This window comes from Panthera tigris, chromosome A3 (genome assembly GCF_018350195.1).
Source record: "Panthera tigris isolate Pti1 chromosome A3, P.tigris_Pti1_mat1.1, whole genome shotgun sequence".
Classification (NCBI taxonomy): domain Eukaryota; kingdom Metazoa; phylum Chordata; class Mammalia; order Carnivora; family Felidae; genus Panthera; species Panthera tigris.
In genome coordinates, this window is record NC_056662.1 from 15,538,501 (window position 1) to 15,660,688 (window position 122,188).

The 122,188-nt window shown below is 43.6% G+C and overlaps 3 protein-coding genes and 1 long non-coding RNA gene across 8 annotated transcripts in view; 2 read left to right on the forward strand and 2 right to left on the reverse strand.

The window, feature by feature from the left end:
• WFDC5 (WAP four-disulfide core domain 5) overlaps positions 1–85 on the forward strand; it is a 4,523-nt gene extending 4,438 nt beyond the window's left edge. The window contains exon 5 of the mRNA XM_042979666.1: positions 1–85. This exon is cut by the window's left edge and continues 525 nt beyond it. The gene's annotated coding sequence lies outside the window, so the exon portion shown is untranslated.
• An 8,177-nt stretch (positions 86–8,262) lies between these two features.
• Positions 8,263–13,442, forward strand: KCNS1 (potassium voltage-gated channel modifier subfamily S member 1). Its single transcript, XM_042979708.1, has 4 exons — positions 8,263–8,338; positions 8,375–8,382; positions 8,783–9,811; positions 12,344–13,442. Exons 1-4 carry the CDS (start codon positions 8,263–8,265, stop codon positions 12,812–12,814), a joined length of 1,584 nt encoding a protein of 527 aa, XP_042835642.1. The 3' UTR covers positions 12,815–13,442.
• A 6,164-nt stretch (positions 13,443–19,606) lies between these two features.
• Positions 19,607–21,011, reverse strand: LOC122236961. The gene is made up of 4 exons (XR_006215144.1): positions 20,889–21,011; positions 20,462–20,525; positions 20,291–20,349; positions 19,607–19,956 (listed from the first exon to the last, which is right to left on the reverse strand). It is a non-coding gene; the product is annotated as an uncharacterized LOC122236961 (long non-coding RNA).
• Positions 21,012–24,313: 3,302 nt separating this feature from the next.
• Positions 24,314–115,752, reverse strand: STK4 (serine/threonine kinase 4). 5 transcript variants are annotated; one of them, XM_007077811.3, is made up of 11 exons: positions 115,657–115,752; positions 110,248–110,328; positions 104,171–104,299; positions 101,327–101,441; positions 95,112–95,276; positions 90,094–90,261; positions 88,608–88,745; positions 86,080–86,208; positions 85,020–85,206; positions 65,215–65,372; positions 24,314–28,488 (listed from the first exon to the last, which is right to left on the reverse strand). In XM_007077811.3, exons 1-11 carry the CDS (start codon positions 115,689–115,691, stop codon positions 28,330–28,332), a joined length of 1,464 nt encoding a protein of 487 aa, XP_007077873.2. In that variant the 5' UTR covers positions 115,692–115,752; the 3' UTR covers positions 24,314–28,329. The 5 variants fall into 5 exon arrangements, with proteins under 5 accessions (XP_007077873.2, XP_042836249.1, XP_042836248.1 ...); XM_042980315.1 differs by lacking the exon at positions 115,657–115,752 and adding an exon at positions 108,925–109,150 and having other exon boundaries at positions 110,248–110,329; XM_042980314.1 differs by lacking the exon at positions 115,657–115,752 and adding an exon at positions 108,925–109,150 and having other exon boundaries at positions 104,171–108,236; positions 110,248–110,329.
• Between the last annotated feature and the right edge of the window lie 6,436 nt (positions 115,753–122,188).

A 122,188-nucleotide genomic window follows, 5' to 3' on the forward strand; every position in this document is an offset into this window, starting at 1 on the left:
TGACTGCCTCAAATAAAATGTAACTGTAACAGCAAATGCAATGAAAATGGCAAAGTTCCATTAAAGTCGGTCTTGTCAGATCACACGGTATTAAATAATGGTATTGAATTCTACCTAAGTGCTGCCACCCGCCAAGGCTGCTCTCTGTCTCTGTTGTAAAGGAAGATGAGCGGGGGGGTTAAAGATGTGGTAAAGACACAAATCTCAGAACTGTGACCTCCCTCCTGGGGTAACTGAGTTGTACAATTTTGCACCCAGGTACACCCTATGATCATTTCGAATTGCTGCACATGTGGGGAATGTTGCTTGAATGGTTGGGATGTCGTTATTTTGGGGAGGGTGTGTCTCCCATTGGGCAATACCTCATTTACCTCGATTTCTCAAGGGCCGGTCTATAGTCAGGGCCTAAGAGGGCAGAGAAGGGGGTCAATGAGGGAATGACATGCTAAGGGACATTCCTGGACCCATACAGCTGGATTCCTGACTGTCCCATTCACCCAGGATTTGCTTTGGGGAGGGGAAGGAGGCAGGCAGATTTCTCCCTGTTTTATCTGCTGGGTTTCCTCTTGTTTCCCAAGAGAATCTGGGGCTGGGAAGTCAACTGTGCAGGTTAAGTTGGGAATCCTGGGTCTTCTCTCCTTGTTCCCTTGACCTGGCAGTGTGGTCGCAGGTGAGTCACCACTCAGGGATTCTATTTGCCCTTTGGAAGATGGAAAGGATTCTACTTCCTCTCTGCCATAGTCCTTCTCATGGGGTTCAAATGGCTGAGCTGTTGACTCCAGAGGAGCAAATGCTAATGTATGGATACATGGTGAAGTCCAAGAGAGGAGAGGGAAGAGAATAATCTATGAGCTTGGATATTTCCCGTCTTTCTGGGACTCAGTTTCCCATCTGTAAATTCAGGTGCTTGGAACAGATAATACGGTATATTGTACTGTTGCCCACAGATGCCTCTTCCTTCCCCACCGTTACCATGGCTTCCCTGTGGGGGGAGAGGTCATCCGTGGCCCAAAAAGTTAGGGCTTGGCCCTGGAACTGATGGGACACGGATGCAAGTGACAGTGTGTCAATTTCAAGGCAAGGCACCAGCCTTCTTGGAGCCTCTGCCCTCTGCCATGAGAAGTGTTTGCCCAGAAGCCCTCTGGTCTCAGGATGAAGGATAACTGGGGCAGGCCTGGGCCGAAGCTGTCAAGACCCTAACTTGGAAGAGCAAAATAAATGTTTGTGATAGGAAGCCAGTGAGATCTGGGGGCAGAGGGGGGCGTTCATTATTGACCTATAGCAGTGAGAGCTTGTGGAATTCAGATAATGATTGTTTCTCTTTAGCGAGTGCCCATTCTATGCCTCACACTCTAAACCATCATCTTATTCATCCATCCCATCACCCTGAGAAAGGTCGCCATTGTTATTCCCATTTGACAAGAAGAGCCTTTGAGATAAGTGATTGTCTGAAGTGGGTTCCCTGGAAGCAAATCTTTAGATGAAGGTTCACAGGGTGGTGATGCTTTGGAAACGTTCCAGGAAAAATGGGTCTGGGAGCAGAGAAGTATACCAAAAAGGGAAGGAGGCCAGTAAGGGTGTGACAACAAGCAAAGTCTCACAGGGGGGTCTAGAGATGAGAGTAGGTGACTCTTCAGAGCTGTCCCGCAGAGCAAGGGAGCTGGAGCATTTATGCCTCTGTATCCCTCAGGCATCAGTTAGTAGTACCTATGGGACGGAGGACATAAATTCCCAGGCACTTCAGGGACATCTGGGCGGCTGAGTCGATTAAGCGTCCAACTTCGGCTCAAGTCATGATCACACAGTTCTTGGGTTTGAGCCCCACATCAGGCTCTCTGCTATCAGCACAGAGCTTGCTTAGGATCCTCTGTCTGCCCCCCGCCCCCCCAGCTCATTCTATTTCTCTCTCTCTCTCTCTCAAAATAAATAACCTTAAAAAAATTCCCAGGCACTTCAGGCTCTCCCTGTGTGTGGCATAGCAAGCTGCAGGAGGCTTAAGGATGCCAGTTGACAAAGAGATTCAGATACTAACTGTCAGGAGGGAAAGCATCCTAGGAGCCGGTGTGCACAAAACTGGAAAAGGGAATCTGAGGTGATCTGGGCAATGCATGGTCCTCACCTGCTACAAAGACGAGAGCCACATGAGGACAGTGGAGGAGGAAGCGACAAGGAGCCTGGGTCTTCAGTGCCCCTCACGGACAGCTGCACCCAGACTGCTGAAAAGAGTCACCTCCCCTCCAGTTAAGCCACCAAGGCTCGGTTTGCATTCTTGCAGCTAAGTTGAATCGTACCTGAGATGCTGGGTGAAGAAAGGCAGGAAGAGTTGTTCATGGAGGAGCGACAGTGTGCGTTACTTCTCACCATGCTCCTGAAAGGCAGGCGTTGTTCCCATTTTACAGATGAGGAAGCTGAGAATCCAAGAGGAGACATCACTGGGCCCATGGTCCCACAGATATTTAGTGGGAAAGGCAGGACACAAACCCACTGTATTCGTTATTTATCACTGAGTAGCAAATTACCACCCATGCAGCAGCTTAAAACAGCACGCGTTTAGCATTTCATAGTTTCTGTGGGTCAAGGATCCAGGCACAACTTAGTTGGGTCCTCAGCTTCAGGGTCTCACAAAGCTGAAATAAAGATGAGCAGCTAGGGCTGGTACCTCACTGAGTCTCGACTGCAGAAGGATCCACTTTCAAGTTCATTAGGTTGTTGGCAGCATTTCAGTTCCTTGAGGGCCGTAGGACTGACTTCCTCAGTTTCTAGCTGGTTGTTGGCCAGAAGTTGGCCTCACGTCCTTGCCTTTCCAGCACGGCAACTTGCTTCGCCAAAACCAGCAGGAAGTCAATCTTATGTTACTCAATCCTGGAAGCCACATTCCCTCACCTTTGCCATATTCTGCTCATTGCAGACAAATCAGGAAATCCTGCCCATCCATGCTCAAGAGGAAGGGATTACACAAGGGCATGCATACCAGGAGGCAGACATCACTGGGACATTCTAGAAGCTGCCTGATGCACCGACTCTACTTAAGTATAAAAATGTCTGCACTTTATGCAACATCAGACTTACTCTTTGGGGTAAAGCCTCATGGATCCAGATGGCCCTTTCTGGCCAGGACTGAAAGAGAATTTGGGGCACAGCCCAATGTAATGGGTACGGATACCTCTTTTAGCCTCAAAAGCCCATAATGACCCTCTTCCCACTCTACATTGGTGAATTCGTCCAACACTCCATTTACTTCCCACGTGATCTGGGGATGAAACCAGATCCTAGATTCAGTGTCTTCTGCCCTTGGGAAATAGGTCTGTCTTTTTGCTTTTTGGAAGCTACTGGTCCAACTCCGGGGTAGAGGGTACCTCTAAGTGGGGGCCGTGAAGGCTGCAGAGAGAGTACTAGGCCAAGAAATGGGAGACCTGCTTCTCTGCAGATCTTCATTTCCTTTGTTGGTAAAATGAGGGAATTGGGCAAGTTGTTTGTGAACTTCCTGCTCTAACTTCTTACTTTGAGGGAAGACCTGAACTGGTAAAGTCTAGAGCTGCAGTGTCCAGTATGGCAGCCACTGGCCCCATGAGGCTACTGAGTGTGTGAAATGTGATTATTCCAAATGAGAAGTACTGTATGTGGATATAGGAGTCAGAATTCTATGATGATTCCCGGTGACCCTCCCCCCCGTATAACCTCCTCCTCTTGCAGTGTAGATGGAACATGTGAAATGTGTTATGTGAGGAAAGGGAGACTGTCCTGGGTGGGCCTGTCCTAAGCAGATGATGGTCTAAGAGCAGAGCATTCTCTCTGGCTGCTCACAGAAGAGGAAGTCCACACACTAGGTTGCCTGGAAGAAAGCAAACATCCATGCGGTGAACTGCCCATGGGGCCATGTGGCAAGGAGCCACAGGCAGCCTCCAGAGGCTGAGAGTCCCCAGCAGATAGCCGGCAGGAAGATGGGGACCTCAGTCCTGCAACCACAAGGAAATGAACAACCTGTGAGCTTAGAAGTGAACCCCGAACTTCAGATGGGAACCACAGCCCTGGCTGATACCTTGACTTCAACCTGGTGAGACCCGGGTTGAGAATTCAGCCATGAGGTGCTCAGATTTCTGACCTAGAGGAATTGTGAGATAATAAATCTGTATTGTTTTAAGTTGCTAAGTTTGTTGTAATTTGTTACACAGCAATAAAAAACGAATATCTTGGATTTCCAAGACTTAGTACGAGAACAAAAATGTGGGGTGCCTGGGTGGCTCAGTCGGTTGAGCGTCTGACTTCGGCTCGGGTCATGATCTCGTGGTCCATGAGTTTGAGCCCCACGTCGGGCTCTGTGCTGACAGCTCAGAGCCTGGAGCCTGCTTCAGATTCTGTGTCTTCCTCTCTCTCTGCCCCCCTCCCACTCATGCTCTTTCTCTCTCTCAAAAATAAATAAACATTTAAAAAAATGAAATTGTAAAATACCTTCTTAGTAATTTATCGATCCCATGTTGAAATTATATTAATTTGAATATAGTGCGGTAAATAAAATATATTATTAAAATTAATTTCATCTGTTTTTAATTTTTTAAGTTGCTATCAGAAACATTTATTTAAAAATTTTTTTTAATGTTTATTTATTTCTGAGAGAGAGAGAGAAAGAGTGCAAGTGGGAGAGAGGCAGAGAGAGAGGGAGACAGTATCCAAAGCAGGCTCCAGGCTCTGAGCTGTCAGCACAGAGCCTGACATGGGGCTCAGGCTCATGAACCGCAAGATCATGACCTGAGCTGAAGTCAGATGCTCAACTGACTGAGCCACCCAGGCGCCCCTTGCTATCAGAAAAATTTAAGTTACATATGTGGCTCACAGACTATTCAGTGGACAGTTCTGTTCTAGAGGTCCCGGAAGTTAGCCATATGACCTTAGGAGTGAGTCACCTCACTCTCAAAGCCTTGCATTTCTCTTTTATTAAATTTTTTAAAGATTTTTTTAATGTTTATTTATTTTTGAGAGAGAGAGACACACACACAGAGTGAGAGCAGGGGAGGGACAGAGAGAAAGAGAGACATAGAATCCAAAGCAGGCTCCAGGCTCTGTGCTGTTAGCACAGAGCCTGACGCTGGGCTCAAACTCACAAACCGCAAGATCATGACCTGGGCCCAAGTCGAACACTTAACCAACTGAGCCACCCAGGTGCCCCTATTTTTTATTAAATATTTTTTAATGTTTATTTATTTTCGTGAGAGAGATAGAGTGTGAGCAGGGGAGGGACAGAGAGAGAGGGAGACACAAAATTCCAAGCAGGGTCCAGGCTCTGAGCTGTCAGCACAGAGCCCGATGCAGGGTTCAAACTCATGAACCGTGAGATCACGACCTGAGCCAAAGTTGGACATTTAACTGACTAAGCCACCCAGGTGTCCTAAAGTCTTCCATTTCTTATCTTTGAATAATAATAGCACCTATCCATTTTGCAGCATAAATGAGATGAGGCCTGTAGGACCCGAGGCCCAAGGCAAGGTCTTAAAAAATGCTGGTTATTATGATTATTAATAATAACAATTAGTATATGTGAAATAGAAATCCTTTCTTGAACCCAGATCCTAGTCTCCAGCACCCTCTCTCCGTCCAGACACACAGTAGGCACTTGATGAATGCTTGTGGATTATATAATCTTTCTTTTTAAAAAGATTTTATTTTTAAGTAACCTCTATACCCAACATGGGGCTCGAACTTGCAACCCGAGATCAAGGCTCACACACTCCATGGACTGAGCCAGCCAGGCACTCTGGATGACATAACCTTGACAAAGCTCTGACACAGTTCTCCTTTACCCTATCAACCCACTTGGAAGGTGGAAATCAGGGACCCATAGCTAGGGGGGAGACAGAACTTCTGGGGGACAAAATGATCTGTTTCAAGCTTCACAGCCCCAAGGGGCTCTTGGGGAATAAGGCCCCCTTCTCTAACTCCCTAAGGCAGAGCCCCACCTGCAGTCCTGGAAGACATGAGACACAAGACCAAGCTAGGTGACCTGCGCAGGTGATCTGTCCTCGTCCAAGTCTGTGTCAGGAAGGACTTGGATAAGTCACCTGAAGCAGAGTGCCTTACACATGTCAAGGGCGCAATTAAGGAAGGGATTATTACTGCTGTTGTTGTTCCTTTGTAGGCAAAACCTGGGCTGAAATCCCTCCCTAGTGGCACCTCAGTCTCCTAAGTGACCCCTCCTCCCCTGGCCCCTGACTGGGGGGAGGGGGATGTCCTGGCTGTTGGGCCCAGTCTCCAGCCACCATCTCCACCCAATCGAGTCAGGAATAGAAACCACCGCCTCCGACAGCCCGCGGTCTCCCTCCCTCCCTCCCCCGGCAGCGATCGATGTGGCCTCCCCCGCGGGGGACAGAGGAAGACAGGGAAGGAGGGGCGGCGGGGCCTCCGGCAGCAGCGAGGTTCGGCGGCGCCGCTGGGACAGAGACGATCCCGGCCTGGCCAGCGGCTCCCCAGCCACGGAGCCCTCGGGGACTGAAGCACCTGGTGGGCGCCCTGAAGGGGCCTTGACAGGTAAGGGACCTCCCCTGGGGAGGGGCGTGGCCCGGGGCGGGGGCTGCACAGTGGGAGGCGAGGGTGGGGGCACTGCCTTTTCAGCTCCAGAGTCCCCTCCTTGAGACCCTCCCCCTCGCCTGGAGGGAGCGCTGTGGGGTGGCAGTGACCTGGGGTCGGTCCTATTGGTTCATCTGTAAAATGGGATTAGAAAACCTCCCTAGCAGGGTCGGTGTAGGCATTGAACCGAGTGAAGCTGTATATAGAGCCCTGCGAACAGCACATAGTAGGCGCTCAAAATAAGTTTGTGGAGAGAGCCTTCAATGGAAAAGCCTAGTTTCCAACCTTAACTGTGTGCCATGGACTAGCTGGGTGATGTTGAGCAAGTCATTTAATCTTTCTTACTGATATTCAGATTCTTGTTAGGGAAGGTTTGTTGAATTCATGATCTCATAATCATAGAGCAGGAAGGTGAGTTCCAGAAAGAGAAAGGGATTTGCCCACCGTTATGTAGCTATAATGGGTGATGCAACTGGGTTAGAAGCTTCATCTCTTGACACCAGGTGCAATGGAGGAGGTGGGAGTGGAACTGCGTCCGCGTCCCAGGTATTTACTGTGCACAGATTATGAACCAAGGGCCGTGCTGCCCATAAACATCTTGCCATAGTTAAGCCTCATAACCTCTCAAGGGAAGTGTGATGTCCTCCAGTTTACAGATGGGGAAACTGAAGCTCAGAACGGAGCCCCTCAAGGTCAACAGTCAGCAAATGGCAGACTCAGAATTTGAACCTAGCTCTGACCAGAAGAAATTGCAAATGATTAACATTTATTGAGCACCAACTGTGTTCCAGGGGCTTCGCACATGCATTCACGGTAAGCTTTCACCCTAAGTGCTATTGCTACTTTCCCTGTTCTATAGATAAGAGACCCAAAGCCGAGAGCAGGAGGAGACTAGCCTGAGGACGCAGAAGTGACAGAGGTAAGGACACCACCCTGATCCCGACCAGCTTAACACCAAGCCCAGGGTGAGTGAAGGGCACCCCACCTGGCTCCCTGCCAGGCACCAGGCCAGCCGCTCGATGGTGTACATTCCACCCTGGGAAGCGGGCATTGCTGATGGGATGGGGCAGATGGGATTACTGAGGATCAGGAGGTGAGTCACTAGCCATCAGTCCCAGTAGAGTTCGGAGACGTGGGCAGTGGAAGGACCCAACATCTTCTGGGGTCAACTAAGGCAAAGCACTTTCCCCATAAGCTACTTTAGTCCTCCAGCCTGCCTTGGGTAGGTGCTGTTGTCTGCATTTGGTATTGTGTAGGAAACTGAGACCTGGAGAAAAGCATCTTCCTCAAGGCCCTGGGGGGCATCAGGGATGGAGATAAACCCAGGTTTGGCTGACTCTGGGAGACAGTGAAACAGGTGGATAATTTACTGAACCCCTTCTGGGAGCCAGGCCTGATAAAGACAATAGTTCTATTAATCTTTTTAACCACACTTGGAGGTGGATCTTTTTATCTCCACTTGACCGAAGCTCAGGGAGGTGACAGGACTTGTCTCTGGTCACAGAAGACTGTGTTCCATCTGACTGACTCCAGAGATGCTTCAAATGGTCTAAGCCAACGGCTCTCAAATTTGACCATGTATCAGAGTCACCCTCCGTGCTTGTTAAAACCCCAACTGCTGGACTCCATCCCCACAGTTTCTGATTCAGTAAGTCTAGAGCAGGCTGAGAATTTGCATCGTTGACAAATCCCCAGGTGGCACCGATGCTGCAAGTGCAGGGGACACACTTTGAGAACTACTGGTGTAAACTGATTCTCCCAACACCCCCCCCGCCCAGGGGTGGTCAGTATTACTATCCCCATTTTGCAGAGGAAGGAACTGAGGTTCAGAGTGCTCATGTGTCCAAGATCCCACATTAAGCCCCTGGCATATGAAAATCCAAGTTTGGAAAAGGGAGACATCCTATCTGAGCACACCCTGGGGTGCCAGGACATCCTGCCATTCAGTCACTTTCATAACCCCCAAGATAGATCCCAGCATTTGTTCCGTGCCATTGAAATGGGGGGGGGGGGCGGGGGACAGGCTCAATGATTTAGCCAAAGACTCTGAGTCGGGGGAGTGAGGGGCATTCAAACCCTAGTCTGAGATCAGAGGGCACTTACCTCCCGAGCGCCGTCTGCACACCAGAGCTGGTGGAGGGGGCAGGAGGGTTAAACCCGGCCTTCCGGAAGGCAGGCCCGGGGACAACCCCCGCTCCGCATCCCGCCCTCCCGGTGTCCACAGGCCATGGTGAGCGAGTCCCCGGGGCCCGGCGCCCGCGTGCCCTGGCGGCGGAGCGACGAGGCGCTGCGCGTGAACGTGGGCGGCGTGAGGCGGCGGCTGAGCGCACGCGCGCTGGCCCGCTTCCCGGGCACGCGGCTGGGCCGCCTGCAGGCCGCGGCGTCCGAGGAGCAGGCGCGGCGCCTGTGCGACGACTACGACGCGGCGGCGCGCGAGTTCTACTTCGACCGGCACCCGGGCTTCTTCCTGGGCCTGCTGCACTTCTACCGCACCGGCCGCCTGCACGTGCTCGACGAGCTGTGCGTCTTCGCCTTCGGCCAGGAGGCCGACTACTGGGGCCTGGGCGAGAGCGCGCTGGCCTCCTGCTGCCGCGCGCGCTACCTGGAGCGGCGCGTGGCGCGGCCGCGCGACTGGGACGAGGACAGCGACACGCCGAGCAGCGTGGACCCGTGCCCCGACGAGATCTCCGACGTGCAGCGCGAGCTGGCGCGCTACGGGGCCGCGCGCTGCGGCCGCCTGCGCCGCCGCCTCTGGCTCACCATGGAGAACCCCGGCTACTCGCTGCCCAGCAAGCTCTTCAGCTGCGTCTCCATCGGCGTGGTGCTGGCCTCCATCGCCGCCATGTGCATCCACAGCCTGCCCGAGTACCAGGCCCGCGAGGCGGCGGCCGCTGTGGCCGCGGTGGCCGCGGGTCGCGGCAAGGAAGGCATGCGCGACGACCCGGTGCTGCGGCACCTCGAGTACTTCTGCATCGCCTGGTTCAGCTTCGAGGTGTCGTCGCGCCTCCTGCTGGCGCCCAGCACGCGCAACTTCTTCTGCCACCCCCTCAACCTCATCGACATCGTGTCGGTGCTGCCCTTCTACCTCACGCTGCTGGCCGGCGTGGCGCTCGGCGACCGGGGCGGCGCGGGCGGCGAGGACCTCGGTGACCTGGGCAAGGTGGTGCAGGTGTTCCGCCTCATGCGCATCTTCCGCGTGCTCAAGCTGGCGCGCCACTCCACCGGGCTGCGCTCGCTGGGCGCCACGCTCAAGGTACGGCCTCTGGGGCCCCGCGAGGAGGTTGGGGGGGGGGAGGGGGGGGGAGGGGGGGTTGCAGGTGGGGGTGACCAGAGGACAGGTTAGCAGGTCAACTTACAAGCGCGTGGTGTCCAGGCACACAGTGATCCAAGGGACATTCTGTTCCTGTGCCAGGCACAGGGCTGGACACCAGGTGTACACGTCACATCTTTTCTGGTGTTCCCAGCAGCCCTGGGAGGGCTCTTTCCCAGGGGTGAAAACTGAACACGGAGGTTTGCTTTTCTTTAAAAAAAAAAAAAAAAAGAAAAGAAAAGAAAAAGCAGGGGGTGGGGCGCCTGGGTGGCTCAGCCTGTTAAGCATTCAACTTTGGCCCAGGTCATGATCTCACGGTTAGTGAGTTCGAGCCCCGTGTCAGGATCTGTGCTGACATCCCAGAGCCTGCAGCCTGCTTCAGACTCTGTCTCCCTCTCTCTCTGCCCCTCCCCCCACTCGCACTCTGTCTCTCTCAAAAATAAACATTAAAATTTTTTTTAATTAAAAAAATAAGACAAAGGTCACTTTTGGTCTGTCAAATATCAGATAATAAATAAGTGCAGAAATTTGCAAAGCAGAATGCTAAATGCCTTCTCCGCTGAGCCTTTCCTCTGGCATTATCAGGGGGCACAGATATTGTAGGTCACCCTTGACGGGCCAAATCTAGCAGCAGCCCCAGAGCTAACACTTACTGAGTGTTAATTCTGTGCCAGTTTTACATCCATTATCGACATTCTGAGGACAACTTCCTCAGGAAGATGCGGTTATTTATTCCCTTCCCGTAGATGAACAACCTGAGGTTGGAAGGTTGGCTTTTTAAAGCCTGGTTGCAATTTACTGAGCACCCTCCTTCTGCCGGGCCTTGCACTGGGGTGAATCACTGCCCTGGCAAGCTTAACCTTGAAGGGGTGAACTTAGCCTGGTGTGGAGAAGGAGGAGATATGAACAATTTGGACAAAGGCCTGGAGAGAGAACAGGATGAATGCTGGGGTGGATGTGGGGGGGACATGGAGGGAGGGGTGTCAGTTGATGAGGCTGATGAGGTGAGAGGGACAGGGTACTGAAGGGCCATGGACTCTTGGACCAGGATTTTGAACTTTATCCCGAGTATTAGGAGATGGAGCCTGTGAGGAGTTCAAGCTGGGGCAAGTATTACTGTCACTACTTTGCAGATGTGGAAACTGAGGCTCCAAGAGGGGACAGGACTTGTGAGAGGTTCCTGAGTAAGTTGCAGAGCCCAGAGAAGAACCCAGCTGTGCCTGACGCCATGACCTCCTGCTCTTTCTCCTAAAGCTCCGTGCAGCCCTCCTGACGATCCCTAGAAAACCCCTTCTACTCATGGCTTCCTAAAGCCCTTTTCATGCCCTGGAGGCAAGACAGCCAGGAAGCTGGGTACAGGCAGGATGACGTGAGTAGAATGCTGGGGCATCGGGCATGTACGTGGGATTCAGTATCTGTCCAGGGAAGACCCCTTTGCCCCAGAACTCTGCCTTGTCTCCAGCCATGCAGGGATCCAGGGCCTGATATCACCAGCATTTTCTGCAAGGAGGGAAAAGGATATTGATGGAGGCTGCCAGATTCCAGGACACGGGTGTAAGTCTCCAGGTGACAGCCTTGCTACTCAAAGCAAGGCCCTTGACCAGCAGCAGCTTTCTCGTTACCTGGAAACTTGCTTAGAAATGCAGAATTTCCAGCCCTACCCCAGACCCGCTCAATTGAGTTCTGCCTTTTTAACAAGATCCCAACATGATTTCTCCACACATTACAGTTTGGGATTAGGGGACTGCAGTTCTAGGCTAGGAGTCTCAGCCTCAGCACTATTGATATTTGGGGGGAGATAATTCTTGGTTGTGTGTGTTGGGGGCGGGGGGATGGCTATCCTGGCATCGTAGGATGTTTAACGGCATATCCGGCCTCTGTCCAGTAGATGCCACTAGCACACCTGTCCCAGTTGCTACAAGCAAAAATGTTTAAGGACTTTGCCATATGTCCCCTGGGGCAGATTGCCGTATTTGCGAACCACTGCTTGGCCTCAGGGGTAGGCAGGTGCATTCAGGAACGCGTATCCTGTCGGCTTTCTCGAGGGGCAGAATGTGTTTTTGTACTTGTCAGAAATGAGATAGACCAGTCAAAAGTACATGAAACCAACGCTTTGCATTGTGGAACCCAAACTGTGGTCCCCCCTTGGTTCTGCAACTGTGGAAGAGTCACAGGCTTCTTATTCACTGGCTGGTGCCACCAGTGCCCCCTGCATTAGAAGAAACCACTATGGCTTAGTGGGTGCCCTGGACAACAGAAGTTAGGCCTGTGTTTGCTCCCAGGGAGCTGGCTGCCTCTTGTAGATGAAAGATCTTAGTTTGGAGTCAAGGGACCTGGGTCTTGGCATCAGCTGTACTTTGCTCTGTGACTTTGGACCTGCCCCTTCTACTCTCTGGGCCTCAGTTTCCTCATATGCTCCATACCAGGTCTGTGAGCCCACCCGGCTCTGACTTGGCTTCCTGCATTCTCTTCCAGCACAGCTACCGCGAGGTGGGCATTTTACTGCTGTATCTGGCCGTGGGCGTGTCCGTGTTCTCCGGTGTGGCCTACACAGCCGAGAAGGAGGAGGACGTGGGCTTTGACACCATTCCCGCCTGCTGGTGGTGGGGCACGGTGAGCATGACCACTGTGGGCTACGGGGATGTGGTGCCCGTGACGGTGGCTGGCAAGCTGGCAGCCTCAGGCTGCATCCTCGGGGGCATCCTGGTGGTGGCGCTCCCCATCACCATCATCTTCAATAAGTTCTCTCACTTCTACCGGCGCCAGAAGGCTCTGGAGGCTGCTGTGCGCAACAGCGACCCCCGGGGGTTTGAGGATTTGCTGAGCAGTGTGGATGGGGTGTCGGAGGCGTCTCTGGAGACCTCCCGTGAGACCTCCCAGGAGGGAAGGTCTGCAGACCTGGAGGCCCAGGCCCCGAGTGCACCTGCAGACTCTCAGGTTTATTAAAGCCAGGGCTCAGTGTCCTCCTTCCCACACCCCTACAGTCAGCTGAAACAGCAGAGATCCTTCCCTGCTTACATGGTTCATGGTGGCCTCACTGCTCAGGATCACTCCCCCAGCCCTGAGAAATGGGGACTGGGTCCCTTCCTCTAAAGGCCCAGGTTAGGATGGTGTCACCCTAGGTTCTGTGAGTCTGGAGAACAGCCCAGAGACTTTCGTAAACGAACCTCCAAGCTACTGTGAAGCAGGCATGTGCTACAGAGAAAGTCAAAAGGATGCTAACGGGTCATGAACACTCCCTGCCTGTCAGCCCTATCACACTCAGCCCTGTGTTGGAGGATGAGAATTGGCCCCATTTCGCAGATGAGGAAACTGAGGCTCAGAGAAGTGCAATGACTCGCCCAAATGTCTCCCAGTTAGAAGTCGTGGAGCCAAGTTGGGAATCCAGACTCTTTGGTCGACCAAGCCAGTGTTCCTTCCATGCTGTCTTTCTTCTGCCCTCCTAAAGTTTGCATGTGGTTTTAGGGGGTTCATGAATCCTGAGAAGATCCTCTATCAGGGCTAGGGAAAGGCCCAGACAGAGGATTCAGATGTAGGAGTGCTGGACCTCAGCTGTGGTCCCTTTCCATGAGATTCTTTTTTTTTTTTTTTTAATGTTTATTTATTTTCGAGACAATGTGAGACACAGAATACAAGCAGGGGAGGGGCAGACAGAAGGAGACACAGAATCTGAAGCAGGCTCCAGGCTCTGAGCTGTCAGCCCAGAGCCCGACGCGGGGCTTGAACTCACGAACCACGAGCTCATGACCTAAGCTGAAGTTGGACACTCAACCGACTGAGCCACTCGGGAGCCCCCTTTCCCATGAGATTCTAACGGCAGTCGGCTCTCGGTGAGGTTTGGGAGGAAGGAAGAAGAGCTGCCTTCCTAGCTGCTGTGTGAGCTTTGCTGAGCAATAGTCTTACAGCTTCCCGCCAGGGCTGGCTTGAGATACAGACCCTGGAGGGGCCCCTGCCTGTGGCCTGAGGTCTAGACCCAGCTCTGCTAGGACACAGTGTGGGAGGTGGACACCCCATCTCCAGGTCCCAGCCCACCTGTCACAAGGTCACAGTCTGTGCCCCGGAGGGAGATGAAAGCCAAATTCAGCAGGGAGTCACCGATTTAAAGCCAGCTCAGCTCTGAGAGGTTGGTGGCAAGAAGCTGCTATGCATGGACACCTGTGACCCCACTCTGCTGTCCCCAGTCTGTGGCAGTTCCCTTCTTTGCGCCACATAGGCCTCCAACCCTTCCTTGAGTTACCGTCCAGGCAGACGCTTGAGACCTCTGCTCCTTTTGACCAGCTCCAGCCCTTCATCCTTGCCGAGGACTTATCCCTTCTACTCACCTGCTGAATCCTTCCTACTTACTGAGACGTTGGGAGGGAAGGACACCCGTAGCGCCATTTACATACTGTTTCTAGGACACTCATCACTGTACTGTCCTTGGCTGGCCACGGCTCTGTGTGCCGCCACCCCCCACATGCTGCATTTCAACACAGAAGACGTGTGGTGGAACCCAGGCTTGGTGGGGAGTAGGTGCTTAGTGACTACCTAATGAATACCTACTGATGGATCAGCCAGTTCGAACAGCACACTGTGTGTCAGGCGCCGGGAAGGAAGAGGAAATGACCAGAGAGGCCTTGCCCTTGAAAGGGTATGGACAGGACCGAACAGCATGTCCTTTGGTCCTGCCCCCGGTTCCTCCTTACTTTACGAGGCTTTTACGGCCATTTCTCTGTAGATTCTTCACTCACGCATTCAACAAATATCATTGGAAGACTCACAAGCCGGGGCTTCATGTGTGGCCTGCAGAGGCGTTTTATTTAGCTGAACAGTACATTTAGTATATTTTTTTCATTCAAATGCCTTTGGGTGAGGCATGTACTTTCCAGTTCCCCATAGCGTCTCCCCCGACACACACACACACACACACACACACACACTCTACTGTGGTAGTCCCACTGCTTCTCAGATTTACTTGCCACACCTGTCCTCTGATTCATTGACTGCTAGGTTCAAGAGATATAATGGGGAACCAAATATATATATATATATATATATATATATATATATATATATATTCAAGAAGCTTACAGACTAATGAGGGAGATGGATTTTAATCCAGTAATCACAGAGATGTGTAACAGTGAGCTGTATACTGAGTCCAGGAACTCCAGGCACACATGTAGCAGGGACCGTTAACGGGGGTCAGAGAAGACTTTCTTGAGGGTGACCATACAAATGAATCGTTAATTAGGCAGCGGGGGTTCCGGGAAGCATTTCCAAGCACAGGGCACAGCCACGGGCAGGCCTTGGGTATGACGTGATAGGCCCCCGCGTATGGTTGGAATCCGAGTCTCCAGCCTGAGCAGAGATTGGAGCGGCGCCCGATCCCCCGCGTCCATACCAGCCCTCCCGCAGGCTCACCCCCGTATGCACCGCCCTTCCTGAACCGCTGAACGTGTCAAAGAGCCAGGTAGCTTCCAGACTTTCTCATCCCACAGACAAGTCCGTAAAGCCGGTATGGAGAAAGCTCCAGGGTGAACTGACCAGCTTGCATCCCTCCCCAGGTGTGTGTCATCCTGGCAGAAAAGCGACAACTCACTCTCACTCCCACTCCTGTGTGTCTGTGAAAACTATTATGCAAATAAAGAGGTGGGGCACAGGGACCTGTTTCTGCCTGTACTGGAGCTGGCTGCCCCCCGTGCGTGTGTGCTGAGTGAATGGGGAGGGTGGGGAGGCGTGTGGAGTGACTCCTTCCACATCCTCTGGTTCCAGTCTTGAGTTTGGCACAGGACGCAAGTGACAGGAATCCGGTGGGAACTAACTTGGTCAAAAAGAGTGACTCATTATAAATAAGTGATGAGCAACCATCACAATTATAGTCCTTTGGTTACAAGCAACAGAAACGGACTCTCTTAAGGAAAAAAAAAAATTTATTGGAGGGTGTATTCCTTTCCTGTTGATGGCGTAAAACAATAGAAATTTGTTCTCTGACAGTCTGGAGGCCAGAAATCTAAAATCAAGGTGTCAGCAGGGCCGCGCTCTGAGGCTCCAGGGGCGAATCTTCTTACCTCTTCCAGCTTCAAGTGGCTGCCAGTGTTCTAGGCTTGTGGTTGCATCCCTCCATTCTCTGCCTCTGCCCTGATGTCACCTTTTCCTCCTGCGTGTGTGGGAGTCTCCCAGTGCTCCTCTCATAAGGACTTGTGTGATGGCATGTAGGACCCCCCACCCGAGCTAATCTAAGATGATTTCAAGACCCTTAGCCTAATCACATCTGCAGAAAGACCCTTTTCCCAAATAAGGTAACATTTACAGGTTCCAGAGAATAGGACTTGGACATATCTTCAGGACCACCATTCTGCGCACTACAGAAGGGTACCAGTGATGCTCACCCGTCAAAGGAAAAGCTGGCTGGCCAGGCCTCAGGACACGCAGGAATGAGGGGAACTCTGAGGACCTCAGTGGTGGGACCCATGAGCCTTCTGCCTACGGCACCGCCAGCTAAATGCTCAGCCTTCAGTGGCCTTCCTCCCCTGTGTCATTCCGCGCCCAGTTCCGATCCCAGCCTGCCTTGAGTCCCACGCCTCTCCCTTGGTGGAAGGGGGCAGGGCACCTGGGCCACGTGGGATGGAAGAAAGGTAGTTACCCAAAAGAAAAGGCCATGTGACGTCACCAAAATAAAGGGGAGGGATGTTAGGCAAAAAGAGCAGGTTGTCCCCAACCCTTGGCTGCCCAGCACATTATATGCTCACATCTTCTCTCCATAAGCACAGTCTAAAAAAATGTTTGTAACATAAGGAAACTATCTGGTATATAACGGAAAACACACTTGGTGTGTTTGGGCCCTATTAATGTGATTTAATCAGTGTAGTGGATCAGTTTGATGTCTTGTGGAATAGGACAAAGTCAGAGATCTAATCAAATCTTTCCAGAGCAGAACTGGTGAACCAAAGTATCCCTGAGTCAAACAGTAGAGGAAAACTGTTCTCTCTTCCAACTATTAGCAAAAGGCTTCCAGTGGTTTGTGTTTCTTGGAATAGAAAATGAAACCAATAGATGCATATTAGCTCCAGAGATGGTAAGGAATACATATCTAACACAGCAGTTAAAATTGGAGTTGTCACTTCATTAAAATCATCCACGGCCATTTTCCAAGATCCATCTACTTTTACACCAGCCAAACAGGGGAAACTAATGGTGTTTTGATGGGAGTCATCACCCTGCAGGGTCTTTATTGGAGGTACTAATCTCTGCAGCCTCCCCCAAGATGCGGTACCACTCTGAGTTTTCCATTTCAAAATAGTCGTTCAATTGGATTCCATTGGCCTTTTATATTATAATGGCCTCCCTGGGTCAGGGAGCCAACGTGGGGATCTTTTCCAGCTGTCACTCAGAAACTGGAGATCCAGCCCTCCAGTGACATGGACAAGGGCCAAAATCTGACTTTTCACATGATGGGTGGACCTACAGTGGTACTCTCAGACCCAGGAAATTGGCCTTGATTCAAAGTCTTCGTCCAATGCCTCCTGAAAGGTTTGAGTATTTCCCTTTCTTCTCCCAGTTCCCCCGGTGAATGACCACAGGCGTTTTTGGAGAAAGCAAGACAAATGTTGCCATTACCCTCGTGTGGTAGTATAGCGGACATGCTTCCCAAGGGCAAGTAGCATATCCTTCATTCAAGGGGCTTTAGATCAGTAAATGAACTCAAGCCTAGGTGTTAGGCTATGGTTGCAGTGATGTAAGTTGGGACTTTTTTTTTTTGCCAGGACTAGGTTTTGTTTTGCTTTGCTTTGTTTTGCTTTGTTTCTTATGTTTTATTCATTACTCAAATCAAGTAAGACTGGTGGTCACCTTTACCTCTTCGGAGCCCTCTAGCAGAGATCCTGCCTCCTTCAGAACCTGCTGAATATCATGACGACCACTTCACTTCATTTCTGAGGCCCTTCAGTGCCACCCCCTGGCCTCCCACACCTCTCCATTCTCCCTCCCGTCTGAGGTCAGTGAACCCATTTCACTGTAGTTGCAGCCCCACCACCAAGCTCTCCTGATGTAGACTTTCCTCAAAGCAAAGGTGAAGTGTTCTGGGTTCAGGGAAGGCCATAGAGATATTAATGGGAAGGAGGCACAAAATAAATCCAGTCTTCAGAAACTTTTGAATCCTTTCCTCTACGTGATGCCCAGGGGTTTCGGGCCTTTACCTTGCATTTCATGTGGGCCAGCACTTGGTCCAAGTTTGCTTTAGCCAACCCATCAATGGTCAGAACGCGGCCAGCTCCTGGAGCTAGCACAGAGAATGCCGGATCCCTGACCCGTGCATCCCTACCGAGGAGATCAGCCTGGTCCAACATTACATTTCCCCTCCCCTCATCAAGCACCACAAAAATCCATTCTCACAAATACTGCCCAGATTTCCACTGGTATCAGTGAACAGATTTTTGCAGTTCTGTATGTGTCCAAGATTCTTTCCTACTCAGTCTGTTTTTCACACTCCAGGCCAAAACTCATCCCCACCATCCCGGGAGCTTGGGAGCTTTCTCCACAAGGAAGGTAGGGACTGCTTCCACCCAGTGTTTGAGATCGCCTTGGATTTCTCCCACATTCTCTTGCGTGCTTGTTCTGCTGGTCATAAGCCACACATAAAAGTGTAGCCGGCCTGTCAAATCAGCAACCGGCATAATCAGTTACCAACTTTGGTTTTTGGAGATCTCAGCCCTATCGCAGGTCATGAAGTTCTTTTCACTGTGGTCATAGAAATGTTCTATGACCGCCACCCCCAAATTATATTTCGGCTTGCTTTGTTGACTTTCCGTTTACGTTATTCTATGCAGTTAGAAACAAAACATTCTATCCCACATCCTGGGCATTTCTCATCTCAAAATTGAACTGTGACAGAAGCTATCCTTTCTCTGAGAGCCACATTCTCGGTGCTCAAATGATACCAAGTAGTACAGGAAACAACCCTTTCCTGCTGTATATACTGTGGGCTGCTCTTCAGGACCAGAGCAACAGCAGCAACTTCCCACTGTTTTGCCCCAGGAAAGCCCGACTGTTTTTAATACCCCACACTTCCTGGAGGACATGTGGACTATGACTCCATTCTTCTTCCAATTTCTCTGTCAGAAGACTTGGGCTGCAAACAAGTTAATCCAACTCTGGGCAACTTAAGCAAAAAATGGGTGCATTGGATAGATACCAGTTGGAATCAAAGTAAAATTAAACAACCAGGCTTTGGGGGGCGCCTGGGTGGCTCAGTCGGTTAAGCATCCGACTTCAGCTCAGGTCATGATCTTGCAGTTCATGAGTTCGAGCCTCACGTCGGGCTCTGTGCTGATAGCTGAGCCTGGAGCCTGCTTCGGATTCTGTGTCTCCCTCTCTCTCTGCCCCTCCCCTGGTCGTGCTCTGTCTCTCTCTCTCTCTCTTAAAAAATGAATAAACATTAAAAAAAAAAAAAAACACCCAACCAGGCTTTGAGAAAAAGATAGGAATGAGGGCAATATGGGGATGGAGGTACTTAGATAGAGCCCACGAATCACCTTTTTCGGGTGTTGCCATTAAAATGCTTGGGTGACAGCACTCTGCTCTAGCTAAAACTTCCCGGAGAACTGGGTCTCCCTGGACTAGTTTGGGTCACATGCCCACCCCACGGCTGAGGGAACGGAGGAACTCCCACTGACAGTCTCCCCAGGACACAGATGGTGGAGGTGTAGTTTCCTGAAGAAAACGTGGGGTGCTTTCATTAAAAACGAGGGAAAGGGATCCTGAGTGGGCAAAACGAACAAATATTCATTATAATACCACCGATGGGAATGATAGATAGATGGCTTGGCTTCAGCAACAACAGAAACCAGGAATAAGAGAGAAAGACAGACACTGAATCTGTACGACACGGCAGACAACGGGGTCACCAATATCTCTCTCGGTTGCACATCTTGTGGCACCTCCGCCAGAGAACTCTTTCCCAGTTCTAGGTTGAAAACTGTGTCAGAGGAGATGACTGGCCCAGTTCTGGATGAGCTTGCTGGGTCACTCCACTGTGGCAAAGGGTTGGGTCCACGAGAACACAGCAGCCACCATGTGAACCCCTGGCTGGCGTGGGAGTCGAGCAGTTTCTAAAAGGACAGATCCCATCGTTATCCCCCTTACAGTCTTGCCCTCTTGGGCCTTAGTTTCATGTTCTGTAAAGTGGAGAGATGATGTCCAGAGATGTTCAGGAGTAACTGGGGCACTAGGCCTGGAGGGTACATGGGGAAGCTCAGGTCATTTGGGGCTCTGGGATGTGATGTCTGTGGTAGTTTCTCCCTGTTTCCAATGACCTGGGGGTGCAGACTTCCCTGGTTAGTGAGACACAATGTTCCTCAAGGAGGATCCAATTTAAGATCTTCCCCTCCCCAGCCCCATGTTATAGATCAAAAAACAGAGACCCAGGGAGGTCCAAGGTCATACCTGAGTCTCTCTGTGAGGAGAAGAGATTTTTGGCTTAAATAAGGCCAAGAGGAGTGTTCCTATTGGAGAAAGGGGATGGAAGGGAATCTGGTTGCCTCCTAAGGTACTTCTTGAGGCTCCCAAGAGTGAAGGTGACCTGTCAACTAATAAAAATAACCACTCATCACTTACCTGTGGCACTCTACAGTTTACAGCATGATTTCATGTCCCTTATCCGCTACTTCTCACAACAGCCCTATAAGGCAAAGCCAACAATGAAATAGAATAATCAGTTTTGGGACAGCTGAGGAAACTGGCCCACAGTCAGATGATCAGAAAGCAGTGCATCAGGGATTCAAGCTCAGGCCACCTAATATGGGGCAGTACGCAACTGGGCACCACAGTTCACTGTTCTCACTCTCTTTGGCAAACTTAACTCCCTGGGTGCCATTGAAGGAAGTGGTTTTGAAGTGTGGGTCTTCATGCTCTGGACGTGGCCTTCAGGTGCTGGCTGGGATGGTCCGTGATGACTGCCAGATCTCATATTCCAGGCCAGCCAGGCCCTGTGCCTGAGTGTGGAAAGAATTCTCCGGGAAATTTAGTAAGTTGAGACACTAACCTCATAAGGCAGGAGCTTTTGAGATGAAAGGGACAGTGTCTTTCAGAATCTTGTCTGCTAGAAAAGAAGACAAGGTCATATGTAGACTGGTGATTAACCTGTTCAAACGGAGTGGGTTCAGAACCTTCAGGAAATTCATGAGCTGAAGGGGAGGAACTGCACACACCTTGCTCCCAGAGTCAGACCTGGGTTCTGACATTGGCCCTGCCACTTACCAGGTACATGACCCTGGACCGGATCTTTGATCTCCAAGAAGCATGTCTCAAGGTCGACCTCCAACCTCTGTCAGGCTGGTATCCAAAGCCCTCCCTGCTCCACCTTTTCCCGTCTTCTTGCATGGGTAAGGAAGCGTTCAGTTACAAGTGACAGAAATCCAACACTGTGGCGTAAGTTCAGGTGGATCCAGAGGTTCCACAGAGGTCATCGGGTCACCTCCCCTGCTGCTGTCCTAGCTGTGCATTCCTGTGTTGGCTTCAGTCTTAGAGAGTTACTGGAATTACTTGAATAGGATGGGAGAACACGAGTGATACCACATGGTGAGGAGGAAAGAACATGGGCCCTGAGGCCAGATGGACTTGTACTTGAATCTCTGCTACCAACAAGCTGTGTGATCTTGGTTGTGTTTCTTGCCTCTCTCAGCCTGTTCCTTCACTTGTCTTGATATAATGACCCCGACACCTCAGAGTGTTGATGTCAAGTTCAAGTGAGGTAACCTATGTGAAAACGCCTGGCGCAATAAATGCTAGGAAGAAGATAAAAAACACATATGAAGGAAACGGAAATCCAGCAGCGCTCTGGTTTTCTTTGGGAATGGTAGAGCAACTTCGAGCAGAGGCTGCTGGGAAGGGAAGTAGTCTGCATGTGTAGAGATCACAAACCAGAGGCATTCTTGTACTTGAAGCCACAGTTGGGGTCTCAGAATGAATAGCGGGGTCAAGAAGTCTGGGGTGGAATCCAGACCCGACATGGCCAAACCTCGGGCCTCAGTTGCATTGTCTGTAAGGCAGGAAGCTGGCTGAGAGTAAGCATCTCTTACATTGCACAGGGTGGGGTGGTTTCCCTCTGATGCTTCAGTCTCATCAGGAATGACACCCCTTCCCATGGACCGCAAGGCCCCACCTGTTCATCTTCACTCATCTCTCTGATGTCACTGCCACCTACTCTGTCCTTTGTTCACTGTTCCAGGCAGGGCGGCCATCCTTCCAACAAATCAAACTTCTGTCCTGGCCTCAGGGCCTTTGTTCTTGATGCTCCTTCAGCATGGAATGTCCACCATCCATGGACTCTGCCTGTCTGGCTTCTTCTTGTCATTCAGGTCTCACTTCAAAAGCCATCTCTTCAGAAAACCTGCCTGGATCACTCTACGTAAAGGTGTCTCTGGGGTGCCTGGGTGGCTCAGTTGGTTGAGCATCTGACTTCAGCTCAGGTCGTGGTCTTGCAGTTTGTGAGTTCAAGCCCCGCGTTGGGCTCTGTGCTGACAGCTCAGAGCCTGGAGCCTGCTTCAGATTCTGTATCTCCCTCTCTCTCAAAAATAAATATTTTTTAAAAATTAAAAAAAAAGCTGTCCCTCTCTGCATATTCGTGCATGCACATGTGCAAACACACACACGTACACACACACGCACACACTCACATATTGCTCAGAATCGCATTACTGTTTTATTTTCCTTATGGCACTTCATCCTCCTCTGAATGATGGTTTATTTATTTACACGTGACACAGACTCGCTGTGAATCTGCGTTACAACTGCACTAGTCACTCAACTATTGCCGGCATCGGTGCCACGGATGATGTGGTTTTCTGAAATGGAGACCAGCTCTTGGGAAAGCTCCACACAAAACAAACCGCAAGTGTCCCTTCATTCCACATAGTTCATTCTTGGAAAACTAATAGTGAAACCTTGCACAAAGTACTTTGTGTCTAGAGGTCAGTGAGGTTTGGTTTTGAATGAGGTGCTGATAAACAAGTTTCTCACCAACAGAAATGTCCAGTGGGGTTTGATGCTGTGCAGGACTGCCCAGAATGCACTGCAGGACACCTAGCATCCCTGCCTCTGCCCATTAAATGCTGACCGGATCCTGCGGTCATGGTCACAACAAACCATTCTGAAGCATTTCCAGAACGCTCCCTAGTGGTCAGTACCGCACACTATTAGAATCCCCCATCTATAGAAAGGGCGTAGCACTAGGGGCGCCTGGACGGCTCAGTCGGCTAAGCGTCCGACTCTTGGTTTCGGCTTAGGTCACGATCTCACAGTTCATGAGTTCGGGCTCCACGTTGGGCTCCGCACTGGCAGTACGGAGCCTGCTTGGGATTCTCCTCCTCTCCCAAGCTCTCTGCCCCTCCCCCACTTGCTCATGCGCGCATGCGCTCTCTCTCTCTCAGAATGTAAATAAACTTAAAAAAAAAAGCGTCTAGTACTAAATACCTCAGAGTCTGTGCAAAAAGATGAAACAACCTGAAAGGCTCGGCAGTGTGTCTGATGTCTAGTAAGTGCTTAGTAAACGGGAACTTACTTCATCTCTTCTTTCCACCTTCTGGCCACAGGTTCTGAGTCTGAGCAACAGGGAACACCTGTCATCAAACCCTGGCAACAGGAAGGCAGACACTCTGACTCTTTCAGGGAATAAGGGGAGTAAATTAGGCAACAAGAGACACACATCACCCCCACGCCCAGAGGGCTGACAGAATAGCATGACGTTATGCAGAGAGACTGTGGAACTATTATATTAAACACTGTAGAGCAATTTGACTCAAGAGACCCGCACTCACTTTTTGGTGTAACTCCATTCCTTCCCTGCTTTGGTACAAACTTTGAGACTGAGAAAACCTGGGGCGGGGCGGGCTAGAGACGTACTTCTGGATGAGGACGGGCCACAGGAGGACAGCTCCGCTCTGAATGCTGGGCTGTGCCCGGCCCAGTTCATGCAACAACAGAGATGAAGGGTGTCATGGTGACCTTACATCCAGACTCTCACACCAGACCCTCGGCATAGGCCGGTCACTCTGCCCAGGAGGTCTTCGATCCCTCACTTCTTGCCCTTTCTTGACCTGGCCATCTCTTGCCTATTTCAAGTTGAAGATGCACGATTTCCAGAAAAGCTTCCTTGGACACCCCAGCAGAATTGACTGTCATTCTCTCCTCCTGTGTCCATGGTCGGTGAACTTCTTTCCACTGTGGTATTTCCATATGCACTTGACTGACTCCCCATCTGGTCTGCAAGAACTATGTCTGGTTTATCTTTATCTCCCTGACGACTAGCTCAGACTGGGGACACAGTCGGCATTTACTCCCTACCTTAGCTACTTCTCCCCCAGCTTTGGATTCTGAAATAAACATACGACACAGTCAATGTCGCAGAGGTTCCCAACACCATTATCCAGGCTACAGAGGGAGGATCTCATTTTTAAAAAGAAGAAAGTCTTGTGTTCCAAAGGACAGTTTATTTAAAACAAAGGTGACAATGTGTAGGAAGTAGGAAAAACAACAATTCTAACATAAAAGCACACAGGAAGCACCTCAAATTAAAAAAGGTGCAGGGGAGGAAGCTATGTTTCACACATATACAAACTGCTGACCTCAATTGATTATTTACATCCAAACTTTATAAAATAGCATTTCAAGTCAGCACTTAAGCCAGTGTTATTAGTTTTTATTACAAAAAGTTAAAGCTACAAACTTCACATTTTTAAGTTGTACATCTGCAACAGCATTTAAGCTTTTTCCAAGTTGGTTCGAGTGCAAGCTGGTAGAGGAGATTTTTTTTTTCCCCAGACACAAAAAAGAACATGGAGTCCAAATACAATGAATATAATCCTGATGAAAACAAAGAGTGCATAAGAAAGGATGGGGTGGGAGGCTGAGGACTGGGAAGAAACAATTTTCCAGGAAATAAGGAGCTGCAGTCTTTAGAGGCAATGTGGTGTGCTAGAAAGGGCACTGGAATAAGAATCAGAAAACCTGCATTTGAATCCTAGCTCCCATACTTTAGCTGCAAGACCTTGAGCTTAAAAGACTTCACCTCTCTGAGTCTCAGTTTCCTTATCTGTAAAAAGAGGACAGTAATACCTATACCTCCCGGAGCTATTAAGTTTTAACAGATATAAGGCTATTCAGATTATCTATTTTCTTCTTGAATGAGCTTTGGTGTTTTGTATCTTTCAAGGAATTCGTCCATTTTATTTAAGTTACTGAATTTATTAGCATAAAATTGTTCATGATATTGTTCTTAGCCTTTTAATATCTGTAGGAGCTTACTGGTGCCACCTCTCTCATTCCTGATATTGGTAAGAGCTACTGAGTTTTAAATGGTATAATAAATCTCTGGCATCTGACAGGTGCTAAAGAAATGTTTCCTGGATCAGAATACACAGTCTCAAGGAGTCAAGGCTATAGCTCTCCAGTGGCTTCAGAATTTTGGTTCTATCTATCTATCTAGTCAGTCACTCATCAGCCAGCCCCCAGCCAGCCAGTCAGCCAAACATTCATTCATCCATCCATCCATCCATCCATCCATCCATCCAGTTGGTGACTGGGAGAAGGGACAAAGAAAAAAGGAAAAGAGAAATTTCTTCATAATTACTGATGAGGAAGCAATCAAGATATTCTTGGAGAATTTGAGATTTTTAAATCTCAAATCTCAATCTTTTTAGGCTACAACTAGGTGAGGGTCCTTGTTTCTTAAAGGTAGAGAATAGGCGAGGTGCAGAGTCCCTGGAAACTTGAGTCAAAAATGCTGAGGCAATTACGGAAGCTCGGGACTCAATGAAAGCAAGCTGACCTAGCCTGAAGTTGGTATTCAAGGGGAAAAAATGACTGGGACTTGCTCCTCTGGCTTTCCATCACTAGAAAACAAATACACCTTGTCAGGAAATGTATGTGGTCCAAAGAAATTGACTTCTGGCCAAAGGGTTCTGTCTCGCTAGACTGGTGAGCAGTGTTCTTTGTTGGACCAGCATGGTGGGTGCACACATGCCTGAAAGAAAATAAACTACGGATCAAGATTCATGACCCAACAACATTTACGGGGAAAAACGAAAACCTTCTTTTACTTGGATCTAGCTTAGGAAGGAAGAAATGGGCATTCCTCTCCTGTCTGGCCAAGTGCAAAGTCCTTTCTAAAGAGAAAGAGGCTGAGGCAGGCCTGTTCGTTAGCACAGCAGATGGTGTGGGGGAATGCACGCTCCGTGCTGTGGTTGGTGAGACTCGCTTGGCTGTCAGACTTGACTACTAACTCAGCTGTTTCCCAGCCTAAAAATGCCAGTGAGAGTTATTTATCCTGTGCGAGAAAGGTGGTCACTTCGTTTTAAAGATTTGTGACTTTCCTTTTCCCTGTAAATATTGGTCTCACATGGTGATGCTATGAATCCTGATTCAGCCACTTACTAGCTGTATTGCCCTGGGAAAGAACTTTTTTTCTGTCTGAACTTGCTCCTTCATCTATGAAGTGGAGATAAAGTACTTAATATATGGGGTTATCCTGAAGTTTGGATCTCACATATATAAAAAGCCCACCTGGCTCAGTGCCTGGTGTATACTAAGTGGTCAATGAATATTAGCTGCCATCGATTATTCTAGCGGGATCCTCTAGTCGTCCTCTGTTCTCTGTATCTAACACATAACTGCCTAACTGGCCAAACCCTGCAGATCAACCACTGCCTCTTACATTTTTAAAAACTTGCTTTAATTGCAAAGAACAGAATCTGGCCAGAGAAGAGGAACATTCCCTGCCTTTCCATTGATTCCCAGGTTTGGGAAGCAAAAGCAATTATGGAGTCGAATTACACTATCCTTAGGTGCAACCCAGTCAGTGCTCTCCCAGCAGGGGCGCGGAGGGGGGGGGTGATAATTAAAAATGAGCAGACATTTGCCTTTCCTCACTGTCTACTCTTTGCTGTGCGATGACAGGACATGTGGCCTTGAGCCCCTGCTGCAGAGGGATGGCCAGTGCTGTTCTGTGAAGCCCTGTGATCTTAGGCCTGAAATTGCCCACATGGTGCCTCTTACTGGCCAGCAGGCGCTGCAGGGCTCCGGAAGGGCCGAGACTCAACCATCAGGCTCCCCCTGGGGGTCTCAGAGCCAGTCGCCCTCTGAAGGGACCAAGCAAGACCAAGTCTGCCTTGTAGGCCTCTTGGCGAAACTTAACCAAAACTGACACAGGTTTCTCCCCTTGGACGGGGCTGCTTGGATCAGGGCCCAGGGGTGAGGAGCTCTGGTCTAGTCTCAGCTCTTCAGCTTGCTTTGTGATCTTGTCACCATGTCACTTCCCCTCTCCAAGCCTCATTCGGGCCAGAAGATGCCTATGGTCCCTCCCAGTTGTGGCATTCTGTGGGCCCAGATGGAGCCTCCTGGAGAACAGATCTTAGTCTAATATTCAGGTATCCTTTCCAGACCCCTCAGCAGTAAAGTAAAAAAAGAAAACAGTCACATATTGGAATATGATCACCAAAAGCAATGCCATCTACCCATGTCTGTAAGGAATGCGGAGCAAAACGCATGCCCCTCTGCGATCTTCACATGATCAATGAGAAGTCTGAAGACACCTTCTCTTCTGTGGCCTGCACACAGCCCCGTGTTTGCTGAGAGGACCTGGCAGGCCCGTTCCTGCACGGGGTCACGTCTCCTCTTAAGGCACTGGGCAGTATCTGTGCTGTGACTTTAGGCGGTCGGGAGAGTGGAAATGGATGAAAGGCATTGAAGCCACAAGGGGCAGTTTACAAAGAGGGTGCCAGGCTTCTCCTGGGACTCAGAAAGTAAACACAAACTCTCAAGGCTTTCCTGTGGACATGGTCAGTGGCTCCAGAAGCCAGAGATGACCCACCCAAGGCTCAAACCATGGGGAGAGAACTGGCCCAAACCTAATTTTTAATTGCAGCCCTGCAAAAGGGTGAGGTTGGCCCCTGGGAGCTGAGTGACCCCAACAGCCTCCTGCTGTCCCCTGCCCTCGTGTCCCACAGTACCATAATCTTACAGAAAAGAGGCCAACTGTTTAAAACTGTACCTGTACAGAGATGCCACCACCACACTCAGTGGGGAATCCAGTTATAATTTATATATATGTGCATATTTATATATTTTTAAAAAGTTTTCCAGAAAGAACAATCGGAAGCTATCGGAAGAAGAAAGACAAGACAACATGTAACACTTTCCCAGCTATCACTCATCTAGGAGTCTCTGTTTCTGGGGTTAAAAACTCTGAGTTTAAAAGCGCTGATATGAATCCTTTGAAATAATATAACTGATCGATTTAAATACATACACAAGATGGCGCGCTGACGGCAGGCAGCCCTTCCCACTGGTGCACTTCCTGAGTTCACGGAGGTGAAGGTGCCGTGGAAAAATGACGGGGCGGAAGTGTTGGCTGACAAGCCTGAGTGGCGAGCAGCCGGGGTTCACCGAAGGCCTGGTGCGCAGGCTGGGGCCCTCCTGGCCGGGCCTTCTCAGAAGTTCTGTTGCCGCCGCTTCTTAGCCTCGATGGCATCCAGGATTGGCTGCCTCTTGGACTGGTACTTCTGCCGGATCTCTTCAATCTCTTGCTCCATCATGGGGTCGAGGGCCAGGAGCCTCTTCTGAAGGTCCTCCACTGTCCAACTCTTAAGCTAGAAGAAGCGGAACGTACAGTCATGACAAAGCCAACGTCAGCACAGAAGAGCCGAGAAGCCCACCCTTTCCGGTCACCCAGAAGGGAAGGGTTTGTGGTCAGACCAAGTTGGAGGGGGGGCAGTGGCTGGAAAGGGACAATTCATTCATAAATAGCACGCCACCAGGCTTTTTGGAGATAATTTATCCCTGGACAAGTTGTAAGTGCTAATCTCTTTGACTTACCTTGCTTTGACCAGAAACTTAACCAATAAAACTTTCATCTCTCCTATCTTTTCAACAAATTACGTATCAATTTATTAAAATAACAGCCACTTGGTGTAGACAAAATAATGCTTGCCCTCCTAGTTCTTGTCTCCTGCTTGTTCATGTTACCCATGAGATGAGTGTCTGGATGGTGACCGTGTCTCTTTCTGGATACCGCACCAGGGAGGAGGGATGCTCACTGAGGATCAGATGCCATCCCCTGTACCCCCAGTGTCTCGGCACTTGTCTTACTAATAATCATCGGGTGCTAATTACATACCAGGCACCACTCTAAGCACTTCCTATGGATTACCGACACAGGCGTCTTGAGAATGCAGATACAACCCTTGGGCAGGGAGTGCGAGGGGTAGTTGGAAACTTCTGAGATTAAGTTTCCATCATCCGGAGAAAAAAACAACAGAACTTGATATATAAATTAATAATAAAAGGTAGCATTTATAGTGTTTTCTATGTTCCAGATGCTCCATGCTTTACATACATTGACTCATTTCATCCTTGCGACAAGCCTACGACTTGCATATATCATTATCTCTATGTTACAGATGAACAAGCCAAAAAAGAGGGTGGTGAAGAAAACTGCCCCCGGTCTCATGGCTAGTAAGTGGCAGAATCGAGATTCAAACCCAGGCAGGAAGGCCCCAGAGTTCATGCTCTTAACAAGGATCACAGAAGAGCAGACGAGCAAAGCACAGGTTTGAGAACCAACTCAATCTGTGGTTAAAACAAACATGGCTCTGCCTCTTGCAAATGCTGAGATTCAGGCAAGTCACCTGTCTCGCCAGGCCGTCCTCACCCATAGAGATGGGACAGCCATGCCTCGTCATGCTTATTTTAAGAATTAAATGAGATCATGTCTGTAAAGATGTCAGCACAATCCCTGGTACACCGTGTGCTTAAAGATGGCCGTGCGTGTTACAACCCTCCCTCTACCAGAGCCCAGGAGTGTGTTCATGTTCAACATGTGTCTGCAGCTGTCGGGCAAGTGGTTTCACTGCCATATGTAAGGAGGGTCACTGACTCCAAGCAAGGCCAGTCCTGGCTGCCAGGGATGGGAATGAAAGCCAACATTATCCACAGCAGGTGGTGATAAATTCTGTGAGCTCACAACCAGTTTAATAGGTGCCGTGTTTCAAGAACTCAAAGGCTCACTCAAGTCTTAGCAGAGATTTATGGAATCAACATGTCCCTCAGCCCCTCCCTGAGGCCCCAACAGGGAAGTGGTAGAGGAAGGGGGTGAAGGAACCTCTTTCTGTCCGCCCTTCCTCTACAGGGTGGGGTACGACCGAGTGTGAAGTGCTTACAGTGGCTTCCCCGGGAATGGTTTAGTGACCTGTCGCCACAGGAATTTACCTTGGCCAGCTTCAGGGAGGTGGGCTGAGAAGCAAGAAAGGCCTAACAGTTCAAGACGAAAGGCTCTTTGTGATGTGGGAATGCAGACAGCGAGTGTGGGGGGTGCTGGAAAGTTGGGCTGAAGAAACCACATCTCATTTCCAGCCCAGCCTGTGGTTTTAGACCAGCAGGAGGGTGGTGTTCTGGGCCCAAGGACACTCCCAAGAGCAATGCTCACCTCGTCTTTGGCTTTTTCAGTTCCTTCTCCAAAAAGAAGCCACCCCAGACCTAATACCTAATGTTCCCAACAGTTGAGGTGTTAATCTTAAGAGTCACAGATCATCAGTCTGTAGAGGCTGTGCAATCTTAGACAAGTAACTTCCCCCTCTGAACCCCTCAGTGTCCTCCTCCGGAGAAGAGACGCCAGTTCTGCCATCCCTGGGCTCTAATGAAGATCAGATGACTTCACGGGTTCACGTTCTCAGCACAGAACTTCACATGGTATGCATTTCCCAGACAGTAAGCATGCCATAAACTGTAGTGGTCACCACAGTTATTAATGACCGCTCTTGTTGCTGGTATTAATACTATCATTATTATTAATATTTTGAAAAGTCTCTAATTAATCTCCCATAAACAAGCTGTTCCTATAACCTCTGATCCAAGCCAGAGTCAAACAAGTAAAAAAGAAAATATTCTACTCTATTTTGGGCTAACAATGCCTAAAGGTTGGCATTTTCGCGTACCATCTGTTACCTTATTTATAGTTTAACAAAATATGGTTTTATTGAGCCATCGTATATTCACTGAACACCTACCATGGGCTAGGTAGGCACACAGGATACTTCCGTGAAAAAAAAAAACCAAAACAAAAAAACCCAAAACAAAACCCCCAAATAACTGCCCTTGTGAAGCTCACATTTGAATGAGGTGAGACAGGCAACTGAGAATTAAATGACTCAGAAAATGACTCTTACATTAGAGGGTGATGGGGAAAGAAAAGAAAAAACACAGCGAAGGAAGGGGAGCTGGGGATCGGGAGGCTTGCTCTTCATCATCCATCAGGATGAAGCGTCAACTGCGAGATGAAGAAATCAAAGTCAGTGGAGCAGCACTGGCTTTCTGGTTTGTTCGGCAGCTTCAGGCAAACCCCTTCTCCTCCCCAGGCCTCCGTTTCCCCACCTGTAACAGAGGGCTGCTGAGATGAGCTCAAGATCTTGTTGGACTCAGTATTTCTCATCTATGATCCATGGATCCTGTGCATTGGAATCACCCATTAAAGGTTACAAGTCGTGAGCTACTCGATCACTCCCCCCCCACCCCGCCCAGGTAAGGACTTTGCATGCTAAAGAAGCTTCTCATTTGTTCCTTGTAATTCCTCAAGTGTGATGAGCCTGGTGCTACATCCTCCTTCCCGTTTTCCTGACAGCAAAATTCTCACAAAGTAATTGCTGCCTGTCTCGGGTCAAGGCTTCTAGGTTTCCAGTTTCTGCACAGCCCTTCTGCCCTTGATCTAATCTAAAGGCCACAACATGAACCCCTGCTTTATCTCCACCACCTTTGGGCTAATTTACTTGCCCTAAGGCTTTGTTTGGGCTTAAGTTACACCTGACCCATTAGAACACTGCCAGCCAGTCACCGCTAATGCCTCGGTCACACTCCAGATATGGATTTTTCTGAAAACAAGCTCAGAGAATGGTTTCATGGCGCCAATGTAGCATCTCACCTTCCTGGTCCTTGGTGGCATAAATAAATTTCAAACGGATATCTTGCAGAAGGGTAACTGTGATTCTCAGGTTTTGCTATAGCCAGAGTTGTGACGGAGCACACCGCGGCCCGCCACCCCCCTCCCCGGACCGTGCAGGGGCTGAGCCATTTTCACCAGCTGCAGGAAGTCCCACCCTGTAGCACACCTCATCTGTCCCCTCGCACTTACATAGGCTCTCTAGACTGTGACTCCCCATGTCCATCTGCAGACCAGCATTCTCCTCTGAATTCCAGGCTCACACACCCAGGGAAGGTCCTGTTTTATATCCCCATCCCAGATCAGCTCGTGGAAATCGGCCCCTTAATGCCAACCAAAAGAAAACTCTAGAGTCCCATCCCTCCCAAAGGGGCAAATCTATTCTCCTTACATCCAGGTCTTCCCCGTCTCAGGAGTGGTACCACCGTCCTGCCAGATGCACAGAAATCACCCCTGATTCTTCCTTCCCCTCACCACCCCTTGCCCACAACCCATCCTTCAATCTCATCTCTAAAATGCTAGGGTGACCCAAATCCAGCCCCTCAATCCAGGCCACCATCATCTCACAGCAACGAGCATCATTAAAAATACAGAGATGAACCTGATCGAGTCCCCCTGTGTTTCCTGCCGCACTTAGAATAAAATCCCCAGGGCTACAAAGGCCGTCCATCTCTGGCCCCACAGTCCCCTCGAACTGCATCACCTACCACTCTCCCTTTTGTTCGGGACACTGGCTACTCTGTATTTCAAATCGTCAGACAAGCTGCACTTTTTCTGGCCTCAAGGGCTACATGGTGACTGATCCTTCTGACTGGATGGGTCGTCCTCAGTTCTTCCTTATCTTTTAGGCCTTCGTTCCAAGGTCAACTCCTCAAAGAATCTGAGAAAGCCTTCCCCTAAGCACTTATCTAGAAAGGTCGCCTGCCCTACATGCATTGTTGTGCCTCAGCCCATAGTTTGCTTCCTTCAAAACGATGTGGTACGAGGTAATCAATCAATCGTTCTTATTTATTTTCTTTCATTTATTGTGTCTCTCACTAGGACAAAAGTTCCAGGAGAACAGTGACTCTGTCTTGTTCACTACACCATGTGCAGGAATGAATAAATTGCCCTTTGTTTCCAATCAAATAATAATGGAAGCCACTGAAGTCGAGGGGGAAGCTCCCCAAGCACCGCCACAGGCAGCAGGGCTCTGGGCGAGGAGCGGAGAGGCCCTGGTGTGGAACAAGGAACGAGGTAGGCCCTTCACGGAACTTGTATTCCTCTCAGCATTCTTTTGGCATCGAAGGAAGTCTCTGCTCCCTGGAATCCCATCGGTGTGTTTGATACTGAATGACGAGGAGGAGGTCTCCAGCCCTGGCTGAGTCACCTCTAATGGGCACGTCCACTTTAATTTTTCGTTCTGACAAAAAGGAACTACTACTTTGGAAAAGGATGAAGTAATCAAGAGAATAAGACATGATCCCTGGGGACAAGACAAAATGAATGCCGAGCCCCGAGCCCCAGGCTCATTAATGAAGGTGGGTTGTGCTGAAGAGAGCAGACCAAGCACAGGGAGAGGTCACAGAAGGAAAGAGAAACTAAAATAAGCCTCTTCACAACCATGGTTATTTAGAATTCTCTGACCACTCGGATGCTAATCAACACATCAGTCTTGAGTACACGGCCGTGGGTGGGCTCCGAATCTGACGGTACTGATGCTCTGGCGCTGTGCTCACTGTAGCTGACCAACAGCTGGACTTCCCTCACCCAGTGTGACGTCTGTCGACGGATGTCTGAGCAAGTAAAGGCAACCACACACGCGCAGGGAGATTTCTCTTAGAGGCTGTGGTCTCCGGAAATGTTCCGTATCCTCAAGGAGGCAGTTTTTCAGTGTGAACTTTGGCCTCACCCTGTTTTAGCCAGATGCAACGCCATCTTACCACTGGATTCTACACTTAGACATCGAGGCGATATGTTAATTTCTTGAGCTTATACCAGGCGCCCAGCACTGAGCTAAGCGTGTGTCCGCACAAATCAATCTATCTGCAAGGCAGGTATTATGATTGACCTCCTTTTACAAATGAGGTCAATGAGGGTACGAGTGAGCAAGCAATTTGCCCAAAGTGATACAGCAAGGAACCGGAAAAGACTGTAACCACCACCCTAAGGGTTTCTGGAAACAGGCCTGTTAGTGAACAACATGGAAGGCCAGAAGAATTACAAATTCGGCTGATGTTAAATACGTTAGATGGCCTTCGCATTCAAAATTGCCACTGCTAGTGATGATGGGTGACTTCAGGGAAGTCACCTGACCTCTCTGGGATCTGGTCTCCTCATCTGTAAAATGGGGATGATACTTGGCTGCCTTTCCTCAAGTAAAACCACCAAAGGCCTACCATGTGCCAGGCACCACTGCAGAGGGGCAGTGACTCAATTCACGTTTGCTAAACACGCTGCAAACTGAACCAACCACCTTTCCTGGCAGCTCTACCGGGCCAGGCACACTGCAGGGCAACAGGAACGTAAAAGGCGGTATGTGTCGGAGAAGCAGCTGGGCTTTGGGGCAGGAGCACCGGCTTTGGGTCACACGGACCGGGGTCCCACGGCAGCTCTGCCCTTGGGAGCTGGACGCCCTTGGGCGAGTCACATAATGTGTGCCTCACCTTCCCCATTTTTAGAGAGCGGTATTTCTCCACCAGGGGAAGTTGTGAGGTTCAGAGGTGTTGGGCAAGTGTATAACAGTATTGGTACACGCCAAAAACAAAGCGGGTAAGTGGGAGCTACCACCTTAAATCCCTTCTTCGGGAAACGGAGAAAATACAGAAGTAATATAAAGAGTAGCTGCTGCTGCTGTCAGAGCTGAGCTTGATGAGCTCACGGTAGGGTGAGGACACAGCACACACACAGAGCTGTCTCTAGTGAACTCTGCGTGAGAAACCCCAAATCGCAGGAGTCTGGCTTGTCTCCCCTGGGCCAGACCACAGCGAGGGCCTCGGATTCCCGGCATCAGTACGAATATAGAAGGCTGATGGGAACTGGTTTCTCCTCAAATGGACTTAGCAACTCTGAAATTCTGAATTACCCTGTGTCAACCAGCCCGAAGAACAACCGGGAAGATCCGGCTGGTGTTTCAGACAAGCGGGGACTCAGGAATCACGGTGACAGTCGGCCCACCTCGCATGAGCAGAGTGAAGCTGAACTAAACACATCCGAATGTACAGCACAGGTTCATCCTGTCCTGGCAACAAGGCCCACGGTGAACAGACAGGTCAGGTCTATGTCCAAGGAACAGGGCTCAAAGTTCTGCTCCTCTGCTGCTAGAAACTCACCTCAGAAGTCTATTGTACAGTATCGTGCTACATCCCTAAAAAAAACCAGCAGAGAGAGAGAGAGAGAGAGAGAAAGAGAGAGGTGCCAAAGCGTTTGAGGACAAGCTTCAATTCTGTACATACTGTATACTTAAGGACTCATAATTCTGCATCTAATATCACAACCAGGATTTCTCAAACACCTTGCCCCTTCTGATGCCCTGTCAAAGGTGATGTTTTTATAGTGGTCAAGAATGAGGAAAGAACACGCCTTTGGAATTTAGCAAGACGACAAGGAAGCTCAACAGAGCTGAACGAAGCCACCAATGTGCCAATCCATACCTTCAACACCAGCCGCTAGAAGGTTAACAAAAATGCACTAGAGAAAAGGTACCAAGGTCTGTCAAAATCACGTAGGGCATTGACTTAAATCCACCAAAGATACTCATCCTTCCTTGATGTAAATTTGTCTCTATCAAGGAATGGATTCTAGATTGGAAGGAGGTGACTCTAGGAAGATTCTCAGATGATGCAATAATCTCTCAGCAGATGACTGAGAACGCAGTCATGCAGAAAAGCAGGGAGCTGACAGTCAAAACAACTTGTGTGGGTTAAGTAAGCCCTAGGCCACTGAATTTCGAAACATCTTACTGCTTAAATGAACCTTGTGAGAATGTTAATGGGAAATTTCCTCTGATTCAAATTATGGTCATGCCAAAGTATGCTTCCATCAGCCCCTTATAAAATCTTCCTAATGCAAAACTATTATTAATGATTACTTCGACCCCACTTTGAGTTTACAATTACTTCAAGTCAATACATGGAACTGTTGTCAGAATTCTAACCAAAGAAAACATGGCTGCATGTATTTAAAATATTTACCAAGAAGACTGGAATGAAATGCAGACCTTGAACCTGGGTAAAACAAAGAAATGTGGCTCCAGGCAGGCCCAGTGATATAATGGCACAAACTCTGATGTGGGTCAGAAGACCAGCCTCGAACAACCTGAAGATTGCATCCAGAGAGCCTCCCACCTAGAGAGCTCAGTACATGGTGCGTGTGCTGTGTGTATGAAGGATACAATTTGATAAATGGCATAAGCCAAAAGACGAAAAGCAAAAGTGTTTTCTTTAAAGAATGGGGTTTCAGTATTATATAAAGTATATTACTTGCATACTGTTAATTTTTTGTGATTTATCAAAGATCATCCTTCAAGTTACACAACAAAATTACTTTTTGTAGTAGTTTTGCGTGCTTAGAATTACTCCAACGTGAATTTTCACCACTTACTCTTGAAAATCACAATGCCCCTGCTTTTGTTGTTATTTTGTTTGCCTTCTGTGAGTTTTACAACAGTCTTTGGCCAAAGGTAAAAATGTTTTGACCAGACACAGATTGTTTTCCTACCATCATGCCTCTGGCTTTCCAGAGTAAGAATGCATAAGGAACTTTCATACCCCAAACACAGATGACTAACAGATGTTAAGAGGCACTGCATTGCTGCTATCGAGAGTTAAATCTTTAATTATGAAGGTGTAGCGAGTACCGGCTGACACACGTGTGACGGGGGGCCTGGACAGGGCAGGAGTAGGGACGACAGAGGTGAGGGTGAGTAAAGGTGTGCATGGGACAGAAAGAATATGGCAGGATCCCTGCACACTAAACGCAGAGCTAAATGTAGCCAAACGAGCTACAATCCATGGCGTTACCGACTCATGACTGCTAAGTAGGTGTCATCACAGAGCCACCTTTCATTGAGTGCTGTGTGCTCAGCACCTTACATGCATTATTTCATGTAACCTCAGAACAGTCCATGAAATAAGTAGTAATATCCTACTCTACGGAGGTGGAAACTGAGGCATAAAGAAATACAGGAATTTGCTCCTGGCCCTGAAGCCAGCAAGTGTAAGTGATGGAGTTAGGGTACGAGCCCTGGCACGTCTGACCGCAAAGCCCAAGCCAACCTCTTGTCAAGGCAACGTGCTACAGGAGTTGAGACAAGGAAGAATCCCTGTGGTCGGAATATCTGAGAGACCTTCCATTTTCTTATACATTTATAATAGTGTATATATATACATATATATACAATATAACAGAGGAGGAGCACTCACTCTGACTAAAAGTCTGAATTGCAGAATTTTTAAAAATGACATGCAAATCTTGTTACTTCAAGTATTTATTGCATTCGAGATACAGGGGACTAATAAAATTAGGTTAAGTAAACAAAAGGACTTAGGAATTCACTTGTCAATATTATTAAAGCCTACTCCAAATTCCTTCAGGCGCCACATTTTTTCACACCTCCATGCACCTGCTGAATATAATCCTGTCTTCAGTTTAGGGAAAGCCCATTCCACCTTCCAGCCTAGCCAGAGCTCTAACTCCTCCCTCTCCCCAACTACCTTTTCCTTCCCTGGGGTGGGAGCTATTTCAGAGAAGGAACTACATCTATTTTCAGAGAGTCAGGCCAGCAGAAAAGAGTTCTCAATAAATATTTAATAAAGAAACATATCCTTAATCTTTAAGCATTTATTTGAAAATGGTACTGACTTTTTATTCGGTTCCCTCAAGAAGCTTTGGAAATAGATAATCAATAAACAAACCTAAGAGTATAAGCTTGTTAAATAAGATTATGCCAATCAGTCCAAACTGACCCCTGCATGCCAAAATCAAAATGAACAGCTCATCTGGTATCATGACTGCAATAAAGCTACAAGGAAAAAAATGGACATAAAAATCCACTCTAGTCTTGGTTGCTTATGACAGCTAAGAAAAACTCAATATTTTAAGAGGATCTCTAAGCTGGTTTATAAATTTCACACTGGAGGAAGCTAAACTGTGAGCAGAAAACTTTCAGGAAGTCAGCAAACACATAATCTAGAGTGATGGCAAATGTCTAAAGAAGGCAGAGCACAAGAACAGAGCAGAGTGTGAGGCTCTTGACATCTGCAAGCGCTGAAGGGAGACACCCAACGTCCCATCATTCTTGAGGGAATATTAATCTTTCAAAAGATATGAAAACCTATAGCACAAACTGTACCAAGCTACTGTTTTAATGGAGCTTAATAATTCAGGAAAAGAGCTGGCTAATCACCTGAGAACCCCTGCGAGCTGGGCCTCTGTACACTTTCTCAGGCTGGAAATTTCCAAGATAACAAAAAGGCCAGGCCTTTTTCTCTCATCTTGCCAAATGAAAGAAGCCCAAAGAATCCCAAGCAAAATCTGAAAGCTAAAATACAAATTGATCTCAGTTCATTTAATAGAGGCAGTCTTGAAAGGGATCCCCGACTAAAGAAGGTCCAATTTAAATACACCCAAAGAACAAAATGTTTACCGAAAACTGGCCAAGAACGCAAACCAAAGTACTCTGAGTAAGCTACTTTGCAGGCCTGAATTTTTACAATTTGGGCTTTCTGATGTGGGAAAACTTGTAAGTGAACAGTACTTAATTTCTGGAAAGTATATAAAACCTCTGTACACCCTACTGCTAGGTAGTCCCATGTAATGAAGTATCAGAGATTTACAACCTAAATAACCAAAAAGAAATATCCTCTCAATATCCTTTGAGGAAAAAAAGACTAGTTCTATCTGCAAAGCATGTCACAATCCTTATATAATGGCCATTGAGTCTTGGGACCTGAGCCCCCTGCAGTGTCAGAGGGGTGGGGTGTGGGAGTGTGTGTGTGTGTGTGTGTGTGTGTGTGTGTAGACTTTCAATTCTGCCAAAACCACATAATTGCTAAAGAGGAATCTGTATCATTTTTTCTTTTATTTTTCTGACTCAGGATTGTCCAAAAAGGACAATTAAGATGGCTTAATTCCTTATCCTGTCAAAGCATTAATATGTATATGTTCTTGGTGCTTTGAGACGGCCCTTTATTCTTTTCAACAAGTGTTTAATTGGGTATGGATAATCAAATGTGATTTAATTTATGCCATCGTAATACTTTTCACATGTGTACAAATTCACAAACCAGAGAAAACTCTTTGTAAAGCCCATGTGTCCTAGTTTTTTGGTTCAGAAAGGATCATCACCATATTTCTAGCATGAGCTCATCTAAGCTCAGAGATAAAAACCACTTAGCTTTTCAAAAAACAACACTTGGTTCTTCTGGTATGAAACTTTCTTTTAAATGTGTATCCTAAATGTTTTCTATAATGAGCAAGCATCATGAAGAAAGAAACTGCCTCTAACCCGCGGTCTGACACAAAGCTTTCAATCTATACTGAACGGGAGTGGGGGGAACTGTGATAATAGCATGATGTATAATATACCATGATTCAGATTTATTTGTGTCTGTAAACGTATTGTTTGCAAGTTCTAATTTTCATAAATCCTTGTCCCCTCATGGAAGTGTCTGTGAACAGCACAAGCACATGGGTACTGCTGTTCTGACTTGATGGTGTTTCTCTTAAAAAGAACAGGGAGAGTCTGTCAGTTGCCAGCCCCTGGCCTCTCTGCTCATGCACTGAGGTGAACAATGGCAGTCTTAGCGCTTCTCCTAGAAAGCATGTGTGATGCTAAGCTTTCTCAGCAGAGAGGCTGGAGGAACAGTGCAGGGAGGAAGAGACTCTCCTGAGTCTCCAGCACAGGGGCTGGCAGTGTGGCTGGGAGGACAGCTGGTGAAGTACGGCCCAGCAAAAGTCCAGGACCCGTTTTCTCTGAGACCTTGAAGCCTCGGCTTGGCCATGACCTTTCGGCAGCCACGGTGACACAGACACCGGCACCCCACCAGGGCTAACAGACTCTGAAGGCCGCCTGCCCCCACCAGCACCCACCTCTCCTTTGCTCACCCATGCTGCTGGCTGCTGATCACCTGCTCCTCACCTGTACTGCAGAGGGTAGTCTATGGCGGGCCCGGAGCCTCTGCGCCAGCTCTGGTCTAGCCAAACCAGCAAACTCCCCTGCTGTGCCATGGGTCAAACTCTACTTTCTCCACTGAGACTGGAACCCCTGGTAGTTTGTCCCCCCCCCCCCCCCCGTGGGCATGCTCCCTTAGCCCCAGGGAACCACAAAGAGTTTCCCTAGATCTTATAGTAACTCCTTTATCATAGGCAGTAATTCCTTGTATTAGTTTAACTCACTGTGTGGCTTCTGTCTCTTCACTGGACCCAGACTGCTACAGGGAGGAAGGCGTACGTGAGTACACATGAGCACATGCTTGGCCACTAACGGGAATACTTCCAAAATGCCAAACCCCAAATACAAATTTAAACGTGAAAACTGCCCAGACAACCTCAAATCCAGAATAGTCTAGTGTATTTACAGGCTGCGTGTGGAATTAAAATACTCTGACTTGCTCCCACTGAAAACTGTATTATTGGTGAATAGATACACCAATTGTGGTATATCCATACAAAGAAAAGTACTCAGCAATTGAAAGGAGCAAGTCCATATACATGCAACGACACGGAGGCATCTCACAACATGCTAAATGAAAGTGCCAAACACAAAAGATGATATTCTGTGTAATTCCACTCACATGGCCTTGTAGGAAAGGAGACCATTGGGACAAAAACCAGGGCATGACGGAACTTTTCAGGGTAATGGAAATGTTCTAGATCTTCATTATGGCAGTGTTTATACAACTGTATCCATTTGTCAAAACTCATCAAACTGTGCACTTAAAAAGGAGCAAATTTTATGGTATGTAAATGAAATGTAAATGTAAATGTAAATGAAATCTCAATAAGCCAGACTTTACCAAACAAAAAACTATATATTAAAAATTGTGGAAGGTATTTAAAGTCATCCTTAAAGGGAATTTTATAGCCTGATATGCATAAATTAGAAAAGAGAGAGGACTGAAAATTAGTAAACTTAACTGTCCAACTAAAGAAGGAAGAAAGCACCCAGAATAAACCCACAGAAAGTAGATAAAGGTAAGAACACAAATTTATGAATTTAAAGCCAATTCAATGGCTTTATCAAGGCTCAATAAAACCAAAAGGTGGTTGTTTCAAATGACAAAAAGAAAAGAAAAAAGAAAAGGAAAGGAAAGGAAAAAGAGAAGAGAAGAGAAGAAAAAAGAAAAAAAAAGAAAGGAAAAGAGAAAAGAAAAGAAAAGAGAAAAGAAAAACCTCTGATAAGTCTGATTTTTAAAAAAGAAGAAGAAACAAATATTGGGAATGAAAAGCAAGCTGGACTTAAAGATACTGCAAAGTTTAACATTCAAAACTTTATGCCAAAAATGTTTAAAACTCAGATGAAATCAAGATTTCTAGGGAGAAAAAACGACTAGATTTACGTGGCAAAAAACCATAGAGACCATGGACTCAGAAATCTGGCCCCAAGGACAAAGGAGGAGAGCGGCACTGTTCGGGCACTGTTCACAACGTACACCAAAATGAAAGCCACAGAGGATGAAACAACCTTGCAAATACACACAACCCTGATACTACTGAGCAAAGGCACTTCCCTATAAGCAGGAAAAACACATGAATGCCCAGAACTTCCAGTTCTGGCAACAAGGTCCCCACAGAGTTACCTCCTAGAACTTCCTCCTGGAAAAGAGGGGGAGCTCTCCAGAGGCCAGAGATGTGGTTTGTGTGCCCACCCCGCTTCCTCAGAATGCTGACGCTGCTATTCCCAGTAAACCAAGGAAGCATAGAGAAAGGTAGGGCAGAGGGACCAGCCGAAGCTCCACCGGTGCTGCCTTGCTGAGACCGCAGGATTTAAGGACCTGGTTGCGTAACGATGACGATAGTAATAATAACCGTAACAATGATTTAAGCCAGTGTTTAAAAAAATATGTATTCACCATTATTAGCTGGTCACTACATTAAGCACTCTTCCTGTGTTAAAATCTCATTTGTTCTTAATTAAATCTACAGCTATAATTATTAATCTGATTCTGTGGATGGGGAAATTGAGGTTTGCAGAATCGCATAATTTGTCTGGGCAAGAGACCCAAACTGAATCTGGTTCTGTCTGGTTCTGTACTCTTAATGAAACATCACTCAATATCTACTATTGGTCAGATGCTTTGCCCCTCATAATCTGAAGTCTAGGGAGGATAAAGCACAAAGATACCGTCAAAGCAACACTGAATAAAGAAAGAGAATACCCAAGATTTCGTTGCTTGCCTTGCTAAGAGAGGCTTAACGTGAAGACAGGCAAGGTTTACTCAAGTCAAACGACCACAATACAAAGTGGTTAAAAGCAAGAGACTTTCTTGCATTCTCTACCTGTAAAATGGAAAAGCCAGATAATCCTAACCAACTGTACAGTCTCTGTGAGAAATAATCAAAAGAGACACATGGGTAGAAGTTCCCTGGGGACAAATTTTGGGCAAAATAAAACAACAGCATCTTTAGGCAGAGCTTTCGAGCAATGGTCTGGACTACTTCCCAGCTCTGGAATCCCCCCTTTCCTCTCAGAAATGACCAGACACAGTCAAGTGCCTCTTGTTGGAAATGCTGCAGGAGCTGGAACACGTACCCTTTAAGAACCCGTTCTGTTCTGACAGCCCGTCGTTCTCTGAGACGGTGTTGGAACAGCTTATTGAGAGATGATGGCTTCAAAACATAGACCACTTATTACCTGTGCTTCCTGTGAAGCCACAAGGAAGCGACCTCAGGGCCTAAGGTGCCAAGAGATTATGTGCAGGTCTTAGGGTCCATTTCTGATCTTCTACGCTAAGCTACCTAGATGGAAACTCTTTCTTTATCACTGTTCTCACTACTGCTACCAAAACTCGCAAAACCATGGTCTGCACTCTGGCTCAACATGCGGTTGGGATGAAAATCATCCTAGGGGTGCCTGGGTGGCTCAGTGGGTTAAGCATCTGAATTTTGACTTTGGCTCAGGTGACTGGGTGGCTCAGATCTCATGGCTTGTGAGTTCGAGCCCCATACCGGGCTCTGCACTGACAATGCGGAGCCTGCTTGGGATTTTCTCTCCCTCCCTCCCTCCCTCCCTCTCTCTCTCTCCCCTCTCTTCCCCTCCCCCACCCACATGCGCGCTCTCTCTCTCTCTCTCTCTCTCTCTCTCTCTCTCAAAATAAATAAACTTAAAAAAAAATCATCCTATATTTTAACAGCACAGAATCAATGACCATGAAGAAGGAACTTTAAAGAAAGGTGCCAAGCAGTCACAGATCAAGCAGTCTCAGAGCCAAACAAAGGGAATGAAAAACAGTGGCAAGTTCACAGCGCCTGAGACCATTTAAGCAACCTCCTGGGGTCACAAACCACCAGCATTTAAAAGGTCTTGCTCTCAGTGCCATTTCAATAACTGAGTTAAAAACTAAGCTCAAATTGGCTAGCACGAGTCACCAGCAGAAGCAGGCTGCTGTGACTGGAGACAAAGGCGACATTCATTTGCTGTGTGGTTTCTCAGAAAGCGTATCTAAACAGCAGGTTTCCCTGGCAATGTTGGATACATACTTCTCTTTCAGAATGCTATTCTTGGCTGGTTTTCTGAAAGTAAAAAGTACAAGATCTCATTATAGTCCCAAGTACAAGTGAATTCAGCCTTAACATACTTTAAACCCAGCTTTACAGGAAAAATAAGAAATCTGAAACAAAAATAGTATACCTTGTCAAGAACAATTTAGGGCAGTCTTCTTACCAGAAACCGCTCAGTCTGATTACCCAGTAAAGATCCATTAACATGCAACTGGTGTTTATCCTGGCTAGCTCCCCGGCATCCTCGTGGCCCTGGAGCTGGAGACCATAATACTAATCATCGTCTCCATTCATCTTTCTTCCAGCACAGGATTAGGAAAAGAAACTCACCAAAAAAAAGTGAGAAAGCAAACAAGCATGGAGATACTCCAGAACAGAAAGGCAAGAGTCTGAGGGCACGGGGTCTCATGTTTAAAATGCTGCCTGAATTCACACTCGACAGACAAAACAACAACAAAAGCAAATGTGAAGCCTCAACTCCTAGAGCTGCCCACTGACAGGAAGACACCCAGGCTTCATAGGGCAGAGTGACCTAAAGGCGACCTAACTGCAACCAAAAAGGTTCCAAATACCGAATGCCAAATAAAAGGAGAATGATTAAGTCAAGCAAAATAATACAATGTGAGGGACTATTATGTAATCGTCAAGTCATAATTTTATAAATGTTTTTAATGATATGAGGAAAAGTTTAAGACGTGTTAAGTGAAAAGGAATCAAGATGCCATATTACACACAGAATGATCTCAGCCATGAAAAACAATATGCAAGTACAGAAACCAGAAGCAGGTATGTTAACTGTAAACAGGGTAGCGGTGTGATGGGAGAAATTTTCTTCCCTAAGCTTTTCTTCAATTTCTAAACTGTCTACAATAGGCACATATTCTTTTTACACAAAGAAGGGGGAAAAACAGCATTGCAACATCTCAGGAGAACAAAGCAACACTAAAAAAGATGATGAAAAACAACACTTATCGAGTTCTTACTGTGGGCCAGGTGCTGTCCTAAGTGCTTTGTTTTTTGTTTTTTGTTTTAAGATTTATTTTATTTTTAGAGAGGGAGAGTACGAGTCGGGGAGAGGGGCAGAAGGAGAGGGAGAGAGAGAATCTCAAGCAGGCTCCACGTTGCCTGTGCAGAGCCCAATGCGGGGCTTGATCTCACGAACCATGAGATTATGACCTGGGCCAAAATCAAGAGTCAGATGCTCAACTGACTGAGCCACCCAGGCGCCCCTGTCCTAAGTGCTTTGGACACATTATCTCACATGATATTCTCACCAGTCCCATGAGACAGCTGTGACTTTTACCTATATTTGACAGGTAAGGAAATTCAGAGTTAGCCAGGTGACCCAACAGGTGCAAACAATGGGATATGCAGCCAGAATGCTTCTGGTGGTTTTAACCACCACGTACACTGCCTTTAACCACAACTGTAGGACCTGCCTCCCTGCCTGCACACTGAGCCTAAAACAAGCATCGATAATAAAATCTACCTTAAGAGAAGTTCCAATAATTTAGGAGACTATGACTGCAAAAGAGGAAACTGCCAAGATACTAAGATACTCAAGTAATATTTTCAACTACTGAAAGCACCTCTAATGAAAGCTATAAAGAGAATCTATGTGTTAGAGCAACCCATCACTGTAGGGGAAATTATACCAGCACAACAAAGCCAACCCACAGCTAAGGTCCCCAATATAAGAGAAAGCTAGGCAGAGGAAGACTTTTGCTATCTAGTCATCAAACAGCCAAGGAAAAAAAAAAGTACTTGAAAAATACAATTGGTAGGACTTGAACAAACAGGATCTGAATTTGCCCTTCCCTCCAGAAAAGTCCTCAGTAACAACAGGCATTGACCACTGGAGGCTAGAGAACAGAAAGAAACTTACAAGAAAAGTAAGCATTGTCCTCGATGCCAAATTCTAACATGCAAGCAGCTCAGGAGGACCCCCTAACTTTTTTTCAGTCCAGCACTGAGGGCCTTTTGGTTAGAAATAATCAATTTTGCTTGGCAAAAAGGCATCAAGACATAGAAATATTCTGGATCCAATTCTGTAGAATCAGCCTATTTCAGAGGCATTAAAGTGAATGCCAAAACCAGTCTGGTGTTCTGTTCACAGATCCTTTCTAGAGGTTTTAACAGCATAAAAATACTGAAACTCAAAGTTTTAAATGGAAATTTTCTATCTATAAAAACAGACACTATTAGATACCAGAAGCCATCAAGATTTGGTAATTCCAAATTCACCAGGGATATTAAAATTTTTTGGTTGTTAGGAAAACTGGCTAGCTGATAAGAAAAATATGAAGGTCGATTGCTACCTTCCCCTTTACATCAACACAAATTCCAAACAATAAATAGTGAAAAAAGAAAAAAAGTATATGTTCTAAAACAAAGGGTTAACATTTTTATAATCTTGGGATATGAGAAACTTCTAAATATACCTTAAAATTCCAGAATCCACAAAGGAAAAGCTGCTAAATCAAAATCAAAAATTTTAAATATCTGAACAGTTAGAGACTATCAAGTTTTTAAAAACTGGGAAAATCTGTATTTACATGTACCCCAATGTTTTTAGCAGCATTATCAACAATAGCCAAATTATGGAAAAAGCCCAAATGTCCATCAACTGATGAATGGATAAAGAAGATGTAGTGTGTATACACACACACACACACACACACACACACACACACACACACACTGTAATATTACTCAGCCATTAAAAGAATGAAATCTTGCCATTTGCAACAACATGGATGGAACAAGAGTGTATTATGCTAAGTGAAATAAGTCAGTCAGAGAAAGACAAATACCATATGATTTCACTCATGTGTGGAATTTAAGAAAGAAAACAAATAAACATAATGGGGAAAAAAGAGAAGCAAACCAAGAAGCAGATTCTTACCTATAGAGAACACACTGAGGGTCACTGGAGGGAGATGGGTGGGGGGATGGGTTAAATAGGTGATGGGCATTAAGAAGGGCACTTGTGATGAGCACTGGGTGTTATATGTAAGTGATGAATCACTGAATTCTACTCCTAAAACTAATATTACACTGTATGTTAACTAACTGGAATTTAAAGAAAAATTTGGAAAAAGAAAAAATAAATAAAAATAAAAACTGGGAGGGGTTCCTAGGTGGCTCAGTTGTTTAAGCATCTGACTCAATTTCAGCTCAGGTCATGATCTCCTAGTTCATGAGATTGAGCCCCAAGGTGGACTCTGCACTGACAGTCCGGAGCCTGCTTGGGATTCTCTCTCCCTTTCGCTCTGCCCCTCCCCTGCTCACGCTCACTTGTGTGCATGTGCTCTCTCTCAAAATAAATAAATAAACGTGAAAATTTTTTTTTAAAAACTAGGAAAATACCTTTACCATACATGTTAAAAGGCCTGCAACCTTACTTTGAAATCAATCAGGAATATAAGAATTCCATTAATAACTGCATAAATACACAAACCGGCAATTCAGACACCAAAAACAGTAGGAAAATCTGAGAACATGAATCACAATTTCAAACTTATAAACAGTTTGGCCCAGGCATTCTACTTGCAGGAATTAATTCTAAAGCCATACATATCATGCAAAGATGTTTATTAAAGCAGCGTTTAATATTAAAAAGCTGGAGGCCACCTAAATGGCCACGGTTTGGGAATTAGTTAAATCGGGGGTCACAAAAGCAGATGTTTTCAGGGGCTGGCACAGGCAATGAAAAAATAAGCTCAACAGGCCGGCTCTGAAACTGCAGACGGGAAGCGGTGCGGTCTGCAGTGAACTGGAGAGCTCCGGCCCATTTCAGCAATTCCCACCGTAAACACCGTGTGTGCCCAGGCCCCCCACCCCTCAGGGTGCGATGTGTGATCCCTGTGATCCATTGCCAGGGGAAGAGTACTGCTGCCTGGGGCTTCTCTCTGAGAGCAGCTGGGAGGATCCCCTAACTGCCAAGGTTCCTCAGGCTGGAGCAGCTCCAAGAGGATGGCGCCAAACCTGACAGGCATCTGCTCCCGCAGGGAGCTTTCCTCCAGGCTCGGCCGCCCAGCCTGGTTTTACGGGCCCAGGCTCAGATCGCAGAGAAGGGAGGGGTAGGGGGGCGGGCGCCGGGGCGGCAGTCGGGGAGTGAACACTAGGCCTTCTGTGGGGTCTTCCCTCTCCAAGGGAACAAGATGGAGATGGGAGGAGTGTGAACGGGGGCGAACACACGCAGCACGAACCTTGCTGAAGGGTACATGAATCGCCGTAGTGATCTCACACCAGCAACTCGAGCACTGTTTCTGCAAATGCTCACACCAAGTGCTGAATTCACAGGACGGTCGGACATTCTTTCAGCAATAAGCCTCTGGGCCGAGGCTGCCTTCAAGGGCCCAGCTGCCACAGAGAAGTGTGGCCACAGATAACGTGGTGGGTGGCATATGGTATTTTATCACAGGAGCTGGACTCATCCCAGGAACTGGTTTAAGTTAATCCTAGTTAATCCTGGTTTCGGTTTATCAGTACAGCCTTGGCAGCCCTCGAAAGCGGGAAGCTTCCACGTGGATCTGGAACTGTATGTTTCTCCACAATGCGTGAGGATGACCTTGTACTTGGGCCTGCCGTTTCTGGGAATAAGAGCCCCTGGGAGAGGGCAGCAGATTTCCTGACTTCACTTCATTTGAAACACCACTCCCTTAAGATTTTTTAAACTCCAGAAGAGACACATCAAATGGAGAAGAGATTAGCAGTCAACCAAGAGTTAGGAAACAGGGTGTGGGGGGGGGGGTGCAGGGGTGCTCCTTGTGGCAACGAGCTGTCCTTCATCTCCACGTATTAATGTCCATATCCTGGTTGTGATAAGGCACCGTAATTTTGCAAGATGTGGACAAAGGACCTCAACACATATTATTTCTTACAACTGTACGTGAACCTACAATGACCTCAAAATAAAAAGTTTAGTTACGAAAAGGGAATATAATCTTTAAAAGATACCTCCATGTCTGAAGGCTACAAAATCCTAGAATAGTGTTTAATATTCAATAGGATTTTCCTGAACAAAGAGCAAATAGAAGGGACCGGTGGCTCTGTAACGGGGATCTGAGTTGGCCCTTCCCCCGGCAGCCGGCCACCCTCGGACCCAATGTTGTGCACAGTGCAAACTCAGCATTTACAAACGGAAGCGCTCGACAGGTGTGGGTGCCCAGATCCAGCTCTCGGTGTCTCTCTGGGGATCTCTCTTTTTCTCTGATCCTCTTTCTCTCTCTCTCTCTCTCTCTCTCTCTCACACACACACACACACACACACACCCATCTCTCTCTCTCTCTCTCTCTCTCTCTCTCTCTCTCTCTCTCTGTCTCTCTCTCTCTCTCGGGTACCATCAGGATTAAAGCGGTTTTGAAAAGAACATCAATGTGGGAACTTCCCAGGTCTTACAGCTTCTAGGCAGGCACAGAAGGGACACCATCTGATCGGAGAACACATAAAAGGTCTGTTTGAATCAGTGTGTGTGATATTTGAACCCTGTGACTAAGAAAGTCACAACAGAATTAGGCTCATCTGAAGTACTAACTAGACTCTTCAAAGCAGACAACATTTAACCAGGAAGTGCAGCTACCACAGCAGGGCCCTTGACAAAACCATGAAGTAAGCTGGGGACCTGGCCCCACCTCTGTGTTTTGGGCAGCCCACATCGTTATCTTTCACTCTTCCCCCGGTGGTTCACCTCTCCCAGCTCAGTATTACGCACATAAGTAAGATTTACTGAACGCCTGCTATGTCAGGTACTCTGCTAAGCACTTTAAAAGCATTTTCTAATTTAATTTTCTCAATAACCCTGACATAAATACGATTAGTATCTTCCTCCTAGGTTAAGTGGCTTGCCTAGGGTTATGTATCTCGTCAACAGTGAAGCTAGGACTGAATCCAGTCTCTTGGTCGGTATGTTATACTGCTTCCTATGCTCATTTTGGTCTCCAGGGCATCCAAGGCACCCCCTGCATTCTAAAAGGACAGGGGGGGAAATCCTGCATAGACTGAACATCTTTTATATGCTTTACACAAGCTATCTCTTCTAGGCTCAAATAACCCCTTATGACAGATATGCATTATCTCCATTTTAAAGATTAGCAAACAAAGACAGAGAGTCTGAGGGCCCTTGAAGAGTTTTAATCTCACATTTATTTAGCAGATGAAGAAACCAGAGCCCCAGAAAGATTAGGTGGCTTGCTGAAAGACACAAAGCTAGTTACTGTCAGAACTGAGATCTGATTCTCAATCTGTGGCTCTCTCTAACTGTATCGAAGTTGTTGCTCTGAAAGGAACCAGCATATGAATAATAGAGCAGGACTGCCAGGCACTTCACTAAATGCTTTTCATGCTTTACCAACTCCAATCTAGGGGATTCCCAACACTTCAGTTCCAATCAATGTTCTCTACCAACGTCTTACCAAAGAAGTGGCAAAGAATTTAAATTACACATCAATCCAATTTATAAGCCAACTAACATGCTCCTACACACACAGATGAATGGCTGGTGCAAAAAAAAAAAAAAATGATGAAAAGATGTGGAAAGTTTTTCAAAGAACACACAGTGGTTTCAAACAACGTAATCAAATAACACACTCTGAGCACCTGTGTGTCATGGCTAAGGCTAGGCACGTCCAAGAAAGAAAATATGGAGCCTCTGAATTAGACAAAGGCTTACCACCAGTGCACACATAACACTTCTCACGTAAGTTGTGACAAAAACAATGGTCTTATCATCAGAAAATCAGGATTAAAAAAAACCTAAGGCCATCACTTATTCACCTCGAGTCTCTGGGCCTCACTGTCAAGTACATGGGCATAAAACCCATTGTGCGAGGGTTCTGTGAGAGGCAAATGGAAGAAAACATTTACAGGGACCAACCACACAACATGCACTCAATAACTGCTACTTTCACCATTTTCTCCTCAAATTCTACAACCTTAAGAGAACAAGTGTCCCTGCCAATAAAATTTAAAGACAAGGTAAAGGGGAAACAAAGACGTTATTAGCCAAAGCTTCAGGTAGACAAGATGACTGTGTCCTAGAGCTCTACTCCACTGCCTGATGCCGGCAGTTAACGACCTGTACGGTACCCCTAAACATTTGCCAGGAGGGTAGATCTTATGTTAAGTCGTCTTATCACAATAGTAATAATAATAAAAAAAGAGGGTGGGAGGAAAAGAAGGACAAATAACCAACATGAAGGTTACTACAAATATTCAATACCTACGTCTAAGGTAAGAAACGGAAGTTTACAGAAAAGCTAGCATTGAACAGACAACAGAGTGTGAGAGAAGGAAAACCGGGGACTGAGTGCCCAAATGACACTGACAAGCACACTGTGACAGAGATACAATGGGAGAGTATATCAAATGTTCGCCACGGCCATTAAGACTTTTCTACAATGGATACCTTTGTTTTCACAGAGGTTACCTTTAGTCAAACTGAAAGTGTTCTGAAAATAATGCCTTTTTGGTTAGCATGACATTTCCTGAACAACAGCATAACTACTGCATAACCCACAGTTACAAAGTAAACAGAAACAGCAGAAGAATGTAAAAATTAAATTGTTCCAAAAGAGAATTACTTATATAAACAATGAGATGTAAGGCCTGCCAATCTGCAGTATGTTCTGAATCGGCATGAAAAAAATCATTTGGTGTCAATAGCAAATACTCTTCTAGTATCACAGAATTCCCAGGAATACACAATAAACCTGAAATCAGTTTTCCTGGTCTCCATAGTCCCCATCACACATTATCTGAAAGAAGATTCTTTTACTGCTTTGTAGCATGGAATAAGTACCTAGTATGTGCCTGGAGCTCATTGTCGGTTTGTTTTGCTTTGTTTTCTTCACATAAGAAAGCACTCGAGGATTAACAGAGACCGGAGGCAACCTGGGGATTTGGGTTCTAGGCCTAACTCTGGCATTAAGCAGGAAAGTTGCCTTTTAATGTCTCTGGACTTCAAATCTTCAAACTCTGAAAGACATAAGAAACCTTGCCTTGCCTCCTTCACAGGAACACAGTAAGCATCACCAAATTGAAGAGGAAAGTATAAATGCTCTTTTAACTATATTAAGTGTTATATTAACCTAACATGTGATGGCGGTGATAACATTACCACCATCGGCAAACAAAGGTATACCAGAAGTCTGAGCTTAACTACTCCCTTGGCCTTCTGCGTCTGGGTTGTTATTGTTCAAAGATGTAATTTTCTTTTACTAAAGTAAAATAAAAAGTGAGATGCTAATAAAATAAGTAATACTTAACATACTGTGAACCAAAACCAAACATAAGCAATCTTACAATTCTCTGCTGGTAGAATTCTACCATAGTTCTAAAAATAAACCTAGTTCAAATAACCCCAACCTACATTTTCATTTGATCCTTCTTCTGGCTCTTTGGGAAAAACGGGACAGGTGGTATTATGCTTTTTACAGACCACAGAGACAGGTCGTATAATGCTTTTTACAGACCACAAATCTGAAACTCAAAGAGGAGAGTGACCCCTCCACCGTGCTGGCTGAAGCCAAGGCCACGCACCCATCTTCCGACATGACTGAACATTCGTTCTGCTCGCTTCACACAATGTCCAACTTCCAGGATGATGAACTACTTTTATCACTCATTTTATGCAGCCGGCCACCTCTCTGTACCACGAATAAGTTCCACACAGGAGGCTACGTGCGCGAGAAGCGAGGGGGAGGCGTCTCTCGGCACCAGGTGTGTGCTGCAGCGGAAGCAATCGAAAAGTGGCCGGATTTGAAAACTGCCAGTATGTTAAGTATTTATGAAAGGACGGGCGGGCGCAAAGAAAAACTATACGGAACAGAGAAGTAAGGGAAAGCAAGCAAGCACTGGGAAGCCCCAAGAACGGTACCCACGATCACCCTGGGTAATCCATTTCCAGCGGGCAACAGCTCTCCTTCCTCTCTCTTACAGCAGGTCGACGTCAGTGTCTCCGGGATGTATTTCTGGTTTTCAAGTGGAAGCCAGTGTCAAATCACCAGGGAAAGGGGATTGGGTTACTGCAGTTTCCTCTGCGGACAGTGTTTCAGGAAAGGCAGGGAGAAGGCAGGGAAGGAGGAGGAAGTTAACATTTATGAAGTGCCTATGTTGAGGGCACTTAATATGCACTACCACATTTAATTCTCATACAGACACAGAATCCATCTGATAGGTGCTAGGATTACCTCTACTTCGCAGATGAGGAAACTGAGGCACAGAGGGGAAAAGAAACTAGCCTAAAACTATACTCGGTAAGTGCTGGGGTCAGGATCAGAAAAGTCTGACTGCAGGGCTTTTAACTAGCAGGCGTTAGCAAACCAGCAGGCACTTAGGTACAGGTACGCATAGGCAACTCATGTGTCCTCACAAACAGACCCCACGGCAACGTTGTAAGACCTTCTAAACAAATGTGAAATACAACACTTTCCTGTCTGATACTTAGATGTGCAGAACAACCTATGTACCCAAAGAGCTCGATCTTGCTCAGTAGTGTTTCAATACATTTCTCAATAAAAATCAATATTTATTTCTCAATAAATTTCTCAGTAGCATTTCAATTAAACCAGCCATTTCTCCTGTCTGAATCCTCTTCTCCCTACCCCTTCTTCCCTCAAAATCTCAGTCCCAACAGCATCCAGATCCAACAGTGAGATGAAGAAAGGAAAAGAGACGTGCACCCTAAATGCATTCCACTCAGTTTCTCATGCTTAGAGTAAACGTGTCATCAAAGGCAGAAGACGCTCGATTCTATTGTATTTCATTTGAGTGGCGGAACAACAAGATTTTTTAAGTAAATGTACTCATGTCAGAAGACGGAATGATACAAGGAATACATCTCAGGTAATGAGAAAAGTTCACATCATGTTTTTTCTTTAAAGGCATGAGGCTATAAAAGCAAATACTGCTTTCAGAATTCTAAAGGAGATTCTTTCTTCAGATGGGGGTGAGAAAATTGGCATAAAGCTCCTTGTCTTCTCAGTATTTCATGTTCCAGAAATATAGATTACTGAACTGTCAGGAGTCCATGTGAGGAAAAAAATGGGAGGTGAGGCTGAGAAGGAAGACTGGAAAAAAGTATCTTTGAAGCTCAAAGGAAGAAGAGTGAACACAGATACGTCTAGGTGAATGAGATCACAATTCTAAGTCATGGCTGCGGGGTCGGCAATAAAAAAAAACAATTTACATTTGCCCCAGCTGAAAATTTCAAGTTCTGCTTTCTAGATTGATAAATAATTTACATTTAAAAATATTTTTTAGCCTTTGGAACCTTCTTACTGATGAAGAGTAAATAATACTAAACTTAGAATAGTTTTCCTTTCTCTCCTCTGACTTCAAATTTAGCAAAATTAAAGGAACTGAACCAAACCTGGCTTTGGTTGTAATGAGATTCATACTCAAAGAAATTTCAGGTTCTGATTACAGCAATTAGGAAATCCCGTCCTCCGAGAATTCCTTCACTTGTTAATACCAACCCAAGAACATTCGGACACTCCCGCCTCTAAGTGTTTGCCAGGAGACTGATCACGCACCTTCCTGTGATACAGGTGCTATGACTACGTTAAGGTCTAATTGGTTTATATAAACAGCACCAGATTGTGGCAGAGAGAGAACTCTGAATAAATTTACTAGCTGCCAATAAAACGGAAAACAAACAAACAAAAACATTAACTACAAAAAAAAAAAAAAAAAAGAGAGAGAGAAAGCCATAAAGGCATAAGTATGTAACTCGCTTCTCAAAACTGAAAGACTAAAGCATGAGCCTTACAAAACAAAAGTGGCAAATTACAGAAAGCTTCGTTCTCTGTTTAGGAATGGGCTGATGAAGTGATCGACTTTAAAATCACTACGAACAACCTAAATGTCTATCGACAGAAGACTGGCTGAATCAGCTGTCATACAGCCACACAACACAACACAACACTAAGCATCAGAAAAAATGGAATGAGGGCTCTCTCTGTACAATGCTGCGGAGTGATTTCTAGGCTACACAGTTAAGTGAAAACAGGTAGATTAAAGTACATGATGAAAGTATGTGAACTATTGCTTATCTAAGGAGAGTACAAATATACATGTATATGTGAATATATATAACCAAAACGTAACAACAAAAAAGGAGAGAGGCTTTAACAGAAGTTTTAATAGTAGAGGGTTTAAGGACAGAGGCAAAGTCCAAATAACTGTTCTGTAAATCTACCTTTGGAGCTGTATAGTTTATATAATTGTAAACTGAAACAATAAAAAGCAATATCTAAAAACACAAGATGAGAAAACAAATCTATCTACATACTGTGTCTGTGGCATAACCACACAGACAGAAATTATTGCAAGTGACTTAAGCATACAATGATTTGACCGCACATCTCACCGGGGATATGGCCTAAGGACAAAGAGAAGTGTGATACAAATATTAAACTGTTTTCAGTAATTATTGTTGGTGGAAGTGATGGTATTGTGATTCGGGGATGGCATATGTACTGTGGGACATAAAGCAGATGACAAGTTACATTGCAGTTGCTGAGACCCTTAGGGTGAGGGAATGAGTTACAGATGTAGGATCGATGTGTTTAAGAGCAAGCCCTGTAGTATTCAACCTGTACTGGAAATAGCGTAAGAACTCATGAGTTTGTAATAAACATACTCTCTGGTCTTACCCACTGAAAAGGCCTATGGGAAAATGATGACCTAACTGCAGTGAGCACTCCCTGTACCCAGAACATGGTCTCTAAATACTATTTCCCACTAAAAGGAAGCAGAAAATTCCTCCTAACAATGGCTGTTTCCATGAATTAAAAAAAAAAACAAAACAAAAAAAAAAAAAAAACCAAAAAACAAAGAACAAAGAACAACAATAACAACAACAAAAAACAGCAGAATGGTGGTTGCCAGGGACTGGGGATCAGGGAAAAGGAAAGATGTTGGTTAAAGGGTACAAAGCTCTAGCTATAAGATGAGTACTCTCTGGCAATCTAATGTACAGCATGGTGACTATAATTAGCAATAGTGTATCATATACTTGAAAGTTGAGAGTAGATCTTAAAACTTATCAACACACACACACACACACATAATTGTGTGTGGGGATAAAAGAGTTAACTGACCTGTGGTAATCATTTCACGATATATACATGTATCAAATCATCATGCTATACACCTTCAACTCACATATATTCTGTGCCAATAATACCTCAAAAAAGCTTTAAAAATGTGGCTGCTTCCAGGTTTGGAGCAAGAAACATACAACATAAGCCTGGAACAGCTCATCACATTAGAAAGAAAGGAGGCCATGAGAAAAGTTGCTGGGGAGTATATACATCACTAAACCAATTTTTTTTTTATTTTAAAAAGAACTATTGGGGTCATAGCAAGATGGAAGAATTTGAACATAAAAAATAGTAACTGCAAAGATTGAAATGCATCGAATATTTTAATATCGCTGCTTTTCCTATATAAATTATAGCTGAGATTACATAATTAATGAAGCACTTCACTATAGAAATATTTCAGTTGGTAAATGGAAAAGGAGTGATCAAATGTCACAATTTTGCAACCCCTAATGAAATAATGCATGTAGGCAATGACCCTCAGTGGCTTATAGAAGAGAAAGAGAGATGAGCATATATTCAGGTATCCTGAACCTCCTGATGGAAGTGCACATGCCATCTATGAAATATCCTTGCCAAAAAGAACTGATTTTAGTCTGAGTTAGCTTCTAGATCAGCAGTTCTTAGAGTACAGCCTGCAGACACCTGGGAAACCCCTCACACCCTCTTAAGGAAACTGTGGAACCAAACTGTCTTCATAGAGATACGATTTGCCCTTTCCACCGTTGCTGACATTTACACTAACGGTACAAAAGCAACAGTAACACTGCTAGCCCCTCTGTATGAATCAAGTGGCACCAAACGGTACTAGCAGCTATTGAATTCTTCACGACCACAGGCTCCAGTTAAAAAACAAAAACAGAAACAGAAACAAAAAACCTAACAAGGGGCAACTGGGTGACTCAGTTAAGCATCTGACTCTTGATCTCAGCTCAGGTCTTGATCTCAGGGTGGCGAGTTCAAGCCCTGCCTTGGGCTCCATGCTGGGTGTGAGGGCCCACTTAAAAAAAAAGAAAACAAACAAACAAACAATTTCCTTAAGAATGTCCTTGATGGGGGGCGCCTGGGTGGCGCAGTCGGTTAAGCGTCCGACTTCAGCCAGGTCACGATCTCACGGTCCGTGAGTTCGAGCCCCGCGTCAGGCTCTGGGCTGATGGCTCGGAGCCTGGAGCCTGTTTCCGATTCTGTGTCTCCCTCTCTCTCTGTCCCTCCCCCGTTCATGCTCTGTCTCTCTCTGTCCCAAAAATAAATAAACGTTGAAAAAAAAAAAAAAAAAAAAAAAAAAAATGTCCTTGATGGGGCACGTGGGTGACTCAGCTGGTTAACTGTCCGACTCTGGGTTTCGGCTCAGGTCATGATCTCAACACTTTGTGAGTTTGGGACCCACATCCAGCTCCCCGCTGACAGTGTGGAGCCTGCTTGAGATTCTCCATCTCTCTCTCTCTCTCTCTCTCTCTCTGTCCCTCCCCCACTCGCGCTGTCTCTCTCAAAATAAATAAACTTTAAAAAAAAAAAAAGAATGTCCTTGATGAAGTAGTAAAAAGCAGTAATTTTATTTAAGTTCAATCTTGGAGTATGTCTTTTTAATACCATCTGCGACGAAATGGGAAGTTTGCATAAAGCACTCGGGCCGTGCCGTGCACCGCACTGGGTTGGCTGGCTTGAAGCAAAGTGCTTGTGCAAATAAGCTGTGATGCGAACGAGCTGCTTTTCTCATGGAACACTGTTTCTCCTTGAAAGAATGACACACTGTGGCCACTCGGACTTGGAAACGTGGAAGCCACGTTCTCACAAATGAACAAAGTAAGGCTTGTCGCTTCACGGGAAACCACGCAACAGTGTGCGCTGCCAGCGATGAAACTCCAACTTCCAGACATTAGGTTCCATTCGGCCAGTGGGACAGTTAAGGCTGTGTACTCGTCTTTTAAAACTCATTTCTAAATAAATGGGCAATAAACTCAAAGACAAATTGTTTGGACACTGATTCTTTTGTTTCTATATAATGGCAGATAAAGTTTCAAGCTGTAGATACCTCGTTCCCAGAAAACATCAAGATGCATCAATTTAAACATGAGTCAATAAAGCATTCCTGCTACCATATTGATAATTTTAAATTACAAATAAAGTATTCATCCTTACCTCCCACCTAATGTCTAATTGCTGAAGTGCGTAACTAAAAGCAAAGAGCGCAGCCTCTCACACAATGAATAATCAATTATGTCCTGACAGCAGCATAAAGCTTCTTCATAAAAACCCATAGAAATCTCTGCTTCACAGTCACATTTGGAGCCCTGACCTAGGAAAGGGGAGTTAAGACAAAGTCTGATGAAATCACAGGCTGTTGTCACCCTCCTGGGGAAACCTCAGCGCTGAAATTTATCTTTCCCTCCCACAAAGAGCCATCTGATGGCTTTAACTGCATAGGGAATCCAGACAATCAATCTTGTTCAGGTTCTGTTACTTTTATCAAATTAAATTTGAATTAACAGTTCAATGGTTTTACATCCTGATGGGCCCATTATCGCACAACTTCAGAGAGATATTAGTTTAGCTCTTTGAGTTGCATTAGGAGTCTATTATTAATTTTTCTGATACACCAAGGAAAAAACCTAAAAGACTACTAAATATTTCCCAAAAAAGAAGGGCACACGGGGCATTTCCTTATCGACCAGCTGGCCCTTAGTCCCGCACCTCTCCGCTCACACACCCACACCCGCTGGGCTCCAAAAAACGATCTCTTCGTGCTTCCCGGCATCCCACATTCCTCAAGGCCTCCACGCACCCTTTCCCTCCTCTAGATCAAGAATTCCTTTTCTTCTTTCAAAATACACTTCAAATGAGACTTCCTGATGCCTTCCCTGGGGTTCCTGCTGAGGTTCTTGCTCCCTCTTCTGGGCTCCTACAGCAATTTTTATATGCATTTTATAAACAGAATTTACCACAATAGCTTTACAGAAGGTGGTTCAGAGGATGGACTCTGGTGCCAAACTGCTTTGGGTCAAATCCCCGCTGTCCACTTACCATCTGTACCACTTTAGCCCATTACTTACTCTCTTTAAGCCTCACTTTGCTCATCCGTAAAATAGCAACAATACTACCTGCCTCCTGGGAAAGTTACAAGGACTGAGCTAATACATAGGAAGGACTTAGTCCAATGCCAAGCACATAGGAAGTTCTCAATAAATGTAAGCTATTATTAGCACAATGTATCAAAGTGATTTGATTATCTGTCTTGTTTGTTACACTATCAACTCTCTCAGGATAGTGACTGTATTTGTTGAATTAATTCAGAGACTGTGTTCAGAGTGTAATCAAAATAGTGTGCTAACCATGGGGCTCTCTGCTGTCAGCGTAGAGCCCACTTCAGATCCTCAGTCTCCCTCTCCCTCTGTCTCCCCCAATCACACACTCTCTGTCTTTCAAAATAAATAAATCAACTTAAAAAAAATAGCATGCTAACTTTAAGTCAGGCAATTGCTAGATGTTAGGAATACAAAGATGAGTTAAATCAGTCCTGGCTGTCAAGGATCTCTCAGCCTTGCCTATTCACACAAAGTATACATACAGAGGGCTTCAGTGAATAGAGACTGAGTTAACGTTGGGGGGCAACTACTATCAATTCTGTAGAATGAGTCGTAAGATATCTGGAAACAACTTCATTTGAATAAATAAGAAACTTACTCCAAAAACTAACAGACCAAGAACTAATAATCAATAATACTTAATAAAGTTATTAAGACTGAAAAGTACTAGATCATTTAGATCTGCAGAAGCTCTGGCTGACTCTATTTAGACTCGAACCAGGAATGGGGGTGCACCTGGGTGGCTCAGTTGGTTAAGCATCTGACTTCAGCTCAGGTCATGATCTCGTGTTTCATGGGTTCAGGCCCCATGTTGGGCTCTGTGCTGACAGCTCGGAGCCTGGAATCTGCTTTGGGTTCTGTGTCTCCCTCTCTCTCTGCCCATCCCCTGGTCATGCTCTGTCTCTCTGTCTCTCTCAAAAATAAACGTTAAAAAAAAAAAAAAAGGTGGGGGGCACCTGGATGGCTCAGTCGGTTGAGCATCCAACTTCAGCTCAGGTCATGGTCTTGCGGTCCGTGAGTTCGACCCCCGCATCGGGCTCTCTGCTGACAGCTCAGAGCCTGGAGTGTGCTTTGGATTCTGTCTCTCTCTCTCTCTCTCTCTGCCTCTCCCCTGCTCACACTCTCTCTCAGAAATAAACATTAAAAAAAAAAAAAAAAACCCCACACAGAAAAACCTATGCAGAATTTTTTAAAACATTCTATTTTTTTCAAATGTAAGCAATAGTTTAAGAGTAATAAATACGTTCTTGCTGTAAAAACAGTTAAAACTGACATTCTCAAAGGTAATGACTCATCAAATCATTTCACATGCTGTTTTTTATCTCTGCGGTCACCTGTGTGCATATACACAGAAATATGTACCATGTTTTGTGGTTATTAAAAAACAAAAATGGTGTCACACTGTTTACGTTATTTTGCATTTTACCGTTGTTACACCAACTCCTATATATACACAGGTATGTTTCCTGACTCTATTCTCTACACCTCTAATCTGTGTTCTATTCTTATGCCAGTTATCACAATGCTTTCATTGCTGTGGTTTTGTGCGATCTGACGCCTGGTGGTATAGGTCCAACCTCATTATCCTTCTGGTTCAAAAACATCTTGATACATTTCCATATGGGAAGGAACTCTGGCCTATGTTTTAGACATCTGTGTACCTAGGTTTTCAATTGTAGAGACATCACATCATAAATAGTAATATTCTCTTCCCACTCTGACATTCCTCTATCTTTAGTAACTCTCTCTTCCCTTCTCTCTCGCAGTTTTTTGGGACCTTCTTCCTTTTCAACTTGATCGAATCTGTCATGCGTGGGTCCTTTCCAAGAACCAGCATTTAGTTTTACAACTTTAACAACTCTGTTGTTCGTTTTCTAATGCACCGAATTCTGCTTTTACCTTTATCCTATTTTGTCTTATTTTCAGTCTTTCTTACATCCTGAAAAGAAAATACACTTAAGGCAATAAATCTTCCTCAGAGTACCATTTTTGCTGCATCCTATAGGTTTAATTTACAGATCTGAACCCTGCAGGTATTTGTAACTCATTTCCAAATAGTTTACAACTTCTACTTTATCTTGAAAACAATAAATATTTGGAGATATACTCTTACATTTCCAAATGGAACAAAGTGGTTTTAGCTATTTTATTGTTAATTTCTAATTTTCTTGTGTTATAGTCTGTGAACGTGGCCTGTATCGTTTCTTTATGGGATTTTTTTCTGAGCAACTTTAAAACATAGTCAAATTTTGTGACTCTTCCATATATGTCTTCAAAGTGTCATAGAGATTTGAAAAGTGTTCCTGTTTTCGGTTTTATCAACCTTGTTAACTGTAGTCCTCTGGTTTTTTTTTTGTTTAACTGAAATGTCCAATTCTGAGAAGACAATTTACGCCTTAATCCATGGCTGCCGTTTTCTCATTGCCACCTGTGTTTCTAGCAATTTGGGAGAAGTATACAAAGTTCACGACTTAGGTCTTCTGACCAAGCACAGCTCTTAGCAATAGAAAACATATCTTTTCCCCATGCACTATGTCTTAGATTCTATTTTATCTGATATTAATATTCTTTCAGCTACTTCCTTTCAGCGAGGATTTTGCTGAGTGTGTGTTTTTCTTGTTTTAAACTTTTCAGTGATATTTTATTTTCGTTATTATCTCTTATTAACAAGATTTAGCTGGATTTTGACTGTTATTTTGATCCCAAGGTGATTTTAACGCGCTCACATGTCTATAATTACTGAAGTGTTTACATCGGGGCTGCTATCAACCATGTCACTCTGCTCCCGCCACGACGGGCTTCGTTCTCTCCTGACATCACGCCCGCCACATCCAGCTTCAGAGCCTTTGTACATGCTGCCCCTCTTCATTCAGGTCTTGGTAAATGTCTCCTTGCTCTGCAAGACCTTCTCTCATGCTATCTCTTTACTGTGGCTTTTTTTTCCCTCCAATGCCATTATTACCTGAACAGATAGATTATCTGACCTAACGTCTGTCTCCCTCACCACTGCAAGCTCCAGCCGCATCTGTCTTGTTCACCCCTCCTGGCATTCAAGCCACCTTAGACTAAAAGATTACAGTGTGTTTCTGGAAGATTCGTGAGTCAAACTGGATTTAAGCTTACAGCTTTTTATGGTTTTGCAAACGGCAAAATGGGAGGGTCTGAATTCTACTTGAAGCAACTTTCGTTGCTTGTAATGTGTTTACAGACTCTGAAATGCTGATTTTAGGGAATATTGCATTTTCAAGCATCTTTTATTATACTTTTATTAATTTATTTATACTTTAATCACAATATATATTACACATTAAAGGAAACCTTTGTTGCTTTTCCAACGTGGCAAATAAGGTAATTCATTTTAGAAATGCAAAAGTATTCAATTTCAGATGAAAATATGATGGTTTTTGTCAGTATTCAATTCTACCACTCCTGACAAAATTACTTCCTATTTGCCATTTTGGGCAAAAAATTCATTTCAAAATAGCAACTGCCTTCACAGGAAGAAAGAGAGTATCTTTTTCATAATTAAAACCTGTTAAATGTATTAAATTTCATAGCTAAATGGTGTTAAATGCCTGGGAAATCAGCGTCTCTAAGAGATTGTTGAAGGAGACATGTTAGCTAGTCTGACACACAACCTTCTACAAACTCAGTGAAATTATTCAGAATACTTTCTTCACGCCACAAATTGGCTTGTTCTTTGCCAAATGTCACTTACAAACAGATACTTTCCGGGGCGCCTGGGTGGCTCAGTTGGTTGAGAATCCGACTTCGGCTCAGGTCATGATCTTGTGGTCTGTGAGTTCGAGCCCCGTGTCAGGCTCTGTGCTGACAGCTCAGCCTGGAGCCTGCTTCGGATCCTGTGTCTCCCTCTCTCTCTCTCCCCCTCCCCTGCTCATGCTGTCTCGAAAGTAAATAAACATTAAAAAAAAAATTTTTTTTAATGGATATTTTCCTTCTTTTATGTGCTTCTTTGGAAACTCCAATAGGAGTACAGGAGACGCAAAAGGAGAGTAAAAAAGAAATTTGAAAAAATCACGCAATGCTAATAAATCACGAATACATCCTTATTTCTGAATTTCTATACTGCCAATAGGAAAGAAAAAAAGCTATACCGCACTCTAAAAACCTTTAGACCAGAATTTAGCAAGTTAGAATCAAGTGTAAGGTTGGTTAGAAAAAAAGCTGTACTGCACTCTAAAAACCTTTAGAGCAGAATTTAGCAAATTAGAATCGAGTGTAAGGTTGGTTAGAGCACAGATCACTCGGCCCCCAGAGATTCCGATTCACGAAGTCCAGGGTGGGGCCTGAGAAATAGCATTTCTAACAAGTTTCCAAGAGATACCAACGCTGCTGGCCTGGGGAAGACTCTTCAAGAAACTGTCTGAGGCCGTTATTTCAAATGCTCGGTTTGGGGTTAAGGCAAGAGCTACCTAGCAAGAACTTGAAGGCATTAAAAATCATTTTCATCTGCTCTGGTACTTTTTGAAACAGCAGCTCATGTACACCCCACCTAAACTTTCTTTCATTGCTTGGTCTGAGATTCTCTTAAAAGAGAAATTAAAAATTCTGTTGACATTTGGACAGTAAAAGTAGAATAAAATTTTACATGGTAGGATAGGTTGGTTCAGGTACAATGTGGCCATATACTCATCCTAAGGATTTACAGCAAGAATCCCACTCAAATGCCCCTAAATGCCAGCCAGGTCAGTCAATACACATGAATAAAGGAGGCCAGACATTGAGAACCAGACCTAAAAAGGGCAGCTGCTGTGCAGCTGCAGACAGTTATGGTCAGGTCTTCCAAGTTTTCAAAATAAGCCAGCGATCCACCATTTTATCTAAAAGCTCTCAATTTTCAAACCTGAGCAACTACTCAAAGGTTTGTAAACACAATACAGGCACACAAAAAGGTCTGTGGGCCGGAGGCTGCCAGTTTACAAGCTCTGTGTAGAGGGAGTCTCAGGACCTCCTCCCACCCGGGCCAGGCACAGTCCAGGTTGGGCAATGTGCTCACCTACTCGCGGCGCTCGTGGCCACTCCCTCCAGCAGCTGCCTATTCCCAGAATGGAAAGCACGCTCTCTAAACACCTATGAAAGAAAGCCTCTCTGCATAAGCAGCTTGCCCACCCAAACAACTTCTCGGCCAGTAATCCTAGTATGGGAAAACTATGGCAGAGAGAAGAGAATTCTTCCAACACTGGAGCTACCGATCCAAAAACAGTGATTAAAATGCCCGGAATTTCGGGATCACTAACTTTTATCAAAGAAAAGGACACTACACCTAGGAATACAGATTTGAGGATTCTGAAGCTTTCTGTCACAGTGATGGTATCCGGTATCCAGAAGTTATTTCATCTTTGCCTAGAGACTCACTCAACCGAGAAAATCAGTCCTTACAAATACGCTGAAGGCAACCACGTGGGCAACACCGAATCGCCAAAATAATTCAAATCTCACGAGTCTACTAATAAATGAGTGAATAGCTGACAGTAACACGTGATGCTGAAGAAGTAAATGAATGAACAGATGACAAGGCACATGAAGCGGGCTCTAACAGGGCTTCAAGGACTCAATAGTAAAACAGCCTCAGGTGGGTTATTCTGATGCTCAAATGACCTCTGTCACCGTTAGCACACACGATGACATTCCTGCTACTGTACAGTGGTAGAAATTACATATGGGATAAGGAGGTCATTACCTCAAGGCCAGTGAGTAGGAGAGTAGAAAGACAGGGCCAGAAAGGCCTCCCAGAATCCAACCACAATGTCCAATCCAAATTCTTTCATAAGCAACATCAGAATGACGACAGAATTTAAGAGTGTAAAAGTTAAAAATCCCTAAAGAGAAAATTCTTTTCTAAAAATGTTCAAAAAAAGGAATGCAGACTCCTTAGCTTACTTTTTCCCCTAATTTTTTATTGCCTCTGCTCACTGAATCTCTGTGAACATTAACACGTGTCTGTGGTTGAGGGAGAATGTTCCACTGCAGAGAAAGGAAAAACACACCCAGTTTTTCATAAGAAACTTTGGAACAGTTTAATATTCATCCTCAGGCAACATTCAGAATAATCCTCTCAGAGAGTCTAAAATTAGGGTAATGATTAGCAAAACAGAAAAGACACCACACACCAGCATGAACTGCCCTCCAGTGTAATTCTTAACTATAAAGTCACAATCCCAAATCAACTAGAAATGTGGGTCCTTACTCGATGAGGATTTCTTTTACCATTAAGAATTCCAAGCTCGACAAAAAGACAAATGGCAAGTGAATGAAGGATTTTTAGCGCAAAGAAGATGCCATTAGACCCAGACCTACTCAAATGTCAGTGAAGATGCCGTCTCGAACCCATGAGGCCCTCAGCCCAATGGCCAGAGGCTTACACTGCACAAGAAAACGCTCTAGCGCTTTTGGTGAAGTGACAGAACTGGATGTGTGTTGTGGCAAATAACTCTGCCCAGCAGACAGAACCACTGGCTTCCAGCACTACTTACAAACTCATAGTCTCCATCCTGCGGCACTTTCCAATCTGAGGAGTTCCTCAGGGGGCCAGGTACACTTTTGCCGAAGCTATTGATCTGATTTTCCTTTTCTTTTTGTTCAAAGTATTCAAGGAACGATGGTTTTGCAGGCTGCATGGTCTCATCCCTTCCTGAAAACCAAGAACAACAAAAGGAGAAAAATGATATCTTCGACCTCAGATAAGTTTAATGGATACACCCATCCCCAGACGGCCTTCATTCGGCCTGTGTGTCAGTCAGTGGCTTTTTTAGAGAAGGACCCTGAGGAGAATCTAGTAAAAACCACAGGAAATGCACAAATGCTCACTCCAAATGCTTCTCATGGAATTTCAGAGGACTGTGGCCCCCCTCAAATACATGCAAATATTTCCCCAGGGCCCCTTTTTCTGGATGGAGAGACTTGGGTGATGTAAAGACCCCGAGTAAGATGCAAGTAGTATTTCGGGGGTCTCCGATGGCAACGTGTTCCTGTAACATTTAGACTGAAAACAGAGAAGCAAGCAAAAATATTTACTGGTCATCTACGTAGACAACATTTTCTAGAGCCAACGGAGTAGAGAAGGGGAATGATACAATAGGGTGACTCCCTTTTGATAAACTCATGATCGGACTGGACTAATAAGAAAAATATGCATGAAAAAGCAAATAGAGATAAATCATAATCCATCCACTCCAGGAAATATTACGTAACTTTTAAAATCTTATTTATACACGGTTTACAATAAGGCTAAAAGTTAAAAACAGGATACAATATTATATGTACAGAATGATCTCAACTCTGTAAAATCATCTATGTAGGGGGGAAAAAAAAGACTGGAAGAAAATATACCAAAATGTTAACAGGGTTTTGTCTCTCATAAGTAGATCTCAAGATCTCACAGAAGGAAAGATCTTGTAAGCTGGCATGGTCAGGGAAGACTGGTAGAGGGGGGCTTCGGCTGGGCCCCAAACATCCCTGAAGAAGAATCAGCACTTAGGTGGCAGGGCAGTTACACAGCAGAGGCAGCAGGTATGAAAACAGCAGTCAGTCACTAGTTAGTAACAAGGGCAAAAAGAAAAATTGGCACAACTTAACAACCTAGCTAGCTGAATGTATCTACTTCACACGTCAAAGTAATCTGTACTTCTAATTAGTATTCTAATATCAGGAAGTACACAAGTTTTTTCCCAGTGCTTTTCATGAATATGTGGGTTTATACTGCCCTTTTCCCCAGTAACAGGAAAAAAGACCAGAAGGCTCAAAGCCTTGAGAAATGAATGGGGAGAAGCGTCTGGGTGGTTCAGTCAGTTAAGCCTCCAACTCTTGATCTTGACTCAAGTCACGATCTCGCGATTCAGGAGTTCGAGCCCCATGTGGGGCTCTGCACGGACAGCACAGACCCTGCTTGGAGTTCTCTCTCCCTCTCTTTCTGCCCCTATCCCACTCATGCTCTCTCTATATAAATAAATAAGTAAACTGAAAAAAAATTTAAGAAGTGGATGGGGAGGGGTCTAGAAGAGAAACACCAACAAGTGTTTGTCCCATGCAACCTTATCTCCCAACACCCCCTGGTCCAGTGTCAAGCAGGCACCCTGACTGCCTCTCAGATGTTTGTCATCTCACTTTACCATTGCCAAGTTCAAGAGCAGCCAATCCCAGATCTGCCCACTTCCAGATGCTGCCCAAAGCCTACTTCACTGGTGCCTCCTCACTAATGAGGGATTACCCACAGTATTTACTAAGATCAGTGATTATCTGGTGAGTGTGTGTGTTGTTTTGCTTGTTCTAGGTACCACATTAAGGGCTTTGCATGCTTATTTTATTTAATTGTTGAGTTAAATGTAAGGTATCATTTCATAATCTACTTCTGAAGGGACTGCAACAAAATAAAACCTATAGAAGTGGAGGTGTTTTGGATTTGTCGACAAGTACTTTTGATCGGTCCCCCCCTTTGGGACCAGGAACAACCGTGCAGCAAGCCTCCACAAACCCCACACACAGACAAAGAGTACTTAGAGAGCCTCCTGGAACCATGTAACCATGGCCGTGCTAGCAACAGCTGTCACATATAGCACACGGTTTCCTTTCATACAGAATCTCCTGGCACAAACGGTGTATAGTGTCCTTTCATATGGAATCTCCTGGCTAGACAGTCCAACCAGCTGACCAGGACAGGAAGTCCTGAAACAAAATAGAGAGCCCAAATGGCTTCCAAACAATTAGTTATTTGGAAAAACACTGAATTGGATCCACACTTCATATCTTAAACCAGGAAAACTCCAAATGGGTAAAAGCTCCGATTGTAACAATGGAAATTATAAGTACTGTAAGAAAACTTGTGTGAATGCATTTAAAACCTGGGTGTGGAAGGGGTGCCTGGGTGGCTCAGCCTAACGGTTAGGTGTCTGACTTCGGCTCAGGGTCATGATCTCACGGTTCACGAGTTCGAGCCCCTGGTCAGGCTCTGCGCTGACAGCTCAGAGCCTGGAGCCTGCTTCGGATTCTGTGTGTCCCTCTCTCTCTGCCCCTCCTCCACTCATGCTGTCTCTCAAAAATGAATAAATAATAAAAATAAATGTAAAAACAAAAAAAAGCCTGGGTGTGGAAAAAGGCTTTCTACCTATGACAAAAACCCAGATGCAATGAAAAATGGAGAAATAAAAACCTTTTATGTAAAGAAAACATCATACATTTTTAAAAATTAGTAAGCACATATATAAGCTAAGACAAATGACAAACTGGAAGAAAATACTGGCAACAAGTACCATAAATTTGTTTAAAGAATTTAGGGGCACCTGAATGGCTTAGTCAGTTAAGCCTCTGACTTCAGCTCAGGTCATGATCTCACCGTTCATGAGTTCAAGCCCCGCGTCAGGCTCTGTGCTGACAGCTCAGAGCCTGGCGCCTGCTTCCGATTCTGTGTCTCCCTCCCTCTCCACCCCTCCTCTGCTCATGCTCTGTCTCTCAAAAATAAATAAATATTTTTTTTAAAAGATCCAGATTTTGGTCCAACTATAAAATCCTGGGAAAACCATAAGTTCCATCTACAAAAAGAGGCCCCTGGACCATTATTTCCCACGCCCCTTTACAGCTCCGAAAATTTCCTAATTCTATGAGTTGGCAGTAACTTATGAAAACGTATTTATGCTCAGTTACTGATAACCATTCAAAAGAAGTTCTTATCTCCAGAGGGATTATCACACTTGATAACCTCTAATCTAAATTATGCCACAGCTGGGGCGCCTGGGTGGCGCAGTCGGTTGGGCGTCCGACTTCAGCCAGGTCACGATCTTGCGGTCCGTGAGTTCGAGCCCCGCGTCAGGCTCTGGGCTGATGGCTTGGAGCCTGGAGCCTGTTTCCGATTCTGTGTCTCCCTCTCTCTCTGCCCCTCCCCCGTTCATGCTCTGTCTCTCTCTGTCCCAAAAAAAAAAAAAAAAAAAAAAAAAAAAAAACGTTGAAAAAATAAAATAAAATAAAAAATAAAAAAATAAAATATGCCACAGCTTAGATGTGTATGGGCATAAACCAAAGACCAGCCCAAAGCAAAAAGTAGTTAGGACTCAACAAATACTTGTGACAAGACTGTCTCTGACTCTTTGAGTTTTTTGTTGTTGTTGTTGTTAGCGGGGTTTTTTTTGGAGGTGGCAGGGGAGAAGTTGTCTTTTTTTAAAACAGATGGAAGAGGTGACCAAATTTTTCTTGGCCCAAACTGTAATAAAGATATCATCTAGAGATGTTGGTTATAAAAATGTTTTATATAAGTAAAGCTGAAGACATGAATGAATCTACTAGTAGGAGAAGCCAACTCAACTGGCAAGAAACAGCATGCATTCAAAAAAGAAAAACAGTTAGGTGTATTTGTGATTCCTGTTATTTAGTGGTTCCAGAAATTAACTGACTGCATCACAATATTCTTCCTCTGTGTTAGACTGCTTCCGTATTAAGTTCATATGGACCAGTCAGCACTCCTGTTGTGACCAACATTTTCTTACTAACACTGTGATTATAGTACCTGTTTTCACTCTGATTTTGTAGACTGATAATTCTCAGTAAACAGATCTGTATCACTGTAATAATTAGTATCTCGGATAGAACGTTTGCAAAAAACGGCCATGAGAATTCCCTCCCAGTGTCATCGCCCGTTGGTAATGCCCTCCCGCAAGATCAAGATCATGACCTGAGCTGAAGTCGGATGCTTAACCGACTGAGCCACCCAGGTACCTCTCAAATTCAATTAAGATTTACTGAGTATCTTCTAAGTTTCAGGCATTTTACTAGGTACTTTTGCATGACAGTCCTATCCAAACTTCATGAACACCATGAAATGAAGCAGGAGGGAGGAGGACCCGCATTTACTAGGCACCAAGTAGTAGATGATATACCATTTCATGCAATCCTCGAAGCTTCTGAGGTATGTATTATTTCCACCTTATAGGTGAGAAATCTGCTTAAGATTACGTAGCTAGTTACCAACAAGAATGGGATTGTCAGTTTAAGTCTGACTGTCAGTTTAAGTCTGGTGAGCTGCATCTGATACTGCAAATTCTCTAAAATTGAAATGAAAATTCTTGATATGTCAGAACTGCCATTAAGGTGAGTGTAGAAAGACTGAGGGAATGGGATTTTCCCAGTAACCTTATCTTTGAACTTCTCTTTTAGCGCTCCTGAGCTGGATAATCAAGTGTGCTGGACAACAGCCTGTCAGTACTGAAAAGTGTAAGAGAATCAGTCCAAGCTGATTAAAGGCAATGCTGTCCCCAGGGCTTCAGCTGGCTGGTGGGCTTTTTGTTTCGATGTGAGCTGGGATATTTTTTCAGATGTATCCCAGGAAATGAAGACGTTCCGCTGAATGATAATTCCAGAAACCTGAAGCCGTAGGGAGAATAGACCGAGCAGAAAAGTCAAACTTTCTAAATGGCCGTCTCTTGCCCTGATTCTTTGATCTGACACAGGAAATGCATGAATTCTTATACTATGACTGACCCATTTTTCTTTGTAAGCAGCATCTGGCAAGCTCAATGGAGGATCTGTCTAAGCTCACAGACCAGGGGTAAATTCATAAGCAACTGTATCCCATGTTTATGTTCCTTTGAAAAATGCTACATAAAAGCAGAAAGACCTAACAAGCCAATGTGCATCAACTGAAGAATGGATACATAAAATATGGAATACCTATACAGTGGAATATTATTCAGCAATAAAAAGAAATGAAATACTGATGCATGATACACGGATGAACCCTAAAAGCATTATGCTAAATTCAAAGAGCCAGTCACCAAACACAACATATTTTATGCCTCCGTATGAAATGTTCAGAAAAGGCAAATCTGTAGAGATATAAAGTAGATTAGCTGCCCAGGCCCATGGGGTGAGTGGGTAGGATGGCAAGTGACTGCTAATGGATATGGAGTTTCTTCTAGGGGTGATCAAAATTCTCTAAAATTAGAGTGTCAACAAAACAGGGTATTATCCATACAATGGGATCATTCAGCCATTAAAAAGGAATGAAGCACTTGACACATGCTACACCACGGATGAACCTTGAAAACATTAAGAGGAAGAAACGGAACACAAAGGCCACATTTTGTAGGATTCCATTTATATAAAATGTCCAGAATGGCAAATCCATAGAGACAGAAAGCAGATGATGGTTGCCCGTGAATGGGGGCAGGGGGTAATAAGAAGTGACTGCTAACAGCACTGTGGCTTTTGGGGGGGCAGTGAAGAAAATGTCTGGAATTCAACAGTGGCTACGGTTGCACAACCTTGTTAACTAAAAAAACCACAGAATTGTAACTTTCAAATGGTGAATTTTATGATATGGGAATTATATCTCAACTAAAAAAGATACATTTTTAAAAGTTAGATTGTGGTGATAGCTGCAAAACTCTGTAAATATACTAAACCCCACTAAATTGTATACTTTAAATGAGTAAATTACATGGTATGTGAATTATATATCAATAGCTCAATTTTAGGGGTGCCTAGGTGGCTCAGCTGGTAAAGCGTCCAACTCTTGATTTAGGTTCAGGCCGTGATCTCTGCTCAGGTCATGATCTCACAGTCGTGAGATCAAGCCCTGCATCAGGCTCTACGCTGGGCACGGATGCTGCTTAAAATTCTCTCTCTCCCTCTCCTTCCACCCCTCTCCCGCTCACACACTTGGGCGCACACCCTCCCTCAAAAAAAAAAATTATTAAAAAAACTAGGGATTGGGGCGCCTGGGTGGCTCAGTCAGCTAAGCGTCCGACTTCAGCTCAGGTCATGATCTCGCGGTCCGTGAGTTCGAGCCCCGCGTCGGGCTCTGTGCTGACCGCTCAGAGCCCGGAGCCTGCTTCGGATTCTGTGTCTCCCTCTCTCTCTGACCCTCCCCCGTTCATGCTCTGTCTCTCTCTGTCTCAAAAATAAACGTTAAAAAAAAAAATTAAAAAAAAAACAAAAAAACAAAAAAAACTAGGGATTAAAAACAGTAATTCAATTAAAAAAAAAAGAAGGACTTCTTTCCTCTACGGTTTACTTTTTTTTTTTTAACGTTTTTATTTATTTTTGAGAGAGAAAGAGACAGAGTGTGAGCAGGGGAGGAGCAGAGAGAGGGAGACACAGAATCCGAAGAAGGCTTCAGGCTCTGAGCTGTCAGCACAGAGCCCGACACGGGGCTCGAACTCATGAACCATGAGATCAATGACCTGAGCCGAAGTCAGACACTTAACCGACCGAGCTACCCAGGCACCCCTATAGTTTACTTTTATTTCTAGATTCCTTTGAGCTATGACACAATGCCAGGGGAGTCAAAACTGGGAAAGAGATTGACCAAAGACTGAAGCCTGTCTTTTCCTATGGAATGACCACCTACTAGACATTAAACTTAATGCCCTTTCATTTTTACGTTCGTTTTTAAGACTGTCATTAAGTAAACCATAATGGTCACTACTCTGCCCTTAATTTCTACAGTAATAACTCTTTTCTACCTTAACAGTAATACATTCTGTTTAAGTTAGAGAAGCACACAGAGCCTGCATTTTCTTCTGTTTCATATTTGAATACTTGCAAGGAAAAAACTCAAGTAATCTCTCAAATGTTTTCTTCTGGCATGGAATAAAATGCCTTATCAGAGCGTTGTTTGTTCTGGTTTTTAATCTAACCTTTATTAGATTTTGGTCTTTGTGTGGTTTTTGTTTTTGTTACTAGGCACCTAAGTGTCTTCCACATATTAACTCATTTCATTACACAAGTTATTATCCAAGTTTCTGTGTCGGGCCATAAATATTCCTTTGAATGTTCTTTGAAATCACTGAGAATTGCTGGAATCATAAATTAGAAGATTCCCTGGAGTCCAAATGGAATAACTCTTCCAGTTCACCAATTTTGGCAATTGCCTCTTATGTAAATTGACATGACTTCTGGGCAGTGGTACTTAGTTATTTAAGTCTGATGAGCTGCCACATATCTATTCAAAGAAATCTGAACCCAAATTTCAAAGAATTACTAACTGGAGCAAAAGAGGTACACATCTAAAAAGATATAGGAAGTTAACAAGTGAGAATGATCCATATCTTGGTTATTGCAAAAATTTCCCAACTGATCTTCCCTTTTCCAGCCTTTTCAAGCTCCAAATCATCCACGTGACTCTCCTAAAAAGCCACCTTGTCCTATCACTTTTCTGATCAAAATGTCTTTAAAATACCCTATTACCAACAGTAATTACCAAGTTCAAACTTCTCAGTGCGGCACTCAAGGTCCTCCAGCATCCAGTCAAAATCCACTTCAGCCAAACTAAATATTCAATGTGTATGTTTACTTTCTGACTTTGCACCTGCCTAAAATAGTCTCCCTCAGTCTTTCTGCACATCTAAGTCCTTGCTTTCCTTCTCACAAAACCTTTAATACTTGTCTGCACCACTTACCCAGCATTTTGCCTAGTTATATTACCTGCATATGTAAGTTATGGCAACATCAAATACCACTATCCAAAACATCTAGAGTAATGCCCCAGACATACAAGGAACTACAAGGAACAGTTATAGTACAGCAGGCACTCCATAAGTACTAGACAATGATAATGACAGATGTCATCTTTCCCTCTTAACCTATAAATTCCTGGTCAGCAGAAAATGACTCGTTTGGTTTTTATACACTACACAGGCGTAACACATTGTGACTACCTAATAAATACTTCTTGGTTGGCATTAAATATTTATTGTTAACAAATACTGATTCCAAATTGATATTTTTAGAGCATAGTTATGAGAATCATCTACTTTTTCTATATAGATCCATTTAAATTGATTAAAATGCATCTCCATTTCTTTGCTGAATAAGAGTATAAGCAAATCAGAACAGCTTAGAGCACCAGAGAAATACATTCCCTAACCAGTCAAAACTGACTTATCTGCCTCTTAAGCATAAGAGCCGAAGTATATCTTTTAAGACTCATTTTCCCTTGTTCTTCATTACTCTCATGCTACTGCCCTCTCCTGGAAAATACATTTCCCCCACGGCTATTCTTGGCTCTCTCTCCTTTTACCAATTTAACTGTAATGGAGCACCTTATCTTCCCAAAAATATAGGCCTTGAGCCCTTCACCCAAGCTACACTGAGATCTGGTACTTTCATATCCTAATATGTGATCTGGCAGGGTGTTTCGAATGAATTTTCAGGCACCACGTGTCTGTGCCTTTTGGCTCATCCCAAAAGAATCAAGAATGTTAATGGTTTCCAAAGATAAAATTGAGCCCAACATCTGGACAGAATTAGAAAAACTGCACAAACAATTAGGATTTAGTCTCCACTTTACAGGATGACCTTGAAGTATTTTTCTAAGATAATTTTTTTTAAGTTTACTTATTTTGAGAGAGAAAGCACAAGTCAGGAAGGGGCAGAGAGAGGGAGAGAGAGAATCCCAAGCAGGCTCCATGCTGTCCACACAGAACCCAACGTGGGGCTTGAACCCACTAACTGAGCTCATGACTAGAGCTGAAGTTGGACGCTTAACCGACGGAGCCTCCCAGGCGCCCCTGACCTTGGAATATTTGTGCAACCATGAGAAAAGTCTAAGGACCAAGATGTCTGCTCTTCTACCTTAAATCCCACCCAGGAGAAAGGTTCTGATAAACACACAGTGAACCACAGCAATTATCGTTCAGGGATAGAAAAAAATCCAGTCAGTAAAAATTCCACAGGATTAAGATAACAGTTTGAACTCAACAAAGGAAGGTTCAGGTGGATCCGAAGTCTAGCCTTCTTTAAAACCTGCCATGTTGTATTTTGAGCTATTTAACAGATTCTCAAAATACCTCTATCTTATTGCCAAGGAATGTAAAACACGCACACTCACTCACTCTCTCTCTCTCCCTCTCTCACTCTCTCTCCCCCCTCAGCACATTTTTAAAACATTACTGAAACTGACAGGTAACCTTACTTTAGTTCAACCATTTTCATGGTTTTAGTTCACCAGTGCTCAGAGAGGTGGCACTTACAAAACACCATTCATGCCAAGAATGAGAACATAAAAACATAAAAAAACATAACTAGCAAGAGAAAAGGAATTAGGATGCAAAAAAGTAGCCCTGGTTGAAGGAACTTTCAGGTCCAATTAAAAAGCCACTGTCACTCATTAAAAGACTCATAAACTTACACAACTCACCATTTTGAAGCATTTACATTCTAAGTATTTTCCATACGTTATTCCATATCATCTTACCAGCTCTACAGAGTAGGAACTTTTATGCCCCATTTTTTTAGACTAGGAAACTGAGGCTTAAAAAAGGACGTAACTTGCCAAAGTTGAACGAAGTTTGTGAGATTCTGAGCAAGTTTCAAAGCAAAGACTCTCAGCAGATACATTTCTAACAAAGTGTTGTAAGTTTTAGCTTTGGTACTATAACTATACCAATGCATGTGTAGAACTCTCAGACAATGCTGTGAGTAGAAAAAAATACATGAACACTTAACATTCTCTGACTATAGTTCTAAAGAAATTGCACAGTAAGGCTATTGTAGTAAAAGAAGTGTTAAAACACACACAGTACATTACGTCCTATTTACTACCCTTGCATATGCGATCATCAGTCAGGGAGAATGAGATGGAGAACATACAAGGGAGGCAATGTTAAAACAATCCCCTCCAAACCGCTGCAGGTGTAAAGAAACTAGGCTGTGAGTCAAGAATTTCCAACTTACGCAGCTCCAAAATTGTATCTGATGGGTAGTGTTGAAATAAAATCATTTCAACGAGAGCCTGGACTTTTTAACATGAAGAAACTTATGGCAACAATAGGGGCCTTCATGAGACTTAGGAATTTCTGGGGAACTACAAATAACACAGTGTTTGCCCCACATAATACTATCAAGTAATTTGCCCACAACATGCTTCTGAGTTGTCCTAACTAATTTATGCCATTCACTTTAAAATTCTACTTCCAAGAGATTAATGTGGTCATTACTCTAGAATAAAAATTAGAAATTTATGAATCATGTTCAAGTTTTAAATAGAAATCACCCACTTACTCCCTTTCAGAGTCTCATTTAAAAGGCTGGGTCTGAACTTGGACCACTGAAGGATTGAAAGATTGAATCCACTGACTCAAGCCTTTCAAATAAGAATGCCTACTACCACCTCTACTATTCTAGACTCTACTGGAGGGCTTGGTAAGAAAGAAAAATATATAAGGATCAGTGGCGACTGGGTGGCTCAGTTAAGTGTCCGATTCTTGATTTCATGATCTCATGGTTCGTGAGTTTGAGCCCCGTCTCAGGCTCTGCAGTAACAGCACAGGGCCTGCCTGGGATTCTCTCTCTGTCCCTCCCCTGCTTATGCTCTCTCTCTTTCAACTAAAGTTAAAATATATAGATATGGATATAGATATAGATATAGATATAGATATAGATAGATAGATATAGATATCAAAAGAAAGAACTAAGATTGACTTTTGTGTAGTCAACGTGGAAACAGATTAGATGAAAACTAAAGAGAGAGTCAACAAAAGCTATAAACTGCCATTAATAATACTTACTTTGATACACATATAACTTTCTCCAAGTCAGTTCGCACAAGAATTTTGAGTTTTATTTTAAAAATTTATTTAATTACTTGGTTAGGGCCATTTTAGCCGATGATAGCTGCAAAATTACATCGTACAAATTTTGTCCAAAATTTCTGCATCATACCATGCTGCAGAAAGAAAACATCAGTTCTCGTGAAGGTCTACTGAGAAATCTGGGAAGAGAGAGGAAGTTTAAACTATTTTGAGACATTTTGGCAGATTTTACTCTTACTTGAACTTTGCCAAGTATGAGGTGTCCAATTTCCTACCTAAATAAAATAAAGACACTGTCCTAGTGTTGCTGCGCTTACTTAAAATAGATTTTAAAATAAATAAACAATGGTCTTGATCGAGAATAAAGCGAACCATAGAAAGGGGATTTGATGGGAATGCCATTCTAACTCATAACCTGTTACAGAGCTCCCTCTGCTGGCCCCGAGAAAGCACAACAATCCTGACACTGACCTAGAACCTCTCCAGTCACTTCAGATATGGGGGGTGGGGCAAATAAAGTTCTTCCATAGCCCTTATCAAAAAAACAAAACAACAACAACAAAAAGCCCACACTTATGTAGACAAATAGAAGAAAACTTCCAAAATCCCCAAACTGATATTTTATCCAGACATAGTTTTCAAAGTAGTGCAGGCGATGGTTTCCCTCCTCGGTTCTTACAGATGCTCCTAAGGTCTAAGGCAACCAGGTCTCCCCTCACTCTGACCCCCTCCCTCCAGCTGCAACCGGATTCTTTACTCTAGACTGAGACATACGCAGCCAAAACATACTCCCTCAGACGGAGATACCATTAAACCTATCGTCGGAGGCTGACCCCCTTTGACAACCATCTGCCCTTCACTTCTGGAACTCTGGGGAAACATATAGAGTAGCTAGTTACTTGAACAACCAGCAAGGAGAGGTATATTACTGCGGGCTGAGGCTTACCAACACATGATCTGTAACATGAGCCTTGGTCCTGTCCCTCAACAACTAATAAAAAAGGCTCTGCGGAACAGGAATATAATATAATAAGCTTTGAAATCAAACATATCTAGTTTCAAGCCTTGGCACTTCTATTACTCACGATGTGATCACGAGCAAGCTACTTAATCGCTTTGCAATTCCATTTCTGCTGCGACAAAATGGGGGGTGGCTGTATTTCCCACACAGCATGGGAGCAATGACTAGTATGTCAAATGTTTACAAAGGATTAAGCACAATGCCTGACATAGAAAATGCCTAATCATTAATGATTATTATTAACAGTTATAATGTCTAGCCTCCTGAGTATAATAAAGAAATAACTTATATAATAAATAATCGGTCCTAAAAAAAAATAGATTATCTCTGGAATCTCCTCAGAAGCCAGCGCTAGTCTTCATCATGAATTTTCATGAGTCTTACATTAGGTCCAATGCCCATTAATGTAAGGGAATGCTTCCAAAACAAATTGAAGTTCAGGAGAACAAAAGGAGCACAGACTCCGGACTTGAGATTCCCAGCTCTAGCACTTACTAGCCAGGTGACCAGGAGCAAGGAACAACCTCTCCCAAGTTTTCCCTGGTAGAGAAAGTATAGACATACCATCACTATAGACAGGTCAAGATGACTGAATGAACGGAAGCACTAGAGGGCCCCCCTCCTGCTCTAAACACAAAAATTCAAGACCTAACAAAACAAAAACACCGTAGTGCTCAAAACGAGAACAGGAAACTTCGCAGATGCCAAAAGCAACAGAGGAACCCACAGCACTGAGGTGAGTGGCCCACCGGGAAAACCAAACCAGAGGGACTAGTTTTCAGGCTGATGTGGGAACAGGAACCGAGATAAGACGGGAGCCAAGATACGTCTATAAAAAGGCAGCTAGAACTCCATTCCCAGCACAAAGATGAAGCCAGGACAAACTCTACCCACAAGCACAAGGACATGGCTTAGGAATGTAATAAGGGGTGGAAAGAGTCAACTTCTAGAAATGTAATTCCCTTGGCTGTCCCACAAGCACACTACAGTAATGATTAATATCTAAAAACTACACTGGAAGAAAATACCCCTTAGGGACCCACAAGGATACCTATGCAACCCCAGAAACATAAGAGACCTCCAAAGAAGATACTTCCCACTAAAGCTCACAACAAAAATTACAAAATACAAAAAGAAATCTAACAACATGAGAGATGGCAGACACAAACAGCAGAGATCAGACCCAAAGGGACACCTGGGTGGCTCTCAGTTGGTTAAGCATCTGACTCTTGATTTTGACTCAGGTCATGATCCCACGTCTCTTGAGTTTGAGCCCCACATCAGGCTCTAGAATGACAGTGGTAAGCCTGCCTGGGATTCTCTCGCTCACTCTCTCTCAGCTACTCCCCTCACTCTCACACACACACACACACACACACACACACACACACACACACACAACTGTCTCTCTCTCTCAAAATAAATAAATCAACTTATAAAAAAAAGGGGGGGGTGAGGCACCTGGGTGGCTCAGTCGGTTGAACGTCCGACTTCGGCTCAGGTCATGATCTCGCGGTCTGTGAGTTCGAGCCCCTTGTCAGGCTCTGTGCTGACAGCTCAGAGCCTGGAGCCTGCTTCGGACTCTGTGTCTCCCTCTCTCTCTGCCCCTCTCCCGCTCATGCTCTGTCTCTCTCTCTCTCTCTCTCTCTCTGTCAAAAATAAACATTTTTTTAAAAATTAAAAAAAAGGGGGGGTGTCTGGGTGGTTCAGTCAGGTAAGTGTCCCTACTTCAGCTCAGGTCATGATCTCACAGTTCATGGGTTCGAGCCCTGCGTCCAGCTCTGTGCTGACAGCTCAGAGCCTGGAGCCTGCTTCTGATTCTGTGCCTCGCTCTCTCTCTGCCCCTCCTCTGTTTGCATGAACACGCGCTCTCTCTCTCAAAAATAAACAAACATTAAAACAAAAAAAAAAAACCAAAAAAACAAATCAGACCCAAGGAGTTCAAGATAATAGACTGATCTAGAAAAAAACCTTAAAATAATGACACTTACAATATTCAAACAGATAAAGGAAGAACATTTGCTAAGACAAGACTGGATATCACAAAAAAAAAAAAAAAACAGATTTAAAGATAACTAACTAAAACTTTTAGGAAGCAAAAAAAGTAGTCACAGAAATAAATTCAATGTCTGGGTCAAACAGTTGATTACATATGGCTAAAAAAAGAATGAAAGAAGATAAATTTAGAGAAAACACTCAGAAAGTAGCACAGAGACTTAAAACATGGGAAGTAGGGAAATAAAAAGGAGAAATGAATATAAGTGAAGAAACCAAGGGTCCTGACAGCTGCTATTATTCTCGTGGGATGTAAAGTGGTACAACATTTGGAGGACAATATACCAGTGTCACAATATGACAAATATACATGAAATAATTCAAATACTTCTGAAAACTCCTAGGAAATACTAAAAAGGAGGCACATTTATACATAAGATGTTCCCTGCAGAGTTATTCATAATGGTGAAAAATTAGGAACAACCAAAATGTCCAGCACCAGGTAAATGATTAAAATACACTGGTAAGTGTGATAAATATAATAAAGGGCTATGCAGCAACATGGAATATGCATACACTTACTAAGTGGAAAATAATCAGAAAACAGTATCTAAGCAAATTAGGGGCGCCTGGGTGGCTTAGTCAGTTAAGTGTCCAATTCTTGATTTCAGCTCAAGTCATGTTCTCACGGTTTTGGGGTTCTGGAGTTCAAGCTCCAAGAAGGGCTCAACACTGACAACATAGAGCCTGCTTGGTATTCTCTCTCTCCCTATGTCCCTCTCCTGCTCTCAGGCAGGCATGCACGCTCTCTCTCTCTCTCAAAATAAATAACCGTAACAAAAGAATATCAGGGCGCCTGGGTGGCTCAGTTGGCTAAGCATCCTACTTCAGCTCAGGTCATGATCTCACAGTTCACGAGTTTGAGCCCTGCATCGGGCTCTGTGCTGACAGCTCACAGCCTGGAGCCTGCTTCGGATTCTGTGTCTCCCTCTCTCTCTGCCCCTCCCCCACTCACACTCTGTCTCTGTCTCTCTCTCTCTCAAAAAAATTAAAAAAAAAAAAAAAAACCTAGGCAAATTATTACTGTATAGGAACCATACTGGCACACAGTCAAAAACAGGCATTCTTTGGTTGAGTGAAAGGGTGAACTACTTTCTTTTTTAACAGTGCATTAAGGGGCGCTCGGGTGGCTTAGCTGGTTAGGCGACTGACTCTTGGTTTTGGCTCAGGTCATGATCTCACAGTTCTTGGGATCAAGCCCCGAGGCAGGCTCTGTGCTGACAGTGTGGAGCCTGATTGGGATTCTCTCTCTCCCTCTCTCTCTCTACCTCCTCCCGTGCTTATGGATGCTGCTCTCTCTCTCTCTCTCTCTCTCTCTCAAAATACGTCATTTTAAAACACTGTGTTAATATTGCCATAATACTGTTGGTATAATAATTTTTAATATGGTAATGGAGAACAGAAGCAAATGAAATATCTAACTTTTCTAAGACAAGGAATAAACTTTTTAAAAAATCTGTAAAATACGGTCTAATTGTCAAAAAGTGTGTCAAAAAATTCAGAAAAGTTTCTGACCTAGATGTCCTACACAAACTGTGTGCAAGTCTTCTAATTTTCTTGTTACAATTTCTTTAAAATTAGAAACTAAAATTAGATTCTATGAAACTAATGCAAACCACTATGGAGATACGTCATTTTTTGTTAGGTTTATTGAGGGTAACAATTATAATTTTAATTTTTAAGGATTAAACTTTTCACAGAAGTTCAAAGAAAGCAGTAAATGAAAGCCTATTTGTGAAAACGGATTTTAACTTCTAGCAACTTCAGTTCTGTATTAGTCCTGAATTGTAAAAGTTTTATAAATGCTTGGACTATTTGAGCTGTAAGAGACAAGGACAGTAATAAGCTTATAATTCTTGAGTTTTACCCATTACGGTACAGAGGCCCATACAAGGAATGTGACTTCTCCAAAACAACACAGACAGCTTCTGAGCCAAGCTTGGTCAGATAGTCTCCTTTAGATGTTTAAAACTAATTCTGAAGAAATGGTATGATGTCTTAGATCTGCTTTAAATTAATTCAGTTCATTTTGAGGGGCTGAAATATGACGGGCAGTGAGCCAATCATTTTTGTAACCGTATGACAAGTCCACTGGGGTCATGATAGTATTCTGTGCAATTATGTTTTAATTTCCCATAATGAAAAGTTTAAGTAACTCCTAGAAACATAAGTGGTAAAGATTTCAAAGTAAGTGGCAAATCTGTCAAACTCGTGGCCCCAAAACTGAATTATAAGACCTGAAGTAGATGATTGATGAACTGAGTTTATTTAATGTCACTTGGCTATGACCGCCGAGGCTTTTAAACAGTTTTTCATCATGACTCTAATATAAGATGCATGTTTCTGATTAGACACACTAAACTATCCAAGCTCAGAAACTGAACAAACAACCCACTGAATTAATTAGCACTTAAAATACATTTGGAAAATTACATTTGGAATAAAATTAATTCTTTAAATAAAAAAAGAGGCAGATTTTCCATAACATGTGCATGCACAGCACATGTTAATGGGCCAGCCAAGTTTACTACACAGTGATTATAACCATCTGTATAATTAAAGCCCTTAAAACAAGTAGAAACACTCACAATCCATGGAAAGATCTAGAGGTCAGCAGCTACAAAACAAACCCAACAAATCACACTGGCTACTTAAAAATTTAGAAAGAAAAACTAAATGTAGTATATAACATTCACATGATAATTTATGTAACACCAAACACATATCTAAGATATGTATCTAGGATAGGATACTCCAATATGGAGTTTAAGGGATAAAACATACCTAAGAACACTAAATGAAATCAGAATTAAAAGGGACTAGCAGGCCGACAATGTTTTTATAAACTATTGTAAACAACCCTTTTGAAGGCCATAAGAAGTAAGAGGGAAAAAAAAAAAAAAAGAATTCTTAAGACAATCCAGAGACAAAACCCTAATTTACCAGACACACTATCCCATCAGTATTTCTGGTGGGATTTCTTTACGATAGTAACTTTAGAAAATAATTTGGAAAATAAATAAAATTTAAAACAGATATAATCCTCTTACCAATAATAACCACTTTTAATATCTGATTTATTTACCTCCAGCCTTTTGTTTTCTCAGTCTTTTTTCTATATACACATTAATGTATGTTATCTTTTTACTTTGTAAACCTGGAGTCATGTTATAATTTTGCTTCCTTCTTTTTAAAAAGATTTTTTTTAAGTTTATTTATTTATTGTGAGAGAGAGAGCCATGGAGGGGCAGAGAGAGAGGGAGAAAGAGAATCCCAAGCAGGCTCCACGCTGTCAGTGCAGAGCCCAACGTGGGGCTCGAGCTCACAAAACTATGAGATCATCATGACCTGAACTGAAATCAAGAGTTGGTCGCTTAACGGACTGAGACATCCAGGCACCCCTCCTTCTCTTTTTCACTTAACAACATATCATAAGTATTTCCTTAGCTCACTAAGTATTCCTCAAACACAGGATTTTTATTGTTTTTATATGGTATAGTAGTCCCTCTTACAGATGTATCATAATTTATTTGACCAATAATCTGCTGCTAAACATTTAATCCAGATTTTTTGTTTTACAATTCTAAGTAACATGTTTGGGAAAACTCTTGCATATAATTTGTCTACATCTTCGATTATTTTCTTGGACCTGATTCCTAGAAGTGGAATGTGCTGAGTTAAAGGTTTGAACTTTTTAAACCCTTGATGCACACTACATTCCAGGAAAGTTATACCAATTAACACATCCATCAACAATATTACTACTTTTCACCACCTGTATACTTCTGAGCAGAATCCAAACACAGATAATAAGCCTCGGCCCCAAAACAGAAAAAAGAAAACCTTTCCCTTCATAAACAAAGGCTGGATTATAAATACACAGACCTGACACACTGAAAGCAGAGGGGGCTGCCTGGGACCCACGGCCCCAGAACTGCTGGCTCCAGTCCCGATGAACCAGCCAACCAGCCGCAGCTCCCCTGCACTGACCTACCCCTCTCTCACCTCAGGGCCTCTGTGTACGCTGCTCCCTCTGCTGGAACACCTCCACCCACCCTTTTCACAGCCCAGATTAAATAAAATACTCCTCCACTCTGTTTCGACAAGCCCCTGGGTTACCTCTACTTTAGAAATTATTTCATACACTGAATTGCAATTCATGGTCCATCTCCCACACTAAACCATGATTTCCTTTGGGGCAAGGACTGTTTCTTCATTTCCTGCTGTGTCCTCAGCACCCAGCAAAGGACCTGGGATCCAGCACGGAAGAAAAATTCACTGAATGAATTAATCATGAAGCAGAGGGTCTAGAGCAGGAGTTAGGGAACTTTTGCTGTCTGTAAAGAACCAGAGCAAACATTTCAGGCTTTGGGGGCCAGATGGCCTCTGTCACAACTGCTCACTCCGCCTCTATAGTGCAAAGCAGTCACAGACAATATGTAAATGAATGGACATGGCCATGTTCCAATAAAACTTTATTGCCAAAACCAGGTGGTAGACCGGATTTGGCCCATGGACCATAGTTTGCTGCTCCCTGGTTTAAAGGAAGGACCTTTAAACTTTAAAAAGGAAAGAGGGGAGAAAAGATGATGAAAAGATTATAAAGCCTTAATGCTTTAAACCTATGCAAAGTTCATGGGGTGCCTGACTGGCTCAGTCAGTGGAGCATCCGACTCTTGATCTCAGCGTTGTGAGTTCGAGTGCCACACTGGATGTAGAGATTTTTAAGAATAAAATCTTTAGGGGTGCCTGGGTGGCTCAGTCAGTGGGCAACCAACTCCAGCTCAGATCACGATGTCACGGGTTGTGAGTTTGAGCCGCGTCGGGCTCTGTGCTGACAGCTCAGAGCGTGGTGCCTGCGTCGGATTCTGTGTCTCCCTCACTCTCGGCCCCTTCCCTCCTTGTGCTCTCTCTCTCTCTCTCTCTCTCTCTCTCTCAAAAATAAACAAATATATTTTTAAAAATAAATAAATAAAATAAAACCTTTAAAAAATTAACTAATTAGAAAACAAATAAATAAACCTGTGCAAAGTGCAGGCTAAAAAGTGCATACAGAATTCAATTAGTACTGTTTGTACTCGCAAATTCCTTTCCTCTGTGAGCTGGTCTGTGATGCACAGAGTAAGGGAAGGGAAACAAGTGAGGAGGGGAGAGGACAGCACTCCGAGATGAGAGCAGAAAATGTGTGTTGGGCCTCAGTCACAGGCAAAAAAGTATGAGCAGGATAAGAAGTGAAGCAGAGGTGGGTTTCAACTAGAAGGAATTTGACAGGACTTTCACAGTTGTACAGTCATCCTGACTGAGTATTGACTGAGTATCGGTAAACCTGGGTTAAATGCACAGAAAACAGAAAATACACTGAAGCTATGTTAAATAGCTCAGAATCTCATTACACTTTGATTATGCATCAAAACAATATGTGTGCTTGCCTCCACGGATCAAGGAAAAAGGAGAAAATGACAACATTCGATGAGAAAAGGGCCATTCAGGTTTGAAAGAAAGTCCTTCCTCGTTGCTGACGTTTTCTTGCCTCTGACACCGCAGGCCAGTTGTCCCCTTCCCCTTCCCCCACCCCCGCACCACCAGAAAGTGACTCGAGCTGAGCCCATGTGGACCAGGAGAGCCCATTTTCTCTGGAATGTGTAGGGTACGTCCAAGAAAGGAGTATATTTAACCAGAGCCTTACTTTTCATAGTCCCTTCCTCTTCCTCATCCTCTGCGTTGATCACCATGGTGCCCAGCTGTGACGGCAATGTGTCCCCATGCTCGATCATAGTGCTGGCTCCATCGGTCACTGTGCTGGCCACCCGGACGGTGCCCATCTCATCACCTGCTGCTCGAACCATGGTGCCAGAGTCCATCTCATCCTCTTCCTGGAGGAGGACAAAACCTCAAATTGGGCTAACTGGATCAAAAGACTGAATCCTTCGAATTACTATTACTCATCTCAACGCAAGCATTTCTGGATTTGATGCCGACTGGGGTTCTAGACCCACACCCTGTACAGCAGAGACCAAAGAGAAACAAAGTCAGCCATGCGAGACAGCATATCGAACCAGGAGGGCCCTCATGGGGCGCCTAGGTGGCTCAGTTGGCTAAGCATCCGGCTTCGGCTCAGGTCATGACCTCATAGTTCATGAGTTCGAGCCCCACGCGGGGCTTTGTGCTGACAGCTCAGAGCCTGGAGCCTGCTTGGGATTCTCTGTCTCTCTGCCCCTCCCCCGACTCACACTCTGTCTCTGCTTCTCTTTCTCAAACATAAATATTTAAAAAATTTTTTAAAATTTAAAAAAAAAGGAGGACCCTCTTCCCTCAACCCTTCCTCCCTCCTTCTTAAGGGTTTTACATCGTAACCTAAGGAGCTGAGGTGCACACCCTTGGAATCTCAGGCTTGGGAGGGAGTCTCTGAGGATAAAATCTGCATATTTAGTATAGATTTTTGATTCTCCAAAAGGGTACAAAAGACCAAGTCTCCGACCTAAGCATTCCCTTTCCCGAATAAAAAGTCAAATTCAGTAAATGCTGTGGGGGCAAAAGAGTAAAATTTGAAAATGTCTTAGGAAGCACCGTGAGAAGAACAAGCACAGACAGAGCAAGTCCTTCGCAGGGTCAGGCCAGGGCACAATGAGCCAAGCGGCGTCTCCAGCTCCAGGCTGATCTGGTATCTCCTACTCGTCCCACTGGACCCGGCAATCTGGAAATAACACGCATTAATGCCCGAGGCCCACAGCATGCCTGCCACTCACTGAATTGTCCTCATCGTCCTGGTCCACCTCCCGCTGCTGGGCTTCCTGGCGTTTCAGCTTCACATCCATGGCCTCGTTAATTAAGTCCCGAAGTATCGACACTCCTTTGGCACTCTTGACAAACGGGTGCTGAAAGCACAAAAGGAGACAGTTTATACGGCACCCGTGCCCCAACGGTGCCTGGCACCCCGTAGGCACTCGATCACATTTGCTGAATCGATGAATCTAATCTTTCTCTTTATGGTAACAGAACAGCCGTGAAATCACACTCACTTTATAACTGTGACCAGGGTTTCAGGCTTTGCTGTCTTTTTCAGCCTGGCTACAAAGTCTCCTCTCTCTCTGCCAAACCTAGATATTCTCAGCGGGGTGGTACTGCCCCCTAGAGGAAGTTTTATAAACGTGTCGGGAGCTTGTAGTTGGTGTTTGAACACCAATGGCACATGAGGGGAAGGAGGGACACCAGCAATCCTTCAAAGCGGGGAACAGTCCTGCACAGCAACAAACTGTGGCACATTCTGCACGTCTTTCAAACGTCTTAGAGTATATATGCACTTTAGTAAATAATACTGACAAATTTTTCTCAAGAGATAAGCAAAAAAGTCCAGAGATGATGTTGGAGGGGGCTTAAATGTCATAAAGACATGTTTAAATATCACTGGATAATTTACTCATCCTGCTTATTCTCTCTACACAATGCACTATATAGTATTTCCAACTACATATTTAGGTAAAAAGGGATTTTAGGGCAAAAGTGTGGTTACTGCAGAAAAACACTAAAACAGGTCACAAATATGGAACAGATGTAGGCCCAAATACCAATCAGCACAGACACCTGAAACCCAGGGATATTGTGGAATTTCATTTATACAAGCTGCTTAAATTTTTTAGTATTTATACTACCTTTTTTGTTATTTGTGTTTACAGAACATTAGGAAATGAGGCTATGAAAGTTACATGTGGAAATTCTCTTTGGGGGGTTGCCTGTTGTCTCCCCAACTCATTGTGACACTGTCCCCATCTTTCTCTTTATAACCCATTCTCTATTCCCCAGCACCCATCAGAGGAGACGGTCTCTATGGTCTTTGTAAGAACTCTGTAAGTGCATCTCAGCCTGTGACGGGTTGCAAAAGAGATTTCTTTTCCATAAAACTTCATCAGTACCCCATCCCGGCAGGAAAGAACTTGCCAATGCTTAGAACTAAGGCCCAGCTGATTTGCAAGAATATCATATTTCCTTGTTCTCTCCACTGGGAATATCTATAAGATCATTTCCCTCCTCTTAGCATATACAAATAAGCCTGGTCTGTTATTATTTAACATCACTTTTATGGTAGTGTCCACCCATTCATTTTCCTGGAGTGCCTGAACGGAACGGTTACCATTCTTAAACCTAAGCTCATTTATGGTGCTAGATACAGGTATTCAACTGCTGCATTGGGTCTGCAAGTTGAGTCAAACTGGAGCCTCTTTTTATACTGCCACACATTTTATGAATTATTATCTTTGTATCTCTCCATTATATCATACACCTTATACTAATCCTTTTTAAATTATGGGAATAGACAGATTTTATTATCTACAAATTTCATTCCAGAAGAGTAGTGAGAGTACTAAAAATACACATATGCGTTATAAAGAGGGGGCACTGGGTCTGCCACGGCTGAAAACCACTGGCCCAGCCCAATAATAACCACAGACATTTGTCACCTCCACGTCATTCTACCTTTAACACATGTGAAACTTCGTTCAAAGTTACACATATCACTTAATCTTCACAACATAGGAGGCAGGTATTAGTCTCCACTCACAGATAAGAAAACTAAAGCAACAGAGAGGGCACGTCACTTGCCCATGGTCATAAAGCTAGTAAACAGGGAGCCAGGATTCAAACCTGGACAGTCTGACACCCGAATTCAACCTCCTCAGCACCGAGCAGACTGCCTGCAAACCCCACTCGTCCTGCAAGGCCCACGCACCGAGGCGACCTGCTCCAGGGAAGCAGTTCCGGTACCTCCAGCCCAAAATCACCTCCTCCTGTCATGGGCTACAAGAGGACCTACCATTAATCTCAGGTCCTTGGCAGAACTGGGTAGACTTGCAGGCACTTGTGCTTTGGAACTACGAAGGCCCAGATTCTAGCCTCAGCTCTGCTGTTCCCCAGCTGAGTGCCTCTAAATAAGCTAATCTCTCTAAGCTTCCATTCTTTCCCCAGAAAACCGAAATAATACCTTCCCCTCACAGGGGATGTGTGATGATTAAATGGCACAACATATGCAAAGCACTCAGCACAATGGCAGTGCTCACTCTCAGTTCCCATCTCTGACCCCACAGAGCCCACCATTTTCTGGTATTATCATCTTGTTCCATGATTTAACATTCTTTTCTACCCAGTTAGAGTCAAAGCTCCTTAGAAGGCAGGGAATGTCTTCTACTTCTTTACCATCTCCACGCAGGTGGGTTAGCAGCAGCTTTTGGCCAGCAGGAGAGTGGAACAGAGGGAGGCAGCATCTCAGGGAGGATCATACCTGTAGGAGTTGAGTGGCTGTGGCTCTCTGCTCAGGGCTCTTTACAAGACACTGCTTCACGAAATCCATGAAGTTATCGGACCACAGTTCTGGCTTTCGAAATGTAGGAGGGGGGTTGGTGGGAATCATGAAGATTGCCTAGGTTAAAAAAAAAATTGTTTTTGGTAAAATAAAAGTGATGTACTAATTAAAATATGACTAGAGATACATTTAAAGTTTGAAACATTTTCCTCTTCTCCATTGATAAGCCCAACCAAATCCCAGCTGAAGTCTAAGTGTCTCAAAGTAGGAAGTATGACAATTAGAGAAGTTAATATAGCTCTCTCTCCCTCTCCCTCTTTCATGTGTATTCCTGTCTCCTCAACCTCCAATATCCAGCAAGCTTTTTTGGAGTTTTGTTAACCACTGTATACTGCCTTTCAAAATAAAAAGGCAAGACCTGAGAGCATTTTTACATTTTACAAACTGTTAAGTCTTTTAATAGAAGTACTAAGAAGAGGGAGAGCTGAGTTGGGACGTATGGTGAGAGGACTATTGAATCCCTGAGGAAGGCAGGATCAAGGCCTTTTTTTTTTTTTTTTAAGTTTTTAAATGTTTATTTTGAGAGAGAGAGAGAGACAGAGCACAAGTGGGAGAAGGGCAGAGAGGGGGAGACACAGAATCTGAAGCAGGCTCCAGGCTCCCAGCTGTCAGCACAGAGCCCGACGTGGGGCTCGAACTCACCAACTGTGAGGTCACGACCTGAGCTGAAGTCGGACACTTAACCCACTGAGCCACCCAGGCGCCCCAGGCATGATCAAGGCCTCTTAACAGTGCTGTGATGAGGGGCCTGGCTGGGAATACCCTGCAAACCCCTGAGGGTGTCACACTGATAGTTTCAGTGAAGACTGCACCGATGGGCCCTTACTACTCTAGAAGCCCATGGAAGCTGCAAAGGACAGTGCCTCTGATGAGGAGAGTCTGGGGATCTCCAAACCACAACTTACACATGTAAATATCTCTGAGGCTCAGGCAGGAAAAAGACAACAAATCAATCAGGCTGGGTGCTAGGGACATGACATCAAAAAAATAGTTTGCTTTCCTCTTAATATTACTATGAGAAAAACAGAGAAAACACTGTGATAAGGGACAAAGGATACTTGGTGACTAGGGAATCATGGAGACTGATAAAGTAGAAAGCCCATGCCCTGTATAAATGAGGGGACCACCACTCAGTTCCAGTTAATGTTATGTTAAAATGTGAGCAACTAAACTTTTAAAAAATATACATTGCATTTGTGACCTATGTCCTGCCAGACAGCTATCAATACACAACCTCTGGTATGGAGGGGGTGGATCACACTTGAACTGATTAGTGGAGTCTAGACTGCCACTTATCAATTATAGACAATTAATTCATTTATTGTTTGGTACCTAATCAAGTAAGCCATTTAACTTTCTAATGACCAGTAGCTAACCACCCTACTGGTTTTGTCCATTTCCTTACCCTCATTGGATGGATGTCAGCATATGGGGGCTTTCCCTCAGCCATTTCTATAGCTGTTATTCCCAATGACCAGATGTCTGCCACACAGTTGTATCCAATTTCTTGAATCACCTCTGGAGCCATCCAAAATGGTGTTCCTATCACTGTATTTCGTTTAGCCATCGTATCCTAAAACAGAAAAGAATAGAGATCAACACTAAGCATTAAAACTACTGAGAGAAAAAGAGACTTTTCCAACAAGAAATGTCTTATACTTGGAATACATATAAAAACCATACTCAAGGCATGATTGGGCAAGTCACGAAAGAAATTCAAATGAGTTGGAAACATAAAAGATTCTCAATTATTAAAACACACACACAGGGGCGCCTGGGTGGCTTAGTTGGTTAAGCAACTGACCTCGGCTCAGGTCATGATCTGCGGTTCGTGAATTCGAGCCCTGCATCAGGCTCTGTGCTGACAGCTCAGAGCCTGGAGCCTGCTTTGGATTCTGTGTCTCCCTCTCTCTGTGCCCCTCCCCTGTTCACACACTCTCAAAAAATAAACGCTAAAAAAAAATTTTTAAACATACACACAGGTAACCAACCTGGCCCAGTTGGTTAAGCGCTGACTCTTGATATTGGCTCAAGTCATGATCTCACAGTTCATGAGATCGAGCCCCACGTCAGCCTCTGTGCTGACCGCGCAGAGCCTGTTTAGGATTCTTTCTCTCCCTTTCTCTCTGCCCCTCCTCACCTTGCACACGTGCTTGCTTTCTCTCTAAATAAATAAACTTTAAAACACACACACACACACACACACACACACACACACACACACACACAAACAAAAACACACAAAAAAAACAATCAAGTACTAAAATAAGGTTGACAAACATTTAAAGAAATAATAACCAGTGCTGAAACAGCATAGAAAAACAACAGACACTGAAATACAGTGTTACCAGGGTATAAATTGGTATAATGTTGTGTAAGCAATTTAGCAATATTTATAAAGCTAAATGTCCATATCCTTTGAGCCCAATCTTTTTCTAAAAATGTATCCTATGTGTAGGTACCCTAAGATACATGCACAAATGTTGGAGAAATATTTGTAATGGGGGGGGTGGAGAAAATGGAAACAACTCAAAAGACCACCTAATTAAAAATAATAAATATCCATACAATTTATTAAAAAGGAGACACATATATTTCCTGGTATAGAAAATACATTGTAAAGCTAGAAATTTAGATTGCAAAATTATATGTAATATAGCTTTGTTTTTGTAAAAGAAAACTAATGATCACAACAATAAAACAGCAAACAATAATAAATACTATTGCTGTATGGATAGCAAAAGAAAAATCTCAACACACACCAAACTATTAGCAACAGTTACATCTAGAAGGTGGAATCATGAAGGAAGGACGAAGAACGCTTACTTTCCATCCCATCTACTTCTGTAACACTCTGATGGTTTACATGAGCGTGCAGTCCGTGTACAATCAAGAAATGAAAGAAAAATCGTGTGTTGTTTACGTACATATGTAATTTTTCTTTCCATGTACATATATTCTATAAAATATAATGTACACATAGAAAAAGTCTCAGTTTGGGGCTTAAAGAAAAATATATGAATGTAGCACACATGGGCAAGTAACTACTTTCATACTTCCCCAGAATGGCCTGGCCTTAATGAAAGAGAACCTTTTTGGGATCCTGCATTTTAGGAAGAGAAGGATTTTGAACAGAACTAAATGTGCGTCAGGACTTCCCATCACCATCACTCATACTCATGTTCCTTCTGAAATGCCTGTGACCTCACTTAGGCTATGCCAGTGAGGAGCAAATGACAGCAATATTTTTAAATCGATCACACTTTGTGAGTCCTATGCAAAAAACTAGCACAGGAACTAACTTATTGCTTAGTCATTTCCTTTGGTTTGAAACCTAAATTTGCAGTTTTCAAATGGTGGTAGTCAAAGTTGTTTTCAAGGATTATATCCTTGAAATACTCATTATTTAGAAATAAGTATTTGGATATCTAGAAATTTTTTAAAAACTAAGAGTAATGAGTGGATACTAACCCAGCTTGATCTGTATTACAAAGTTACATTAATGCAGTAGCATAACAAGGGAAAGTATCAAATCCAGAAACAGACTATGGCAACGTATGTGTATTTATGTGTGTGTACACACAGGCACACATACACGCATATACATAAAGCTTGAGATATGATTAAAATGTCATTCCAAACTACCAACCAAAGGACTAAAAAAAGCAGTGGGAGTCTGGCTAGTCATTTCTAACGCTCTACACTTAATTTCCTAACTTATACTTTTCACCAAAGGAAGTTCAAACATGTTGAAAATTTAAATACAAAAACCAAAATCGGTCTGGCTCGGTACTAAAGAAAGTACTAAAAGAAAGTATAGATGGACAGTTCTAGAATGTTGAAGCAGAAAAGGACTCTTAAAGGATGGCATCAAAGGCAGAAAGCATAACATAAAAGGGAGGTGGATTTCCCTATATAAAGTTTGGAAACTTCGGTGCTTAAAGAAAAACCATAATCAAAGTAAAAAGGCAACTAGCAAACTACAAAACATGTTTCAACATATATGACAAAGGATTCACAATTTTAACAAATTTTTTTTTTTTTAGTTTTGGTTTATCGTTTTTTGTTTTAAAGTTTGTTTATTTTGAGAGACAGCATGAACTGGAGAGGGACAGAGAGAGAGCGGGAGAGAATCCCAAACAGGCTCTCAGCATGGAGTCTGGGTCGCTCATCAGTTAAGTGTCCGACTACAAGATTGAGCCCCGCATCCAGCCCTGTGCTGACAGTGCAGAGCCTACTTGGGATTCTCTCTCTCTCCCTCTCTGCCTCTCTCTTTCTCTCTCTCTCAAAATAAATAAATAAGCTTAAAAAATTATTTTAAATAAATTTTAAAAAAAGACCTGAGCTGAAATTAAGAGTCAGATGCCCAACCAACGAGGTCACCCAGGTACCCCTAGCAAATGGATTTTTTTTTTCATGTTTATTTATTTATTTTGAGAGAGAGCACAGCAGGGGAGAGGCCAAGAGAGAAGGAGAGAAAGACCCCAATCAGGCTCCACACCATCAGTGCACAGCCCAACACAGGACTTGATCCCATGAACTATGAGATCATGACCTGAACTAAACTCAAGTCAGATGCTTGACCAACTGAGCCACCGGGGCCCCCCACCAACAATTAAGATGAAGAGTTAACTTACAAAAGAACTGTAAATGGCCAATTGTCAAATGTAAAAATAGTTTCAAAAATGATTAAAAAGATACAATTTATTTCTCATTCAGTATTGGCAAATATGAAGGAAAATGGACATTTTTTAATTCATTCATTTTTTAATTAACTATATTTATTTATTTGTTTGTTTGTTTGTTTGTTTGTTTTAAGTAGGCTCCATGCCTAATGTGGGGCTTGAACTCACGACCCTAAGATTAAGAGTTGCATGCTCTAGGGGCGCCCGACTTCAGCTCAGGTCGTAATCTCATGGTTCTGTGCTGACAGCTCAGAGCCTGGAGCCTGCTTTGGATTCTGTGTCTCCCTTTCTCTCTGCCCCTCCCCTGCTGGTACTCTGTCTCTCTCTCTCTCAAAAATAAATAAACATGAAAAAAAAAAAAGGAGTTGCATGCTCTACAGACCGAGCCAGCCAGGAGCCCCAAAAATGGACACATTTATATACTACAGTTGGAAGAATAAATTGTTCCCTAGAAGGACTTTATTTTTTTTTTAATTTTTTTTTTTTTTAACATTTATTTATTTCGAGACAGAGAGAGACAGAGCATGAACGGGGGAGGGGCAGAGAGAGAGGGAGACACAGAACCGGAAGCAGGCTCCAGGATCTGAGCCATCAGCCCAGAGCCCGACGCGGGGCTCGAACTCACAGAACGTGAGATTGTGACCTGAGCCGAAGTCGGACGCTTAACTGACTGAGCCACCCAGGCGCCCCTAGAAGGACTTTATGTGTTAACAACAAAATCTTTTGAAAGACCCAGAAATCACAATATGGAATAAGTTTCTGATTTTGCTTTTCAAACATCAAAGCAATTTCTGTGCCATTGCAATACCTATTAAACTCCCTAACATAATCCAGGCAGATTTAAAAACAAAAAACAAAACAAGACAAAAAAAACAGAAAACTCTACCTAATACCAACTCTAAACAAACAAGCAAAAAATATTTTTTCTGCCGCCCAAGAAAATTGTTTGATGTATAATGTTGTTGCTGCCAATTTAGTACATATCTGTCCAGAACTGTTTCTGTTTTTCTATATATACTTCATATACACTTAGGTATTTTTCAAAATCAGGTAATTCTACATTTCCTGTTTTGAAACCATGGTTTTTTCATCGCCATGCACCGGTGACGTAGGAGGAGAATCAAAAGGCTGTAACCTGGAACCAAACGAAGACTGTTTTCAGTAAAATAATTGCCAAATGCTTCCTGGTTGACATGATGCTATGTCTTATTCAAGGAAAGCAGTTTGGATTGAATTTTTCTTCCTTTTATAAATATGATGATGAACAGAATTCAAACTTCTACTCTTACCATTTCTTGTTTTAGCTTTTATTTTTATCAAAGTTAAAATCCAAGACCTGAACGCCAGGAAAGGATCTGAAGTCACCTACTAGCTCTTTTGTAATTTTATTGGCAACTTTTATAAACTTTTTATGAATACAATGAAATTAAGTATTGTATTTAAAAAATACCTAGGGGTGCCTGGGTGGCTCAGCCAGTTGAGTATCCAACTTTGGCTCAGGTCATGATCTCACAGCTCGTGAGTTTGAGCCCCGCGTCAGGCTCTGTGCTGACAGCTCAGAACCCGGAGCCTGCTTTGGACTCTGTCTCCCTCTCTCTCTGCTCCTCCCCCACTCGCACTCTCTCTCTCTCAAAATAAATAAACATTTAAAAAAAAATTTTTTTAAATACCTAAATAACAGGAATTCCTTCTCAGGACAGAGCTGAAAGTTACCAAGACAAGTAACATTTCTACTTACTGTAAGTTGACCCGCTACCCCAAAATCTGCAAGTTTTGCATGTCCTTCTGTATTCAGCAAAATATTTCCTGCCTTGATATCTCGGTGTATTTTTCTCATAAAATGAAGGTATTCCAGTCCCTTTAGTGTTGACTGTAATATTGTAGCTATTTCATCTTCTGTTAACTGGGGAGGGGGAAAAAAAAAGAATGAAAGGTTAAAATGCCATCAGTTTACATCAAGGGGAAAAATTAGATCGAAGCTCCCATCCTAGAATATAAGATCTTACTCAACCTGTCACAACATTGGACAGCTTGTACCATCTCTCCACTAACCACTTCTAAAGTGGTATTTCCTGTCCCATCTCTCCCCAGACATCAGATTCACATATCTGCCTACACAGCATCTCCAACTGAATACCGAACAAGCCTCATAAACATAACAGTCAAAATCAAATTCTTTATTTATTCCTACCGCCCGCCAGGCCTCTCCATACCACCCACCCAACCTGCTCTATTCCTCCTAGTCTTCTCTCAGTAAAAGACAGTTTCAATTGCTCTGGACAAAAACCTTGAGGTCGTCCCTAGCTCCCTCCTATCTTCAAAATATATCCAAACATATCCTCTTGTCATCACCCTGGTCCAAGTCAACCGCAAGTCCTGCCTGAATTATTCTAATAATTTCCTCAATGGTCTCATTGCTGGTCCTAACTGGTCTCAGTGCTTCCGCCCTTGACCCTCAACAACATATTTTCCACATGGCAGCGTGCCATAATGAACCTTTTAAAATGCAAGCCAGATCTGTTCAGAACCCTCCAATGGCTTCCTAAGTCACTCAAAATTAAAGCCAGTCCTCACCAAAGTCTTCCATGATCTGGTTCCCAGCTACCTTCCTCCTCTACTTACTTTCTACCTTGCTCATTCTGTTTCAGCCACGTACCCTTCCTTGCTATTCTTCAGACACTCAAAGCAAACTTCAACTTCTGGGACTATTCATCTGATGTTCTCTCTACCTACCATGCTCTTCATCCAGGAAGTCAGAAAGGCCTTCCCCAGCTCCCTCCATTCCTAGGTCATTCTCTACCCCTTTATCCTATCTTACCGGTAAATACAGCATTATCCCCAACTGTCGTATTACACGTTATTTGTATACCTACTATGTGATGTATTTCCTATTAGGAATGTAAACTCCATTTTAAAATGTCTTTGATTGTTTACTATTATAACCTTAGCACCAAGAAAGGCACGTGACACATAGCAGGTCCTGAAAAAGTATTTGCTGAATGATGATGAATAAATGAAAGCAAGAATGCTGATCGACACAGAAGATCGGCCCAGTCCCATGCTGATGTTGTGCAGATCCAGTGCTAAACAAACGCAATCCATCAACAAACTCTCAGTCTCCATTTTAACAACTCACACAAGACAGTAGGCTGTGTGGTGCAACAAACACGGGACTGGGGATTAGGAAGACCTAGTTTTTCCCCATGGCTCTACATTCTAGCTGTGTGACTTAAGCAAGTTCTGGAACCTCCCTTGGTCCCAGTTTCTCAGTCTATAAAACAGGACTATTACCTTTCTTCAAGAATGTCAGGAAAATCAAATGATATAAGGCATGGAAGAATGCACATGGCTTAATAACTACTATGCTATCAATCAATCAACAAATAGTTAATAAGCATCAATTGAGAGCCAGACGCTGCTTGGGGCACCTGGGTGGCTCAGTGAGTTAGGTTTCCGACTTCGGTTCAGGTCATGATCTCACAGTTCGTGGGTTCAAGCCCCACGTCTGGTTCTCTACTATCAGCATGGGGCCCGCTTCAGATCTTCTGTTCCCGTCCCCACTCTGCCCCTCTCCCGCTCACACACACTCTCTTTCTCAAAAATAAATAAACATTGAAAAAAAAAAAAAGAGCCAGACACTGCTAATAAAATTTAAAAAGGCTAAACCATTATTAAGCATTTACTCTATGGCAGGCACTGTTTTTGTAATCTCATTAAATCCTTATAAGAATCACACAAAATAGGTACTATCATCATCATCACCATCACCATTTTATAGATAAAGACGCTGAAGCACAAACAAGTCATTTGTTTCAAAGGTCACAGAGCTAACAAGCGACGGAGCTCTCTCACTGCAGCCCAAGCAAACACTATTGGTAAAGGCTGCAAACTAGAGTTTAGGTACCTCCTGTAGCTGAAGAGAACAAAGTTCATGTGACCTATTTACTGATCCCTTATCCTAACGAATTGAGCTAATCAGGTAAGGGAGCAATATAATGTGAGCCACAAATATAAATTTTAATTTTCTAATAGCCACATTTAAAAAAAAAAAAGCAAAATTAATTTTTTTAAGTTTGTTTTTTTAGTAATCTCTAACACCTAACATCGGGCTTGAACTCATGACTCCAAGATGAAGAGTCACTCTTCACTCCAACTGGGCCAACTAGGCACCCCCAAATTAACTGTGATAATATATTTTACTTAACCATATTTATCCAAAATATTATCATTTCAACATGTAATCAATATATAAACAATGTAAATTTTTTTTACATTCTTCCTTTTTGTAATAATTCTTCCAAATCTGGTATTTTATACTTCCAACACTTCTCAATTCAGACTAGCCACATTTAAAATTCTCAGTGACCACATGTAGGTAGTGACTATCATGCTGGACAAGACAGAGTTAAAACATTTTACAAAATAACATGCAATAATTAAAGATTAGCACTTAATAGCCAAAAATTACATAAACACAATAAATTAATATTAAAACATCAAATTCACCATCAAATTAGTTTTGGATTTTTTCAAAATACCTGAAACAAAGTAACTTAATGCCGCATATAAGAAAGCTTGGAATCCAATTTTTAATTCAATAAATTATTCAAGCTTTGGGACTTCTTTACCATATTGTTGGATATTATTCCTACCTAAAGAACTTGCTATTTGATCAGAAAAACACAGTAACTCTGAATAATATAAATTAAGAAAAGGATATACTTGTATAGATAATCCAAAAGTTACAACGAAGTTTTATTTTTATTTTTTTAATTATTATTATTTTAATTCCAGGGTAAACATAATGCTGTATTAGTTTCAGGTGTACAATAGATTAGACAGTTCCCTACATTACTCTGTGCTCATCAAGGTTAAGTGTCCTCTTAATTCCCATCACCTATTTTACCCATCCCCCCACCTGGCTCCCCTCTGGTAACCATCTATTTATTCTCTCTTAACAGAGTCTGTTTTTGGTTTGTTTTTGTTGTTGTTGTTCATCTGCTTTGTTTCTTAAATTCCACATATGAGTGAAATCATATGGTATTTGTCTAACTGGCTTATTTCATTTAGCATTATACACTTTAGATCCATCCATGTTGTGGCAAATGGCAATACTTCATTTTTTTACAGCTAAATAATATTTGTATGTGTACACACACACACATCTTCTTTATCCATTCATCTATGATGGACACTTGGGGTGCTTCCATGATTGGACTATTGTAAATAATGTCGCAATAAACACAGGGGTGCATATGTCCCTTTGAATTAGTTTTTGTATTCTTTGGGTAAATACCCAGTAGTGTGATTACTGAATTCTAGGGTAATTTTAGTTTTAATTTTTTGAGGATACAACTGAGTCTTAAAATATTCCCATCTTGGGGCGCCTGGGTGGCTTGGTTGGTTAAACAGCAGACTCTTGATTTTAGCTCACATCACAATCCTTTGGTCTGTGAGTTCAAGCCCTGTGTCGGGCTCTATGCTGACAGTGCAGAGCCTGCTTGGGATTCTCTGTCTCACTCTCGCTCTGTTGCTCCCCTGCTTACTCTCTCTCTCTCTCTCAAAATAAGTCAACTGTAAAAATAAATAAATTAAAAATAATAAAATTAAAAATAAAAATAAACTATTCCTACTTTACATACAGCACCTCACGATTTACAAAGCACTTTCATATATTTAAATTAATTTTCACAATTCTGCAAATATTTAATATAGGTATTATTCCTGTTTCTCTTATTAAAACAAAACAAAACAACAACAACAAAAACACTAAAGGCTAAGATGTCCCCTGCTTTTACTTTTATCCATTCACAGTCCACACAGAAGCCACGGTTTATCTTCTTTTTTTTTTTAATTTTTTTTTTTTTAACGTTTATTTATGTTTGAGACAGAGAGAGACAGAGCATGAATGGGGGAGGGTCAGAGAGAGGGAGACACAGAATCTGAAACAGGCTCCAGGCTCTGAGCTGTCAGCACAGGGGCACGATGCGGGGCTCGAACTCACGGACCGCGAGATCGTGACCTGAGCCGAAGTCGGCGCTCAACCGACTGAGCCACCCAGGCGCCCCACCACGGTTTATCTTCTAAAATGTAAATCAGATGGCTCCTCACTTGCTTAGAACCTGGCAATGGTTTCCTATGGTACCCCAATAAAAGTCAAACTCATTATCGTTGTGGACAATCCCAACATAATCCAGGCCCGCTCACCTGTCTCACCTCATCTCCTACAGTTCTCCCTCCCCTCTCCCTCCACTCACAGTGGCCTTCTTTATGTGCCAAACCCGTTCTAGCCTCAGGATCTTTGCATTGCTTATTCCCCTACCTAGAATGTTCTTTTTCTGAGACAGAAAGAGAAACAGAGTGCTAATGGGGGAGAGGGGCAGAGGGAGAGAGACAGAATCTTAACCAGGCTCCACATTCAGCACAGAGCCGGACACAGGGTTTGACCCCATGACCCAGGGATCATGGCCTGAGCCGAAATCAAGAGTCAGATGCTCAACCAACTGAGCCCCCCGGCAACCCTCAAGTTTTACTTTAAACGCTACCTCCCTAAGAGGCCTTTCTCAGCTGTCCACTCTCAAGTAGCTCCCCAAGCACCCTCCGCCACTCCACTCCTTCAAATAAATTATCACTATCTGGGATTTCTTTTCTAGTTACCATCACGTGGCTTTTTTGTTGCCCTACAAAAAAATGTACCAGCACAAGAGCAGGGTCGTTGTGTTCTTTACTACTGGATGCCTAGAGCTTAGAGCATTTACTGAATGAGCAACTGAACCTGAATTAGAACCCATGACTCCTAGCTTTTATTCCAGCAATCACAGTAAGAGCGAATATCTTCCACAGAGATTATTCTGTTTAGTAGGATACAGAAGTTAATTTGTGAACATGCTGGGTAAGAGGAGAAAACCAAATCCTATTTTAAACGTTTAAAATCCATTGCTTGGGGTGCCTGCGTGGCTCAGTCAGTTAAGCATCTGACTTTGGCTCAGGTCATGATTTCATGGTGCAAGTGTTGGAGCCCCACATTGGGCTCCGTGCTGACAGTTCAGAGCCTAGAGCCTGCTTCAGATTCTGTGTCTCCCTCTCTCTCTCTGCCCCTCCCCAGCTCATGCTATGTCTCTCTCTCTCTCTCTCAAAAGTAAATAGACGTTAAAAAAAAATTAAGGGCACCTGGGTGGCTCAGACGATTAGGTGGCCAACTTCAGCTCAAGTCAAGATCTCAACATTCATGAGCTCAAGCCCCACGTCGGGCTCTGTACTGACAGCTCAGAGCCTGGAGCTGCTTCGGATTCTGTGTTTCCCTCTCTCTCTGAGCTCTGCCAGAGCTCGCTTCCCTCGCTTGAGCTCTGTCTCTCTCTCTCTCTCTCTCTCTTTCTCTCTCTCAAAAATAAAAAAACACTAAAAAACATTTTCTCAAAGGGGCACCTGGGTGGCTCAGTCATTTAAGCATCCGACTTCAGCTCAGGTCATGATCTCACAGTTCATGGGTTCAAGCCCTGCATCAAGCTCTGTGCTGACAGCTCAGAGCCTAAAGCCTGCTTCGGATTCTGTGTCTCCCTCTCTCTCTCTGCCCCTCCCCTGCTCACACTCTGTTGTGCTCTCTCTCTCTCTCTCTCTCTCTCTCTCTCAAGAATGAATAAACATTTAAAATAATTTTTTTTTATTTAGAATAGATAAATAAGTAAATAAAATAAAATAAAATCCACTGCTTAACCAAGATTTGTTGGCACTGTTTTCCTTCCCAGGATGAAGTAAGCAAGTCATGCTACATATCAGTGGACTGGGCTGATGTCAAAACTGCCACTTTTAGGAGGCATCGGAAAGCAGAGAGGGAACAAATGATGGAAACGGGGCAATCTGACAGTCATCTCTCTTAAAACAACAGTAGGAAAGTTACCACGAATACAAGGCCAGAAACTAGCCCAGATGCATTGTTCCAGAAGGTAAACTTACCGTTTTATTTCGTAATCGAATGATATCAGACACAGAACCAGCCCCACAGTACTCCATAACGATCCACAAGTCTGTGTTCTTAAAATAACTGCCATAATATTTGACTACATGAGGGCTAAAGAGAGAGCAACAATATGAATTAGTGTTACAGCCTTCGATACATGAAAATTAATTTCTCTGCTCCAAAGATCAATTATTCATATTTCAGGTTAAAATAGACACCCTCTTTATTGATAAAAATATACATAATAAATAATAATAATTTTCCAAATAATAAATAACAAAAGTGAGAAAATGTATGGGTCTGTTAACCTGCATTTCTAGGTGTACAATTCATCCCAGGAAAAGAACTACAGCTATTCAAAAAGAAATAGTTACCATCACAGCAGTATCACAATGAAAATTTAGATACCATCTAAATGTCTAACATTAGGGAGTTTATTAAAGGAATAATGATAGACCCATATAATGGAATAACCACAAATCCAAGGAAAATATTACAGACGAATACTTGATAACATGAGAAGATATCCTGCTTACAAAAAAAAAAAAAAAGTGCTTATCAAAAAGAAAAAAAGGACAGGTGCAGGTTACATAATAGTAAGAAAAGTGAAACTACAGAAAGAGATATGAAAGGATATGTACACCAAGTAGTATTTAACAATGATTACTTCTCCAAAGGGAAAAATGATTTTATTTTCTTTTTATTTGCATTTTTCCCAGAAGTCATGTGCACTTTGTAATAAGAAAAAAAAATAAGTCGCACTACAATCTACTATAAAGAAAAAACCTTCAGAGTCAGACCTGGAATTTTGGTTCTCAGGCTTGAAGACAGATACCAAGTGAGAAATTTCAGAGAAAAGTCAAACATCTCATTAAAATGAAATAATCTGCCCACTGAGAGCTACCAGCTTTAATTGGCTAGATTGTTATCAGGGCTAGATAATGTTGCATAATAACTGAAGATGCTAAAACCTACTTGGCATCATTAATGCTCAGAATTTCAAACGCCCCTTCATCCCCGAGAAACATGCCAACGACAAGGACAGCAGGAAACACACACACACAAACGCTACTAACGAGGACATGGATGAGTAAGTCTCTTAAGGTACCGATCACATCTGCTCTCCCTTCCTCACATTCCTGTAGGATTTACTGCCTTTACAAGGCAAGTAATACCAGCTACTTACTGTTGTAATATGTCCTATACTATTTTGTATCATTGGCTAGATTCTCCCATACATACACAGGCATGTCTGGCATGACATATTTGTCTATAAACTCGCAGGGGACAAGAAGTCTGCCCTGTACTTCTCTGTACTCCGTACCATGCTTAGCACAGAACAGGCTCTTCAAAATAACTCTTCTTTAATTAGAGATATTTGCATACTCTGTTTGAAACACAGCTCTTGGGTGGCCTATCAGAAGTGGCAAAGTCCCAACGTGCCAATTGGAAAGAGCTTCCGTACAGTATCTCAGAGCAGAGGAAAAGGAAAATGGCTACCCGACTACGATCAATCCGGTCAAGTGATACAAAGGGAAGGAGGGAGAAGAGAAAATAACTGCATTCGCAAGTCAGTGAAATCTAAAGGCTCTTGGGCAAATTTCCTCGTAGGCTGCCCCACCTGCCCCAATGCTGAGCTTCAGGAGAATGGATGCAGCCTCCAGTACAAGACACTCTCATTCTCCTTTCATCTCCCTAGAGCTGGCATTGCCTCTAAGTTTGTGTATCTCTGACCTTTTTTTTTTTTTTAATGTTTATTTATTTTTGAGAGAGAGAGAGAGAGAGAGACAGACAGACAGAGCGCGCGAGCAGGGGAGGGGCAGAGATAGAGGGGGACAGAGGATCTGTAATAGGCTCTGTGCTAACAGCCCGATGTGGGGCTCGAACTCATGAACCATAAGATCATGACTTGAGCCGAAGTTGGACACTTAACAAAATGAACCACGCAGGTGTCTTTCTCTCAAATTTAAACAGTAGTGGGGAGAGGCCCCTGGGTGGCTCAGTCGGTTAACCATCTGACCTCAGCTCAGGTCATGATCGCACAGTCTGTGAGTTCAAGCCCCGTGCTGGACTCTATGCTGACAGCTCAGAGTCTGGAGCCTGCTTCAGATTCTGTGTCTCCTTCTCTCTCTGCCCCTCCCCAGCTCTGCTCTGTCTCTCTCCCTCAAAAACAAATAAACATTAAAAAAAATTTTTTAAATAAACAGTAGTGGGGAAACCTGCTCCATCACAGAGACCAACCCATGTTGTCACAGAATTTCAGAGCAAACCACGTGCTTTTCTGTGGTTGCTTGGTGGCCTGACTTCCTGCTTACAACATTTGACAAATCTTAGTTCCTCAAAAATACAATTCTTAACTACTCTGAGCTTGAAGAATTCTTTTTTAAATGTGAAGGAACAGTAATACATAAAAAAAGCATTTTCTTTTTATAGATCTGATATTCCAAGGCTTCTAGAGCTGAAAGTATTTGAATTATCTCTCCTTAGCTATTTCTGCAGACATGTTTTCTCAATAGGAAGTAAAAGAGATCATTATCAGGGGGAAAAAAAAAAAAAGCCAGCACCACTTTCTGCCTCTTTGCCTCCTCTTCCTAGTTTTGAAAGGGGCTTACTGAGAAAAAAAAAAAAAAAAAAAAATCTATCCAGAATAGAAACCATAAAAGTTTAGCTACTAAAACACACATTTTTTTCATCAGATTTTTTTTGTCTGAAAAGAACATGCATAGTGATTCCACTAAACTCTCTCTTCTGCAAAATATCTAAGGAAATGCATCTGTAGGTGTTAAACTGTAAATAATCCAAAACCATGTCCTCTCCAGGGTAAGACCACATGGCTTTACCTGTCGCATTGTTGCATTATAGAGATTTCTTTGATTATCTCCTGCAGGTCTGATTCCACAGGAACTTGCTTAATCGCAACAATCTGACCAGTCTCTTTGTGAATAGCCTTGTACACGCTGCCATAGGACCTATAATTGGGGTAAAGAGAACATTTGTAAAGGCACAGCAAGACCAGAGATACAAAGTGGTAAAACACAAGCAACTCATGGTTCTAAATTATACCCCCAATGACTACAACTGCAAAACTGAAACAGCTAAAGTACTTCAGGGAGGAAATACAACCTGTTAACTTCACATTTAAATAACTGACCGTATTCGTATAAAATAATCACTGTTATAGTAGCTACCATGCCTGATGTCTGTCAGAAGCTGTGCATCATCCCAGTTCATCCACACACACACACACACACACACACACACACACACACAAAAACAAAAAACAAAAAACAAAGAAGGGGTCATTATCCCTATTTTACAGGAAAAATGTGTAAAGGCCCAGAGGTTATAAGACTTGGTCGTCACAAAGGTAAAAAAACTAAGTGGTCAGGCCAGGAAGTGAATCTAGGTTTGTGTGAACACAGAGCTCCCAGGGCTCAAACACAGAAACGGAGGCCTCTGTGCTCTTGTGTTCACTCCAGTCCCATGAGGTCTTTCCGTCCTTGCTCCTCTCACTCACAATAATACTTAAAACATTACAGAAACTAATTAAAAATCTCAGGCCCTTCAAATGCTAGTATCAGATGAACGGAGCACATATAAAGCCATTTACTCATGTCCCCTTACAAGATTATTATTGAAATAAGTAAAAAGTGTGTATGTCGATTCAATTTGGGGGTGAAAAGAGCATGGGATTTAGAATCGAAAGACTTAGGATTTGAGCCCTATCCCCCACTACATATTAACCATTATTTACATACACATTAACCTTCTCGTGCCTCAATTTCCTCACCTGTAAAATGACAATACAAACTACAAGACAATTGTGGTGGTCAAATGACATACCATCATCACCTTGCATGGATTACATTTTTACTGGAAACCTCGACGGCTGTCACTGAAAACACAATGAGTAAGACATCCTTCCTATTTCCCAAACCCACCTGTTTCTTCACACTGTCTTGGTGAAAAAACATCAACATCACAGGACCACCTGATATAGCGAAGTAGCTGAATGCTCTAGCTGCCAAAAGACACTTGGGAACCATTGCAATGTGAAAGTAAATAAAACTTAAAAAAAAAAAAAAAGTCTGCAGAGCACACAAAAAATTTCCATTCCATCAGAATCCCTTATATTGTCAAACTAGTATAATAATCCTTAAATGTTACAATTTTTTTTTTTTTTTTTTTTTTTTTTTTTTTGTCAGAGAAAGGCAACCATTGACCCTGTGTGGAGTCCTGACTGCTGCTTCTTTTTCCTCACAGTTAAACTTTTGATTCATTAGGGTGGTGAAGGCTTGGTCCCAGGGGATAAAACATGGTGGTCCAAGCACTCAGCATTCCTATTCCTTCTGCTGGTGACTGAAGTGGTAATAAGCACATGACCTAGCTCTGGCCAATGAAATTTGAGGGGAATTCTGTGGAAGGGATTCTGGGAGAGACTTTCTTCCCTGATAAATCAGACGGTAGCACACAAGAAGGCCCATTTTTACTCGCCACTTCCTTTCCTACTTTGATTACTATTACATAAGGCATGATGCTGGAAAGTAATGTAGCCATCTTGAAATAGAGAACTACACAAATAGCTAACCCATTATCAAGCCAATTAACCATTCTGGAATCTTTCACCCCAGATTTATTATTACTTAGTTATTAAATGCCCTTATTGGTTAGCCATTGCTAGTTGGGTACTCTATTACTTTCATCCAAAGTTATTCTTGATACACTAGGTCCCATATGTATGAAAATGTCTGTATTTCACCTCCTCTTTGGAATCGGTTGTGCTGGACACAGAGTTCGTAGACAATAGCTTTCCCTCAGCACCTTTTCTGCAGTTTTCCAGCTTCTATTGCTGCCAAGAAGTTGGCTACCATTGGATTATCATTTTTCATAGGTAATCTCTCTGTAGTATCCAGATTTCCTCTTTATCCTTAACATTCTACAATTTTACTATAACTAGGAGTTGATTTATTTGATACTTCATAAGTTTCTTTGATCTGAAGGCACATGTTTTTCTTCAAGTCTGGAAATTCTCAGCCTTATCTATTTCCTATCTTTTCTACTATCTCCTAGAATTCCTACTGGACCCATACTGCACCTCCTCAATCCACGTTGCCCTCTTGATTTCTAACACCATGTTTCTCTGTCCTGCATTTTGTGATCAGTCTCATTTCTATCTTTCCATTCACAAATTCATTCAGCTTGTCTAGTTTACTGCTTATCCAAATTATTGGGCCTCCTGAACTTCAATCATTATAGTTTTCATTGTCAAGATTCCCAACTTTAATTTTTCATGGAGCTAATTGTTCATGTTCATAACCAGGTGCTCTTCTTTCAAGGACGTTATTCTGTGTCTTCTCTTTTTGAAAATCGAAAACATGTTAAATCCCTTTTGAGATTGCTCCACTATTTCTATTTCCTTGGGTGTGAATTCTCCCACTTGTTAGTTCTGATCATTATTTCATGGCAGCAGATTTCCATGCAGGAGTTTCCTTTTATCTTGAATAATTTTCCTCTACACAATGCTAACTGCCATGACCAGCTCATGATGCCATGGTGGTTTCATGGTTCTTTCAGCCCCATCATCTAGGCTGTACAACTTAAACTTGGTCCCCCGTTAGGAGATGGGAGTTGTTGCCTCTCTAAGATCCCATACCTGAAAGCATCTGGGCCCAGTTCCTATTGTCAAACAGGTACCTCCACTTTTTCCCCAGGCCACAGGCAAATGATACTTTCTAGTGGTGTTTGGGCAAATTTATTTCAACTTTAGCTCATAGATGGGGAGCCTCATCCATCTCACAGCTTCATGTAGGAAGCCCACCTGCAATCTCCTGACAAGGACAAGGCAAGCTTTCCCCACCCCCTTATTATTACACATCTTTTCCATCCCTGGTCCGTAGCTGGCCATGTGTCCTTTTATCTAAACTTTTAATTTTCATTCATTAGTTTTATCTGTTTGAAATGGAAAGAGAGATCTCTGCATGTGCTCACTCAGCAATCTTGACCAGAACACTCTCTATGCCTCCCTATGCTCCCTTGAGAGCAAGGAATACTCCGAGAGTTCATATAACAATTAAGATTCGTGATTTCCACGTACTTCATTTCCAATAACCTGAAGAGAATTTAGAAGGCTTCAGCAATTGTTCGCACTTTTAGGCCAGTTCCATAAGACCAGATTCCCTACCACAAAACTACAGTGAATTTTAACTGGCAGAGAACAAAAATGGTGGGGAAGTAGGGGTTTCATACAAGCCATACAAGGCAAGGATCAATTTGGAAAAAAACAAATAATACAGTGTCTGAAGCCAAAGTAACTTGATACAAGTCTTAACAATACCACTCACTAGCTATGAAACCATGGGCAAGATGTTTTTGTTACTACCCGCTGATAAAAACTTCAATGAGTCAAGGTGTAAAACTTTTAAGTATAACAGAAGGACAAAAGGTGCTAGGCTGGCACTCAAAACACTTTCCAAGCATGGTCCACTCATTCTGGTCTGGAGCTTTGGCTCTATTCTGCCACAGATCCACAGCGTTTCTTCCATACACAGAAGGACCACGGCCTCCAGAATCCAATACAGTCCGTCAGCCAGAGCTCATTTCACAAGACACAAGTCAGTGAGTGTTCACAATCTATTTGTTTTCCAGAACAATGTAAGGATGGCGTGGCAGTTTGTGTTTAGACAGAAAAGGGCAGCTAAGGTCTTCCTTTAGGATTCTGTTAGTTAAATGAAACTTGTTCAGGTTCATTCAGCTATGATGACAGAAATCCAAGCATCTGTGGTATCACTTAAAAGAACAATACGGTGATAGCACGGGGAGAAAGATCTGAAGCTTTATGCCAATTTTCTTGCTGGTTATATCTCTATAGGGAAATTTCCAAGTTCCTCAATGAAGACATGCATAAGTCTAAAAGACAATTAAAAACAATCGTAATTAGCTTAGTTTTCCCTTACGCTACGTTCCTGATCTATTCTCTGTCTGTAGTTTTCTTTTGGCGTTCCCCAAACCCAATCAACCCAAAGGAGTTTAGAGCTCCCTTCAAGAACACCTAAATATACTGGAAGAGTTAAGATTAACTTTAACTTGACATGGTAAGGTCTGAAAAATGCTTCAGTTGATAGACATAAAAATAAAATACTCATGGTTGCCACTTATTGAGGACTTACTCTGTGACAAGCACCTGCTCAGTACTTTACCCCCATTACCTCATATAATACTTGACTTAACCCAAATGAGGGAGATACTAATGTCTGCACTTTATAGCTGAAGTTTACGAAGCTTCAAAATATTAAATAATTTGCTCAAGCTCACTCGTTTATTGTGACTAAAAAACAGTAGAGCAAGAGTTTTAACGCAGCTCTAATTTCAGAGTCCACACCTTTACGACTGTAACACATTTCTATTAAAACTGAAAGAAACAAGTTACTTACATATTCAGTGATGCCTACCATGTTTATCTTATTCAAAGCATAACCTGTCAGCACTGTTAGATTAAGGGCTTTGGACTCATTTCCTTGAGGAAAAGAGCAAGGATACCAAGCTAAAGCTGAAAAGGGCAGGCAAGAGATGTAGAGGGACTGTCATTTTTCCATACCTTTAAGGATGCCAAGTCAACTTGCAGTCTTCAGATTCATCTTGTACTTGTCTTTTCACAGCACAGCTGGTGTCCCCTTTTACTTCCCTTCTCTGCTTGATGTCTTGTTTGATTCCAAAGAGTATTTCTCCAACTTACAAAGAGGTGACTAATGTTTTTTACAAGGAGGCAATCCATGAAAACCTATGCCATGTAATCCACGATCAGGGTTAACATTATTGCTGACCTATATTAGACATAAATACCACTAAACTCCAAAATAAAATATGGAAGACTTGATTTCAAGAAGCACACAGTACTTAAACAGACACTTTTAAAAGCTAATGTTTCAAGTCTTCTATTGAACTAAAAGCACTCTCAAGAGACTAAACACACACACATACACACACACACACACACACACACACACACACACACAGACACCTGCTTATTTCTGCAGAAACTGTCACTGGAGGATACACAAAAAAACCACTATACTGATTGCTACTGGGTAGCTGAGAGACAGAAGTAGAATGTGGATTTTCCTCATTGTATACACTCCTTTGCTTTTGAATTCTGAATCCTATGAATTGATTACCTATTCAAAAACTAACAACATAATAAAAAATGTCTCTCACATTTTAATATCTGGTCATTACAGAAAATGAAATAAATAGATTAAGGGTACAACGAAAAGGATATGTAAAGGTATAAAAAATTATGCTGTAACCTTTATTGCATCATGAAAGTCAATGACAGCCACTATCCACTACTAATTACCATTTCAGCAGTATTTTATAAACCCATTCACATATCTGGGTTTTAAGAACTCGTTCCCAACCTGGGATTTTCAATCTATTGGAAGTTATAAAGGTAGTCACAGTCCCTGATTTACTATATTTCACAAAGCTACACTAACCAAAATGCTGAATTCCATTTTTTTATTGAAACAAGTTATTGCATGTTGATCAGAAACTATGAACAGCAAATAAAAATGTACGATCAACAAAAATTCTTGAAGTATAAGCTAGTTAGTGCTGTTACATAGATAAAATCACGTAACCCATGGATTCTATAAGAGAGAAAGTAATGGATGCCGTTGGTGTGAAAGAGACCAGAAATCAATGGATCTGTCTACAATGGTGACTAGGAGAGAGAGGAAAAGGGTATTTCAAGCTGTAAGCTGACCTTCCTCCTGACCCAGAGCAGTGCCATACACAACATTTCTGTCCCTCCTCCTCAGGTGTATGAACTATTGACATGAGAAAGGTGCAGCTACTTCCAGTGTTAGGGGAAGAAAAAGACTGGGACCTACTGGTCCACCTGTTTGTTCTGTACACTTACCCTTCTCCAAGTTTCTCTAAGACATCAAATACTTCTTCCGGCTGTTTAGTTAAACTATCTTCGTCCAACTTTTTCAGCTGCCTGTGAATGAAGAAATAAAAACATAAAATACATTTTATTTACCAGCAACTAGACCACAAAATACATCATTTATATTAAAATTAGCATCTTAGGGATTTCTCTACAAAGTCTTCACTAGTGAACATGAAAGACAAGCTAAGAGACTTTTTTTAAGTTTTTTATTTATTTAAGTAATCGCTACACCCAGCGTGGGGTTTGAACTCACGACCCTGAGATCAAGAGTCGCATGCTCTTTTGACTGAGCCAGCCAGACACCCCGAGCTAAAAGACTTTTAAGGGACGCTGAAGGGCGGCTCTATGGCAGTGCTGCACGTGTTCTGGCTCCCTCTGATGAGCATAATCAGGACCAGAGGGTAGACAGCTACCAAGAGTCAGATTTCAGTTCAACAGGTATAAGAAACTTTCTAACAGTAAAAGTTGTTCTGAAATGGTTTAGACAGCCTTAAAAAGTCCCTAGTTCCCCATCATTGGAGAATTTAAACAGAAAATGAATCATCATGTGGCTAAAATGCTACAGAGTGGGTTCAAGCGTTAGAGGGAACCTTTAAATCCATTTAAATCTTGAGATGCCATGAATTAAAATGGCATAACTATCTCTTCAAAAAAGATGTTTAATGTAAGGTTAACTATGAATTGAAATATGATCTCAGCCTGGAGGCCAAGGAAGACAGTCTCTCACCCTTCATTAGCAAGATTTTGGCAATTTGGTCAAAACATAGAGATTCTACAGGTATCACAGAAACAGAAAGGGGAAGGTATACACTTAGAAAAAGTAACTACGCAGCTAGGAATTTCAAATAGTCTCACAGGGACTCTTCCACGAGCAGCAGTGTACCTCTGATGAGTCCCAAAAATCAAAGACATATGGGTGCTTGTAACTTCCAGATAATTTTTCAGACTATGCCAGACATAGTATAAATAACAAACACAGGAGGTTAAAAATTAACAGTATTTTTTTAAAACTCTGAGACCTCTGAAAATTATTAATGGGCTTAAGGAAGAAGCTTGCCAAGGAGTATCTGTGTGTGTATACGTGTGCATCTTCTACACAATGGCTTCCTGAAACTACAAAAGACAACAAAGAAAAGACAGCTCAGGAAATGGTGAAATATGGAAGTAGTAACACTAGAGATTTCTTTGTAGAGAGAAGGTTCAAACTAGCTGGACAATACCAATTTTTACATGAAAAGACTTGAATTACACATGCACGCGCACACACACACACACCCCTTCCTGGAAAAAATAGCAAAACCAAAAGAAAAGACAAAAAAGAAATCCCTGAACACATCAAGTGTATCCATCCATAACCACTGATCTCTAAAGGACAATCTTTTATAATTCTGTAAATGTCAAGACTATGTACTAGAGAAATGGAGAAATGCTCCACGTCAGTAATTGCCACAACTTGAAAATTAACAAAATGCCCACTGCGACCTTTGAAAATCAAAAGGTCCTAAATATTAAATTCCAATGACATCATAAAAACTAGCTTCAAAACAAAAAGGGCTGAAGTGAAACTCCTCTTAAAGTTCAGAAGCAACATGTCTATGAACTCAGAAGTTAGAAAGAACATCGCATAAACCAAGGGAGGCGGGAGGCAGGGGGCGGGGAAGCACTGAATTTATAACTGTATAAACAATGGACAATACCTCATTCCTCAAGTATAATTAAACAGCTTATATAAAGGAAGATCAAATGTGTTCCTCTGAAGTGTTGACTTTGTGGTCTGCAAAAAAACAAAACTCACGATTTCAACTACTCTGAGACCACAACATAACAAAGGAAACAGCTGCAAGCGCCTGATAATCCTCGGACAGAAGAACTTTATATACCTGCTCAGGCAGTTCTCTGAAACAATCGAAGTGGGGTTTTTGTTTGTTTTTGATCTGGGCTTAAACGTCTTTATTTCTCTGGTGCCTCACAACCCAGAAATGGTCGATAAATATTTCCTAAATTGATCAATGAACATCATGATGGGAATCCTAAGCTTTTACCAGGAATCCTTGCGAGTTTTCAAAAGAACAGAATTCCACCCTGAAAAGGGTTAGCAGGTTATCAACGATTAAGATTACTATGGAAAATCTTTTGGTAAGTGACTCTTAATGACATTTATACCATAAATTTTCATGGAAGAAGCACAAAACAGCCCCGACTGATGATTCAGCTCTCAGCTGGGACTTCCCCAAGTCATAGGTAGTTTCATTGCTTGCTCATAAAAGAACAGGCCTGGCCAACACAGCCTCCATGGACCAAACACGGGCAGATGCTCCTCTCCTAAGTCAGATGGCCACATGGACAGCCAAGCATCCCAGAAATGCTCTCTGCATCCTCCACCACGCTATTATTATCTGACACCAATTCACTTTTTTAAAAATCATAAACTCCTACATAAGCCATCAACTTTAATCTCTCATCACTCAGTCACACGCAAATGAACGCAGAGAGGATTTCCTGCATTGAGACTGCAATCCCTTGTTGGGAACACATACCAACCGAATCTCTGACAAGACACCTGTACCTTTCCAAACACAAACAAGGGTGTTTAAGAAGTAGTTACTCACAAGTCTGGCTAATTCTGAAGCCTCTTTCTCCCATCTTAGAACTCTTGTAAGGTTCATTGTATTAATGTATACTTACCCCTCTTTCCATTCAGAATTTGATAATGGTTACAACAAATGTGTAAGATAAATTGATGACTTTTTTAATGATCATAAAAATCAGTATGTTCTCCCTCCCCAAATTCATATGTTGAAGTCCTAAATGCCAAGACCTCAGAATGTGACTTTATTTGGAGACAGGGCCTTTAAAGAGGTAATAAAGGTAAAATGAGGTCACGTAGGTGGGCCCTAACTCAATAAGACTGGTGTCCTTATAGGAGGTAAGGACACAGATAGGAACAGAGGAAAGACCATGTGAAGGCACAGGAAGGAGACAGCCATCTGCAAGCCAGGGAGACAGGCCTCAAGGAAACAGCCTTCTCAGGTTATCAACCTGATCTCAGACTTCTAGCCTCCAGAACTCTAAGAAAATAAATTTCTGCCATTTCAATCACCCAGTGTGTGAAACGGACATGGCAGTCCTAACAAATGCAAGTAATAAAGTTCATCTGCTGATGAGGTTCACCTAAGATGAGCAATTCATTCAAGAATTCAGCCCTGCAGGGGCGCCTGGGTTGCTCAGTTGGTTGAGCATCCGGGCTCAGGTCACAATCCCACAGTCTGTGGGTTTGAGGCCTGCGTCGGGCTCTGTGCTGACAGCTCGGAGCCCGGAGCCCGATTCCGATTCTGTGTCTCCCTCTCACTCTGCCCCTCCCCTGCTTGCACTCTGTCTCTGTCTCTCAAAAATAAATAAATGGTAAAAAAAAAAAAAAAAAAAAAAAAAAAGAATTCAGCCCTGCAGTGCTCTCCTCTTGCACATTTCATAAATTTCTGAAAATCCAAAAGGTGCGGGAATGAGTGTGCCAAAATGCACAAAGGTTGACTCTTTTGCCCAAGCTAATATAACACAAGGCAAAGGTAGAAACAAAACTCAGATTCCTAATCCTCTTTTCAATTAAACCAAGACCTCGGAAGAACAATGAATAGATTTCGGAAAGAAATATAACCCATGTACATTTATAACTGGATCACTATGGTGCTTCAGCAAATACTTGCTAACATACACAGGCCCTGTGGAACCGGGATCCTTCCACAGAAGCATCAGACTGAGGCAGTTAAGAGCATGGACTTTGGACCCGATCGCCTGGTTTAAAATCCCAGGTCTGCCCCTTACTAACTGTGGAACCTCCCACAAATCACTTAAACTCTTTGTGCCTCAGTTTAATCACCTGTGAAACAGAAATATGGAGATAACCACCTCATAGGGTTGTTGTGACAATCAAAAGAGTCATAAGAAGTTGAATCACGTGAAATTACCATTTTCATAGGTCAATTTCAAGAGGCTCATCAGGAGACATGGAAAGCACTGGGAAGGTGTCTGGCTCCCAGTAAGTGCCGTTTGGGTAAGAATCATTATTATTTCCGTCTCAGCACACTAGAGTGGGGTGATTATGAGTCCACCCCAACCAGCTATTTGCCTTCCGCAGTGTTTGCGTACTTCAAACAAACACCAAGTGTGCAGCCCAGGCTGCCAATCCCTTCCCTTCACCTCTCCTTTGCCCCACACTCCCACACGCAGAACACTTCCTACTTTAGTGTTCGCTCTGCTGCAGGAAGTCAGAGGTCTCTGTGAAATAGAAGCTAACTACACTGCACCCCAGAGAAGCATGACTCCCTTGATCTCTGCACTCTACTTTTCTCCAGATGTGGCAGACTGACATAAGATCCTGGTGTCCACAGAGCAAATCAATGATACAACTATAACCAGCCCAAGAGTTCAGACTTTCTAGGATCTGCTACCTCCCCAATCTTGACTTAAAACAATTCCAGGTAGTAGTAGGATCTGGAGCTGATACAAAACAATAGAGGCCTGAAAAGGGCCCAGTCTGGTCAGGTCACGACCCAGACCTGGAGCAAAGAAGGAAATACACAGAGCTGTGTCGCAACTCTTCTGGGTCTCAATTTGCCCATCTTGAAAACCTCCTCTTATTTCCTTATTTCCTTCCCAGTGGCAGATTTGAAAAGCTGAGGAGAACATGAGGAAAGCTAGGAAGGCACTGGGCATCAGGAATGAAAGATGCCATCATCATCCTAGAGTGGGGACACTATCCAGCAAATCTTCCTAAATGCTACCCTCCACAAAGCCTTCCCTTGCTGGACCTTCAACCTTTCTCGGCACGCCTTCCGCCTTAGGCGCAAAGCTTTTCCCCTCAACAGATCCTCCCCACTGCACCCCTCAGGTGGGACCCCTTCCCTTAGAAAGTGCATCCAGCCTTCCTCTGCTTGTTCCTGATCCATACCTTGGACCTCTCTAGGTTCCCATCCTGCTTCAGCATCCCCCACCCCCCACCTCCCCGCTACCTCGATGAATCCCTCCTAGGACAGCCTCCCCGCAAGAACCCCCGCCTTGAGCAGGTGCTCTCCCTAACTTGTCCCCACGTCCCTCAGTAGCTGCTCCCTTCAGCAGCGCCCCCCTTCCGCCGGGATGTCCCTCCACAGCAAGCGCTCTCCCCAACCAGCCCCACGTTTATTCCCCTGGGCGCGCGCTCCCCTCTGCCGGACCCCCTCCCGGGAGAGATTTCCCCCACCCCCCCAACTCAGCAGGTGCCCATCAGCCGGATAGCCTCGCCCCGCGGGTCCACCCCTACGGGGGCGCACCTGGTGCCTCCCCTCTGCCAGTTCCCGCCTTTCCCTCTCCCCACCCCCTGCCTCTTAGCCAGCGGCCCCTTACCGGCGCGGCGGGTTCCTCAGCTGCACCGTCTCCATGGCGCTGCCGGCAGCCGCCCAGACCCGCTCACTGCTCCATCCTCCCCCGGGACCTCCCCGAGCCCGCCCCGCAGACCCTCCCACACTTCCGCTTTCCGCCCCCACCGGAAGCGGCGCGCGCCGCGGGAGCGGGGCGGGGCGGCAAGGACCGGGCTTGAGCCACGTGGTGTGGACTTGAGTCACGTGGCGCTCGGGGCGCAGCCAAGGAACCCGGAGCTCCCTGCGCGAGGCCGGAATCCGTGGGCCATCCTGCCTCGGTGCAGAGTTACTCTGAGTTAATTCTGTGCTTACCGAGCTCCGTGTGTGTGGCGCTGCGCTAGGCTCTAGGTACGTAATAGTCAAGATCTAGAGGGGTCCTACCTTTTTCTGCAATTTACGTCGTAGAAAAGATAGTTACTAGACTGGTAGTTAACATAGTGATAAGTGATGATAGAGAACTGTGATATGAGAACCTAACCAACGCCAGTAGGATCAGGAAAACTCTGAGAAGGCTGGAACGAACGGGCATTCATTCAATATATATCTAGCATCTGCTCTGGGCCAAGCACAGTACTAGGTGCCGCACAGTGAGCAAAATAAAATTTCTGCCCTCATGGATCTTAACATTCAAGTGAGAAAGGCAATAAACGTAAAAACAAACAAACAAACAAAAACAAACTGACTAAAATGAGAGTGGAAGTCATACTAATGTGTTTAAGATTTTACGCACTCAGTCTGGGGCTTCAACTCACAACCCAGAGATCAAGAATCAGATGCTTCACCTACTAAGGCCAGCCAACTGCCCCTAGTCACACTAATATTTTTTAAAAGAGTATTTAAGGCAGAGGGAACAGTAAGGACAAAGATTTGTGTTAGAAGTTGGCATGTTTGGAGCAGAATGAATAAGGAAAAGTAGGAGATGAGGTAGGAGCTGTGGCCAGAATCAGATTGAAAATGGGCCATGTACAGATACAAAAAATTACTAGAAGTTAGTTAGCTGTACCATTAGCTATCACTATGTAACAGACCACCCCAAAGCCCAATGGTTTAAACAGTTTCCAGCTTTTGGTTATTATAAATAAAAGTTATGATCATTTGTATACAAGTGTTTGTATGGACATAGAGATAGGCATACATACATTTCATTTCTCTTGGGTAAATATACAGGTGAGAAATCGCTGTGCCATAGAAGATACATGTTTAATGTGCTAAGAAACTTTTTCAAGGTGATTACACTATTTTTCATTTCTACCAACCATGTATATGAGTTTCAATTGTTCTATATCATGTACACTCGGTATGATCAGTCTTTGCAATTTTGGCCAATCAGATAGGCGTGTAATAGTGTCTCATCATTTTTAATTTGCACTTCTGTAAGGACTGATGATGTTGAGCATCTTTTCAAGTGCTTGTCATCTGTATATTTACTGAAGTATCTGTTCAAGCCTTTTGTCCTTCTTAAAACTAGATTGTTTTTCTTATTATTGATTTTTTTTTGAGTTTTTAATATTCTGGATGTATGTCCTTTATCATGTACGTGATTTGCAAATATTTTCTGAGGTTTGTATTTTCATTTTCTTAACAGTCTCATTTGAAGAACAGAAATTTTAATTTTTATTAAGTCCAATTAATCAATTTTTTTTTCATTTGTGAGTCATACTTTTGATGTCAAACCTAAGAAATCTTGAGGAGACCAACCCTGCAAGCTCACTTCCCAGGTTCCCATGTCAGCTGACTTCTGGCTGGTTTCAGTGGAGGGCAGAACTGAGAGAGAAGCCAGACTCTTTCTCTGCCTTCTTTGCTTCTGATTAAGTATCCAACAGTAACCTTCTCTTCAGCTCCTCCTAGAGTGGCCTGACATGGCTCCAGCTTCCATTCTGCTGCGGCTTCTGAACTCTGTAAATATCACCATTTCCTTCTTATATCCAAGTCCTAGGCAGAGTAGTTCCTTCCTGCTACTGCTGTCCTTTGGGCTCCCTCACTATTCTCTGTTGGCATCTTGGCTCCTCTGTCATCAAAACAATTCCCTCAATTAAATTCTTTTTTTTTATATACAAATCAAAGCCACACTGAGGTACCACCTCACACCGGTCAGAGTGGCTACAATGAACAACTCAGGAAACTATAGATGCTGATGAGGATATGGAGAAAAAGGAACCCTCTTGCGCTGTTGGTGGGAATGCAAACTGGTGCAGTCGCTCTGGAAAACGGTGTGGAGTTTCCTCAAAAAATTAGAAATAGACCTACCCTATGGCCCAGCAATAGCACTACTAGGAATTTACCCAAGGGATACAGGAGTGCTGATGCATAGGGTGACATTTACCCCAACGTTTATAGCAGCACTTTCAACAATAGCCAAATTATGGAAAGAGCCTAAATGTCCATAAACTGATGAATGGATAAAGAAGATGTGGTTAATATATACAATGGAATACTACTTGGCAATGAGAAAGAATGAAATCATGCCATTTGCATCAATGTGGATGGAACTGGAGTGTATTATGCTAAGGGAAATAAGTCAGTCAGAGAAAGCCAGATATCATGTGTTTTCACTCATATGTGGATCCTGAGAAACTTAACAGAAGACCATGAGGGAAGGGAAGGGGGAAAAAATAGTTACAAACAGAGGGGCAGGGAGGTGAACCGTAAGAGACTCTTAAATACAGAGAACACACAGGGTTGATGGGGGGTGGCGGGGAGGGGAAAATGGGTGATGGGCATTGAGGAGGGCACTCGTTGGGATGAGCACTGGGTGTTGTATGTAAGCCAATTTGACAATAAATTATATTTAAAAAATAAATTCTTTTTTTAAAATATTTATTTATTTATTTTGAGAGAGTCAGGAGGGAGGGGCAGAGAGGAAGAGGGAGAGAGAGAATTCCAAGCAGGCTCTGAACTGTCAGCACGGAGCCCAATGTGGGGCTCGATCCCACAAACTGAGAGATCATGATCCAAGCCAAAATCAAGAGTCAGATACTTAACTGACTGAGCCACCCAGGCGCCCCTTAAATTCTTATTTCAAATCCCTTCTGTAACCCATCTTACTCAGAGTGTGTTTTCAGGTTAGATCATGTTGATACACCTGAGTTGAAAAGCATTCAGAACTGTAAACTGACAAATTACGATGCTGTCTGTACTTCTTTCCCCAAGACTAATTGGTTTATGATTTGAAATCAGCATATAAAAGTATTGGCTGTGCCTGGCTGTGTTAAATGAAATGTAACATTTTCCTGATTATAACACATCTTTACTCGCCAGTGTCTCTCAACCAAGGAAGGCAAAGATATTATTTAAAGAAACTATCAATTAACCCTGAAAAGAAGTGTTTAAACAACAATAAAAAAACTATGTCCAATAATAATGTCTGTGCATATTATTATCTCATTAGGGAGACCATGGCTTTAACATCTATTCCTTCCCCCATTAAAGCTGAATACGTATTAAATATGGGTTTGATGAGATGGTTAACTCAGAGAGATGAAATCTTAATGTCAAAAAGTTACTTCCAGCCAAAAAATAGAACCCAAATGTCCATCAGCTGATGAATGTATAAACAAAATGGACACCCAAAATGCATACAGTGAAATATTATTCAGCCATAAAAAGGAATGAAGTTCTGAGGCACACTACACCATAGATGAACCTTGAAAACATTGTGGTATGCAAAAGAAGCCAATCACAAAGGATTCATATGGTTCCATTTACATGAAAAGTCCAAAACAGGCAAATCTATCAGAAAGTAGATTAGTGGTTGCCTTAGACTTGGGGGTGAAGGGGTAGATGAATTGGACATGATGACTAAAGGAAATGGGGTTTCATTTGGGGGTAATAATATTCTAAAATTTATTGTGGTGATGATTGCACAACTCTGAATACAATAAAAGCCACTGAACTGCACTCAACTTTAAATGGGTGAGTTATATGCTAGTGAATTATTTCTCAGTAAAGTTTTTTATTTTTATTTTTTCTCATTAAAATTGTTTTAATAATATTTGAGCCTCCAGAAACACTGAGAATGAAAGTTTTTTTCAGGCTGATAATGCTAAAATCTACTATGATCTATTTAATACCTGAGAAACACATGTGTTAGAGAGGAGTCAAAATGTTTTTTAAGAAGTAAAACCTCAGAATAGTACTTTATTTTCACAGCCCGTTGTTACATACTGTAACTAAATATTAAAAAACAGTATCACATCTAATTCTCTTTTTAGCCTATCTATATAGAAGCAGTTTTGATAGTGCTTCTCATGCGTTTCCACCAAAGTAATCTTAACAGCTAAAAGTTGAAACCTTGGGGCGCCTGGGTGGCTCAGTCGGTTAAGCGTCCGACTTCGGCTCAGGTCATGATCTTGCGGTCCGTGGGTTCGGGCCCCACGTCAGGCTCTGTGCTGACAGCTCAGAGCCTAGAGCCTGTTTCAGATTCTGTGTCTCCCTCTTTCTCTGACCCTCCCCTGTTCATGCTCTCTCTCTGTCTCAAAAATAAATGTTAGGGGCGCCTGGGTGGCGCAGTCGGTTAAGCGTCCGACTTCAGCCAGGTCACGATCTCGCGGTCCGTGAGTTCGAGCCCCGCGTCAGGCTCTGGGCTGATGGCTCGGAGCCTGGAGCCTGTTTCCGATTCTGTGTCTCCCTCTCTCTTTGCCCCTCCCCCGTTCATGCTCTGTCTCTCTCTGTCCCAAAAATAAATTAAAAAAATAAATAAATAAATGTTAAAAAAAAATTTTTTTTTTAAAGTTGAAATCTTAATTTTGATGGCCCCCTCTTTTCACTATTTGGCAATATTCAAACAGGAATTTGGAGGTAACATATCATAATCAGAATTCAAGTGACAGAGGATAGCTCAGGTTGGAAATGATGGGAATTTGACCCACAGACAGACCCACAGGTGTGTAGAATTTGGGAGTAAAACTAGAGTTGATTTTATGAGGCACAGGTCTGAAACAAACCGGTCTGTGGAGAGAAAAAAAACAGATAAACGTCAAGTACAAACAAACTCCATGTCGATTTCAAAATATAAGTCGTATCTTGCTTTTGGGTAGAGGGAGTCACCAATACAAAGCTATTCAAGTCCTTAAATTAGTCAGTAGGCTTAATACAATCCAATTTAAACGTCCAAGAGTGTGTGTGTGGTAGTTAAGTTGATTCTAAGTTTTACGCGGGACTAAACATATAGGAGTGTCTGGGAAATTAGTAAAGTTGTTTTTAGAGTCACCTCTGGGGCCCCTCGGTGGCTCGGTAGGTTGAGTGTGTGACTTGATCTCAGCTCAGGTCTTGATCTCAGGGTCATGAGTTCAAGCCACGTGTCAGGCTCTGCACTGGGCGTGAAGCCTATTTAAAAAAAAAAAAATCACTTTGTCCTAGAAGACTTCCCCTCTGACGCCCCGTCCCCTAAATTTCTTCAACGCTGCTTTTATCAGCCCTGCATTTATAGGCAACATGGTGGGAAGGGATTGCCAGTTATCAATTACTGTGTAAGAAACCACTCCCAGGGGCGCCTGAGTGGCTCAGTAGGTTGAGCATCCACTGCGGTCGTGATCTCACGTTTCCTGAGACGGAGCCCCACATTGGGCTGTGCACTGATGGTGTGAGCCTGGTTGAGATTCTCTCTCTCTCCCCTTCTCTCTACCTGTCCCCCACTTGTGTTCGTGCTCTCCCTCTCACGAAATAAATAAAAAACAAAAAACGTTAAAAAAAGAAAAAAGAAACCACTCCCAAAACCTAGTGACGTAAAACAGTATTTGTTCTCTCTCATAAATCTACAATTTGAGCATGGGTTAGCAGGGAAGGCTCATCTCTTTCCCATGGAGTCAAGATCAGTCACCATTTGGATGGATTACAATCCAAAATGCCTCACCCACATGGCTGACAAGCTGGTGCCGGGGGTAGAGGGGCCTTCTCTGTTTTTGTTTTTGTATCTCCTCATAGATTAAAGGCTGGGTTCTGAACGATATTTGTGAGCGAGAGCCAGGAGGAAGCTGTAGTCCCTTTTAACAGCATAGCTTTGGAAGGTAGATAGATAATATTTCTACTGTTGAGGGGGCCCCAAAGTCCTGAGCAGTTTCAAAAGAGCCGACATAGACTCCATCTCTTGATGGGGAGTGGTAAAGTTCTGGAAGTGGGTGGGACTGGAAAGTGTTATTTTCCTCATTTTTGGAAAATATAATTTGCCACAGGCATACTTGTCTGGTGTACCATTTAGAATATACCCACCTCCAAGCAACTGAAAAAAAAAAAAAAAAACCCAATAACACCTAAATAGTGGCTTAAGGCACCACGCATTTGTCGTTTATTAAGGAGTCCAGAAGTCAGTAGTCCCAGGGTTGACTCAGTGGCTCGACAATGTCAATTTCCTCTTTCCCCTCCCACCCTACTCAGTACGTTGGCTTTTCATACCTGTGCTTATAGCCTCACAACTGCAAAAATCAGTATATATCCAGGTGTATATCCTTAACCCAACAGTGCCCAAAGCAGAAAGAGAGCAAAAAAGTTTATTTTGAAGTCCTGTACCTCTTACGTGGGAG

Bases quoted from the DNA above. Each gene is read 5' to 3' on its own strand.
- STK4 (XM_007077811.3), bottom strand. From the start codon at position 115,691: ATGGAGACGGTGCAGCTGAGGAACCCGCCGCGCCG. The intron at 104,300-110,247 runs GTAAGTGTACAG...CCCCAATTATAG, and splicing joins TTAGAGAAACTTGGAGAAGG to GTCCTATGGCAGCGTGTACA. The intron at 28,489-65,214 runs GTAAGTAGTGCT...CGCTTCTTCTAG, and splicing joins AGGATGGAGACTATGAGTTT to CTTAAGAGTTGGACAGTGGA.
- KCNS1 (XM_042979708.1), top strand. From the start codon at position 8,263: ATGCTGCAAGTGCAGGGGACACACTTTGAGAACTACTGGTGTAAACTG. The intron at 9,812-12,343 runs GTACGGCCTCTG...ATTCTCTTCCAG, and splicing joins CGCTGGGCGCCACGCTCAAG to CACAGCTACCGCGAGGTGGG.